This window comes from Nicotiana tomentosiformis, chromosome 2 (genome assembly GCF_000390325.3).
Source record: "Nicotiana tomentosiformis chromosome 2, ASM39032v3, whole genome shotgun sequence".
NCBI lineage: Eukaryota > Viridiplantae > Streptophyta > Magnoliopsida > Solanales > Solanaceae > Nicotiana > Nicotiana tomentosiformis.
Window position 1 is genome coordinate 15,368,618 of NC_090813.1, and position 144,179 is coordinate 15,512,796.

At 38.4% G+C, this 144,179-nt stretch overlaps 5 protein-coding genes and 1 long non-coding RNA gene across 10 annotated transcripts; 2 read left to right on the top strand and 4 right to left on the bottom strand.

Moving 5' to 3' along the window:
- Positions 1–21,718: 21,718 nt before the first annotated feature.
- Positions 21,719–26,576, top strand: LOC104104929 (cytokinin riboside 5'-monophosphate phosphoribohydrolase LOG7). 3 transcript variants are annotated; one of them, XM_009613123.4, is made up of 7 exons: positions 21,719–21,999; positions 23,021–23,118; positions 23,868–23,898; positions 24,008–24,107; positions 24,325–24,395; positions 25,623–25,766; positions 26,113–26,576. In XM_009613123.4, the coding sequence occupies exons 1-7, from the start codon at positions 21,889–21,891 to the stop codon at positions 26,209–26,211; spliced, it is 654 nt and encodes a 217-aa protein (XP_009611418.1). In that variant the 5' UTR covers positions 21,719–21,888; the 3' UTR covers positions 26,212–26,576. The 3 variants fall into 3 exon arrangements, with proteins under 3 accessions (XP_009611418.1, XP_009611420.1, XP_070051113.1); XM_009613125.4 differs by lacking the exon at positions 21,719–21,999 and adding an exon at positions 22,201–22,396; XM_070195012.1 differs by lacking the exon at positions 21,719–21,999 and adding an exon at positions 22,225–22,353.
- Positions 26,577–28,818: 2,242 nt separating this feature from the next.
- Positions 28,819–38,649, bottom strand: LOC104104930 (2-Cys peroxiredoxin BAS1, chloroplastic-like). The gene is made up of 7 exons (XM_033658363.2): positions 38,295–38,649; positions 37,424–37,498; positions 36,528–36,609; positions 36,328–36,407; positions 30,717–30,842; positions 29,200–29,313; positions 28,819–29,099 (listed from the first exon to the last, which is right to left on the bottom strand). The coding sequence occupies exons 1-7, from the start codon at positions 38,514–38,516 to the stop codon at positions 28,983–28,985; spliced, it is 816 nt and encodes a 271-aa protein (XP_033514254.1). The 5' UTR covers positions 38,517–38,649; the 3' UTR covers positions 28,819–28,982.
- A 4,109-nt stretch (positions 38,650–42,758) lies between these two features.
- LOC104104931 (putative HVA22-like protein g) lies at positions 42,759–46,312 on the bottom strand. Its single transcript, XM_009613127.4, has 6 exons — positions 46,036–46,312; positions 45,801–45,850; positions 45,548–45,646; positions 44,370–44,426; positions 44,001–44,277; positions 42,759–43,207 (listed from the first exon to the last, which is right to left on the bottom strand). The coding sequence occupies exons 2-6, from the start codon at positions 45,830–45,832 to the stop codon at positions 42,914–42,916; spliced, it is 759 nt and encodes a 252-aa protein (XP_009611422.1). The 5' UTR covers positions 45,833–45,850; positions 46,036–46,312; the 3' UTR covers positions 42,759–42,913.
- A 1,593-nt stretch (positions 46,313–47,905) lies between these two features.
- Positions 47,906–49,375, bottom strand: LOC138904375 (uncharacterized). The gene has a single exon (XM_070192877.1). The coding sequence runs from the start codon at positions 49,373–49,375 to the stop codon at positions 47,906–47,908; it is 1,470 nt and encodes a 489-aa protein (XP_070048978.1).
- Positions 49,376–52,480: 3,105 nt separating this feature from the next.
- On the bottom strand, positions 52,481–53,167 carry LOC104104934 (uncharacterized). The gene has a single exon (XM_009613129.1). It carries the CDS (start codon positions 53,165–53,167, stop codon positions 52,481–52,483), a length of 687 nt encoding a protein of 228 aa, XP_009611424.1.
- Positions 53,168–63,824: 10,657 nt separating this feature from the next.
- LOC104104932 (uncharacterized) lies at positions 63,825–65,819 on the top strand. Of its 3 annotated transcripts, none has more exons than XR_001970942.3 (3): positions 63,829–64,922; positions 65,016–65,122; positions 65,543–65,819. It is a non-coding gene; the product is annotated as an uncharacterized lncRNA (long non-coding RNA). The 3 variants fall into 3 exon arrangements; XR_011413699.1 differs by having other exon boundaries at positions 63,831–64,018; positions 64,252–65,122; XR_011413698.1 differs by having other exon boundaries at positions 63,825–65,122.
- Positions 65,820–144,179: the final 78,360 nt, after the last annotated feature.

The following is a 144,179-nucleotide window of genomic DNA, read 5'->3' on the forward strand; positions in this document are numbered from 1 at the left end:
ACATGTACTGCATTGCCGAATCACTCATGGCTATTAGTGACATGTTAAAGTAGCAACACTGATTGACACTTCAAGAGACAGTAAAAGGTCAAAGGGTATTTCAATAAAAGTTAATATAACTTCTTTGGGATCTCACATAATGAAGAAGCAGAGATTCATTCTTCCATTATCCCATGGTCGATAGCACGCGTGGTACGAAATACATGTTACGGTGTTCTCACATTATATTAGCGTGTGTGTCTTATTCTTTTACTTATTCAACACCGTACATATCTTGGTCTAGACACCCCTAAATGTCTAACCCGAGTTTCTCACTTTAATAATCCTCAAATCCAACTTTTTGGAGAAACTCATATCTGGCCTACAAAACAAGTCATAATCGAATATTAAAATTCGTAAGCCTAACTAGTTTTCAAGACCGGCCTGAATAAGTAAATATAACCTCGCATTATCCAAGGTTTTATAAGGTCTCATCTCTTCATGATTCTTAACGTAAGAGGCGATTTCTCGTGTGAGAGAGTCAATCTCGTAACTTGTTCGACACACTCTTTATCAACAAAACATCATCACATGCATACGAGATATAAGCATAAATTCAAGAGTCAAATATCGATGAGCATATTATAATAATCAAGTCATTTTACAATACATATATATATATATATATATATATATATATATATATATATATATATATATATATATATATTCATATCCTTCGCAAACCTAGAACCATTACATATTTTTCAAACAGGTCTCTAGATATCGCCTTTGTAAAAGGGTCAGCTATCATGCTTCGCGTAGGAATGTACTGTAAATTTATCTCTCCACTTGCTACCATGTCTCTCACAAAGTTATACTTGATGTCAATTTGTTTGGTCTTGCTGTGATACCTATGATCTTTTGTTTATTCAATAGCCGCTTGACTATCACAATATAGAGTCATGGGACCTTGAGAGTTCTTTGTAATATCCAAATGCTCAAAGAATCTCTTCCATCAAACATCTTCTTGTGCTGCAGACACACAAGCCACGAACTCAGCTTCCATCATTGAAAGGGATGTACATATTTCTTTCTTACTTTTTCATGATATAGCACCACCATATAGTAAGAAGGCATAACCGGATGTTGATTTTCTATCATTCCGATCACCAGCCCAATCAGTATCTGTATATCCTCTCAAGTATAAATCATTTACACTATAACATAGTGAATAATCTGTAGTTCGATTCAGGTATCTGGAATATCTCTTCACATCTCTTTCAGGATTGGATTGATACCTGCTAACAAGAGCTATGGCATAACAAATGTCTGGGCGAGTAAACATCATAGCATACGTCAATCTCCTGACAACACTTGAATACGGAACTCGAGACATATCTTCCTTTTCATTTTCAGTCTTGGGACACATTTCAAGGCTTAAAGTTTCATCTCTCGCTATAGAAGTATCCATGGATTTGCAACTATTCATGTGAAAACTCTCCAAAATTTTCTTTATATAAGTTTCTTGAGATAGACTCAATAACTTTTTGGAACAGTCTCTTTGGATCAACTCCAAGGATATAGTCTGCCTCGCCCATATCTCTCATGTCAAATGACTTTGAAAGCCATGACTTGATAGTTTTCAAATAATCCAAATTATTTTCGCCCAATAAAATATCATCCACGTAAAGAGAAAGAATTATAAACATCCCATTAGACTTCTTCACATAAATCTAATGGTCTCCACTGATCATGGTGAAATCATACGAGATCACCTCCTTGTGAAATCTCAAATACCATTGCCTTGAAGATTGCTTGAGGCCATAAATAGATCTTTTCAATTTACTATCACGACCCCATTTATCCTTCTGTAGGACGTCGTGATGACACCTAGTCTCTAAGACTAGGTAAGCCTACATATTTGCAGAATCAATGAATAATGAACTGAACTCCAATCTCAACTCATGACATATAAATATAAAACTACCATTACAACTCCCAAAACCCGGTGGAAACAAGTCACAAGTTTGTAACAGAAATACGAAGTGTCTTTATACATCAAGTCTAAGGAGAATCAAGCAAATAACATAATAAGAATAGGGAGGGACTCCAAGGTCTGCGGACGCTGGCAGATATACCTTGAAATCTCCATGTGCGGTCCAACTCACTGGTATCTAGTCTGGTGGGAAAAACCTGGATCTACACAAAAAGATGTGCAGAGTGTAGTATGAGTACGCCACAACGGTACCGAGTAAGTGCCAAGCCTAACCTCGGTAGAGTAGTGATGAGTTCAGGTCAGGGCCCTACTAGTTTAAAAGAAAAGTAAGGTAGAAAATTTAATAATATTTTGAAATAACTGAGAATTTAAACAATAAGAAGTTTCAGAAAATATCAGCACAATAAATAGAGGCACACAACAGGGGCACTCCCGAGGTACCGCCTCGTAGTCCCAAATATAAAGATCCAGTACAGGGGGATCTCCCGAGTAACCGCCTCGTAGTCCCAAAGTAAATATCCAGTACAGGGGATCTCCCGAGTAAATGTCTCGTAGTCCCAAAGTAAATATGCAGTACATGGAGATCTCCCGAGTAAACGCCTCGTAGTCCCAAAGTAAATATGCAGTATAAGGGGTCTCCCGAGTAAACCCCTCATAGTCCCAAAGATAATATGCAGTACATGAGGATCTCCCGAGTAAACGCCTCGTAGTCCCAAAGTAAATATGCAGTACAAGGGGATTTCCCGAGGAACCGCCTCGTAGTCCCAAAGTAAATATGCAGCAGGTAATCGAAGAAAAACACAAATTTTCAGCAAGAATCTTACAGTTAGATTTAATTCAAATCAAGGAGAGCAAGTAATTCAACTAAGCATGTTGCACAAATTGCAAGTAAGAGTTAAGGTATATAGACATGCGATGCTAGACTAAACATGATCACTATATATGCTAAGGCAACTCAATTAATGTATTTTAAAAGAATACAACTCAGTTAATATATTTTAAAAGATGACAAATCCGCAAGAACCGAATTTTCCATAATCAGCTCGTGTACGCACTCGTCACCTCACGTACACGGTGCTCACATATCACAAATTGTTATGACAATACCAAATCCTAAGGGGATTTCCCCCCCACAAGCTTAAATAAGTCACTTACCTCAAATGTCGTTCAATCAATCGGTAAGAATGTCTTTCCCTCGATTTTCTGACTTCGAATGGCCCAAATCTAGCCAAAAGCAATTTCACAACATGAATACAATTACAAGAAACTAATTTAAATCATAAATCTACGACTTTAGCAAGGAATCGAAAAATTGCCCCAAAAGTCGACCCGGGCCCACGTCTCAGAATCGGGTAAAAGTCATAAAATACGAATACCTATTCAACCACGAGTTTACCCATACCAAAATTACAAAAATCTGACACCAAATCGTCACTCAAATCCTCAAATTACGCTCTCTAAATCCCTAGCCTCAAACTCCCATATTTCACCTTAAACACACCTAATCTAGGTGGAAAAATCAACGGGGAAACAAGATTATTGATCAAAAATAAGCACAATGGAATTACCTCAATAAATCCCTCGAAAATGCTCTCAAAAGTTGCCAAACCCGAGCTCAAATGTCCAACAAATGATAAAACTCGTGAGCCCTTGAATTTATAGAATTTGCCGAGGCTTTCCGCTTTTGCGGACAAAATTCAGCTTTTGCGGTGAAGTCTCCGCATCTGCGGAGTTCACTTAAATCCCCAGGTTTCGCACCTGCGTGCAAATCTCAGCATCTGCGGATGAGCTTCTGCCGTCCCTCGTCAGCTTCTGCGGAAGCCTCCCCAAGCACTCACCCGCTTCTGCGATTGATCTCCCGCATAAGCGACTCCGCTTCTGCGGCCCACACACCGCACCTGCGACCACTGGCCAACTCTCCTAGCTCCGCACATGCGCCCCATACCTCGCATCTGCGAGATCGCACCTGCGGTCAACCTTGTGCAGGTGTGATTACACCAGAAATATCCCAGCACCAGAAAATCTTCTAAGTCCAAAAATAATTTGTTAACCATCCGAAACTCACCCGAGGCTCCCGAGACCTCAACCAAATATACCAACTAGTTCTAAAATATCATAAGAACTTAGTCAAGCCTTTAAATCACATCAAAAAATGCTAGAAACATGAATTACACATCGATTCATGCCTAATGAACTTTAATGTTTCAAACTTCTACATCCGACGTTGAAACCTATCAAATCCAGTCCGGTTGACTTCAAATTTTGCACACAAGTGATAATTGACATTACGGACCTACTCCAACTCTCGGAATTGGAATCCGGCCTCGATATCAAAAACTTCACTCCCGGTCAAATTTCTCAAAAACCATCATTTTTCCAACTTTTGCCAATTAGCGCTAAAATGACCTACGAACCTCCAATTCAACATCTAAACACGCTCATAAGACCAAAATCACCCTACGGAGCTATAGGAACCATCAAAACTCCATTCCAGATCCATCTTCACACAGTTCAAACTACAGTCAATTCCTATGATTTAAACCTCCATTTTAGGGACTATGTATCCCATTTCGCTCCGAAACCAAAAACAAATCCTTACGGAAAGTCACAAACCCCAAAATAAATTAGAGGGAACAGTAAATAGGGGTTCTGGGCTAATTTTCTCAAAACGACCGGCCGGATCGTTACATCATCCCCCTCTTAAAACATACATTCGTCCTCGAACGAGTATAGAGAAATACCTGAAGTGGTAAAAAGATGAGGATAACTGCTGCGCATAACATGCTCGGTCTCCCAAGTCACCACTTTCACTGAAGCAATGTTCTTTGACCTCAACTTTCGAACCTGCATGTCCAAAATGGCACTGACTCCTCAATATAAGATAGATCCTTATCCAACTGGACTGAGCTGAAGTCTAACACATGAGACGGATCGTCGTGATACTTCTGGAGTATGGAAACATGGAACACTGGATGATCTACAGAGAGACTAGGTGGTGGTGCAAGTCTGTAAGCCACCTCTCCAACCCTATGAAGAATCTAAAAAGGCCTCATATACCTAGGGCTCAACTTGTCCTTCTTTCCGAACCTCATAACACACTTCATGGGCAAAAACCGGAGCAAAACCCGCTCACCCAACCATGAATGCAGCGTCGCAAACCTTTTGATCCGCATAACTCTTCTGCCTGGACTGGCTTATACGAAGTCGATCCTGAATCAATTTAACCTTCTCCAAGGCATCCTAAACCAAGTCTGTACCCAATAACCTGGCCTCGCCCGGCTTGAACCAACCCACTAGAGACTAGCACCGTCTACCATACAAAGCCTCATACGGCGCCATTTGAATGCTCGATTGATAACTGTTGTTGTAGGCAAACTCCGCAAGTGGCAAGAACTGATCCCAAGCACCCCCAAAATCAATCACACACGCACGAAGCATATCCTCTAATATTTGAATAGTGCGTTCGTACTGTCCGTCCGTCTGAGGGTGAAATATTGTACTCAACTCCACACGAGTACCCAACTCATACTATACGGCTCTCCAGATCCGTAATGTAAACTGCGTAGCCCGGTCAGAGATGATAGATACCAGTATGCCATGAAGCCTGACAATCTCGCGGATGTAAACCTGAGCTAGCTGCTTTGAAGAGTAAGTAGTAACCACAGGAAGGAAATGAGCTGACTTGGTCAACCTATCTACAATCACCCAACCGCATCAAACTTTCTCTGAGTCCCTGGGAGCCCAACAACAAAATCCATAGTGATCCACTCCCATTTCCACTCTGGAATCTCCATCTTCTGAAGCAATCCACCCGGTCGTTGATGCTCATACTTCACATGCTGACAATTTAGGCAACAAGCTACATATTCCACTATGTCCTTCTTCATCCGCGTCGACCAATAGTGCTGCCTCAAATTCTGATACATCTTCGCAGCACCTTGATACATCTTCGCGGCACTTGGATGAATGGAGTACCGTGAACTGTGAGCCTCCTGGAGGATCAACTCACGCAAAACATCTACATTAGGCACACATAGCCTGCCCTGCATCCGTAATACATCGTCATATCCAATAGTGACTTACTTGGCATCACCGTATTGAACCGTGTCCTTAAGGACAAGCAGATGGGGGTCATCATACTGACGTTCTCTGATACGATCATAAAGAGAAGACTGAGAAACCACACAAGCAAAAACTCGGCTCGGCTCAGAAGCATCCAATCTAACAAACTGGTTGGTCAAGGCATGGACATCCAAGGCTAAAGGCCTCTGTAGTACCGATAAATATGCTAAGCTGCCCAAACTCTTCGCTTTATGACTTAAGGCATCAGCCACTACATTGGCCTTCCCAGGGTGATAGAGAATGGAAATATCATAATCCTTAAGCAACTCCAACCACCTCTGTTGCCGCAAGTTAAGATCCTTCTATTTAAACAGATGTTGTAGACTCCGGTGATCGGTATAAACCTCACAATAGACACCATACAAATAATGCCGCCAAATCTTCAAGGCATGAACAATAGCTACTAACTCAAGGTCGTAGACAGGATAATTCTTCTCATGTACCTTTAACTGTCTGGACACATAGGCAATCACCCTCCCGTCTTGCATCAACACTGCGTCGAGGCCAATACGTGACGCATCGCAATACACAGTATAAGATCCTGAACCTATAGGCAATACCAATACTGGAGTTGTAGTCAAAGCAGTCTTGATCTTTTGAAATCTCTCCTCACACTCCTCGATCCACGTGAACGGAGCACCCTTCTGGGTCAATCTAGTTATAGGTGAGGCAATAGAAGAGAAATCCTCTACAAATAGGCGATAATACCCCGCCAAGCCAAGAAAACTCCGGATCTCCATAGCTGAGGATGGTCTGGACCAACTCTACACTGCCTCAATCTTCTTCGGATCTACCTTGATCCCCTCGCACGAAACTATATGACCCAAAAATCCCACTGAATCAAGACAGAATTCACACTTTGAAAATTTTGCATATAACTTATTTTCTCTCAAAGTCTGAAGCACAGTCCTCGGGTGTTGTTCATGATCTTCCCGACTCCGTGAATACACCAGAATATTGTCAATAAACACAATGATGAAGGAGTCCAGATAGGGTTTAAATACATTGTTCATCAAGTGCATGAATGTTGTTGGGGTGTTGGTCAGCCCAAAAGACATCACAAGGAACTCGTAATGACCATACCGAGTCCTGGAAGCAGTCTTCGGGATATCTAGCTCCCGAATCTTCAACTGATGATAGCCTGAACGCAAGCCGATCTTAGAGAACACTTTGGCACCCTGAAGTTGATCAAATAGGTCATCAATACATGGCAATACATGTTCTTCACTGTAACCTTGTTTAACTAGCGATAATCAATACACATTCGTATAGAACCATCCTTCTTCTTCACAAACAAGACCATACGATAAGGTGGAATAGAAATGGGCTGAGTGCCCGGTAACAAATCAATGCCAAAGTGAATATTTCTGTCGGGCGGCATGCCCGGAAGATCTGCTGGAAATACGTCTTCAAAATCCCTCGCTATCGAAATTAACTCGACAGTAGGGGTATTAACACTAACATCTCTCACATAGGCCAGATACGCATCACACCCCTTCTCAACCATCCACTGAGATTTAAGAAATGAAACAACCCTTCTAGGAACATGATCCAAGGTACCTCTCCACTCTAGTCATAGTAGACTTGGAATAGCCAACGTCATCGTCTTAAAATGACAATCAAGGATAGTGTGATAGGGCGACAACCAGTCCATGCCCAAAATAACATCGAAATCCACCATACTAAGCAATAATAAATCGGCTCTGGTCTCAAAACCACTAAGAACAATCAAACACAACCGATACACATAGTCAACAATAATGAAATCACCCACAGGTATAGATACATAAAGAGGTGAACTCAAAGAATCACGGGATACACCCAAATACGAAGCAAAATAAGATGACACATAGGAATAAGTGGAGCCTGGATCAAATAAAACTGATGCATCTCTATGACAGACTGGAATAGTACTTGTGATAATAGAATTTGATGCAACTGCCTCTGTCCTAGCAGGAAAGGCGTAATATCTGGCATGGCCTCCCCCTCTAGGGCGACCTCTACCTATCCGACCTCCACCTCTAGCTGACTATGCAGGTGGGGAGGGAGCTGGTGATGTACTCATAGCCTGAGGACCCGGTGGAGCACGCGGTGCCTCAGAAATCTGTGGAGGTGCACCCCTCCTGAATTTGGGGCAATCCCTAACCAAATGACGAGTGTCTCCACACTCAAAACAAGCTCTCGGAGGACGTGGCTACTGCAACTGGCTCGGGCCTGATCGACTGGACACACTAGACACTGGCGGTGCATAATAAGGATCATGTGGCCTAGTAGTGGCAGGAGCACCGCTAGCGGCTGGAAGTGCTGAATGAACAGGGCGACCCATATAACCTCTGCCCTGACGAGATGTAGTTGGGGCACGAGTACCACTGTAAGTGCTAGACTCTTAAGACCTCTTGGCCTCTCTTTCCTCTCTATCCTGAGTCAGTATACCCTCCAACCTCCTAGCATTCCCTACTACCTGCTGGTATGTAATATCCATCTCCAACTCGTGGGCCATGCTCAATTTGATAGTGGGGTTGAGCCCCTCAATGAACCGACGAACCCGCTCTTGAATAGTAGCGACCCGGGTTGGTGCATGCCTGACCAAGTCACTAAATTGGACCGCATATTCTGACACGGTCATAGCTCCCTGGTGCAAATGCTCAAACTCCACGCGCCAAGCATCCCTGAGACTCTAGTAACATACTCCCTCAGGAAGATATTTGAGAACTGAGTCCAGGTAAGTGAAGTTGCCTCAACAAGACTATCCAACTCATATGCGCACCACCACTGATAGGCCACTCCTCTAAGCTGGAATATAGTGAAAGAACCCTCGTAAGTCTCCACAACACCCATAGTATGGAGGATACGATGTTACTCCTCAAGAAAGCCCTGGGCATCCTCTAACGCCAAGCCACTAAAAGTAGGTGGGTGGTACTTCTTGTACCTCTCGAGTCTGAGCTGCTCTGCCTTAGAAGCTCTTGCCCTAACCTCGGGATAAACTGGAGCTACCGGCTATATCGGTATAATCTTTGGATCCTGGTCTACCTGAACCCGTTGCTCTGGGGTACTGGTGATTGGAGTCTGTGCTCCTCCCCCGGTCTGAGATGTGGCAGGAGCAAGAGGTATCAATCCTGCCTGAGCCAAGATACTGAACATGGCTAAGAACTGGGATAGAGTCTCATGGAGGGATGGTGCAGTAACAGGCATCTCAGGTGACTTTCCTCCAACTGGAGCTACTGGTGGCTCCTCTATAGTAGCTCGTGCGGGTGCTCTGGCTACACCACGTAGACGTCCTCGGCCTCTACCCCGACACCGGCCTCTCGCGACTCTAGCAGAGGGCACGCGTGACTGGTTATCCGATCCAGCTGTACGTGTCCTCACCATCTGTGAGAGAATAGAAAGACAAAAGTTTAGAGTCCGAAGTCAAAATCTCTCACCATAAGGAAATCAAGAAAGTGAAACTTTTCCTAACAGTTCCATAGACTCCCGAAGATAAGTACAGATGTCTCCGTACCGATCTACGAGACTCTACTAAACCTGCTTGTGACACATAACACCTATGAACCTAGTGCTCTGATACCAACTTGTCACGATCCTATTTTTCCCTCCGTAGAATGTCGAGATGGCACATAGTCTCTAAGACTAGGTAAGCCTACAAATTTGCGGAATCAATGAATAATGAACTGAACTCTAATCTCAACTCATGATATATAAATATAAAACTGCAATTCAATAATTACAACTCCCAAAACCTTGTGGAAACAAGTCACAAGCTTCTAATAGAAATACTAAGTGTCTCTATACATCAAGTCTAAGGAGAATTAGGGAAATAAGATAATAAGGATAGAGAGGGACTCTGAGGTATGCAGACGTTGGTAGATATACCTTGAAGTCTCCACGTGCAGTCCAACTCACTAGTATCTAGTCTGGTGGGAAGAACCTGGATCTGCACAAAAGGATGTGCAGAGTGTAGTATGAGTACACCACAACGGTACCCAGTAAGTGCCAAGCCTAACCTCGGTAGAGTAGTGACGAGGTCAGGTCAGGGCCCTACTGGTTTAAAAGAAAAGTAAGGCAGAAAATATAATAATATTTTGAAATGACTAAGAATTTAAACAATAAAAAGTTTCAGAAAATATCAGCACAATAAATAGAGGCACACAGTAGGGGCACTCCCGAGGTACTGCCTCGTAGTCCCAAATATAAAGATGCAGTACATGAGGATCTCCCGAGGAACCGCCTCTTAGTCCCAAAGTAAATATGCAGTATAAAGGATATCCCGAGTAAACGCCTCGTAGTCCCAAAATAAATATGCAGTACAGAGGGATCTCTAGAGTAAACGCCTCGTAGTCCCAAAGTAAATATGCAGTACATGGGGTCTCCCGAGTAAACGCCTCGTAGTCCAAAAGTAAATATGCAGTACAATTGGATCTCTTGAGTAAATGCCTCGTATTCCCAAAGTAAATATGCAGTACATGAGAATCTCCCGAGGAACTGCCTCGTAGTCCCAAAGTAAATAAGCAGTAGGTAATCGAAGGAAAACATAAATTTTCAGCAAGAATTTTACAGTTAAAGATTGAATTCAAATCAAGAAAAGCAGGTAATTCAACTAAGCATGTTGCACAAATTGCAAGTAAGGATTAAGGTACGTAGACATGCGATGCTAGACTAAACATGATCACGACATATGTTAAGGCAACTCAGTTAATGTATTTAAAAAGAAGACAACTCAGTTAATATATTTTAAAAGATGACGAATCAGCAAGAACCAAATTTTTCATAATCAGCCCGTGTATGCATTCGTCACCTCGCGTACACGGCGCTCACATATAACAAATTGTTATGACAGTACCAAATCCTAAGGGGATTTTCCCCACACAAATTTAGACAAGTCATTTACCTCAAATGTCGCTCAATCAATCGATAAGAATGCCTTTCCCTTGATTTTTCGACTCTAAATAGACCAAATCTAGCCTAAAGAAATTTCACAACATGAATACAATTACAAGAATCTAATTTAAAACATAAAATCTATGACTTTAGCAAGTAATCAAAAAATCGCCCTAAAAAGTCGACCTGGGCCCACGTCTCGGAATTGGATCAAAGTCGCAAAATACGAACATACATTCAACCACGAGTTTACCCATACCAAAATTATAAAAATACGACACCAAGTCGCCACTCAAATCCCCAAATTACACTCTTCAAATCCCTAGACTCAAACTGCCACATTCCACCTTAAACACACATAATCTAGGTGGAAAAATCAATGGGGAAACAAGATTATTGATCAAAAATAAGCATAAGGGACTTATCTCAATAAATCCCTCGAAAATGCTCTCAAAAATCGCCAAACACGAGCTCAAATATCCAACAAATGATAAAAATCCTGAGCCCTTGAATTTAAAGAATCTGCCCAGGCTTTCCGCTTTTGCGGACCAAATTCCGCTTCTGTGGTGAAGTCTCCGCATCTGCGGAGTTCACTTAAATCCCCAAGTTTCGCACCTGTGCGCAAATCTCCGCATCTGCGGATGCGCTTCTACGATCCCTCGTCCGCTTCTGCGAAAGCCTCCCCAAGCACTCACTAGCTTCTGTGATCGATCCCCCGCAGAAGCAACTCTGCTTCTGCGGCCCACACACCGCACCTGCGACCACTGGCTAACTCCTCTAGCTCCGCACGTGCCCCCCATAGCTTGCACCTCCGGGTTCGCATATGCGGTCAACCTTGCGCATGTGCGATTACACTAGAACCAGCCCAGCACAAGAAAATCTTCTAAGTCCAAAAATGATCCGTTAACCATCCGAAACTCACTCGAGGCCCTCGGGACCTCAACCAAATATACCAACTAGTCCTAAAACATTACACGAACTTAGTCAAGCCTTTAAATCACATCAAACAACGCTAAAAACATGAATTACACATCGGTTCAAGCCTAATGAACTTCAAAGTTTCAAACTTCTACATCCGACGCCAAAACCTATCAAATCAAGTCTGGTTGACTTCAAATTTTGTAAATAGGTCATAATTGACATTACGGACCTATTCCAACTTTTGGAATAGGAATCCAACCTCGATACTAAAAAGTCCACTCCCAGTTAGACTTCTCAAAAATCATCCTTTTTCCAACTTTCGCCAATTAGCACTAAAATGACCTACGGACCTCCAATTCAGCATCCGAACACGCTACTAAGATCAAAATCACTCTACGGAGCTATAGGAACCGTCAAAACTTTATTTCGGAGTTGTCTTTATACAATTCGAATTACGGTCAATTCCTATGACTTAAACCTCTATTTTAGGGACTATGTGTCTCATTTTGCTCCGAAACCAAAAACAAATCCTTCCGGCAAGTCACAAAACCCAAAAATAAATTAGAAGGAACAGTAAATATAGGTTCGGGGCTAATTTTCTCAAAATGACCGGCCGGGTCGTTACATTTACAGACCTTCTTTTCTTGGCCTTTAAACATGAAGCCTACAGTTTGTTCCATGTAGATTTCTTCATTTAGTTCTCCTTTGAGAAAAGCTGTCTTCATATCCATTTGATGTAATTCCAAATCCAAACGTGCAACAATAGCCAAAAGTAAGCGAATTGAGGTAAATTTCATAACTGGTGAAAATGTTTCCTCAAAATCTATTCCATCTTTTTTAGTAAAGCCTTTTGCCACCAATCCTTCCTTGTATCTTTCTATTGACCCATCAGCTTTGCGTTTAACTTTGAGAACCCATTTTATTCCCAATGGCTATACGCCCAGGCGGAAGGTCACTAGATCCCATACTTTGTTGGTTTTCATGGATTCTAATTCTTCTTTCATTGCTTTCATCCACTCATCTTTTCCAGGGTTCGATAATGCCTCAGTCACTTACTTTGGCTCATCCATTTATGTGGGAGATACCAAGAAAACATAATCTTCAATCTCATAAGTATGTTTCAGTATATTTTTCCTGGTGCTCTTTCGTAGTTGAAATTTGGATTTGTCAGAAGGATTTTGGGATTGAGAACTCCCAATCCCACTCGGATAAAGAACAAGATCTTGATCGATTTGATTATCAATTGTGTCGGAAGACATTTGCTAACTATCTGAGTTCAACATTTCATAAAGAGGCTCTCCATTCTTTACCTCGCCCTTCTTTGGAAAATTATTTTCCAGAAATGTGACATCTCGTGATTCAATCTGAGCAACACGTCCATCCTCTAATTTACCAATGAACACATACCCTTTGGAGTAATCTGCATATCTTATAAAGATATATTTCTTACCTTTTGGATCTAATTTACCAAACTTGCTAAAAGAATCTTTTACATATGCAGCACAACCCCAAGGTCGTAAATCTTTTAAGTTTGGTTTAGACCAATCCATAGATCATAAGGAGTGGAAGAAATCGATTTAGAAGGCACTTTGTTCACTATGTAGGCTGCAGTCAATAACGCATCTCCCGAAAAAGAGATAGGTAAATTTGCCTGCACCATCATGGACCTTATCATGTTCAATAGTGTTCTATTCCTCCTTTCTGTTACACCATTTTGTTGAGATATGTAAGGAATAGTTAACTGTCTAGTGATGCCCTTTTCATTACACAATACTTAAATTCTTTTGAAAGATATTCACGCCCTTTATCGGTTCTTAAGGTCTCAATTCTTTTGTCTAATTGATTCTCAACTTCATTCAAATATTTCTTAAAACATTCAAGTGCTTCAGATTTATGAGAAATCAAAAGGACATAACCAAAGCGCGTGAAATCATCAATGAACATAATGAAATATAAAGCACCAGACCTAGCCCTTACATTCATTGGACCACAGATATCTGAATGGATTAATTGCAATTGAAAATCAGCTCTCTTAGCATTTCCAAATGGTTTACGTGTAATCTTTCCGGTAAGACAATTTTCACAAGTTGGCATTTCAATTTTAGAGAAAGAACCCAAATGCCCTTCCTTAGCCAATCTATTCATTCGATCCTGCCCTATGTGACATAATCTTGTATGCCATGTAATACCATCAACATCATTATTACTAGAACAACATGCCACAACAGAACGGTCAACATAATAGTTATACGTAGAAGGATTATAATATAATACAATAAAACCATCATAATAATGTCCAAAACCATAAACAACATTGTACGTAATTCTAAGACCATCGCGACTAAAGTTCAAATTGAAATCCAAATCTAGAAGAACAGACACAGACACTAAGTTTTGTCGAATCTCTGAAACATATAGGACGTCATGCAACATCAAAGATAGGTCAACATGCATGTCCATTCTGCAAGTGCCTATCCCTTTGACTTCAAACTTTGCATTATTTCCCACATATGCATGCCTTGATCCAGGTGGAACTTGACGAAACTCTATAAATGCTTCTCTATCACGGCTCACATAGTCGGTGACCCCTGAGTCTACAATCTACACATGATAAGATTTAGTTAGTAAAATAGTGCTAGAAACATATATAGCACTTAGAGATGTGTTTTGAAATGCTACCTTTTTTGGCTCAGTGCACTCACGAGCAAAATGCATGGAACTTGATAATTGTAGCACTTCATCTTACTCTTGTCTTTCTTCTTATAGAACTGTTATCCTTTGTTGGAATTTGGCTTGTTTATTTTCTTGGAGGATCCTTCTCCGGTCACCTTACCCTTTCTGTCATTTTTCGAATTTCTCTTGCGCTTAAAGCTTGATCTCTTTGTACCACTTGATTCTGCCACAAAGGCATTAGGTACATCTTTAGTAGCACCAAGCCGCTCGTATTCAAGCTCCACATAACGGGCAACATCAGCAAAAGTTTTGATGTTATCATTGTGGGTCAAGTTAACCTTCAGATGTTCCCAAATATTGGGAAGAGACTGAATCACTGCCTAAACCCGCTTCTCATCAGAGAGAACATGGCCAGCACTTTTGAGTTAAGCAATCATATTTGACATCACCCTTAGATGTTGCTTGGCATTGTGATCATGACGCTTTTTGTATGTGTCAAACTTGATTGTCAACTGTCGAAGGCGAGTCATAGTTGTACCCCCATATGCCTCTATAAAATGTGCCCACATGGCTTGAGAAGTAGGATATTGCTCACATTCGTGGATGAGATCATCAGCAACCGAACTTACAATAATTCCACGTGTAGTAGAATCTTTCTTTTTCCAAATATTATAAGTTTCCAGATCCCTCTTGTGTTGGACAGTGTTACCCTCCTCTGGGTATGTCACGACCTCAAATTTCCTCCGTAGGATATCGTGACGGTACCTAGTCTTAACAACATGCGGAATAAGTAAAATAATAATTTAGAGTCTCAAAACTTCAGGAACTACATAAATAAAATCTGTAACTCAATATGTACAACTCCCAAAACCTGGTGAAATATAAGTCACAAACTCTATGTAACAGTACTGAGTAAATCCTATACATCACTATCTATAATAGGGCAATGAAATAAGGAGAACGGGATAGAAAGGGACTCCGAGGCCTGCGGACGCGGGCGGGTATGCCTTGAAGTCTCCAAAGTAAACTCAGCTCACTAGTGTCGGCACTGATAGAAAGTACCTGGATCTGCACAAAAAGATGTATAGAAGCGTAGCATGGGTATACCATAATGGTACCCAGTAAGTACCAAACCTAACCTCAGTAGAGTAGTGGCGAGGTCAGGTCAAGGCCCTACTGGAGATAATAATAAACAAGACGAAAGATATAACGATATAATGATAATGACAATGAAAATGAAACAATAAGGAATTTACCAAAATTTAACAACACAGAATCAAGGCAGTTAATACAACACGGAAGGAAACAAGGATTAACATGTTAAGGAAACAAACAACCAAGACAATTATAGCAAATAGAGAAAGATCAACAAGGGCCACTACTGAGGTACCGCCTCGTAGTCCCAAATCATACAAGTAACTCACAGTCTTTCCTTATATCACCGCAGGAGCCTTTACATTTAGTTTTGAAAATTATTTTTCTCGAAATAGCATCCCGCATTTTAGCTCACCTTATCACACCGCATGGCTTCTAGTAGTTCCCCTACTAGCCACGCGTATCAAGACCATCTTATCTCACCGTATGTGTTTCAACACTCAGATTATACCATCACATGCGTATCAACATCACAACGTATCACAAATCGCACCTCAAGTGCCCAATATCACAATTTGCCAGAGAAACCAAACAATAACAGAATTCCACAATAAAGAGCCCACGGCTCAACCACAATATACATAAAGTCTCAACAATAATAACCGTAAGAATAACTCAATAGAATGATATTTCACAACCTAACACTTTGTCTCAATAGGAATCACGGCATTTATAACTCAATACCAATTTCAACAATAAGATATTCCGAGGAGTAGCAATTTCAAGTAAGAATTCAACAATTAAATAGTGAATACGGGATAAGGAAACAAGAATTTCAACTAAACAAGTAGAGCAATTAGAAAATAAGAGATAGGACAAGTAGACATGTGAAATTAGACTAATTATGATGACTATAACATGTTAAAGTAATTCAATTAATGCATTGAAGGAAACTACATAGCTAAAAATCAAAAATTTCAACATTTAGCCCGTGTACACACTCATCACCTTGCGTACACGGCTTTCACATATCACAATTATCACAACAATACCAAATCCTAAGGGGTAATTCCCCCACACAAGGTTAGACAAGACAGTTACCTCAAACCACGCTAATTCAATCAACTAGAAGGCCTTTCCCTCAATTTTCCAACACCGAACGGCTCGAATCTAGCCGAAAAAATTTCATACTATTATTATAACTATAGGAAACTAATTCAAACAATGAAATTACGATCTTTGCAAAGAATTAAAAAATCGCCCAAAACGTCACACCCCCCCCCCCCGGGCCCACATCTCAGAACCCAACCAAAATTATAAAAACCGAACACCCATTCGATATCGAGTCCAACCATACAAGAATTATTCAAATCCGACCTCATTTCACCTTTCAAAACGTAAAACTTTAGCCTAAGAAGTTCTATCACTTTTCCCCAATTTTTCAACTCCAATCCCTAATTACATGATAAAAACAATGATAGATTCGAGTAATTTAACCAAAATCGAGTTAGGAATCCTTATCCCAATGATCTCTCTGAAAATCCCTCGGAGTTTCGCCTCAAACCGAGCACTCTAATTCCAAAATATGAATTATGAAATAAACCCTCGATTTCAAACTTAAGTTCTGCTGTCCAGCTATTCCTTCTTCACGAACGCGGAAAATGCCTTGCATTCGCGAAGAAAAAAAATATTACTGCCCAGATTTCCTTTTACGTGAATGCGAGGATCCACTTGCAAACACGGTGACAAAAGTTCTAAAGCTTCACGATCGCGAAGCCCTTCTCACGAACGCATAGACCAACGCGAGAGTCCCCACCTCAGACTGCCTTTCCTCTTCGCGAAAGGGGATCCCAGTCCGCGATCGCAGTGCACAAGCTCCTTTCCCTTTGCGAACGCGTGGCCTTCTTCGCGAACGCGAAGGGTAAACTTCCAGCAATCTCATAATACTCTACGCGAACGCGAGAACACCTTCGCGAACGCGAGAACACCTTCGCGAACGCTTGGAAGATAACAAGAACTGAGAAAAACCAGCACTTCAGCTATTCCCCAATGATCCGAAATAAGCTGAACATGGTCCGAATTACACACGAGGACCCCGGGACCTCAACCAAGCATATTAACAATTCCTAAAACATCATACAAATGTGTTTGAGGCGTCAAATCACATCAAACAACAGTAGAATCACGAATCGCGCATTGATTCAAGCCCTAAGAACTTATGAACGTCCGAAATCCAAAACTATTGCCGATTCATACCAAAACAACTCTGCTTGACATCAAATTTTGCACACAAGTCATAAATGATATTATGGACCTATTCCAACTTTTGAAATCAAAATTTGATCTCGATATCAATAAAGTCAACTCCCGGTCAAACCTTCCAAACCTCAATTTTCCTAACTTCGCTGAAACACGCCGAAACGACCTACAGGTGTCCAAATCCACATCCAGTCGCGCTCCTAAGTCTAAAATCACCATTCAGATCTATTAGAACCATCAAAACTCTATTTCAGAGTCTTCTCCACTAAAGTCAAACTACGGTCAACTCTAACAAGTTAAGTCTCCAACTTAGGGACTATGTGTCCCATTTCACTCCGAAACTTTTCTGACCCCGAAACCAAGCATCCCGTCAAATCACGTAACTACAATATAATACAGAGGATGCAATAAATAGGGGATCAGGGCTAATACACTCAAAACGACCGACCGCATCGTTACAAGGTGACTCATAACATGGTTAATACTTTCAAGAGCATCTTGCTATTCGAGTACATACCATATTTTATGACTCCAGATGTCGTAATTTTCACCATTCAATTTGTCACCCTTATTCAAGTCAGCAATGATACTTTTCAATGCCATATTTGTTATTAGAGACAATATTACAAGTTTAACTCATCAATATATATACTGCAGTCAATTTATGCATATGATTACACACTCAAGCAAATTAATTATAGTATTATTTTATATTTAGTATAGAATCGAAAGGTCACTACGTTTTCATTTATCATCTATATCTAAATATTTTAATTAATATTAAAATTACTTTTTAGTGTGTACTTTATTTCAAGTCTCAATCCATTACAAGATAAAATAATAAATAATATATGTAACTAGTGAGACAAACAACATAATTTAAATTTTATTAATATAAAACATATAATAACAATTTACATATTTTCTAGGACATCCATGTACCAATCGAATACTAACTCTTGCCTATATACGCTAAAAGGTGCACTAGGCCAAATATCATGATAAATCTCAGTTAACATTTCATCCCAAGGCTCTCGAAAAGAGTTCGCTAAAATATCTAATACTTCCCAATCATTAATTTCTATGTAATTAGCCAATTCAGGTCTTTTTAATTGAAAAGGATGTACATGTTCAGGAATGGAAGCATTAGGGCCCATTTTAACTTCATTAAACTCCCTAAATTTCGTTTCTCCTTCCCTTCGCTCGCCCTCTGATTCCTTAACTTATTTTGCCTCGCTCTTGGGACATTTCTGATTACTTCAGGCTCCGAGTGTGAATCATTACAGAAATAAGTCCTGCGACGATGTATCCTTCTACGTTATCCCCTTCCTTGATTTCGAGAACTCCTACTTGGAGTAATTTGAACTTGACCATGTTCAGCCATATTTGAAATAGGACCAAGGAAATAATAAGAATGGTTACAACCACTCAATGTGACAACATATGTCACAATAACTAGTAGAAGTATATCAATGTAAGGGATAGGGTTGAACAATTTTACTAAAAAAAAAAATCTGTACTAAGACCAATTCATTAATAATTTAGATTCATAGTCTTAGCACATTGAATCGTCTTTATCTTGTAATGAATACCAAAAAGATATCGGGGAAAAGAAATACATCTATATGTATGAAAATCGATGTGGCATAAATTTCTTATGGAAAACATACATAAAAATACTAGGAACCAAATTTTCCTAATACTTGGACAAAATGTCATTCACATATATATTTCACTGTCCTTGTTAATGATTCAAACATTTATTAGGCAGATCAGTAATTTACTTTGCCTAATGGATATAATTATTACTACATGGTTTCCAACTAACAAAAAGTTATATGAAATATTCACTTTTCAAGTCTGAATATCATGTAAATAATCAAAACATGAAAGATTTCACTGTATTTATTTTTGCAAGTAAAGAAACCAAGATAATCATTCTTCATTGAGATAATAGATAAAGAAAATATTTTAGCAGTGACTTATTCTTATGGGCCAAATTGCATTAACACATAATAGTCTCACTTTTACATACTAGAGGCGCATGGGTCAAGAAAGTTAGGCTTCTATTTCATGATATTGATATTCAATGTTATTTGTTTGTGGGTTTTCTTTCACGCCACAAACTTGTTATTTATATCAAATTCATCTGAAAGATAACAGTGAAAGTATAGCAAACGACACAGAAACTCGAAAAAACAAATACAGTATCAACGTGCATTCATCTTGACAGAACACACGATCACCGCTCTGATACCAATGTTAGATAATAACGAGGGGCGAGAACAATGAGGTTTGTACCTTATTGACGCACCAGAAGCCGTTGAACTCACCACCAAAAGAATTACCCCAAATCAACCTTTGAATCACTAGGAAACAAAGTTAATCTTTCACCAATTAAATGTCCTAACTTGTGTGTATTTTTCGTATAGAAATGATTAGTCAGAGAAAAAAATACAACGCTTCAAAAAGTTCTGAGTTTTAACATAAATAGACAGGGTAATAGCGGTTAAGAAAGATAACCCACCACTCCCTTTTTGCACGTTTACTTTAGTGAAAGTTTGTGATTTAGTGGTAACTTCCCTTAAGCTCTCTCACTTATCTCTCTTAACTGGGTCGGGTCAGCCCACATGGAACGACCCACAACCTATAATCCAACACTAACAACTTTTTTAAGTAAGCTTTCTTCACTTTGGGTTCCTAACTTATGGCTTGTTAATCATTTAAGAAAGGAGATAATGATTGTATATATAATATTCAAGGAATATACATGTTTTAGAATTATACTTCATCCGTCTCATTTTAATTGTCGATTTAGCTCAAAAAATTTATCTCAAAATAGTTGTCACTTTAGATTTTCAGAATTAAATTTATTTATTGTTTCTAACTATACTCTTAATATTAAAGAAGTAATAGTTCTTTTTTATTTTATTAACAATAACAACAACCCAGTATAATCCCACAAATGGGGCTTTTTAATATTACTCAATTCTCAAGAATCATTTAATAAGAGTAATTTAGTAAACTGTATATTGTATTTATTATTTTTATTGATGGACGTGAAAAGAACTAAAACGGCAATTAAAATGGAATGGAGGAAGTACTCATCTGGTTGGTCTCGACGAAAAAAAATAATTTTAATTAAAAGCTTATGAATATTAACTAATAAGTGTAATATTTGATTTATGATATAAAATTTGGATTAATAGTGCAATGTTTCATTTTTATTGTTGAATTACAGCATAATGGTAAGTGGGAGCATCAAATTAAATGAAAATTTATAGTATATTATTTTACGTTAGATAATATATGACGTAACACAGTGAAATAAATACCCTTTTCACATAACGTTGTGTTATAACCTCTTTTGCAAGTACAATCGAAGGTCTGTGTAAGAATTTATGTTTGGAATATCTGGAAGCAACTTAACAATTTTAATTTTTTCAGTTGAAACGATTATGTTTGTTTTTTTCCTGAAAGAGGAAATTACGGACTCAATATTCTAGTGCAGCAATTGCATCTACATTCTACACCAAACTTTTTGTTTATAAAGAACCCAACAAAAAAATAAAATAATAAAAAGTATAAGGAAGCCAACAAGAAATGAAATAGTCCAACAAATAAGGAGAATGTACGATTTGCAAGCAATAAAAAATGGGTAGCAGAATTTGTAAGATATACTCCTATATTACAAAATGTTTAGCCAATAAGACAAAAAGAAAAACTAGTAAATATTTTACTAATATAATGGAGCGCTCAGCTGAACAAGTGCCTATAAGTAGTACTCCTTTTTCCCTACAAAGGCCAAAAAGGAAAATTGCAGCTTCTTCTGCTCTCATTCCCATTTCCCACTATCCTTTCTTCTTCTCTTGTTCACTTTTGGTGTCATTATTATTCACGTAAACATATACATATATATAGAGAGAGAAAGAAAATATATAAAAAGACTGGAAAAAATAATAAGAATGGAGGAAGAGAGAACATCAAAGTTTAAGAGGATTTGTGTATTCTGTGGAAGCAGTTCTGGCAAGAAAAGTAGCTACCAAGAAGCTGCTATTGACTTGGGTAAAGAGCTGGTAAGAATTTAAACCTTTTTCTTCTCCATTGTTTTCCTCTATTTTTGTGCTTTTTATGAAAAGCTATGATTTTTAAGACCTTCCATTTTTTTCGTTTTTCAGAAGCAGAAAGTTTTGTGCTTTTCATGAAAAACTACGATTTTTACGCCCTTCCATTCTCTCTTTTTTTTCTTTCTTAATTTTCTGTTTCTCGTAGCAGAAAGTTTTGTGCTTTTTAAGGAAAAAATATGACTTTTAACCCTTCTTCCTTTCCAACTTTTATATTGTGCTTTTACTTTCTTTGTTGCACCCGATCTTTAACCGGTTTAAAAGATCAAAGAATCCATTTTTATAACTTTGAGTTCCTCTTTTACAGTATGCTTTTCCATTTTTAACAAAACTCAAATAGATGTTTTCCGTGAGTGTTGATTTATGTTAAAAAGTCGTCTTTTGTTTCTATTGTTGTATTCTTTTTGTTTAATTTATTTTCACATTTTTTTTCCCAAACACCTGTCGAACTTTCTAGGTGGGTATGTTGTTGTTGGGAGAATAGGCAGGAAATATTTTGAGGGTTTATTTTCTGTTTGGCATGAGAGAAAGAAAGAATGGAGGGGAAAAATAAATTAAAATAATTGCTAGCTGTAGGCTGTCTGTATGTTAAGCAGTGTTCTTGCATGATCTTATAGTTTTTATGGTTTCAGTCCTTAGAAATTCCACTGTCTTTTTATGGGGGAACAGAACGTGCCATCTTGTTATCATGACCCCTTTCTTCTGTTTTCTTCTTTAATATTTCGATCTAATTAAACCTCTTTAGAGCATTTAAATATGCACATGCATGTGGAATATATGATTAATATACAATTCTTTGGTCTAGAACTGGTTTTCTGGGAAGTTATAGTTTCTGATTTAATATTGAGTACTACAGTATAATGCTAATGTAGTTTCATATGTTGATGTGGCCTGTCATTATATGTTTTTATTTTTTTGCTTTAATATGATGATTGAGAAGTGCTAATAAATGGTTTTTATTACGTTGTGGAAGGTGGAGAGAAGGATAGATTTAGTGTATGGAGGTGGAAGCATTGGTCTCATGGGTCTTGTTTCTCAGGCTGTTCATGATGGTGGCCGCCATGTTCTTGGGTAATTAACCAACCTCTCTTTCTCTTCATTTAATCGTATAATTTTTACACTATTACGTCACTTGTATAATTAGTTGCTAGAAAAAATAAGGCATAAAACATTTTAACATATGTTAAATTAAAATGATAGTGTAAAAAAAAATTGTATTGTGTGCACAAGTGAATGAGTACTCCCCCCTCTCTCGCGCATACGCATTAACACTAGGCAAAAAATGTTTTTATTGGTTCTACTAATGGACCTTGTCTGTATAAGATTGTTTTACATATTTAAGTAATTTTTTAAAGTTAGATCTCAAGACCTTGCAAGTTTCTCAGTTTTCAATGAGATGACTTCTTGAGTACTGCCTAAAGGCAGACATCACGGGATCAAATGCTGAAATATTTTGATAATTGAAGTGTTGTGTCTCTCCTTAGTTGGCCGCACAAATGGGCCATTTTCTGAACAAACAAATTATTTTTTGTTCAGATGATATCGAACAACATCTTACAAACACGTAAATGGTGTTCTTGTAAATCTTTTCCTAAAAGTATCTTGCATGTTCTAGAGCTTTTTGGCAGTTATTGACAAGTAAAATAAAGAACAATACGTGGGAGATTAAACTTTTGGAGACTTTTAGACATTGAGTGAAGCATTTCCAAATCTTCAAAAATAGGGATGGTGTAGAGTTTATTTCTTAGCACAACAAAAAGGCTTAGCAGTTTGTTATATCTTGAATGTTATTAATAATGTAAATGGTTGTACTATTGCAGAGTGATTCCAAAGACTCTTATGCCCAGAGAGGTACTACTCAGATAACTCAGAAGAAACTCTGAAATCATTTTCTATTATGTTTCATTTCATGTTTAATCACTGCTAAAGTGTCTACTTATGGTTCTGAATGTTGTAACAGTTAACCGGTGAAACTATTGGAGAAGTGAGAGCAGTGTCTGGTATGCATCAAAGGAAGGCCGAGATGGCCCGGCAAGCTGATGCCTTCATTGCCCTTCCTGGTAAATCATCAAAAATTGTGTTTTCCCATGTGTAATTGCTACTATTAGCATATTACTTATGTTGCGTAGATTCTCCAAAATATTACCGCAACTTTGTCGTATGCTCCAAAAATAGTGTCGAATCCTAAAAAAATACACTATTTGTAAGATTCGTGTCCTAAACTGTAGTGTCATCTCATTTTTATAAGAAATTGGTGTTCTGCTGTCTCATTTTCAGGTGGTTATGGTACCCTTGAAGAACTTCTTGAAGTCATTACATGGGCTCAGCTTGGTATCCACCAGAAACCAGTGAGTCATCTGCACTTCTATTCGCATTACTTTTTTTAGGTGAAAGAAAATTTTTATTGATCCCGACCAGACAAAAGTTACTTACAAGCGATATTTCCAATCCATAATCCATAATCTATCTTTATTCTCTTCTCCTTGAGCATCCCTACTAGGTAGGTTTGCCCATTTAGAAGCTAATCCTACACTATTGCATAGTCGTTGCTATTTCTCTATCTGTACAATTTATTGATCCACTCTATTTCTTTCATATTCTTTCTGTTGGCTTCTATGAGTTGTAGTCTGTATTTGCTATCCTTTTCGCATTACTTTACATAGAGAAATATGCACCAAAATACATGAAAATGAAATCGATTGAACAATTTAATGTTGAAATTATGGTGGTAGGTCTTGACTGAGGCCTAAATGAAACATTCTCATATATGGAGTCACCTTTAAGCATATACTCAAAGTAATAAGTATGAAAAATTAGTATTTAATGACGCAAAGTTTGACACTAAAATGTGCCTTTGAATTTAAAGGAAATCAAGGACTTGATAAAATCTTTCTTGTGAAGATGGTCATAGCTTGAACTTTTATCTTTTGACTAAAATCATTCCTTAGTGCCATCATACTCCAAAGACTCTAATGGTCTTTTGTTATTCCACAATAAGCGTCTAGTCATTTTCTGTACATTTTTTGGCTACAATCGTTTACCATTTGGACATTTCTAACTTTTATGATTTCAACTCTTATGCTCTTACATTTGAATTAGCAACTTGATAATACTCTGACCAACACAAGAAATTCTACGTCTTGACATTTTGTGTGTTACCTCTTTCACGACATAACCTTATTTTAGAGTTTCTTCGCATACCTAAAGTATTTTTCCTGCTGGGATTCTATATTCCAGTCAACAATTCGTATCAAAATCATAATGAAACTTGAAAAAGAATCGAAGCACGTGGTCCTTAATTTTTGTTCACATGGAAAGATTATACAAGATTTGCACGTTCTAACCATCGTCATGCTTCGTGATCCTCTTTAAATGGCAAGAAAAGAGCTTCTTAAGCATTAGAATATTGAAAATGTTGGTCCAAAGAAACTTTTGTGGTCCGGCGCTTCACCGGATCCCGCGCATAGTGGGAGCTTAATGCGCCGGGCTGTCCTTTTGTGGTCCAAAGAAGGCTGTTTGGTCATTTATATAGTTACTTATTTAACTACTAATCGAATCTAAATCTAATTATGCAGGTGGGGTTGTTAAATGTTGAAGGTTACTACAATTCCTTATTGTCTTTTATTGATAAGGCCGTTGATGAAGGCTTTATATCTCCAACTGCACGTCGCATAATCGTGTCTGCTCCAACAGCTAAAGAGTTGATCAGAGAACTTGAGGTATATATATATATATATATATATATGAATATATTTGCAGTAAAATAAACGTTCTTTGTCAAGTTCAAACATAAAACTCGTTTAGGTTCTTTGTACACACTCCAACTTAAATGGCATGTCCCACTTGAGGCGTTTCAAACTGTTAGAAACTTCTCTTAATATTTATAATATGTCTTTAAATCAGACACCACTTGAATAATGCTAATTCTTTTGTTTATATTTTAAGCTTCATGTCGGTTGACATGGTTCTTCATCATTCTTTTCTTTGTTTTCTTCCTTCAAAAAGGAAAATATGTGCTGTATCATTTGTCTTCTTTTTAATTTTTTTTTCTTCCTCCTGTTACAGGAACATGTACCAGAGAAGGATGAAATTATATCAAAATTGATTTGGGAGGATGAAATTCAGAGATATAATTATACGCCCGAATCCAGTGTACCTACGTAAAAATGTGTTTCTATTCTTTTGCTCCTTCGGGATTTAGAAATTCCAGTATACATAGTAGTTTGTGCATTGCCAAAGGTCTTTGCAGTAAAGAAACTCTGCTCTCTTTTTTATGCCCTTAGAAATGACTTAGTAGTTCTAATATATATACACATATCCGAGAGAAAAAAAGAAGAAAATATCAGTTTTTGTGGATCTATAAATTCCATTTTGTTCAAGCATTATGCTTTTTTAAGTAACAGTTTTTGTGGATCTGTAAAGATCCATTTTGTTCAGGCATTATGCTTTTGTCTGTTTACTTGTATTACCTTTATTATTGTAAAGCCATTGGTGTTCCTACTTAAAAATGTGTGAACATTGACCTTGCACTCTTTCTTCCTTTTTATTTTGCATAATAAATCTTGAATTCGAACATGAAATATTCGACTCAGATATATTGCGAACAAACCTATAACAACCAGTTCTATAATTTAGTAACTGGATTTACTATAAGTAATATCACAACAGTGTATTCATTAATGTAAGCATTTTGTAGAAAAGATTATGGTTCACTCAAACACCCATAGTTTGTGGTTATTTTCTATCCGTTGTTTGACACTATCACTTACGAGAAAAAGTTCTAAAAAAGTGTCAAATACATTACATATATAACACAACAAATTGATAAATTAATCTGGAGAAAAAGCATATTTGTTGTAATATCCACGTCTATAGAATCAAGCTTGAATTGGTTAAACTCTTCTCAACTGGTGCGTAATCTGAATCAGGAAAACTTGACATTGAATGAGATAAAATAAGGAGATGATATTTTTTTTTATCTTTCTATGGTTCTAAAATATGAAGTTGAAAAAATAGACAGAGAGAGCTCTTGATATCTATCCATCCCAAATGCACTTCTCTTACTGTTGGGAAGATTTATTTTTATAATTTATTACAATGTTATTTTAGATTTATACAACAACAACAACAACAACCCATTATAATCCCACTAGTGGGTGTGGGGAGGGTAGTGTGTATGCAGACCTTACTCCCACCCTGTGGATAGAGAGGTTGTTTCCGATAGACCCTCGGCTCCCTCCCTCCAAGAACGACCCACCTTGCTCTTGGGGTGACTCGAACTCACAACCTCTTGATTAGATTTATAACGATAATAATTTATGTGACATAATTTAGATAATAGTCAATGTGTCATTCACATGAATTTAAATTCAGAAACGTCTGAATGTAATATTAGCATAACATGCTCTTTGGTCGCCTCAAAATTACAGAAGTCCTTAGAACCCTTTTTAACTTTGTGTCTACCTAACAGTCTTTGAGAGAAAAAGGAAATCAATATATAAACAGTCCTGTTTTCTTTTGATACTAAGAATTTAATTTAAATCCTTTATACGGTGTATATAAATTAATAATATTTTGCATTTCCCATTTGTGCTCTGCGTAAACTCTGGAATATTTCACGTGATAATACCCTTATAATCTAGGTTCACAAGTCATCAGTATGTAAGGTATTGAAAACAAATCTCAATGCTCCTTTCTTTTAAAACTCTAAATCTAATCGTTCCAATTAGATTAATGGTGTTTGCTCTCCATTTATCGTTCATGAATTTTTGCTTATTTATTTTAAAGCAGATTGAATCATTAATAATTTCGGTTATTAATAAAACCTACCAAGAGCATGTATTAAGTACTGAATGTTCCTTTAGGTCGATATGTTCCTTTGATTACAAAGGACAAATAATACAATCTATTTCAATAATTAAAACAAAACAGGAAAAGCGAGCAACACCAAATTGTATGTTTGATATTAATTTATTATTAAATGTTAATGATACCATCATAATTTGCTACTGATTCATGAAACACTTGGAAAATAATTATATGATTATCTTGATTAGTTATAAGGCAATTTGTTGAAAACCACGTCGATGCAATAATGGCTCCAAATCATGTGGATGGAGGAGTCTATAGCCAAGTGGAATCTTCAAATAGAAATCTGGTTAAACAATAGAAGCATCTTAGTTATCGTTTTTTCTCAAAAAATATTCTTAAACAAGTGGTTTTGTTGACCAGGTCTTCTTAGAATTATGAGGTCATACATAATTGGCTAATATATATGGCGATGTCATGTGTTAGGGATATATTAAAGAATTACATCTAATAAGTAACTAAGATTAGCATAGTCAGTTGTTATGTGCTGGAACGTGTCAACAAACCCACAATGAAAGAGAAAAGTTATATACTACTCCTAGCATATATTCCCTCGTCTCTCCCATTTTTGGATAAGATATATTGGCCCACCAGAAGAGAGGAGCTAGAAACTAGAATAGTGCATATAACTTGTGAAGTGATGCAAAAATTGGTGCATACATATTATGTTTCGATAACCGAGAAATTCATGGCTGAAAACTCGGCAGATAGTGAGCCCATCGCTATATCTTATCCACTTAAATACCAAGTTTTGGTCTATGGCAAGACTGAAAACCGGTTATGTGCGCCTAACACGCAAATCACAAGTTGCACTCTTACCATTAGACCAAATCCTGACCGCTAAAAAGATAGGTATATTTACTTATTGAATTATGATCCAATTGTAGATCAGATGGACTGAGGTTGTTTTAAGTAATGGCTTTCAAAGGCAGAATATAAGAGTGTACAAGTGTATATATTCTCAAAAATGACCAAACTCAGCCGGTACATTAGAAAAATGTAACAGAAAAGTAGGGTCTCCAGCCTTCCTAAACAACAAATTAGATAAAGCAATTGCAGTCATCACCTCATATGGATGCAAAGTATTCTTTGCTACCCTTGGGGTCAGGCTTCATGGATTTCTCCCCAGGCTTCCATCCAGCTGGGCACACTTCATCCGGGTTATCCTGAACGTATTGCAATGCCTGTTTTGGGAAACCAAAGCAATATAAGAACAACCTATAGCTATACGAGCTCGGTTGAACATGTACTGGCAAAACCCTGAATAAAATGGCCGATTTATACCTGAAGAGTTCTCAATGTTTCATCAACACTACGACCAATTCCAAGATTGTTAATGGTTGAATGCTGAATAACTCCTTCCTTGTCAATGATGAAAAGTCCTCTCAATGCAATTCCCTGAAATATCACCAGAGAAATCATGAGCTGAATCCATTAGCACCAAAATGTAAGCCACGAGAGCACAAAATGTCAAATGAGAAGCATTATTTTCACCATTGTTTTTTTTTTTTTTGAGAGAGATGGAACCAATTACCAGAGACATACATGGAGGATCAGAAACAATTCTACTGTAAGATATTACTAGTTTTCATCTCGAAAAATACAACTTTAAACCTATCTTTGATAGAAACAGAAGTAGCCTCTTCAACTGGAGGCAAAACATATATTTGACTTGCTATAATTTCCCTGATTAGTCCACAACTAGGAATGTTCTTCGGTCGGTTTGGCATAGTTTTTAGACATTTCGGTTAGGGATCAGTATTCAGTTTCTCAAAATGCTATACCAATACCATAGCTAATTAAATCCGATATGGTTCGACTTTTCTCCTTTCAGTTTTGGTTTATTCAGTTTGGCAACTTTGGTTTGGTTAAGGAATCATAACTTTCTTTTCAGTCTTTAAGAAGGTAAAAAAAATCTAAACGCTAAATCATAGAAAGTGCCTTTTGGAACTTTCAATTTTCGAGAGACTGAGTTAGAGGAAAGGCTTGTGTGATCATGTATGAACTTTTGAACTGGACTACCATTAGTTCTGAAATAAATATAGGAATCTGGAAAAGAAACCAAACAAAATTACAGTTGAACTGGCAGTAATGATCTGAATTATCGCTCAAGCAATGACATGAGAGTGGCATTACGGATAAGGAAGTAAAATGTTATGCCTTTAGTATTTAAGTTATAATCTAACATATGTGTATTGTGTAAGTTAATATGTATTTCGGTACGATATCAGTATTTTATGTCTAGACACCGAATACCATACCAAATATCAAATTTTTAAAAACTTTAAACCAAATACCAATACCAAATTTGATTTCGGTTCCGCAATTCGGTATATACCAAATTATGCACACCCCTATCCACAACCACAACAAGAGCAAAATTGCAGATTTCTATTGAAACCAAAATTAAGTTATAAGGCTGAGCTGAAGGTGACTAAGGTATAATAGCAGAAGGGGGTGTAGTTAAGAAGTGAGGTCAATAAAAAGGCATATTCTGTGTAAATTGATGCAAACATTTTTATAAGGGATACTATTGATGCAATTTGTTGTCCACATATTAATACCATACACTTGTGCATGAGTACTAGAAGCTAACTTTATTCCAAGGTTGATTGCATTTGTGCATAAATACAGCTCTTCATTCTTGCATCAAGGCACAGCGTATTCTCCAAAAATGAATATTTCATTAGTACCTTACGTATGAGTAGTAGTTTACACTGTAAATGACTCAGGACAGGGATATGCCACCAATATCAACAAATAATGCTCAAAGCTAAAAAGTCGCAAACAGAACGACATACCTGATCGGGGATCAGAACATTGTATGATTTTGAAATTGACTTGGTCACGTCGGAAATTAATGGATAGTTCAGATCACCTAGGCCACCAGACTTTCTATCAGTTTGAACCCAGGCAAGGTGGGAGAACTGCATGAGCAACAACATGAAATCATTAATACAAGATAAAAAGTTACGCTCAAGAGACGGATGACAAATCATTGAGGATTACAATTGAATATTTGCAAACAAGTCAATATTGAGGCACCACAATTAACATTCTAGAAAAGTCTAATATCCAAATGTTTCTTCCTTTTCTGTGAAGTCAAATGCTCGTCAAACAAATATGGGTAAACACTCAATAAATAAGAGAAACATATAATATGTATTCTAAACATAAGCTATAGACTTGCACTTCTACTCATAAATCCATCTATATATAAAAGCGGAGACAAAGCCACCACATTAAGCCAAGTGGCATAACCACAAAATGGCAAGTGTCACTTTTTTAGGACAAAACTTCAAAAGATTTAGAGTTTAATTTATGAAGAATTATTAAAAATTCACATGGTAATTTTTAGACAATAATAATGGGCAATGTAATAACATAAATGTAGTTAATTTTTCAATTGAGTGTGTTTATTTTCTGAATTTCATTTGAAAGATAAACATTTAAATTGAGTGTAGTTAGTTTATTATTTAATTAGAAATATTTATTTAAGTATTTTTTTATATAAAGAATAAATTACGATAAGAGTGATAATTTAGAAAGAGAAAAATATTAATATAGTATTTTCTCAAAGAATATTTATATAGATGAGAATAGATAAATTATTAGAAATAATATTTATGATACAAATTGACTATAAAACGAGAGGCAAAGCCACCATAGTTGCATAACCACAAAAAGGCAAGTGTTACTTTTTTTTAGGACAAAGCTCCAAAAGATTTGGAAAGTCACCACATTAAGCCAAGTGCATAACCACCAAAGGGTAAGTGCCACTCTTTTAGGACAAAACTCCAAAAGATTTAGAGTTTAATTTATGACAAATTATTAAAAATTCACATAGGGTTACACTAAGGATCTGCGCTTAGCACATTATTATTTGCCCTGGCGATGGACACACTAACACACCATATTCAAGGGGAGGTGCCATGGTGTATGTTATTCGCTGATAACATAGTTCTGATTGATTAGACGCGAGACGACGTTAACGAGAGGCTGGAGGTTTGGAGACAGGCCCTAAAGTATAAGGGTTTCAAGTTGAGTAGGACTAAGACACAATACCTGGAGTGCAAGTTCAGCGACGTGTCGGAGGAAGCGGGCATGAACGTGAGGCTTGACTCATAGTTCATCCCCAAAAGAAGAAATTTCAAGTACCTTGGGTCGGTCGGTTATCCAAGAGAATGGGGAGATCGACGGGGATGTCACACACCGTATAGGGGTGGGGTGGATGAAATGGAGGTTAGCATCCGGAGTCCTGTGTGACAAGAAAGTGCTACTGAAACTTAAAGGTAAGTTTTATAGAGCGGTGGTAAGACCGGTCATGTTGTATGGAGCAAAGTGTTCCCCAATCAAGAATTCTCATATCCAAAAGATGAAGGTAGCAAAAATGAGGATGTTGAGGTGGATGTGCGGACACACTAGGATAGATAAGATTAGGAATGAAGATATTCGGGAGAAGGTGGGCGTGACTCCCATGGATGATAAGATGCGGGAAGTGAGGCTTAAATGATTCGGGCACTAACGGAGGAGAAAAGCCTAGATGCTCCGGTAAGGAGGTGTGAGCGGTTGGCTTAGGCGGGAATGGAAAGAGGCATAGGGCGGCCTAAGAAGTATTGGGAGAGGTGATCAGGCAAGACATGAGCGATTTCAGATTTCCGAAGACATGGCCCTTGATAGGAAGGTATGGAGATCGAGGTAGATGAGCATTTTTCTACTTCGTACCGGGTGTGAGGCTAGTCTGATAATATTTTGTCTTGGACTGCTAGTGGTTAATGTTGTGTCCACACTATTCTTCGTTTTACATAGTATCGGGCCATATTTACTGGTGGTTGTTATTGCATTTTATCTATTTTCTGATTCTTAAGATGCTGTCATTATTTTTCTGGTTTCTGTTGCTGGTAATAATTTATTGTCTCTTTTCGCCTTCTTGAGTCGAGGGTCTATCGGAAACAACCTCTCTACTCCCTCGGGATAGGGGTAAGGTCTGCGTACACACTACCTTCCCCAAACCCCAATTGTGGGATTTTACTGGATTGTTGTTGTTGTATTAAAAATTCACAAGGTAATTTTTAGACAATTTTAATGGGTAGTGTAATAACATAAAATGTAGTTAACTTTCAATTGAGTGTGTTTATTTTTTGAATTTCATTAGAAAGATAAATTTTTTAAATTGAGTGTAGTTAGTTTATTATTTATAGAGGGCAGCCTAGTGCACTAAGCTCCCGCTATGCGCGGGTTTTCTGGGGAAGGGCCGGACCACAAGAGTCTATCGTACGCAGTCTTACCCTGCATTTCTGCAAGAGGCTATTTTCACGGCTTGAACCCGTGACTTGCCGGTAACATGGCAGCAACTTTACCAGTTAAACCAACGCTTTCCTTCAGTTAGTTTATATTTAATTATAAATATTTATTTTAATATTTTTGGTACAAAGAGAATATCATAAGAGTGATAATTTTTTAAAGAGAAACATTAATTCAAACAATACTTATGCAGATGAGAACGGATAAATTATTAGAAACAATATTTGTGATACAAATTGACTATAACGGATCGTTTGATATGATGGATAAGCAAAAATAATCCTGGGGTAAAAATTTAGTACCGCCTTATCCCTTGTTTGGATACTAATCTTGGGATAACTTAACCCAGGATTAAAAATAGTACCGAGATAACTTACCTGTCAGAGGGTAAAATAGTAATCCCAGGATAAAGCAGTAAAGTTGACAATCCCAGAATTAATACAATATACCAAACAATCAATTATAAATAATATCTCGGAGCGACATCGGGATTTTGGGAACTGTAGACGCTACGAGTGGGGGAGGTTGAAGGGGCTATGCGCAGGATGAGTAGGGGTAGAGCGACCGGGCCAGACGAGATCTCTATGGAATTTTGGAAGAGCGTGGGTAAGGCGGACTTGGAATGGCTCTCTAGGTTGTTTAACGTCATTTTTAGGACGAACAAGATCCCTGAAGAGTGGAGGCGGGGTATGATGATTTCGTCGTACAAGAACAAGGGGAATATCCAAAACTGCAACAACTATAGGGGTATCAAGTTGTTAAGCCATATGATTGAAAGTGTGGGAGAGGGTGATAGAAGGGAGGATGAGGAGGAGTGTGTCCATCTTCGAGAATCAGTTTGGTTTCATGCCGAGACGGTCGACTACCGAAGCCATTCACATTGTGAGGAGATTGGTGGAGCAGTATAAGGCGATGAAGAAGACTTGGATATGATGTTCATAGACCTAGAGAAAGCCTATGACAAAGTTCCGAGAGAGGTTCTATGGAGATGCTTGGAGGCTAAAGGAGTGCAGGTAGCATATATTAGAGTGATCCAGAACATGTATGATGGAGCTAAGACACGGATTAGGACAGCGGGAGGAGACTCTGAATACTTCCCGATTGAGATGGGTTGCATCAGGGATCAACACTTAGCCCGTTTTTGTTTTCCTTGGCAACGGACGCATTGACGCGACACATTCAAGGGGAGGTGCCTTGGTGCTTGTTATTTGCAGATGACATAGTCCTGATTGATGAGACGCGAGATGATGTTAACGAGAGGCTGGAGGTCTGGAGACATACCCTCGAGTCTAAGGGCTTCAAGTTGAGCAGGACCAAGACAGAATACTTGGAGTGCAAGTTCAGCGGTGTTACCCAGGAAGCGAATGTGGATGTGAGGCTTGATACGCAAGTCATTCCCATGAGAAAGAATTTCAAGTATTTGGGGTCTATAATTCAAAATGATGGGGAGATTGATGAAGATGTCATACATCGTATTGAAGCAGGGCGAATGAAGTGGAGGCTCGCTTCCGGTGTCTTGTGCGATAAGAATGTGCCGTTGAGACTTAAGGGTAAGTTCTACAAGATAGTGGTTAGACCGACTATATTGTATGGGGCAGAGTGCTGGCCAGTCAAGAACTCCCATGTCCAGCAGATGAAAGTAGCTGAAATAATGATGTTGAGATGGATGTGTGGGCATACTAGGTTGGATAGAATTAGGAATGAAGTTATTTGGGACAAGATGAGAGTAGCCCCTGTGAAGGAAAATATGCGAAAGGCGAGGCTGAGATAGTTCGGGCATGTTAAAAGGAGAAGCACAGATGCCCCAGTTAGGTGTGACAGGTTGGACTTGGGGGGTAAGAGGAAGGGTAAAGGTAGGCCAAAAAAGTCTTGGGGAGAGGTGATCAGGCGGGACATGATGCAGCTTGAGCTAATCGAGGACATGACCCTAGATAGAAGGGTGTGGAGGTTGAGGATTAGAGTAGAAGGTTAGTAGGTGGTCGTGCATTTCCCTTTTGTCTTCATTAATTCGATAGTATTAGTGTTACCCTTTTTATCCTTAGTTTGCTATTATTGCATATTTTGTTCTGTTATTACTTGCCATCAGTACTTTCTTAGTTTGCTAGCAGTACTTCTTTCATATTCTCTATTGCTATCTTGGATTTAGTTTTCTAAATATATTGTCTTGCTATTACTTGCTTGGATTTATCTTCGATTTAGTTTTCTAAATATATTGTCTTGCTATTACTTGCTATCAGTGTTTCTTCCATCTTCTCTAGCCGAGGGTCTATCGAAAACAGTCTCTCTGTCATTCTATGGTAGAGGTAAGACTGCGTACATCTTGCCCTTCCTAGACCCCACTTGTGGGATTACACTGGGTTGTTGTTGTTGTTGTAATCAATAAGAAATAATACCAAGATAATGAATTCCAACACAACTAATCCCAATATAACTAATCCCAGCATGACTTATCTTCAAATCAAATGACCCCTAATAAAATAAATGACCTCAACAAAAAATATAATTTATATATTAAAGCATTAATTTTAGTGTGATATTATAAATAGATATGAATGCCAATATACTACAATTAGTTCTTTTTATATTGGTCGTGCATCGCATGGGTACCAAGAATAGTATAATATAATAACCTATGCAAACCAAACCAAACCTAGTTTTCAGTTACTAGCAACAGAATAATAACTACATTAGGTAAAAGGTCTAAATCACTAGTTAATGATTCAAATGTTAAAAAAACTTAAGTTGGGAACTTATATTAACAAATAAAGGAACAAAAAAGAAGAAATAGGATATACACCCCCCTCAAAAAACAAGCTTCACACATGCACTCTATTTTCTCTTAAGTTTAAGTTTATTTGGAACTTCACACATATTTGGAGTCGTACCATCACAAAGATAGTGTGCTGCACGCATACTAGTGCAGCAGCAGAATGCAGCACGGCAAACCATTTAGGTACACATAACCCTTTTAAAGGCATTTTGAAGAAATAGTGACCTCATTATCACATTAACAGAAGCAAGCAAATAAATGCAGAAAATGCTGGGCAGAGAACTACAAGTTATGAATTTATAACTTACAGTAAAAATTTGAAGGAAAGAAACACCTACCACACTGTCTACGGAAACACCCAATATTTCTGTGTTCAACTTTTCAAATTCTCCATAACGGTCACTGAAAGCAGTGATCTCTACAGAAGCAGGAAAAGATATTACATAAAAACAACACAGTCAGCAACCACAATAATCAGTGCAAATTTATTAGAAGAAAGTGAAATTGACAGCAGAGAGATTTCAGGTGCCAAACTGACCTGTTGGGCAAACAAATGTAAAGTCTAGTGGGTAGAAAAAGAGAATGACATACTTCTTCCCAATGTACTCAGATAGTTTAACCTGCAGAAAAAGGATAACTGTAGTTGTAAGCAGCAAATACAATCCATAAATGTGTAAAACCATGTCTTACAGTTCCTAAAGGGGGCAGGTAGTGAAGTGAAATCCTAGGACAATAGCAGATGTTGCATGTTAAGGTAGTACTAAACTCTTTTCTTTCTATGTTCTCATTCTGTCACTAACTGCAATCAAATGGGTTTGCAAAAAATGTAGACTCCTCAAGGTTTCTAATTTATGAATGGTGTTTATTCTTAGCTGACAAGGTACACCATTTGCTACATCAACTAATTTAGAATTGACTGATTGACTAATGTTTATTATTTTGGTCTAATTACAGGAACCTCACCAGATATTTAGGCTTGCAACACTTACCACCTATGTGTTTTTAGATATTACTTTTAAATTCCTTATTTACATTCTTCCAATAAAACTCTATAAAATAGCAAGCAGTAAGCCGCAATAAAATAGTAGGCAAAGAGACAAAACTACTTAATATTTAAACATATTCATATTTCATGGATGACCTTTCACCTTTATACAAAAAATCTAAGGTTCTTCTGACTTTAGTGAAAATTGAAGAAAAGTTTAGAAGAAACAAAACTTTACAAAACAAGTTGTTAATTATTGAAAAATATAGTGATAATATCAAAATCTATGATTTTATTGTATATGGACAAGAGACATACATTAAATCTTTATACAAAAAGTTAAATATACCATTCATGTTTTGAAATCTAAAGTTAAGCACACTTTCCTCAATAAGAATTAAGCATTTTTCTCCAATTATAGGTAAGCAATAAAAACACCAATATAATACCTTGATGAATTCTTGATCAAAAACAGCTTCAGCCTCAAAGTCTGGCGCTTGATTTCCAACAAGTGGAAGTTCACTCTATATATGAAAAACATATATGAAAGGACATTAGATAGATGAATCTTGATCCATACACAAGCACAAACACAGCAGAGAGGTTATATCAACATTCTATGATGGCGCAAGCTCTTATCTACATAGAGTAGAAGTAGCAAGTTTTGGGACGATTGGGAAATCGAGAATCTTGAACAGAAACTTTCTTTTATTTCACTTGGTCATCTAATTTAACTTTTCTAACATCTTCTAGATAGGCATGCCCAATATTAGTTTTCCTTTATATCCGGTTGCAAGAGGTAGCCCTAAGTTTTAATTAAAATCACTGTCATCCAATCCATCAATTTCTTTAGGCAAAGTATGGAGCACACAACATACTGTAATGAGTTAATCCTAAATATGAACTCAAGCTTACCACTCTACCATTACCAAGTTAGGTACAAGTGAACATATAAATTTGAATTCACTTTCCATTAAAACACAGTCCATAAATACAATTTACATTGCCTTATAATTCAAAGGAGAAAATGATAAAAATGATTCCTTATGTTTGGGGATAGGTTCAAAGTGATCCCTTAAATATACCTTGAGCAGTTATGGTAAAAGTGTGCACTATTCGTCTCAGTCAAGTATTTTGCTGGATTTAACTTGAATTTTGAAAAATATAGGATTTAAAGTTGAAACGACAGACATTGAAGTTCCAAATTCTAAGTACACAACACAGATGAAGTGAATAAAGCAAAGCCTTTTCCCCGAAAAAAAAAAATCAAAATTTCAGATTATCGACTCAAGAAAAGAAAGGTGTAAAAGAGAAACTTACAGAGGCACGAACAACGAAACGACGGCGTTGGGATTGAGCAACGCGAGTAGAGAGGGAACGGGCTACACGAGAAACAAAAGGCTTGCAATTACGGAGCCCATTGAAAGAGGAAGGTACAGATAAACATTGAGAAATGGGAGCTTGAAAGGAGGATTTGGGGGAAATGGAAGCTGCTTTTGGGTTGGAAGAAAGAAGTGCTGTAGAAGAAGCAGAGCAAGCCATTGGATAGGAGAAATTGGTAATTGAATGGACAGCAAGAGAAAGAGGGGGGTATTTGTGATAAAGATAGGGGAGCTGCAGAAAGTTCTAGAAGGTTTTGCTCTCCCTATCTATTGAATATGAAAGTTTAGGGTGGAGAATGTAGTTTGGTGTAGGGTTTGGTGGATAAGTAAATTCAGTGTTGTGGAAGAATTTTGGCCTTTGGTGAAGGGGAATCTGTACGTGGAAATAAGGAGCTATTGGCTTACACATACCACTCTAGTTTTTAAATAACATTTTTACTTAGAAAAAAAAAATTCATATTTTTTTTCGAAATTTTACGATTCTTATGTTCAAACGCCCACTTTTAGACTTCACTAATTCCACGAAATAAATTATTCTAATTCCAAATGTTTCTTCTAAAATGTCCTCCAAATGTGTCAATTACTTTTCAATGGATCAAAAAAGGGAGGCACTATATGTAAGACTTTAATTCGGACATCAATTTCATAAAATAATTTTTACATAATTAAAAACTATATAAAAGGTAGTATTATATATTGAATTAAAATATATACATGAAAGATTGTAGGTACAAGAATCGTTCAACTCTCCAAAATATGATAATGTCATATAGAATAGAATTGAGGGAGCATTACTCTTTTGCTATCACTTTTCCCGGACTTCGCAAACCAAAACAGAAAAAGAAACTTCTATATCTCCAATTCAAAGTTTGCTAGGTGCCGGTGCCATTTGACATATATTAATACCATGTGAAAGCTTACATCTGAAATAGATTAGCATATGTGGAAAGGTTCTAGAGAAATATGGAGATTTCTCATGGAAGACCTTAGAACCCTATTGAATTGCTAGGAAAGTCCTTAGAAGATTCTAGCTATGTAAAATATTCTATAGAAGAGACTTAATTGTAAATAATAAGGGCCTTGTGTAATAATTATTATTTATTCACTAGCCCCTATGAAACTAGTATATAAAAGGGGTTATTCATTTGTAACTCATCAAGCAAATAATTCAAGTTTTCTCTAATACAAAGCTTCCTTTAACAATTCTCTTGTGTTCTTTCTACCATTCTCTTAGCGATCTTGAGTGTGGTAAGGCTGACTTGGCATAGCAAGAACGTGAGCAAGTTGTGCAAGATCGTGAGCAAGTTGTCAAGTGTCGCACGTGTACTTAGTTCACAACTAAGGACGTGACAACGTGGTATCAGAGCAAAGGTTGCAACTAAGGGAATGGCGAACGACGGAGAAATTAATGTTGCCAACACCCAAGCCAATGTCATCCAAGATGTTGCTGGCAAGAGTGGTCGTAACAAAAAGAGGAATGTCACTAACAAGAGCGAGGAGGTGCCACCCGAGGTTGTGTCAAACGAAGGGCTTACATCCCAAGAACCATCTATCACTGAGGCGAGCGAGGATGAAGTGGAGGTCCTGCCCGAGGACGTCTCGCTCGGTAAAGAGTGGGTGATGAAGATAAACGCTAGGATGGACGTCATCGAGATCTTTGGCCAACGCTTGGGGAGTGTGAAAGGCACCCTTAGCGTTCTTGAGGGACACACTCTTGAGGAGATTGAGAGTATCTGAAATGACTTGGAGGGGCGCACGCAGGCCGAGATGGAGCTAAGACAAACCATCATTACCTTGGAGTGCAGACTCATGGAGGCGGTGAGCACTATCGATGCCATGAAGGCTAAGATAAAGGCACTCGATGAGCGTGTCGATGTTGGCGTGACCGAGGTAGACAATAATATTGTTGTGACGAGGGAGGCCAAGATCGAGGCTCCCAAATCGTCGGTGTTCAAAGGTGTTCGTGATGCACAAGAAGTGGAGAACTTCCTTTGACACTTGGAGAAATACTTCAGGCACGGTAGAGTGAGGACGATGAAGCTAAGATCAACACCACTATATTATACCTCATAGAGATTGTTGCATTATGGTGGCGTCGAAAGTGTGTTGACATGGAGAAGGGGCTATGCAATATTGAGACGTGAGAGCAGTTTAAGAAGGAGTTGAAGAAGCAACTCTACCAGGTGAATGTGGTGTATGAGGTTAGGCGGAAGCTAACGGAGCTCCGACATACGGCCATAATTTGGGAGTATGTGCGCGAGTTCACTACCTTAATGCTGCAAATCCCATCATTATCCGAGGAAGTTTCACTCTTCTACTTTATAGATGGGTTGCAAAATTGGGTAAAGCATGAGTTAAGAAGACATTAAGTAGTCAACGTGGATGAGGCCATAGCGGTAACCGAGTCGCTCATTGACTTCAAGATGGAGCCTGCCAGGTTCAAAGAAGGTGACACCGAGAGGGGTGGGGGAGATCATGACAAGGACAATGGGAAAGGCATAGCCTAGGCATACAAGGGAAATAGCAAGGGGCCATCCCATAATGGACTGGGGTCCAAGAGAAACGACAATGGGCCAGAAAATGGTAGCGAGTACGTGCCTAACGGAGGGTGCTACTTCTGCAAAGGATCACATCGGGCAAGTGAATGCCCAGATTTGGGGAGGCTTGCAGCAATGATCAGGAACTTTGCTCAAACACACAAGGGTGACATAGGAGGGACCACCTATATTGGGGGGATACGCTTAGAATCTAAGCCGAAAGTAGGGGATTCCAAAGCCTATCTTGGCGCCAAGCAAATGGAGCATGGTGATAGCAAGAAACGTTGGGCGGACATAGTTAAAGAGGATAGCGAGTTACAAAGTGATGGCACGCTATCAGACTTAGACGAAGCACCAAGCAGAGGGGTCAAGTTTGCCATTAAAGTTATAACCACGGAGGGCAGCCAAATAGGGAGTGGAAACATGTACCCGATGCTTGAGAAGCTGCTAGACTTGGTCGAGTCATGTGGAGATTCAGGCCAAGAGCAAGGAGAGACATCCGATGGGCGGAGGATCGAGGCCATCATTGCTAGCCGTCCAAAGTACAAACAGGGCAAGAAGAAAAGTGACCAATACCTTGTGACAGGGAAGGCGAACCACTCCATAGAGCATCATGACTAATGGACAAAGATCTCTAATGACACCAAGGCGAGGTGGGCGCGTAGTGTCGATGCTTTGTGCTGAGGGCGACACAAAATTGGGTGAGGGAGATTATCATGACCCGCCACATCATCATGCCATGTAGGTGCCATTTGGCATATATTAATGCCATGTGGAAGCTTACATATGAAATAGAATGTGGAAAAGTTCTAGAGAAATATGGAGATTTCTCATGGAAAACCTTAGAACCCTATGGAATTGCTAGGAAAGCCCTTAGAAGATTCTAGCTATGTAGAATATTCTACAGAAGGGACTTACTTGTAAATTATAAGGGCCTTGTGTAATAATTATTATTTACTCACTAGCCCCTATGAAACTAGTATATAAAGGGGGTTATTCATTTGTAACTCATCAAGCAAACAATTCAAGTTTTCTCTAATACAAAGCTTCCTTTAACAATTCTCTTGTGTTCTTTCTACCATTCTCTTAGCGATCTTGAGTGTGGTAAGACTGACTTGGCATAGCAGGAACGTGAGCAAGTTGTGCAAGATCGTGAGTGAGTTGTCAAGTGTTGCACGTGTACTTAGTTAACAACTAAGGACGTGACAAGCAGCTATATAAGGGTTAGGAAAAAGTAGTTGTATTTGAAAGTGATGTAAGAGCAAATTAGGCAGAAATTTATTAAGCAAAGTAGTGGTTTCAAGGCGAACCACAATCTCTATTTTTTTTTAAGACTGTAGTCCCCTTTTCCTAGAAACTAATATTCAAGTAGTTTAGTAGGTTAGTATGTAGTCGCGCGTTTCTCCTCTGTATATGTATACATGTTGCATTAGTGTTAGCTTTTTGTTATAATCTGGTAGTTCTTTGCTTCGATTATCTTATTTTTCTTGCTAGTGTTACTACTTCTTAGCTTCTTCACTCCTATCGTTTGTCCTTTTAATGATTGTTGCGATTATGCTTTCCTTGAGTCGGGGGTCTATCGAAAATAACCTCTCCACATTCGAAAAGGTAGAGATAAGGTCTGCAACTATATTACCCTCCCCAGATCACACTTATGGGATTTTGCTGAGTATGTTATTGTTGTTGTTGTTAATGTTCAAGTAAATTTCTTACCAATTGCTTCTATGATACAATGAAAGTCAATGTGTTATGCGTCAACCAAATCAGATTCTATAACATTCAACTTGAAAGACAAAAATATCCAACTTATTCAAGAAATTTTGCGTTATTTTCTGAGTAAGATGAATGATACTTTAAAATAAAAGTTAGAACGGAAAAGAATTTCATTTCTCATGTAATTATGTCAAAACTGAAAAATCAAACAAATGGAGAAGAAGAAAAAAATCATTCAAAAATGTTTTGATCACATTCAAACTTTTTACAATTTCACAAAACTTTACTTTATTTGGTGACAGTTTGACTAACTGATCCCTTTGTTGGAACGTCTTAGTTTTGCCCTGGCAGCATGAAGATTATGGTCTATATCAGGTTCAACACCATCATTGTCTTGAAATGAAGCATTCTCAGGGTGTTCTTGCACTGATTCCGACTTAGAGGAATGCAATGTGGAGCGGTGGATAGAGGAAGAAGGCGGTGGCGGTGACGGTGAAGTGGGCGGGCGCTTCCGGTCAACCGGTTGTTGCTTGTTCCTCTTGAACAATCCGGATGGCGTGTTTGGTGGTGCTTCACCTGAATGGTTTTTCTCATCTTTTTGCTGCAAAAGATTAATGAATAAATTTAAAACTATGCAAGAGAAATCAAAATTAATATCATAATTTGAAAAAAATTAGACATTTTTCACAAAACATAAAAAATAAAAATAAAAATCGATAGTAATTTCATATATTTTTCGAAGACTTGTCCAAACATATACAATCTTTTTCATAATTAATTATTTTTTCTAAAAACACTTACTAGCGCTATTGTTTGTTTAGCATTCTACACATTTTGTGAAATGCACATCGATAATAGAGGGGCCAAGCTATGAACACGATACGTTGTCTCACTATTAGTAACTACTAAAGGTCGGACCTAATTGGTCCAATTATAGCACCAATTGGATCCAAAGTGTTTGTTATTATTCCATTAATAATATTAATCTATGAAATTTACACAAATTTTAATATTCAAGTTAACATGTTAAATCATTTTTGTTTATATATTATAATTGTGGTGTCTGGGTAGCTACTCTCACTTTGACAATTCTCATGTAGCTGCTAACCCTACCAACATAGGTTATCGAAGAACGCCATTCGCTTTAATTTGTGTAAATAGAAAGAAATCACATAGTATTCTATTAAATAAAAAGATACAAAGAGAGTAGAGAATTGGAAGCTCATGATCATATTGCATTGGGATGAGACTATTAAGAAAATTGAGATGCTCTCATACTTTTTAACCATTCCTCCCTTAAGAGGAAGGAAGATTGGTGCTCTTTTATTTTCAGCAAAATGGTCATGATAATACTTTGAGAGACTTTTCTAACTGTATCAAAGGTGGTGCATTACCTCATGACTGGACAGTGTTCCTCTTTTGGACTGAGAAGCTATAAACTCAAGCATCTGTAAGAACTTTGCTTGCCCCAATTCTGTGCAATTTTGCCAGTAATAAATTGCCAAGTCCCATGCCTTGGCTCTCAACTCCAGTAAACTTCTGTCAATATCTTTTTCATACTTTGCTACATATGGCTTCAATAAGGTCTCATAGATGTATGCTGTACCCTTTATTTTTGGATACCATAAGTAGATGAAAAGTGCCAATTTGGCCTCACCATACATAGGTAACCTAAAACAACAATGAAAATAAGTCATTTTCAGTTTGAATACAGATGGAGCTTCATTCAGATATTAGATGAAAGGCCTATATTAAGAGCATACCATGACATGAACACATCTCCAAAGCTCTCAAAGATTCTTAGTGCCGCGACAATAATCCTGTAAAATATCATTAATGTTTGCAACTTATCAAAAATATACAATTTTGGAATGAATAAGATTCTTCCGAGAGAAATGGTAGTTTCTACCTATACTACGATTATGGCCCAGTTAATATGCTTGTCAATTTGGTATATTATCCATCGGTTTAAGTCTTAGTGGACTATTAGTGATAGGTAGCAGATATTTGCTGAAATCCGACTCCGATGTCATAAAAATACTATATGCTTGTCAATCTTTAATTTCTAACTGTCAGAATAAACTATTGGTTACCGTTGGTTGACCTTAAATTCATCAAAATACATGCCCCTTTAAGCATTTGAAAATAATAATTTAACTTCATTCATTCATTTAGAGAGAACACTTGTAAAAAGTAAAATGTGACTACTAAGAGACCAATATTTCTGCGAATTCCTTTTCGTCAAACTTTGCTTCGATATGGTTCAAACTAGGGCCGTTCAAAACCGAATCGAAACCGTTAACCGTTAACCGAATCGAAGGCTTATTGGCTTATTGGTATCGAATTATCAGAGTAATGGATGGTGAACGGATTGAAATTTTATAATTAATGGCTTAACGGTTTGGGAGATGATTACTCAATTTTCTTATCGGGTAAACTGTTAACCCGTTAAGAATTTTTATATTTATACTTTTACTCCTATGTATATAAAGTACCGTTAAAACCTAAATGGATAAATCCCTAATTTCTAATTCTCATTAGAATTGTCGTCTGTCTTTAGCTAATGGCATTGACAGTCGTCTTTGGCTTCTAATCAGGAAAAGCTACTACAACTAACAGAGACAGTTTGAACTATGCATTTGGCCGGTTGGTATTGATTGTTCAAAAATTTTCTATTTGGTTTAGCCGATAAACCGCCCGATAACCGTCCAATAATTGTCAATCCGATACCAATCCGCCCATTGTCTTATTGGATGACTAGCAGATTACTACATTTATAATCCGATAACCAATGAGTCGAACCGTTAAACGTGATTATCCGCCCGATCCACCCGATAAGCACCCCTAGTTCAAACACCATTCCAATCCAGTCCAAAGAGAAATTAAGAAGAATACAAACCAACTGTGATAAAATAAGATGATTAGAAGAAAGTTGTTTTACCAATATTGGCACCAGAATCTAAGTTCTTCAATCTCCACTTTATTCTTCTCAACAGTTTTAAAACATTCAAAAGCAGGGTATGCATATCCGAGAACCAATCTGCCATCCAAAAAGAAAATAGATCATCTAAGAACGTAAACAATACACAAAACCCCCCCCACCAAAAGAAATAAAGTGTAGTAAAAAGCAAATATCAGAACACAAGGAACCAAAGAATACTGCATAAGATTATCTTTTTAAAAAAAGTACATACACTAATCCGCTGGTAATGAAGTTTCCCAACATCTTTATCTCCAAAAATTCCTAAAACAAGATAAATAACCATCAACTACGTATAGACTCAATCCAATAGTTGCAATAATGAACATGCTCAACAAAAAAAAAACCACAATTAAACAATTAAAACACACAAAAAAGGAGAGGAAGAAGAAGTAAAGTACGTAAAATAGAAAAAAGAAAAGGACATAAAGAGAGTATAGAATTGAAACCTTTGTTTAAGCAAAACAGAAGAAACCCAAAAGCGCGCAAAATCATCAAATAACTTCCAATCCCATATAGAAAGGATCAAGTGGTTGAAACCCTTTCAACCATCTGAAAAAACTTACGACGACTTTAGAAGAGAAAGAAAAGAAGTAAGAGGGAAATCTGAATAAGAAAACAGAAGTATTGGGTATTGGTAAATTACTACTATATGGATTCAGTAATTCAATGATGAAACAAATTAAGAAGATAATGTATCCAAATATACTACAGATGATATAACGGAGAAGAAAAAGAGCCGGATATAAGAAAGAGACTATAGAATATATATACGTGAAAGGAGGAGAAGTTCGTTATATAATTATTCGGAAACGTGCGAGGCAGTCTTATCGAATTTTAAGTTGTGGAATTAGATAAGCTATTGGTCTTTTAATGAGTTAACTTAGTTTACACTAAGTATAATGTATATTGTTAAAACTTCATTCAATAACTATAATCATATAAGGGTGGCGACGGTTTGGAATGGGTAAAACTTTAGAAGTTAGATGAGAGAGGCATTTAAAAGAAATTCTTGTTCTTTTTCTTCGGAGTATGTAATGTTATTTTACACGTAATTGGAGGGAAGTTGATTTCTTGGGATTCTACGAACGAGTTCAACGCTAGACAGTTTTATCTTCTGGTAGGGGTGGTTTCGTCATTTTCACGATTTCTCAGTTGACTTTTATTTTTTTTTTTTTTTTTTGTCTTTTTGGAGAAAAAATGAAAATAGCAAAACACAGACGTGGAGAGAAGTTTCAGAGAAAGAATCATTGGGGAATTTTAGGATTGAGTTGAATATTCTTCGTTTTTATTTTAATTTGGACTCAATTTTTGTTTGAATTGGCTACCAAGATGTTTATTTCAGATTGCATTCATGACTTCTTCTTTTTCAAAAACTTTCTACGTTATTTTTGTTAAAATATTTAAACTGGCTGTAGTGAGTATTGCGACACCATACTCAGTTTTTTATTTAATTTGCTTTTTAAGAAATTAGATTTTTTGGTTATTTCATTGACCCAAATATAAGCTAGCCACTTTACCTTTAAAAGAAAACAGATAAAGAAAACAAAAAAAACTAGTGACTTTGGCTGATTGGGAGCCATTGGGAACTTTATGAAAAGCATATTAAACTTTTAAAAATTATTTTACCACTTTGAAGGATTTAATGTTAAGAACTTTTTCATTTAAGAAGAATACATCTAATAAATTGATATGGATTAAAAATATCAGTCAAGTAAATTGTTCATAGGAATGATAGAGACAAACATGACAGTTATTCTTTAATTAGTTGATCTTTAGGACAAGTAGCCAGTATTATTCATCGAATTTAACTTATACACAATCCAATAATATAACTTTTTAATATTATTAGTGTTTTTTTTAATATAAAGCTCCCAGTGTATCTGGGCTTTCATTGCTAATAGTAGATGACACATGAGGAGGATGTGGCCTTGCCTCAGTAACAAAATAAGTTATGTGCAGTATTACATGAAGTTACTGACACAGTTACAAATAAGGAAGTAAAGCACACTTAACTAACATAAAAATTTGCCTTATTATATCTTATTCTCATACTAGGTAGTTGCCATTTATCTAAGTGGTATGCTCCTTTAGCATCTCTCGGAAGATCTTGAAATGCAAAAAGAATCCTTCCCTCCTGTATAGTATTTGCATGTTTTGCTAGGCCATCTGCCATTTGATTGGCTTCTCTCAAGCAGTGTCTAACTTCTACATTTGCTTGACATAACATCTGTTTAGTTTGTTGAATGATAGCTTTAAGTTTGCAGTTCTCCACAATGTCTTTGATAAGCATATTGGCAATTATTAGAGAGTCAATCTCTAAAATGATATCACGAAATCCCTGTTGAATACACCATTCCAAACCATATTTGGCTGCATGAGCTTCAGCCATATTGTACACCATTCCAAACCATATTTGGCTGCATGAGCTTCAGCCATATTGTTATTGCTGCATCTTTTAGGGACTGCAAAGGCCATTATCATATTCCCCCTGCAATCTCTGACAATGCCTCGCATACCTGCTAAACCAGAAGAATGAAGGAAGCTCCCATCAGGGTTAAGTTTATCTTTACCTTCAGGGGGTAACTCCCATAGAACAATCAAGATTTTAGGATTAGGTCTGAGCCTTTTGACTAACTCACAGATTTTATGCCAAGGCTGATCCCAATCACAGGTGGGAAATGCCAATTTTAGAGCTGTTCTAAGGATCCAAAAGGTGTTATGGTATACTCTACTATACACAATCTTCTTTTTGTCTCCATATTTATATGAAGTAATTCCTTTCCATACCTCCCAACATATAGCCAAAGGAGTAATATTTAAGATCATTTTATGTACCATGTTAACTGGTGTAGTACCAAACCATCCTTGCAATACCGCTCTAATAGGTCTTTTACGGTGTAAGATACCTAAAGGGCCACCAAAATAATTCCACAACTTAACAACCAGATTACTATCAATAAAAATATGTTGAGGAGTTTCATATTTTGGAGCATTACAACAATGGCATCTGGAAACAACATAGTTCCCAAACTTGTACATTAATTCATCAATAGACAATTTTCTATGTAATACCCTCCATGCTAGAAAGGAGATCTTAAAAGGGATTTTATTATGCCAAACTTTTTGGAACAAAATATCATGAGAGCTATGGTTAATTTCCTTATGATAAACTGATTTGGTGGAGAATTTTCCATCTTCAGATTTAGCCCAAATATGATAATCCTCATGCTCATGTTTCCCTATCGGAACAGTGAGAATATGATTCACCATGGTTACTGGAAGGACTTCTGAGAGCTTGGTCATATTCCAAGTTCCTTGAGTTATGTAATCTGATACTCTTTTCCTATGGGACCTAGCTGGAGAGGGGTGTATTTTTGCAAGTGCACCCTTACCTGTCCAATTATCCCACCAAAAATTAGTATCACCGTTGTTGATATTCCAAAGAATATTTTCCTCAGCTTGATCTTTAACTTCCAAAAGATGTTTCCAGGCATGAGATTGCCTATTTCTCCATGTTTTAGCCACTGGATGTTTGTAAATGCAGTACTTGCTAATGATGAAAGAGCTCCAGAGGTTGTGATTGGTTCTTAGATTCCACCACCTTTTAATAGCAGAAGTGTTACTCACATCTACTAGTCTTCTCATCCCAGTGCCTCCCTCATATTTACTCTTGCATAAATTGTTCCATGAACTCCAGTGATACTTGCTCTTTTCACTATCCAATCCCCGAAAGAACCTTGCAAAGTGTTTTTCAATGAGATTGAAAGTTCCTTTAGGAGGGCACATGGCTGCAAGGGTATATGTAGGTATAGCCCGGAGAACATGGTTAATTAAGGTCATTCTACCCCATAGGATAATATCTTTCCTTGCCAGCCACTTAATCTTTTAACTATTTTGGATACAAATCCATCAAAATAAGCAATTTTCTTTCTCCCAATGTAGATTGGACACCCTAAGTAGTTGAATGGAAAAGCATGATCCATGAAGCCTGTGACCTCTCTCATCCTGTTAATTCTTGAAGGGGAAGTTTTAGGAGATGCTAGGAAGAAACTTTTATCTCTATTCACATGTTGTCCATAGGACCTCTCATACGACTTAATCTGCTTTAAAACCAACTTCACAGACTTACTCTTGCCTCCTGTAAAAATAACAATGTCATCTGTGTAGGCCAGATGATTTATCTGGGGACCTCTCTTACTCATAAAAAAAAGGAATAAAGTCAGTGGTGCTATATAATTTGTTCAACAACCTCGATAAAACCTCTGCGCCAATTATAAAGAAAGAAGGTGATAGAGGATCATCCTGCTTGAGCCCTTGGGAAGAGGTAAATAAACCTTTTCTGGCTCCATTAATAACAATTGAATACCAAACATTAGAGATAAGCCTTTTGATGATATCAATGTACCCATCAGAAAAACCAAATTTGTTAAGGACAGAAGTTAAGAATTTTCATGACATCCTATCATAGGCCTTAGCCATGTCCAACTTAATAACCATGTTACCACCTCTGTTTTTCTGAGAAATTTCATATACAATTTCTTGAGCCAGAAGAACATTATGAGTGATTGATCTTCCCTTGACAAAGCCAGATTGGTTTTCAGATATTATTCTTGGCAAGATGGGATTACGTCTTCTTGACATAACTTTGAAAATAATTTTGTGGGAGTAGTTACTTAGGCTAATAGGTCTCAAATCAGAGAAGTTGCTAGGTGCCTCCACCTTCGGGATAAGGGCCAAGCAAGTGTGAGAATAATACTTGGTTAAGTTACCTCTATCAAAAAAGGCTTGCACAAAAGCCACAATATCTTCTTGGATAATATGCTAACATTTTTGGTAAAAAGTACCATTATACCCATCAGAACTAGCTGAACTAGAAGCACACATGTCAAAGACTGCCTCTTTAATTTCCTCAACAGAAGGTCTAGACATTAACTCCCTATTATCTTCATCATCAATACATCTAGGGATATAATCCAATATAGTGGTGTCCAGGTTGGGTTCTGGGAGGTTAAAAAGCTTAGTAAAATGCCTACAAGCAGCCTTAGAGATATTTTCTTCCCCCCTGAATCCATTTGCCTCTGTGATTTTTGATTCTTACCAGCTGAAATCTTCTTCTTATTTCCTTAATAACACTATGAAAGTACTTGCTATTACTATCTCCTTCTTCGTACCACTTGACTTGAGCTTTTTGCCTAAGGAGAGAGTCCTGCTTGGCCATCCAATTAACATATTCTGCTTTAGCCTTATAGAGCTCCTCCCTGTTTTGCTCGGTATTAGAGATCAACTCAATTTCCTCCAAGGCCTGAATCTTTTTCTCCTATTTTGTGACATTCTGATATACATTACCAATGACATTCTTGGACCAATGGCTCAACTTGTTACTCAAAAGTTTTAACTTCTGATGAAGCCTCCACATAATGTTCCCTTTAAATTGAGTGTTCCAGGTTTCTTGAACCAAATCAAAGAAATCAGGTTGGTCAACCAAAAAATTTAAGAACTTGAAGTAACTCTGCTTAGCATCTTGATCTGATTGGGATTTCATGAGCAAAACTCTATGGTCTGAACCCGTTCTCCCTAGATGTCTCACAATATTTTTTTGAAATCTCTGATCCCACTGATCATTATACAAAATCCTATCCAATCTTTTCCATATTCTCTTCCTTGGCCTTCTATTATTACACCAAGTTTTGTTAGAACCCACATATCCTGCATCCATAAGACCACAAGCATTCATACAGGAGATGAAGTCAAAACTTTTATAGGCTCTATGAGGTTTTCCCCCATCTTTTCTTCTGATTCCATTATGATATTAAAATCTCCTCCAACGCACCATGTATTATCAATAGTAGTGCTAAGGTTCTCCAGACTCTCCCAAAGGTCATTCCTTTCTGTAGAGTTACACTTGGCATATATAGCAGAGACGAAAACCTTATCTCTACCCATACCATTCTCAAATTTCAGAGTAATTTGTTGATCGTTGTTGATAATAGTAGTTGCCATGAGATTAATAGACCAAAAGCACCAAATCTTTCCAATGTCATTGGAAAGGCTGTGCTGAAGGCCAAGGAATCTACTATACCCTTCTATCTTGTTCTTATTCACAAAAGGTTCAAACACTGCAACAAAGTCAACTTTGTTGATATTAATTAGACTTTTCAACCTATGGATAACTTTTTTTTTGATCTAACACCTCTAATATTCTAAAAAATAGCTTTGATCATGGAAACAGTAAAAGGTGAGTTCATTTAGATCTCCTTCCTTTGGGGGAGGGAGTGATATTTATTCTGACTTTCTTTTCACTTTTTCTATTATGGCTTTACCTCTTTTAACTGGAGACAATCCATCTTTGCCAATCACCTCTTGTAGATGGATTTTTGCTGGATCTATTGGCTCATTCTCCATAGTAACGTCGGGATGGCAAGCCTCTATAAGGTTGTTGGAAATTTCCTCATCATTTTCTTCAGAGTTTTGGATTCCTTGTTTTCTAAGTTGGCCTCCATTTAATTCTACAAAAAGCTGGATTCCTGGTTGTTTCTTGATATCTGAAGCCAAGCTAGAGGATTCCATTATAGATTCTTCCACTCTTTCATTGTTGCTACCTTGAGTTTCCTGAGATCTAGTCACGTCCCTCTTTAGGTATTTTTCAGTGTTTGATTTCTCCTTGCTTCCAGCCTTCTCTTGAGGTACTTTTTTAGATAAAGGAGTGGAAAAGTGACTCTCATCGGTATTCATATCTTCATTCACCTTTTTCTTTTCTTTACTATATTTTTGTATACCCTGAAACTCTTCATATAGTCCCACATGATCCTTCTGGATTATGATGTCGCTTCCCATTTTTGTATTCCCTTTCTGATGCTTTCTAGTGACCTTAAAAGTAATCTTAGCCCTCTTCTATGGAGTCTTTTTGATGTTTTTTATCTTTTTGTTCTTAGAGCTGGTCCTTATTTTTATGTTGGTGTCCCCTTCATTACAGTATTGTGCCTCTTTGCTATGTTTTTCCAATTCTTCATTCTCGGCCTTGTTGCTAATAAGGTCATTTCTAATCTCTACAACATCCATCGTCTCCCCTTCAAAGGTTTCCTTATTTTTATTCTTCTTTTTTCCAGTATTTTTGTGTTGAATTTCAACATTGACTGTGGCAGACTCTTGTCTTATATGTTTCATAGAATTAACCTTCTTGTCTCTCTTGCTAGTTCCTCCTTCTTCCCAAATAGTGTGCATCTCAGATGGCACCTGTGCATTCTTTCCTTGCCTTTCATTTACCCTTGACTTCTCTTTTATTTCATTTTTTTTCTCAACTCTAGGTTTTGCATTGCTATTGTTATCAGTTGTGTGATCAGCCACAAGATTCATATGTTCTGCCCCCTCTTTCACTTCTGCATTATTCTTTTTATGGACATTTCGACATGTTGCTAATGAATGTCCCAGCAATTTATAGTGCCGACAATACTTAGGGACATTTTCATATTCTAATTTTTGAGTGAAACCCTTTAGAGAATTCAATTCCTTTTCTTGTCCCACCCACACTGAATTCAATTTTGGTTTAGAGAGATCAACTTCAACTCTGACCTTAGCCATACTTGGGCGAGTTCTGTAATTAGTAGCTATATCCATAGAGAGAGGGGTTCCAGCCGGAACCAGAATTTGTTTCACATAGTTTCAAGTATGGCAATGAAATGGTAACTCATGGAGTAACACCCATACCGGAACAATAGGGGAGTCTTCCTCCGGTTTGAAATCCGGTGTTCATTTCTGAAGCCACATTTGTTGTCCCTCAATTTCGATGGACCTCTTGCGCCCAACATTTTTACAATCTTCTTCATTGGAGAAATCTATGAATACAGTGCGAAAATCATAGACTCCAATCTTGACATTACCTTTCACTGGAATCTTCTCCGCAAAGGCTGATCTGTTCTTTTCAATTTGTGGTCTGGTTCTTATGAATTTGCCTACGATCGTTAATCGACACTCTTCAGCCATGACTCCATAGTAATCAGAAGCCTTGAAGATGACTGCTGGCATTCCGTTATGAGTAGTATATCGTGCTTTTACATCTGGGTTTCCGTGCCGATTAATGTTAGGGTTCAAAGTTGTCGGAGCATTTAGAGCAGTAGCATAGCTTGATTTGGATGGGTTTTCTTCTTCAGTAGTTATTTTTCCAAACGAAAGATCTATATTCTCATCCAGACGCACCAGTATTGTGTCGGCCGACGTCTCCATTGATAGGCGTATGGCCACCAACTACCCAGAAAGGGCACAATTAGTTACCGTTGCCTGTTTAACATCTTGATTGTACGAAGAACGTTCTAATTATCTCAACCTATTATAGCATATTTTGATTTATATGTTACTAATTGCATTTTTATTGATCGTTACATGTATGTAACTTTTATGTGACGTGATGCGATATCAGTATTTTAAACTTTTGGTCAATCACACATGCTCCAAACAAAACTCAGGAACCGTGGTCAAATTAAAGTTATGTGTCAAGAGTGTTGGGTCTTTAGCTTTAAAAAGGTGTGAAAGGGAAATAGAGAGAATGATTTTTTTTAAAATTTTATTCATTTACAAAGGAATATTGTGAGGAGGAAATATATATATATATATATATATATATATATATATATAAATGCACTTCAAGCTTCGTGTCGTCGTTCGATCAAAAGGATGCTACTTTTGAGTTGCATCTTTATGTTCAACCCAAATGTTTGCCTATAAATATCTGGCCATTTCCTCAGATTTTTCTTAAGAAAATTCTAAAATATCTTCTTCCTTTCTTGTTGGCCTAAGTGAAGGTTAGTTTTGAAGATTGACAAAGGAAGCTCATGCATGAACTAGGTCCATCCGTTGTGTGCATAGACACGGGCAGATTCGAGCATGTGGGTTGCACGTGAAGGAGATAAGCTTAACTTGGTCTAATTAATATCTCATGATCGAAAAGGGTTGTATAATTGATAAGGAGAAGGACTTCTTAATCAAAGAGAATACTATCTAAGATAAGGGAGGAGTTAGAGGTTGAGATCAACTAGAACTCTTCTCCAAGGAAGAGTAACATTAGAACTCTAGTTATTTTCTACTCTACTAACTCTATAAATCGCAGGATGTTCTCATTCTACAGGTAACGCACAAAAGTAGATGTTAAACGTGAATTGAGAGCAAAATAGCAAGGCATTTTGCAAGCAGTTCGTGTGTGATTCAAGTGTGTGAACCTGAAGCTACATGAACCAGATAGAAGAACCAGCTCCAGTTGTCTGTCTTTTATTCTAGTTCGATTGTAGTAGGTGTTTTCATATTGTACCTTTCAGCTTTATCTAGAGGCAATTATAATAGGTACTCAAAGTATTCAAGTTAGAGTTAACTTGAAGTTGTCGCAGCAGTTAGAGGCTGGTTGCCACAACAGGATTAGAGTTAATCCTAGGTTTACAAAAGTATTTTGTAAATGTAGTTTTTGGCTCAGTGATTTAGTGGAGAGTTTGAGAAAATCCTACTAGGAAGTAGGTCATGATTTTTTTACCTTTTGAGCCAGGTGTTTTCCACGTAAAAATTCTTGTGTTCTTTAATTTATGCATTTATTATTCTGCAACAGTAGTATAAGGAACACATAGAAGAACCAGGTCCTTCTATAATCTGTGCACGCGAAAAATTAGACACCACACAAATTACCCCCCCTATTGTGTGGTATTGAAGTTAAAACATCAATTGGTATTAGAGCAGGTTATCCTTGAAGAGGCTAACACCTTAGGAGAAGATCAAGATGAGTGCACCACCTGAAAACTGGGAAGGGCAATCCACTTCTAGGCCACCACTCTTCAACGACCAGTATTACTCTTGGTGGAAAAACAGGATGAGAGATCATATCATAGGAGAAGACTATGAGCTATGGTACATTCTCACAGATGGTCCACTGGCTACCATGAAGATAAATGCCGAATGAGAAGAGGTGCCAAAAATAAGAGCTGACTACACTACTGACGAATTGAGAAAATGGGAGAAGAATGCAAAAGCCAAAAAATGGCTTGTTTGTGGACTCGGTACAGATGAGTATAGTAGAATCCAAAGTTGTACCACTGCTAAGAAAATCTGGGACACTTTGCAAGTGGCCCATGAAGGAACACCTCAAGTGAAGAGGTCCAGAGGAACACTACTATATTCTTAATATGAGAATTTCACCATGAAGGAAGGGGAAACCATCCAAGAGATGTATACAAGGTTTACCATACTGACAAATGAACTTAAGTCTCTTGGAAGGATTATTTCTGAAGAAGACAGAGTTGAGAAGATTTTGACAAGGGTTCTGCTAGTTATTTGGGAGAGCAAAATCACAGCCATTCAAGAATCAAAAAACATTGCCACTTTTAGGTTGGATGAGCTAATTGGAAATCTCACTGCTTATGAACTTAGAAGGCAAACCATGAAGATGGATGCACCCAAGAAGGAAAGGAGCCTGGCACTCAAAATCACTGAAGGTTCTGATCTAGAAGATGATGAAATGGCTATGATCACAAAGGACTTCAAAAAGTATCTAAAGAGAGGAAAGGGTCCTTCAAGAAGTAGAAGCTATAGCAAACCAAAGGTTCCTAAAAGGCAAACCAATGAGGGATGGTACAAGTGTGGTAAGACTGATCACTGCATCAAGAATTGCCCTCAGTCTTACCACACTTGTAGCAAACCAATGGAAGAAGAAAAGAGCTGAACGAAGAAATAGGTTCAACCCAAGAAGAACAAGGGATCAACAAAGGCCATGGTTGCTGCTTGAGTAGAAAGCTCAAATGAAAGTTCAGATGATGAAGATGGAGATGAACAAGCATTTATGGCCATCGGAGAATCTGATGAGGAATCTGTGGTAAGTGTAATTCATCTCAAAGACAAGATTAAATTTTTGTCTAAACAAAGGCTATCTAAATTACTTCTAGATTTCATTGATGAATCTGAGGACGTAAATAATGAAAAGAAACAGCTGTCTAAGGAATGTGTGATTTTAAAAGCAAAGTGTAAGAACCTGGAACTTAGAGTTAGTGAGACTATAAGTGAAAATACTGTACTAAAGAACCAGGTTCACGCATTTGAATCAAATGTCCTAGACCTTAGATCTAAAAACCTAAAACTGAAATTAAGAACAAGTAAGAAGACAACTGATTGCACACAACTCACTCTAGAAGAAAATGTAGGTAAACTAAAAGATGAGTTGTATAAGAAGGATGAGCAGGTAAGAATTTTGACAGAGGATCTAGGCAAGGTCAAGTATGAACTAGACAGAACTTGTAAATGGAACAGGTCCTCCAATGCACTATCATGGCTACAGGAATATCACAGTAGCAATAGAAGAGGAATTGGCTTTGGGAATGTGCCACCTAAATGGGATCTCAAAAGCAAGTATCTCACACTTCTTGAGAACAAAATTTGTACACACTGTAGTAAGACTGGTCACTATAAAAATGAATACACTGCAAAAGAAAAGGCTAGTCAAAAGAATAAAAAGTTTGTTCAAGGGAAAAAATAGGCTGCCATGTTGGACTAAAAAGAATTTGATTCATCCTTTTGCCTATAGAAAGGGACCCAAATTAGTTTGGGTTCCTAAGACTAACTCATGATTTCCTTTTGCAGGTCCAAGTGAAGGGGAGCAGCCAAATATGGTACATGGATAGTGGCTGCTCAAAGCACATGACATGAAGCAAGAACCAGTTTCTTTCACTTGAGGACCTCAAATGAGGTAATGTCTCCTTTGGAAATGGGAAGAAAGGTGAGATCATTGTGGTTGGTAAGGTAGGTCAGACTGAATCTCACTCAATTGAGAATAAAATACAGTCTAATTAGTGTATCACAACTGTGTGATAGAGGTAACTTGGTAGCATTTACCTCTACTAAATGCTTTGTGATTAGTCTTACCACTGACAAGATTGTTTTGTAGGGAAAAAGAGTGAACAATATATATATATTGTAGATCTGTCCACACTGTCAAAAAATAAACTCACTTGCTTAAGTGTGTTGGACAATAATCCTCTCCTTTAGCACAAGAGACTTGGACATGCAAGTCTGAGTCAACTCAACAAATTAGTCTCCAAGGACTTGGTGATAGGACTTCCTAACATCAAGTTCAAGGAAGACAAAGTTTGTGAGGCTTGTGCAAGGGGGAAGCAGGTAAGATCCTCTTTTAAATGCAAGAAAGTGGTAAGTACCACCAGAACGATGGAACTGGTCCATATGGATCTCCATGGTCCAATGAGAACATAAAGCAGAGGTGGTAAAAGATACGTGATGATGTTTGTTGATGATTTCTCTAGGTCTACTTGGACACTATTTTTAACATCTAAAGATGAAGCATTTGACATGTTCACTTCTTTTGTTAGAAAAACTCAGAAATAACTAGGTAATCAACTTGCATCAATTAGGTCTGATCATGGCACTGAATTTGAAAATGCTAAATTTGTTGAATTTTGTGATGAGCATGGCATAGATCATAATTTTTCTGCTCCTAGGACTCCACAACAAAATGGAGTAGTTGATAGAAAGAATAGGACACTTAAAGATATGGCTAGGACTATGCTTCTTTCTAGTAAACTGCCCATAGCTTCTAGGCAAAAGTTGTAAATACTGAATGCTATATTATAAATAGGTGCATCACTAGACCTCTTGTAGAGAAGACTCCCTATGAGTTACTTAAAGGGAGAAAACCAAATATATCCCATCTTAGGTCATTTAGATGCAAGTGCTTTATGCACAATAATGGTAAAGACTCACTAGGTAAGTTTGATCCCAGAAGTGATGAGGGAGTATTCTTGGGATATTCTTCATATAGTAAAGCTTATAAGGTCTATAACAAAAGAACTATGTGTGTTGAAGAAAGTGTTCATGTAGTTTTTGATGAAACTAACATTCTTTCTGAGAGACAGGAACATGATGATGAAGCAGTTGGGCTGGTAAGAAACTTAAAGGAAACCACAGCCCAGACTGAAGCTGTACTGGAAGAAGGAACATGTGATGGAACAGGTGATGGAACCCAGAGCAACATGACAGGGGGAATAGAACTAAGAGGAAATGATCCCCAAACCTCAATGGAACCTATCCATGAACTTGTTCCACAGCAACAAAACACTGAAGGAACATCAAAGGGAAACCAGTTGGTTGTGAAACCTTACAAGTATCAAAGTTCTCATCCCATTGAGAACATAATTACTGATCCAACCTCTGGAATCAAAACCAGGTCTTCATTAAAGAATCTTTATGCTTTTGATGCTTTCGTATCTCTTATTGAACCTAAAAATGTTGTTGAAGCTTTGCAGGATGCAGACTGGGTAAATGCAATGCAGGATGAACTCAACCAATTTGAAAGGAGTCAAGTTTGGCATCTGGTACCAAGACCCTTGGACAGATCAGTAATTGGCACAAAATGGGTCTTCAGAAACAAACTTGATGAAGATAAAACTGTTACAAGGAACAAGGCAAGATTGTTGGTTCAAGGATATAGCAAGGAGGGGGGCATAGACTATGATGAAACCTTTTCTCTAGTTGCAAAGTTGGAAACAATAAGACTCCTTATAACCTTTGCTGCTTATATGGAATTCACCCTCCACCAGATGGATGTCAAGAGTGCCTTCCTCAATGGCTATCTAAAGGAAGAAGTGTTTGTCAAGCAACCTCCGGGGTTTGAAAGCAAGGAGAGTCCTGATCATATGTACAAACTTGACAAAGCACTTTATGGGCTCAAGCATGCGCCAAGAGCATGGTATGAAAGATTATCAAAATTTTTGCTGAGCATGACTACAAGAGAGGTAAAATTGACAATACTTTATTCTTGAAAGAAAAAGGTAAAGATCTCTTGATAGTTCAGATATATGTTGATGATATAATCTTTGGAGAAACTACTGATAAGCTAAGTAAAGAATTTGTTAAACTAATGGGGAGTGAATTTGAAATGAGCATGATGGGTGAGCTTAATTTCTTTTTAGGCTTACAAATTAAACAAAATCCAAATGGAACTATGATCCATCAACGTAAGTATGTAAAAGAGTTGCTTAAAAGGTTTAAAATTGAAGATTCCAAAGAAATTGGCACTCCTATTGCAACATCTACAAAGTTGGATATAGATGAACCTGGTTCATCTGTTGATCAAAAGTTGTATAGCGGAATGATTGGCTCATTGTTGTATCTCACTGCTAGTAGACCTGATATTATTTTCAATGTAGGCCTTTATGCAAGATTTCAGGCAAATCCAAGGGAGTCTCACTTGACTGTTGTCAAGAGAATTTTGAGATATCTAAAAGGCACCACTGATCTTTGTCTTTGGTATCCAAAAGGTAGTAATTTTAATCTTGTGGGATATGATGATGTTGATTATGCAGGCTTTTTTGTGGATAGAAAGAGCACCTCAGGTATGGCACACTTTCTTGGCTGATGTCTTGTGTCTTGGGCCACCAAAAAGCAAAATTCAGTGGCCTTATTTACTGCTGAAGCTGAGTATGTTGTTGTTGCTTCATGTTGTGCTCAATTGTTGTGGATCAAACAATAATTAAAGGACTTTGGAATTGATATTAGTTGTATTCCCATTTTTTGTGATAACACTAGTGCTATTAGTATGACCAAGAACCTAGTTCATCACAAGAGAACTAAGCACATAGATGTTAGGCATCACCTTTTGAGGGATAACTATGAAAAATGGTTGATCATTGTGGAATTTTGTGCTACTGACAAGCAAATAGCTGACATCTTCACAAAAGCCCTAAGTAGAGATCACTTTGAAAGGAAAAAGTTAGAATTAGGGATGATTAAGATCACCTAAAAGGACCAGTTTAGAATTCACAACGAAAAAAATAAAAAAAAATAAAAAAAATTGTTTTTGGTTAGAAAATCTGAAAATGTGTATATAATTAGATTAATTTTTGCTCAGACGCATACTTTCAATAGTATACTCTTGTGCCATGTGTTAAATTGATTCATTAATCTCTAATGATATTTTCTCTATTTTGGAAAATTTAGACTTACACAAGAGAATTATCAGTGAAGAACCTGGTTCATCAAGATAACACGGTATGTTTTCTATACTCTGCATAATTTGAAATAATAATATTTCGATCATGAGTAGAGTCCTACTTAATTCCAAACTCCTTTTGGACTTATCCGTTACAAGTGAACCAGTTCTGTTCAAAAGAGTCCCAACTGAATTGAAGTACCTAGATTATAGGAATACACTCCAAAGTCTTTTCAAAACTGAAATTCAGTTTGATTAGACTTCCACACCCACTATCATCCCTTCCACATCCCAACCTCTAATAAAAGAGTAACGATGATTGCTCGCAAGGTTGTTGCGGGGAGAGAACAAATCAAGAAAATAAATAAAAAATTGAAAGCGAGTAAGGAAGAAGAATCCTAGAAATCTGATGAATCATTCAAATCTGCTACTGAGGGGGAAGAAACTGTTTCTTCTAAAATTGAACAGGTACAAATTTGGAGAATAGTTTTGTACTAGTAGGGTCTAAAGCAGGAGTTGAAACTATAGAGTTTGGAGAAATTGGTGGTAAAAATAAAAAAGAAAAAGAAAAAAAGAGCAAGGGTGTTCGATGTGCTGTGAGGGGAAATGGTAAAAGAGTGGTTGATTCTTCACCCATTCCTGTGAGTTTAACCAAAGACACAGGTGCAATGGTTATTTGGGGAGAAAAATCTGCTGGAGTAGAGGAGAGTTTAAAGAAAACAGGGGGAAGAGGGTCTGGCGAAGCCGCTGAAGGGCTGGTTCATCTTGAAAAAAATATAGATGAACCTGTTTTATCTGAACAGGAAACCCTCGCATACCTACTGAAGAGAGTGACTGGAATTTAAAACATTAATATTTTACAAGCAAGGATCATTTTGGGACAAATACGCTGCTTGCTTGTGACTATGAAGTCCATGCCACTCCTAAAGAACCTGGTTCATCCAAGAAGGTACCAGTGAATAGCAAAGTGCGAGCCTTGGTGTAAGAAAGTTGGGCTAAGGATGCTGAGATTGAGAGGCTGAAGAAGAGGTTGGCAGAGGTGGAGACTGAGAGAGATGCTCTCAGAACTGAGCTGGCAAGAGAAAAGGAGAAGAACGATGGCATTCTTCAGAATATGCTGAAACTCCTCCAAGCCAAAAATCAAGCACCTAGTCCTTCCCAGCCTTAAGCCTCCTAGCCTAGTGTAGATCAACCAGTGACCAAGTTCGGGATTTTTTTTGTTGTGTTTGCTCATGTTTTCAGTATTTTTATTTCTTCTTATACTTTGTGGTAGGATCTTATTAATCATCAATGAAATTCACTGTCTTCTGCTCTAACTGTTTGTTTATATTTCCTTAATGGTTAAAATTCTTAGCTTGATCTATGATGATTAATCTATGAATGCATTTGAAGTAGCTCCAGTGGCCATGAGTAAGTTTAAGAATCTAGAAATCACACATTTTTTATACAACTTTTCGATGATGCCAAAAGGGGGAAAAATATTGTAATTTATACTTTGAACAGTGATGTTTATAATCTAATGAACCTGGTCCTTGATGATAAGTGATAAAAAGAAAAAATATTCTAACGTTGTGTTGATATTGGGTTAAGTTGAAACAGGGCCTAAGCTTATGAAAAGCACAGAGTTTGTCATCATTAAAAAGAGGGAATTTGTTGGCCTAAGTGAATGTTAGTTTTGAAGATTGATAAAGGAAGCTCAGGCATGAACCAGGTCCATCCGTTGTGTGCATAGACACGGGCAGATTCGAGCATGTGGGTTGCACATAAAGGAGATAAGCTTAACTTGGTCTAATTAATATCTCCTGATCGAAAATAGTTTCATAATTGATATGGAGAAGGACTTCTTAATCAAAGAGAACACTATCCAAGATAAGGGAGGAGTTAGAGGTTGAGATCAACTAGAACTCTTCCACCAAGAAATAGTAGCATTAGAACTCTGGTTATTTTCTACTCTACTAACTCTATAAATCGCAGAATGTTCTCATTCTACAGGTAACACACAAAAGTAGAAGTTAAACGTGAATTGAGAGCAAAATAGCAAGGCATTTTGCAAGCAGTTCGTGTGTGATTCAAGTGTGCGAACCTGAAGCTATATGAACCAGATAGAAGAACCAGCTCCAAGTGTCTGTCTTTTATTCTAGTTCAATTGTAGTAGATATTTTCATATTGTATTTTTCAGCGTTATTTAGAGGCAATTGTAATAGGTACTCAAAGTATTCAAGTTAGAGTTAACTTGACGTTGTCGCAGCAGTTAGAGGCTGGTTGCTACAACAGGATTAGAGTTAATCCTAGGTTTACAAAAGTAATTTGTAAATACAGTTTTTGGCTCAGTGATTTAGTGGAGAGTTTGAAAAAATCCTACTGGGAAGTAGGTCGTGATTTTTTTACCTTTTGAGCTAGGTGTTTTCCACGTAAAAATCCTTGTGTTCTTTAATTTATGCATTTATTATTCCGCAACAGTAGTATAAGGAACACATAGAAGAACCAGGTCCTTCTATAATTTGTGCACGCGAAAAATTGGACACCACACAAATCACCCCCCTCTTGTGTGGTATTGAAGTTAAAACATCATTTCTGTATTATTTTCTTAAAAAATAAAGTATGTGTGATTCACTGCCGCCATTTGTTTCGTTGTACACTGGTGTTTAGAATACCGCTATACCAGTATTGTTAATCTGTTCTATCATAGGAGAAAATAATCCTAAACTTCAGGTACTAGGAGGAGATTAAGTTCCTTAAGGATAAATTGTAAATTCAGTGGGCTCGAATTTTTTTTTTGCTTCTTCTACATTTCTATTTCCCGTTGTTTAAGTTTCGAAAATTTGTTTCCTGAATACACATTACTAACAAAGAGTAGGTAGAAACATCGCACTCCCTCCTATTCAAAATATTTATTTTGGTGTTTTCTTCCTAAGATAAAGATTTGTTAGAGACTTCAAAGCTTCTAAACTAGTGTATTCGTGATGTCTTCACGGCATTAATTTGTATTTATGATTTACTGTCATTGTCGCCTCCCTCCATGTTAGAGAAGTTTCATTCTTTTAATTCCCTCTACTTTATAACACGGTAATCTATCTATCTATCTATCTATCTATATATATATATATATATATATATATATATATATATATATATATATATATATATATAAAAGAGAGACTTAAAAGAATGATGTGGCAATTCCTATGAGCAGCATTTCTATTTATCTCTTTTCTCCTTTTTCTTGTATTTCTCCTCTTTTTTACGCCGGTTCGGTATTGTAATAAAGACTCCAAAAGCCGCATGTCAAAGACCCTGTAATTGCCAGAATAAAGTGCCATCACTTCCTTCCAATATTATATATTACTCAAAGCAGACTTTTTCTCCACCCTCTCTCGAAACCGATGATACGATTTTCTTCCCACTGATAGTCAATGACTTTTCTTTCCATTTAAAATCAGAATAAGAGCACAGATTTTCAACCGGTAGTACCTTCCCTCTCTGTTGCTGCATCTTCTTATCCTCCTTTTTCCTTTTCCCTTCTCCCTTTTTCATTTGAGAGTTCCATCTCTGTCTTTTGATGTTCAAATTATTTTTGCAGATTTGATTCATTATCTTTATTGGTCTAATATGCCGTGCTTTGTCAAATTTTTTAACTTTGTTGTTCAAATTTGTCTCACTGATTTGCTCAAACGAATCACTTATTTCCTCTTTTCAGGTTTCAGGAATCGCTCTCTACATCAAATCTCGATTCTTTCGGTCAACATTCTGAGCAAAGCTAATCTACCCATTTAAGCTTTCTGATTTCAAGTGCTTTTTGTATGTGTTTAACTACTTTGGTGAAACACTTAACTTATTCTCTTTTATCATGTTAATTAATTCCTTATTCCCTCTCATATTTTGATTATTTATACCTTTGTGATAGAGATGTGGCCGAGGGCAAAACAAGGGCCTATAACAGACATTCTTGGAACTTCTATTGGTTCATCATTTATACTTAACGTATTATTTTCGTCTGCTTTTTGTGTTAGTTATTTTATGAATCATTTAGGGAAAATGCTTTATTGTTGTTGGTGACGCCTTTCAACTGTTAGAGAGACTTATTTTGCCTATTATGTAATATGGATTCTACATTTTAATTTTGATGTTAGGAGATAAATTTGACGTTATTGGCAGCAAGTGTCGCCCTCTTAGCTACCTGTTTATGTCATACTGGGTTTTTATATATGGCAAGTGTTAGTATAAGAGAATTTATGCATCTTAAAATATATCAGTTTAAGTACTACGTCGAGGAAACAAGACAACTCAAACTAATTCAATGCCATGTCATTGCGCGTGCAGCTCACTGCTGCTGATCACTTGCTAACAACTCAAAATGATATGACAAGGGTTGGATAGCTTGTGACTTTTTATCTGTTACACCTCAGAAGGTTGATAATGTATAGAAATTACTGTTATTTTTCTGAAATTTTTCATGTGGAGAATGTAAACCATAAGAAGAGGGTCAAGGAACTTGGAGCAAATGTAAAGAAGTTGTGTCGTCAGTAGAACCTTCAACACACCACAACCATCATCATGCAAAAATTAAAGTAAGAACCATTTCATCATTCTTGGACTTAAGGATCAACGTCATAAAAATATTAATCGTAATTTTTCCTACAGCGCTCCGTGGCTTTTTTTATCTTTGTCATAGGAATATAACAATTTACTGAATTTTCTGAAAGAGGGCCTTATTATTAAGCAGCAGAAACTAAGCAATTCCTTCAAAGCCAGGGAAGAGCTGGCTTGCTTCCGTCAAACTAATGGAAGAAGCCCCTGCATTAATTAATATTGACAATGAGTAAATACAGGAGAACAAGTTGAAGATTAGTATTTCTATTTAATGTGCTTAGGAGGAATACCAATGTAACTGTGGATAGACCAAATTGTTATTGGCATATTGTTGCTCCAATTCTTTAATTTTTGTCAATTGATATTGGTTTTCTCATCATATGGAATATCTGATGTAGGGTGCTGGAATGACAAGACCAAATCCGATATTGCAGTCTCAGCAGCTGAAAAAAGCACTTGAGCAGCTCAAACACAATGAATTCACTGGAAAGAGAACTGCACGATAATTTCTTAATGTTTCAAATGTATTTAAAGAGGGAAAAAATTAAAAGTTTAATTCAGTCCTTTAAAATTCAAAGCATTCAAATGGCAATAAAGTATGTAGAATGAGGGGAATAATTCTATATAAAGAAGAATATTTCATTAAATTAACATGTGATTTGTTATCCTGTAGAATGATTTTTTTCCCCATCTTTTACTTCTAAAAGCTGTTAGCCACAGAATGTTAGACAATGATAGATAGAATCAAGAAGGCATTAGTCAACTCATGCTCTTTTCTCCTTATTTCTTTTCTGTTCTACGTATGTACTTGATTTGTGTTTCTTTTTTATGAGTAGTTCTAATATATAAATTTAGTTTTGTTGGTATGAGACCTTGGAATTATTGGCCATCAGGACACTTACCAACTTATAATGCCTTTGTATTTCTATATCAGCTTGGACAATGTAACTATGGTACGTATTTAAAAAAATAATCAATGATTTGCTTAACAAAAGGATGTCATACTCTGTTAGTAGCATTTTGGATTGACACCCCTTGGGAAAGTTGAAATGCATACATTATCGTGATAGGCTAACGCAATGTGATGTTGCATTACTCATTCATTGTTCCTAATTACTATTCAAATTTTAAGAATGAGCATGTCTACACGAGTATTTCTATGTTAGAGTACCTAATGGACTTTGTGCCCATCAGACAATCTGCTTCGGCATGTTAACTGTGCAAATAACTTTTCTTTCTTGATAACCACCTTTACTAACCATTATAATCTGACATTTTTGTGGGACTTTTAAGCTATTGAAACTAATTCCTTTGTTATCTGGGATTTTTCTGAAGAGTGGTATGATAGAGGTCATTGACAAAGGAGCATACATGTGTATCATAAAACTGTTAGAACAAATCATAAAGATCTAACTTATCTGATGGACATATCGTTAAACTTCAGTTCTCTGTTTTAGATTTTGGATTGGGTCCGTATTTAGCACTGCTAACCCCCACTAATATTTACAAAATGCATAAAAATAAAATAAATTACATTATTAATAGCTTATAGTACTATTTAAGGAATGGTTCGAAAAATATAGTTCTAAAAGAATCTATCAACTTCTCATTTTATAACTAATCTAAAAAATAATTGTTCTATAAATCTACTAATGTTATTTAACAACCGCGCGAAGCGCGGCAAGTTTACTAGTTGATTTATATAAGGGAGTTCTTACTACTTATTGTACGTTAATTTATTTCTGAACGTTAGATAATGCAAATCCTGTTTGTTGTGGACTTCATTTCAAGCTAAAGGAAGACGTTTAGACATTCACCCTAGATAGGAAAGGACCGTCCTAACACCAAACTTTAGAGCCAATTACAACTCAACCTGCAAAAGTAAAGACAAAAATAAAAAGAAACCAAGGTAGTAAACTTGATGTGGTTCACTAAAAGCTCAAAATAATACGTACCAAGAATCTAACTTATATATACTAATTGTGTAAGAAATAGGATTTATAATCTTAAGAATAAAAGATAAATTATCTACTATCACAAGCTACAACATACCTAATGTGATTTCACAAGTGAAATTGGGGAAGGTAAAGTATACGCAAAACTTACTCTTAATTTATGTGAACTTGAGAGAGAGTTTTCGGTAGACTCCGGCTAAAGAAAATTATCAATCACCAATAATATAAAAAAACTTTTTTGCACTATCCAATATGTTTATAACATTGATCCAATAATAAATACTACTCGGCCATAGGTGTCATCAATTAATTATCTCAACTGGCTGTTAGAATAACAAGAAGATACCTATATTAACTAATAAAGAACTTTCTATTCTTTCTAGCTCTAGCACCCATAGAATTCATAAGTTCCCTCACTTCCCTGATCAGTCCAATGCAGCTCCTTAGTCACACTGACTTTCGTTAAACAAACTCAGATAAAACTTCACCCCTCTGCAAAATCCTCACTCTGAGTAAGGCAATATCTCCAAAACATTTTGCAATATGTCAACCCACAAGAGGAAGATTATTTTGAGCAACGTGACAGTGAAATTAGGCTGCAGCAGCAGTTGCAGGTGCCCTAAACTTTCCAGCATTTTCCACCCTAAGCCCCGCCGCCACAACTCCGCCGCCTTCCACCACCATAAAACGACCAAGCACCACCACAACCCCGCCTACAATTACTCCTCCTCTAGTTCTTCTAACGCTACTACTACCACCACTTTCTCTCCGGCCTACTACTCCTCCGACACCGAGAGGGCCGTTCAAGGCTTCGGCAGGATAGGCGGCAAGAGTGTCGCCGTCGAGAAAGATTCCGACGACCCTTACGTTGACTTTCGGCAGTCAATGCTTCAAATGATTCTTGAAAAGGAGATATACTCTAAAGACGAACAAAGGGAGCTTCTTAACTGTTTTTTAGAGCTTAATTCTCCTTACTACCATGGCGTCATTGTTAGAGCTTTTACTGAGATCTGGCATTGTGTTTTCTCCTTAAAGCCTGGAGTCGTCGGAGCTGAGTCGCCGTTCTTGCATGGCAGCGGTGGAGGAGGGTGGTGCTCACGTGATTTTTAGGTGGTGATCACGTGCGTAACACCTTTTCTATAAAGATTGCTTTTAAGTCTTTCACGTTAGCATGAAGATGTGGGACCCATAAGTATTTCTTGGGTTCCAGCAGTATTTTCTTGTAATGTGTTTAGCTTTTAAGGGTTAGGCAAAAAGGAAAACCAAAAAACAAAAAAAAAAGAAAAGCAAAGGTGCTGTTTTCAGTCATTTTTATTTACATTACAGTACATCTCAAAATTGACGAAGAGAAAAACTGTCGAAAAGGTATTAAAATATGCTGTGGAAATTGTAATCTTTTAATTTACTGTTATTATAATGTAAGGTTTTTATTTTTGTCTTTATATTACCTCTCATTTTTGTTCGACCACGTACATATGTATATTAGTACCTCTTTTTTAAGGAAAGGCGCTTTATCACCTTATCTGCACGGAGGAGAATATTTGTTAGGGCTATCTGTTTTCTGACAAACGAAGCATGTAGCAAGCACATGCGGGCTCAAGATTTGAGCTCACAAGGGGCATCGCTATCTGTGACAAAGATATGTAAGCTAATAACTATGAACACGTAATTTTTGCACGAATAAAATTAATCCTACAAAGTTCAAAAATAGATTTTTCTAAATTATTTTTATTTTTTAGAATTTTAGAATTTTTAGTTAATTTTGTTTGCATTTAGTTGCATATTTAATATTTAAAATTATGAAAAATATCAAAATATATAAAATATTCATTGCATAGCATCTTAGATTTAATTGCATATTAGGATATAATTACATGAGTTAATTGTATTATTAAACAAAAATCACAAAAATGATCATTTTTACATATTTAGCTTTTAGTTTTAAAATTAGTATTTTTCTTTCATTAGTTTTAGGTTAATTAATTATTTTAATGTTAGAAATAGATAATTAATTCAATTCTACAAATTAGATGATTTTAGAACTTAATATAGGTTTTTGATTAATGTGAGTATGGTATTTAAAACAAGGAAAAAGAAATAAAAAGAGAAAAAAAGGAATTAAGTTTATTTTTAGGGTCTAGGCCAAAACACAATTTCAATGGCCCAAAAACATTACCCCAAATCGGACCGACCCGCCCCTATCTCCCCATTCAATCTCAACCCTTCACCCTCATCTCATCCAATGGTTATTATTCACCCCCACCTAAATATATAAACCTAATATTAGAAAACTCTAACCCTATCTCTATGCTAACCAAACGGCGCCCCCTCCCCTCCTCCACCTTCTGCCAAACGACCCCCAAACCCATCGGAAAAATCAACCCACCCGCCTCACGTGCTCCCCCCTCTCTCCTCTTGCCACGTAGTGTAACTAACTCTGACAACGGAATTATTCCTTCCGAATTTTGCGCGTCTAGATTCTCTATGATGCGATTTTTAGATTAATGGGAGCTATAGATTGATTGACAATCAATTCATGCCCTCCATTTGTCCCAAAAATTATCCACACAAAGAGTTGAGAAATTTCATGACTTGGGGAGGAAGTATAGAAGCTTCTAGAGCTTCTATATATTAGAGGTCATTTTTTTTCCCAGAGGGGGATATTTTTTGGCTGGAGAATTTCGGATAGAAAGTTTTTTTTTAGAAAAAAAAGAGAGAAGTAAGAGATAGGGTTTACAAAAGGAAGGGCTCTGCTTTTGTTTCCATTTTTTTTCAGCTTGTAATTTAATTTGAATCTTAGAAAAATAAAACAAATATATGTTTCTTCTTTACATTTCCAGTTTTCGTTTTCGAAGATAGAGTTTGATTGAAATTTGAGTTTGAGTTCGTGTTTGGATTCAAAATTCCGGTGTCGATCCGAGTTTTCGTCCGAGGTTCGTGGTTTCGATTTGGCTCGCGACTTCTGCTCGATAACTTTGCTGTTTTCAGTTGAAATTTTGGAGTAAAATATTGTATCTGTTGATTCCTTTACTGTTATTAAAAAGAATTTCGACTAAACGGGTTCATCTCTTTCTCTTCTATAATTTGCTTTCGGTGATCCGAATATATATATGGGATGACATGGCCCAATTCACTTTGAAATATTTATGAGACTGGATTGTTTGACGAATGCTAAGTGAGCAATGATTCGTTTTCTGTGCTTTGCTTAATTATTTGGGATTACTACTTTGGTTTATATTTGCTTTGAAGCACCACACATGAACATTGAGTCTATTTGCTTTCCTCAGGTCGTTTTGATTTCTGCTTGAAGCTGTCCTTTGTTCATTTTGCCATAAATGATTTGTTCGTACTTATTGTTAAATTTTGGAATCTGTTAAGACTTCTACCTTCAAGGTTGTTGAGGGGTTAGTTGAATTGATATTTATTTGAGCATGGATATTGAATTCGTGTTAAGTATTTTGTTTTTAGGTGAAAATTCGTGATTGCATTAGCTACTGTTCCTCAGCTAGTTGGTCAGTTGATTCCATGTATTGGAAACAATAGAGTTGTTATCATCATTCGCACCTTCGCAAGTTTTTCTTGTTTATCTTCCTTTCTTTGGACCGAGCTTACGATAGATGGCTTGATATCTTTTCTGCTATTGGTTTGGTTAGCGTCATTTGAATTTGATGAATCAGTGTCCTTAAGTATGTCGACATCCTAGCAGACTCCTTCCCCATTAATATACATATTAACTTGTATTTATCTTTGCTCTTTGCTTAACAAGGAAGTTCCAGTTCGTGGCACCCCTTATGAGTCTGTTGAAGTTTCATTAATTTCAAATAGCATTTGTTTCGATTTTAGTCACTTAGCAAGTTTACTGTTGTCTTGGATTGATTCATTAGTTCTTAGAGTTTAAAATATTTTCCGTGTCTCATCCTCTTACTAGTCGCATTAGTAAAAGATATAGGCGTAAGTTGTTGGGTTGTAACATTGATTTTTTAGTATCTTTTTGAATAGATTCATAATAGCTAAAATCATACATTTTTCCACAATAATTCTATTCCATAAGTCATGACCTCACAACAAATCTCAAATCTTAGGAAATAAATAGTTCATGAACATCGTAGCTTGCTTTAGGCGCGATTAATAATAAATCATCGTAACTATGGGTACGGTTCTCGTGGCATAGTCATGATACGTAATCCCCAATTCGAGTGTGCGTTTCACGTGACTCGACCATAACTTTGAATAATAATAAAAATAAATATGTCGTAAATCGCGGGTGCATTTCATGCGGCGCGGTTTGCAATGTGTATCAAAACGACAAGTGTACGACATCGTAACTTATTTCAGAAATAATTTCATAAATAATTAAAAGCGGTTAAAACGTGAAAATGCACAATAGGTTTCAAACATGTAATAAATCATATAATTAGGCCAAGTATTAATTGTTAAGTGACCGTGCTAAAACTACAGAACTCGGGAGTGCCTCACACCTTCTCCCGGGTTAACAGAACTCCTTACCCGGTCTTCTGTGTTCGCGGACCATAAAATAGAGTCAATTTTCTTGATTTGGGATTTAAAATAAACCGGTAACTTGGGACACCATAACAATTATTCCAAGTGGCGAATCTGAATTAAATAAATAATTCCATTTCGATTAATGTCACTTTAATTGGAAAAACTTCCCTATCCCCTGCGGAAAAAAGGAGGTGTGACAATAACGGCAAAAGTTCAACGCGCAAACTCTTTGAAAACATAATGAATATTAGTCGGTGACCGAAAGGATGTTCAAAAATATAAAAGACATAGTCAAATAAGATCAAAATTAAAGGTCTCGTAAGCAATCCAAGCAGAGTTTCAGTCACTGTCGTTGAATCGATGGATGTTTGCTACTTTGTCGAAGTGATCCTTGAAGGCAGAAGGGGTTTTTGAAGTTTTTAATTACTGTCTTTGGGGAAAAGTTTGGTGAATTACTTATTTTTATACATGTCAAGAAAATAATAATGCTTATAAACTTAGATATAATTAAGGATAAAGAAGGTGATTGCCTTCTTGCTAATGGAATATCTGATCCCCTTCTATATACTAGTACTAAATTAATATTAACTCGGTGAGTTCATAGAAGAAACAAACAAATTGAAAAAGAGAACTGGTGTTGGGTTTCGAACACAGGTCGTCAACGAGGGAGGACATAAATGCAAATGTTAAACCAACAGAGCAGTTCAGCTTTTCTGCCTGAGGGGGCACATCAAAATTATTGGAGGGGTCCTTAATGTATATACAAATATATATACACAATTTTTACCGAGGCTAGCAGATTCTGGTGACCCTTTTCATCTCCATGTAGGTCTGTCTCTGGTAGCAAGTCTAACCTATTACTATATCTACTTTTTAGAAGCGGCAATTTAGGTGTACCAACACTGCATTCTTGAGCAATACAAAATGCATTGTGGATTGTATTATATATTTGGGCTTATCTTCAGGGGCGAATTCGCTATGTAAAATATGGTTCACGTGAACCCGTGGTCCTCGGGTTAAAGTATATATATGATGTACATAATTTGACAAAAATACATATATATATATATATATATATATATATATATATATATATATATATATATATATATATATATATTTGATGGAACCCATGGTAAAAAGAGGTGAAGTGGTGCATTGGTTTTGGCCCCTTAGTTTGACTAGCCTAAGGTCACGGGATTAAATCCCCTACCAAATCTTTTGTTTAATTTTTTTCTTAAATATTTATTTACTTTCTATTTTTACTAGCGTAACTTTTCTTTTAACTCTTTAAATCATTAAAGCAATATCGATTCCCAACTTCCCCATTCCCACACACTTGGAGATTTCTTGATTTTCCCATCCCCAGATATAATATTATTCACTAAATTAATCCCAATTCATCCCAAAAGTCAAAATGTAATGACCTGACCTGTCGTTTTGAGCTCTAACGCGTCTTTCGACGGTTTAAGGCTATGAACAGCTTCACTTCATGTATTATGACTTGTACGCGTGGTCGGAATTTGATTTCGGGAAGTTCGAAGTTAATTTGGAAAGAAAATTCTAATTTCGGAAGTTTTAAGTTGAAGGAATTGACTAAGGTATAATTTTTGAGTAAACGACCTCAGAATCGGGATTTGATGGTTCTGACAGGTTCGTATGATGATTTTGGACTTGGGCGTATGTCCGGATCAGGTTTTGGATGACCCAGCAGCGTTTCAGCGCCTATTGTGGAAGGTTAGAGTTTAGGAAGAATTTCATAAATTTGGGTTGAAGTGTATTTCAATATTATCAATGTCCGTTTGGGATTCCGAGTCTGAGAATAGCTCCGTATCGTGATTCTGGTATTGGGAGCACGCCCGAAAGTGGATTCGGAGGGTCGTAGGTCATTTTGGGGTCATTTGGCGAAAGTTAGAATTTGAAGGTTTTTGAGAAGTTTGGCCGGGAGTGGACTTTTTAATATCTGGGTCGGATTCCAATTTTGAAAGTCGGAGTAGGTCCATAATATCGAATGTGACTTGTGTGCAAAATTTGAAGTCATTCAGACGTGATTTGATAGGTTCTGGCATCGAATGTAGAAGTTTGACGTTCTAAAGTTCATTAAGCTCGAATTGGGGTGCGATTCATGATTTCGATGTTGTTTGATGTGATTTGAGTCCTCGAGCAAGTTTGTGCTATGTTATGGGATAGGTTGGTATGATTGGACGGGGTCTCGGGGGCCTCGGGTGTGTTTCGGGGTGGTTTCAGATCGAATTTGGATGAAAAGCTATTGCTGGTTTGCTGGTGCTGGTGTTGTCTTTCGCGAACGCGGGTGAAGGGGCGCGATCGTGAAGAAGGATTCCTGGGCTGGTGAGTGTTTCCCTATGCGAACGCGGTGAGGGGCCTGTGAACGTGTAGGTGGGCCTGAAAGTGCTTCGCGAATGCGGAGGCCCAACTGCTTACGTGAAGAGGAGATGAGAGAGCGGGGCCTGAAGCAGTTGGCCTTCGCGAACGCGGCTGGTGGAACGTGAATGCGAAGGGTGGTGGTCTTAAATATTCGCGAACGCGACCAAGATGATGCGAACACGAAGAGGAAATTGGAGGCAGTATTTCTTTGGCCTTCGCGATCGCGATGGTCTTTCCGCGATCGCGAAGGAGGTCCCCTGGGCAGTGAGGTTTTACAAACGGGAGTTTGGCCATTTTCATTTCATTTTCCTCCATGGGAGCCGACCTAGGAGCGATTTTGAAGCACCACTTTCATGACCAAGCATGAGGTAAGTGATTTCTACCACTTGTGAGTTAAATATACGAATTTAGGCTTGAAAATATATGGAAATTTGTAGAAATTTGGGATTTAGAAAAAAAAAACCTAGAAATTGGTATTTCTGGATTTTGATCACGAATTTGGGCATGAAATTGAGAATAAATTATATATTTGAGTTCGTAGTGCTATGGGTAGTGCTTGTCTTCGAAAATTCCGGGCACGTGGGCCCGAGGGTTGCTTTATCAATTTTTTGAGCGGAGTTGGAAATTGTTATAAATTGATTAATTATGAGTATTGGAGTATATTGTGATTGGGTTGCATCTTATTTGACTAGTTTTGGATCAACGGTCACCGGTTTGAGGTGTTAGGGCGGTGTTGGAGCCGGTTTTGGAACGTCGGAGTGAGGTAAGTCTCCTGTCTAATTCTGTGAGGGGGAAACAACCCCTAGGTGGTATATTTGATCTGTACAACTTGTTGCGGGGACTACGTACACACGAGGTGACGAGAGTCCGTACGTAGTTAGATTCATATTATTGTCCGGGTAGACTTAGATTCACACCATATTGTACTTGTACTATAGGGATTATCCTTGCTTGTTTAATTCCTTATTTTATATTTCTACTTGAGACTAGACTTGCTATTGTAGAGACTTCACGATTAGTCACCGAATAACTTTACTCCTCCTACGACATGTTTTTGTGATATATATATACTTCATTGAAAGGTTTTTGTTAAAGAAATTACAACTCACACGTTTATATGTGAGTGGGGTCAAGGACCCATCAAAGCTTCTTATTCTAATGGGATCGGACCATTCGCCTCGACAGGATTATGTATTTCACTCTTATGGGATCGGGCCGATCGCCTAGGCAGGATTTATGTACCACACTCTCATGGGAGCGGGCCGTTCGCCTCGGCAGTTTTAATAGATGCATCTATGGTTCGTGCCGTTCGACCCTCGGCAGTTCACAATTTAAATATTTATGTTGGATCGGGCCGTACGCCTCGGAATTTCCTATATCATATCCTCATGGAATCGTGCGTAATCTTTGGTAAGAAGCCAGTGATTCTGCGAGTTTTTCCGATTTGAGTTATGACAATCCATATGATAAGATCCACTATATATATATATATATATATATATATATATATATATATGCTCCGGTTAAGGAGGAAATTTCTAATGGAGAGCTTGAGTTCCTCATAAAGAGGGAAATCTGTACCACGTGATTTATACTTGTTTATCTCATTTATTTACCCTGCCTCATATTTACTTACCTCTTTACTGTCCCTGATGTTATTGGACCACTAGTGAGTGTTGATGTCGACCCCTCGTCACTACTCCTCCGGGGTTGGGCTAGATACTTACTCAGTACACGTTGATTACGTACTCATACTACACTTGCTGTACATTTTTGTGCAGTGTAACGACCCGACTTGTCGTTTTAAGAATTTACGCTCCGTACAGTGACTTAAGGTCTCGAGCAGCTTCGCAATATGTATTATGACCCGCGGATGTGGTCGAGTTTGATTTACTGAAGATTCAGAATTAAATTCAAGAAGGAGCCACCAACTGTGGTACGTTTTAGGGGAGGGTCTCATGTTTGGAGACAAATGCTAAATGTTAGGGAAGAAGTAGAACATGAGATCGTATGGGAATTGAAGAGTGGAACAACTAATATTTGGCATGAAAATTAGACTGGATTAGGTGCACTTTATCATGTATTGCCTGAAGACTTTCCAATCAATGAAGGTCTTCAAGAGGTGGCAGAACTGTGGCAAGGGGAAATATGGGATGATCAGCTGCTAGATCAAACTTTCAATGAGGAAATTACAGAACATATAAGGCTAAATGTGCACTATGAAGGCAGTGAGAGATATTGGGATAAGCCATACTGGATGCCAACTCCTTCAGGCAAGTTCAGTGTTAGCAGTGCTTGGCAAATACTAAGGCATAGGGCAGATCCTAATCAGGAATTCAAGTTAATGTGGATTAAAGGTTTGCCATTCAAGATATCCTTCTTCTTTTGGAGATTATGGAGGCAGAAAATAGCCACCGATGACATGTGGAGGAGGCAAGGGAAAATAGTGATGTCTAGGTGTTGGTGTTGTCAGCAGCCCCAATAGGAATCCATTGAGCATATATTTGTCACAAGTCCTACTGCCTCTAAGATATGGAACTTGTTCATGGGGGCTGCTGGAATTTCTGTGCAGTTGATTCAATTGAAGCAGATTATCAGGCATTGGTGGTATGCTCAGTGTTGTCCGAAATTAAAGCCACTATTTCAAGCAGTACCAGCTATCATCACTTGGGAGCTGCGGAAGAGAAGAAATGCAGGTAAACATGGTGGTTCAATGTCCACAAATAGGGAAATTCATGAGATAAATAGGACATTGCATCAACTGGGAAGGGTGAGGTATGCTTGGATCCCTAATATTCCATTGTTATGGCCAGACATGATTCAATACTTTGAAGGATATAAACCTATATTGATCACTGCAAGAGTAACATGGCAGCTTCCTTGTCATGGTTGGTACAAATGTAATACTGATTGAGCTTCAAAGGGCAATCCTGGACCTAACTCCTTAGGCTTTTATGTGAGGGATGATGAAGGTGATGTGGTGTATGCTAGGGCAATAGACCTGGGAGTTACAACTAATGTGGTGGCGGAAGCTAAGGCTATTCTTCAAGGGTTGGAATATTGTGTAGAGCATGATTTTCACCCTATCATACTGGAGACTGATTCATTGGTGATGAAGAAGGCGATATAAGGGGAATGGGATCCTCCTTGGGTAATTGCACAGGATGTGAAGAAAATTATAGAGATGAAGGACAACTTCAATGTGATCTTTCAACATGTGTTCAGAGAAGGCAACTCAGTGGCGGATTTTATAGCTAACATTGTGTTCTCTTTTGCAGGTACATCTGAGTTTCATTCATTCTCTGAACTGCCTAGTGCAGGGAGGAGGTTGATCAATCTAGACAAATCTCAATCACCTAACCTTAGGATTAGGATAGCAAAGAGAAGAACCCCAGACTGATGGCTTCACAAGATTGGACTCTGAACAAACTGATATGTCCAAATACTAAGGAAGATGCTGAACCCATCATATGGTATTTTTGGAGATTGTTGAATCATTTCTCAGTGGTATTAGCATGCTTTCAAGCTCAATCTGAGGATGGTTTAGCAATGTTTTGAATGATGTCTACATTAAAGGTTCTAGTAGGGAAGGATCTGTGCTTACAAGATCACAAAAAGGCACAGGCTGGCCTTTGCCTTGCAAAGTCTTCTTAAGCCAGATCATTCCTGGATTTTGCCTTGTAAAGCCAGCCTAAAGCCAGCTCATGCCTGGCTTTTGCCTTGTAAAGCCTGGCTAAAGCCAACTCATGCCTGGCTTTTGCCTTGTAAAGCCTGGCTAAACCCAACTCACGCCTAGCCTTTGCCTTGTAAAGCCTGCCTAAAGCCAGCTCATGCCTGACCTTTGGCCTGCAAAGCCTGCCTAAAGCCAGCTCATGCCTGGCTTTTGCCTTGCAAAGCCTGCTTAAAGCCAGCGCATGCCTGGCCTTTGCTTTGTAAAGCCTGCCTAAAGCCAGCTCAAGCCTGGCTTTTGCCTTGCAAAGCCTGCCTAAAGCCAGGCTCCTCTTCTACACATTAATCTTGATGAGTGAGCACATGATTAATACTTGAACAAAATCAATACACTGCATATGGAGATCATATAGTAGCGACACTTGGAGGACGATGCGGACTTCAACTCTGCGGTGGAGATGTTTGAAATTCATTTTAGACTATGGACAATATACCCTAGCGCCTGGTGAGATCTTGATAGGTGCTGCTTGGTATTTGCCAATGACAATTGGATTCACATACACTAATAGGAGAAGGAAGCATTCAACTTATCATGTTGTAATAGTTAGTTCATTAGATTTTAGCTTTTCTATCTTTTTTAATAGCTAGTAGCTTCATGCAACTTCTATTTTGGTTTTTGGTTTGGACAACTTGTAAGCATTGGATCCATTTTTGGGATTTTATTTATATATTAGCCCTTAGGCAAAAAAAAAAAAAAATTGGAAATAGTTGACCGGAGAGTTGACTTTTGAGCAAACGACTCCGAAATGGAATTTTGATGATGTCAATAACTCCGTATGGTGATTTTGGACTTAGGAGCGTGTCCGAAAAATTATTTGGAGGTCCGTAGTAGAATTAAGCTTGAAATGCCGAAAGTTAAATTTTTGGGAAGTTTGACCGGAGAGTTGACTTTTGAGCAAACAACCCCGAAATAGAATCGAGGATGGTAATAGCTTCGTATGATAATTTCGGACTTAGGCGTATGTTCGGATTTGGATTTGGAAGTCCGTAGGACAATTCGACATATTTTGGCGAAAGTTGGAAAATATAAGATTTTGGAAAAGTCCGACCGAAGGGTGAATTTTTGATAACGAGGTCGGATTTTAATTCCAGAAATGGGAATAGCTCCATTAAGTCAATTATGACTTGTGTGCAAAATTTGAAGTCATTCCGGATTGATTTGATACGTTTCGGCGCAAAATATAGAAGTTGGAAGATTTGAAAACTTATAATTCGATTCGATGTGCGATTCGTAATTTCGGCGTTGTTTGACATGGTTTGAAGCCTCGACTAAGTTCGTATTGTATTTTGGGATATGTTGGAATATTTGGTTGAGGTTACGAGGGCCTCGGGTTGATTTCGGAAGGTTAACAAATCAATTCGGACATGCAGATAATATGCTGGAATTTTCTGGGCAGCAACATGAACAGTGATTCGCAGAAGCATGAACATTGATTCGCAGATGCGTGAACAGTACCGCGGGTGCGTGAACAGTACCGCGGGTGCGTGAACAGTAACCGCAGGTGCGAATCTGGGTAGAATGTTAAGGACCAAAAATTGGTCATTTTGCCATTTTCATTTTTGGATTTTTGGAGCTCGGATTTGGGCGATTAAGGAAGGATTTTTCACAAGCTTGGTTGGGATAAGTATTCTATATCCTAAAGTGAAATATTTCATGAATCCATGATTATATTCATCATTTAATTCAGACTTAAATGGAAGAAATCAAGATTTTTATAAAAGCTTCCAAAAACAAAAATTTAAGATTTGGAGGTCGAGTTGTTATCGAAATTTAATAAAATTAGTATGATTGAACTCGTATCGGAATGGGTGTTTGGATTTCATGAAAATTATGTCGGGTTCCGAGGGGCGGGCCTCGCGTTGACTTTTGTTGACTTTTTGGAATAAATGTTTAAGTCGACCCATTATTATCCGGAATTGTTTGATGAATTTTAATGAAGTTATACAATTAATTTGGTTAGATTTGAGCGGTCCGGAGGTCAATTCAAAGAAGACGATTTTAGAATATCGGCATAACTTCAAAAAGGTAAGTGTCTTGCTTAACCTCGAGTGGGGGAATTTCCCCTTAGGAATTGAGTCTTATGTGTAATTGAAAACCATGTACGCGAGGTGACGAGTACATACTTGGTTTCTATGTGCAAATTTTATTGAGTTAAAGTCTTGAACATATTATGTAGTAAATTGGATAATTGTTGGCATATATTTAATCATCTATTTGTCGTACCTAAATCCTTGTTGTTGAATCTGTCGTTATATGACAATTTGATGTGATTGTTATTTGATTATTTATGAAATTCTGTGAATTTGCTGGTTTGATAATTGTTGGAATTTAATTTTATTCTGGATTCTTCCCTCTGTAATTAATTAATTAAATAAGCTTAAGAAGAGGTGATTATATAATTATTGAAAAATTTGGAGTTAATGAAGGCTTTGCTTTATGTTGAATAATTTATATCTCTATTAATTATTTTTGGGTGTTATAAATATTGTGTGGAGCCTTGGGCTATTTGTTGTGAAATTAATTAATTTTGTTATATCTTTGGAATTTGGTTGTGGCCATTAGGCAAATTGTGATATGAATTGATTTTTTTCATGTTGCCGTGATCATTTCCCATGTAAATTGTTATATTGTGTGAGTTATTATTTTGAGAAATTGTTGTGTTGTCTGAGTTATTATTTTGGAGAGATAAGGGTGGCATTTCACCATTGATATTATGTGGGTATAAGGATGGCATTTCACTGTTATTATGTTAATTGGAATATTGTCTGGGTGGAGCGATAAGGGTGGCTATAGGAGTGATAAGGGTGGCAATATGAGCGATAAGGGTGGCTATTGATATTGTCTGGGCGGAGTGATAAGGGTGGCTATAGGAGCGATAAGGGCGGCAATAAGAGTGATAAGGGTGGCTATTGTCAGGGACGATATGTGATAATGTGGGGTTGTGGTGTTGATAATTTTTATGTGATGTTGTAATTTTTTTGTGTTTATTTTTATACCTTGTGCAATTTATCTTGTTATTGGTAAATTGATAACAATCTGATTTATGTTGAAATTGAGAGCATGTGGCCATTGCCAGACGGATTATAAAATGAAATGTGGGCACGAGGTGTTGTGAGTAAATAATGAGGATATTTGACAGGTAAATTGTCCGTGCAGTTGTGATACGAAACGTGGGCACGAGGTGCTATGATGACATGATAATGATAATTGGCACGTGAATTGTCCGTGTAGTTATGATATGAAATAAGGGCACGAGGTGCCGAAAAATATGATAATTTAATTATGGGCGCGAGGTGCCATGAAAATATGAAAATGGGTTGAGACCCGTGTTTATGAAAAATATGAAAATGGGCTGCGACCCGTATTTTTTTTATGATTGTGAAATGAGGTGTCACATGGTGACTTTTTAATTAAAATAATTATATTCAAAATATTTATTTGGAAGGATTTTTATTCAAAAAGAATTATATGAAAGAATTGTATTTGAAACATATTTATTTGAGAAAATTATATTTGAAAAGTAATTATTTGTGAAAATTATATCTGAAGGAGAGTTATCTGGAGGAATTATATGTGAAAGACATTTATTTGAAGAGCTTGATTTAATTGGGTGTAATTGTATTTATTAATTGTTGAGTGATATTAATGACATTCTTGTTGTCTGTTGTGCATATCACTGGTTGTTTTATCCAGCCTTTACTGTTATTGTTTCCTATTATTCTGTATATTATATTGCACAGGTTATTAGACTAGTGAGTGTCTTGACTGTACCTCGTCTCTACTCCACTGAGGTTAGCCTTGATACTTACTGGGTACCGACCGTGGTGTACTCATACTACACTTCTGCACATTTTTGTGCAGAGTCAAGTATTGGAGATATCGGACTTGAGCAGAGTTAAAGCGGGATCATAAGGATTCAAGGTAGAGCTTGCTTGGTCGTCGTAGTCCCTTGGAGTCTTTTCACTTTATTGTACTGTTAATTTGTAATCAAACAGTATTGTATATTCGGTCCTCGTGATCATTCCATGTATTCAGTTAGAGTTCGTGACTCAGTACCACCAGTCTTGGGAGGTTGTATATTCATATTTATTCCGCTGTTAGTTTTAGTTAGTTATTCAATTAAAAAAATAATGGCTTCAAAATATAATTTAAATCGGCTTACCTAGTCTTAGAGATTAGGTGCCATCACGACGCCTGAGGTGGGATTTTGGGTCGTGACAAGTTGGTATCAGAGCTCTAGGTTCATAGGTTCTACGAGTCATGAATGAGTCTAGTAGAGTCTTGCGGATCGGTACGGAGACGTCTGTACTTATCTTCGAGAGGCTACAAAACTGTTAGGAAATTTCCATTTCTTTCATTCTTGTCGTGCGAAATTTGTTGAATTTGGAATTTGAGCATTTATATCTCTATTCTCTCACAGATGGTGAGGAAACGTGCTACCGGGTCAGCTGAACAGGCATCCGCACATACTGCTAGGGCTGCAAGAGGCCGGGGTCGAGGTAGAGGCCGAGGTAGAGGTCGAGGAAGGGCACGTGCTGCGACTAGAGAACCTGTCAGAACAACAGTTGAGGAGCCACTAGTAGCTCCAGTTGGGGGACAGGTACCAGAAGCACATGTTGTTACCCTCGGACTTCAGGAGACTTTAGCACAGTTCCTGAGTATGTTTGGTATATTAACTCAGGAGGGATTGCTTTCTGTAGCACCAAATATTCCACAGATTGGGGGAGTAGCTCCGACTCCTACCACAACTCCAGAGCAGCAGGTTCACGTTGGTCAGGTTCCGGGTGTAGCACCGGTACAACCTGTTATTCCGGTTCGGCCTGAGGTCAGGCCCGAGGCATCAGAAGAAGAACAAAAGAGACTTGAAAGGTTTAATAGGTATAGTCCACCTACTTTCAGTGGCACAACTACAGAGGATGCCCAAGAATTTCTAGAAAATTGTCACCTTATTCTCCGCACCATGGGTATTGTGGAGGTGAGCAGAGTTGCCTTTACTACATTTCAACTATCAGGCACAATGTATCGGTGGTGGCAAATCTATGAAGAAGGTAGACCATCCGATGCAACACCACCAACTTGGGCTCAATTTTTGGAAATGTTCTTGAAAGTGTTTGTTCCCCAGACTCTCAGAGATGCGTGGAGCACAGAGTTTGAACGGTTGCTTCAGGGCACTATGACAGTATCAGAATATGCCATCAGGTTCAGTGAGTTAGCCCGTCATGCACCTATCTTAGTTCATACAATCAGAGAACGGGTCCACAAATTCATTGAGGGGCTCGATTATGATATTCAAATATGCATGGCTAGAGAGTTGCAAACTGATGCTCCATTTCAACAAGTAGTGGAGATTGCAAGGAAGATTGAGGGTGTTTTAGGCGAGGAAAGGGAGTCTAAGGAGGCCAAAAGGTCTTGAAGATTTGGAGGGTTTAGTGGGTTTTGCTCTTCAGCTAGAACCCATTATAGCGGAGGCTCGAGCAGTTGGTCAGCTCAGTTCCCACATCAGATTACTCGGAGTGCTCCAGTTTACAGTGCACCACCGACACGAGATTCTTACAGTGGTTATTTCAGTTATCCGGCACAGACTCAGTACGAGCAGTCGCGACCTCAGAGGGGTTGTTATGAGTATGGTGATACTAGGTATATCATGAGAGATTGTCCCAAACTTGGGAGGGGTGGATTTCATCTGAACACTCCAGTCACAAGCTTTATTCTAGTTGATACTCCACGTGCACAGTCAGCTAGAGGTGGAGGACAGGCGGGTAGCGGGCACCTAAGAGGTGGAGGCCTGACCCGTTGATATAATCACTATGATTTGGCTGGGGCCAATACACCAGATGGTATCGTTACAGGTACGATCCCGATTTTATTATAAAAGGATATTTTCCTTAAGTTGATTCAGTTCTGAATATTAAGGTGAGCCCTCCTATTATGCTCCACTTATGGTGAGCTTCGTAAATTTGTGACCCACTTATATGTTTATCCCTGTTGGGAGATTTAAAGATGTGAGCCCGTGTCTGTTATTTTATTTCTACACACCATTGAGGGCTACAAGTCCAAAAGTAATTTTTTTTATTCATTACTGTGGGTTTAATGTGTGTCGAAATAATTGATTCCAATTTTTGTGAATTATATTCCCTACCGGTATGAGGGTTCGTTATGTGTTATGAAAAATATTTACGAAATTTATTGAAAAGAAGAAAGAAAGGAAATTGAAAATTTTAGTTGGCACAATGTGCAAAATACTTATGATTCGGAGTTGAGGACGAGATCCTCGCATTTTATACATGATGTGAAATATTTAAACCGGGTTGCAAGCCGCAATGGAAGTTATGTAAGGACAAGGTCCTTGTGGTGATATATTTATAAGTTTAAAAAATATTTTCCCTTTGTGAAATTTAATTGTACAATAGTATTAATAGGGAGTTATGCCTGTTAGGCTTATTTTATAATTCTTGTATATTTTTCTGTGCATATTCAGCCATTTTGGTGTTATAAATATTGAGTTTTAACCTATGAGATGAGTGCTCAAGTGGCGTTAAATATGACTCATTAATCCAAGTAAGCAATCATGAGGTCTTCATGCCTCATATTCTGTTGTAAGTGTTGTGAAAATTTGGAATCAGGTAGTGGTTAATATGAGATTAATTGATGATGCTGGAATAAATTATGAACGGCTTTTAGGACCAGAGATGTGGTGATGAGCATACATATGACGTACTTCATGTCTTGATATCATTACGATAATGCAGTGCTTGTAATGCTGAGATTAGTATTATTGTTATATATATTGTGGCATTTTATTGGGTTGTGGATGTGTTGTTAGGAGTTGTTTTGGTGTTACTCTGGCAGGTGGATAGGACCATTTACAGGGGAGACTATGCCAAAATTCCTGAAAAAAGCGGGGAAGAATGTAGCACCCCAGAGAAAGTTTTGAAGTACTTTAACACTATCAAGAAAATTTATGTGTGGGTAGGATCGAGTTTCTATAGCCATCTGAGACTAATATTGTGTGTTGTTGTGAAAAAAAATCAGACATTTTGAAATGTTTGGAGTGTAAGGAATTGATCTTAAAGTTTACAAATATGGATAAAAGAAATAAACTCAAAAGAGATGATGTTGTCAGGCTTATCTCAAATGCGGTAGCGTGGAATCAACCGTGAGTAAATGTGTAAAAGTAAAATCATCCATTTGATAACCTCAGAATAGTTCTTAGAATGTTCGAGGACGAACGTTTGTTTAAGAGGTGGAGAATGTAACGACCCGACTTGTCGTTTTAAAAATTTACGCTCCATTCAGTGACTTAAGGTCTCGAGCAGCTTCGCAATATGTATTATGACCCGCGGGTGTGGTCGAGTTTGATTTACTGAAGATTCAGAATTAAATTAAAAGAATAATCCTTAATTTGAAGCTTAAATGGAAAGAGTTGACCGGAGAGTTGACTTTTGAGCAAACGACTCCGGAATGGAATTTTGATGATGTCAATAGCTCCGTATGGTGATTTTGGACTTAGGAGAGTGTCCGGAAAATTATTTGTAGGTCCGTAGTAGAATTAAGCTTGAAATGCCGAAAGTTGAATTTTTGGAAAGTTTGACCGGAGAGTTGACTTTTGAACAAACGACCCCGAAATAGAATTTCGAGGATGGTAATAGCTTCGTATGATGATTTCGGACTTAGGCGGATTTTCGGATTTAGATTTGGAAGTCCGTAGGACAATTCGACACATTTTGGCGAAAATAGAAAAATATAAGATTTTGGAAAAGTCCGACCAAAGGGTGAATTTTTGATAACGAGGTCGGATTTCGATTCCGGAAATGGGAATAGCTCCATTAAGTCAAATATGACTTGTGTGCAAAATTTGAAGTCATTCCGGATTGATTTGATACGTTTCGGCGCAAAATATAGAAGGTGGAAGATTTGAAAACTTATAATTCGATTCGATGCGCGATTCATAATTTCGGCGTTGTTTGACATGGTTTGAAGCCTCGACTAAGTTTGTATTGTATTTTGGGACGTGTTGGTATATTTGGTTGAGGTTTCGAGGGCCTCGGATTGATTTCGGAAGGTTAACGGATCAATTCGGACATGAATATAAGCTGCTGGAATTTTTTGGGCAGCAACATGAATAGTGATTCGCAGATGCGTGAACAGTAACCGCAGGTGCGTGAACAGTACCCGGAGGTGCGAATCTAGACAGAATGTTAAGGACCAAAAATTGGTCATTTTTCCATTTTCGTTTTTAGATTTTTGGAGCTCGGATTTGGGCGATTCAAGAGAGATTTTTCACAAGCTTGGTTGGGGTAAGTATTTTGTATCCTAAAGTGTTTATATTTCATAAATCTATGATTATATTCATCATTTAATTCGGATTTAAATGGAAGAAATCAAGATTTTTGTAAAAATCTTCCAAAAACGAAAATTTAAGATTTGGAGGTCGAGTTGTTATCGGAATTTGATAAAATTGGTATGGTTGAACTCGTATCGGAATGGGTGTTTGGAGGGCGGGCCTTGCGTTGACTTTTGTTGACTTTTTGAAAGAAATTTTTAAGTCGACGCATTATTATCCGGAATTGTTTGATGAATTTTAATGAAATTATACAATTAATTTGGTTAGATTTGAGCGGTCCGGAGGTCAATTCAAGCAAGAAGATGATTTTGGAATACCGACATAACTTCAAAAAGGTAAGTGTCTTGCTTAACCTTGAGTGGAGAAATTTCTTCTTAGGAATTGAGTCTTATGTGTAATTGAAAACCATGTACGCGAGGTGACGAGTACATACTTGGTTTCTATGTGCAAATTTTATTGAGTTAAAGTTTTGAACATATTGTGTAGTAAATTGGATAATTGTTGGCATATATTTAATCATCTATTTGTCGTACCTAAATCCTTGTTGTTGAATCTATTGTTATATGACAATTTGATGTGATTGTTATTTGATTATTTATGAAATTCTGTGAATTTGCTGGTTTGATAATTATTGGGATTTAATTTCATTCTGGATTTTTCTCTCTGCAATTAATTAATTAAATAAGCTTAAGAAGAAGTGATTATATAATTATTAAAAAATTTGGAGTTAATGAAGGCTTTGCTTTATGTTGAGTAATTTATATCTCTATTAATTATTTTTGGGTGTTATAAACATTGTGTGGAGCCTTGGGCTATTTGTTGTGAAATTAATTGATTTTGTTATATCTTTGGAATTTGGTTGTGGCCACTGGGCAAGTTGTGATATGAATTGATTTTTGTCATGTTGCCACGATCATTTCCCATGTAAATTGTTATATTGTGTGAGTTATTATTTTGAGAAATTGTTGTGTTGTCTGAGTTATTATTTTGGGGAGATAAGGGTGATATTTCACCGTTGATATTATGTGGGTATAAGGGTGACATTTCACCGTTGTTGTGTTTGTTGGAATATTATCTGGGCGGAGCGATAAGGGTGGTTATAGGAGTGATAAGGGTGGCTATTGATATTGTCTGGACGGACCGATAAGGGTGGCTATAGGAGCGATAAGGGCGGCAATAGGAGTGATAAGGGTGGCTATTGTCAGGGACGATATGTGATGATGTGGGATTGTGGTGTTGATAATTTTCATGTGATGTTGTGATTTTCTTGTATTTATTTTTATACCTTGTGCAATTTATCTTGTTGTTGGTAAATTGATAATAATCTGATTTATGTTGAAATTGAGAGCATGTGGCCATTGTCAGGCGGATTATAAAATGAAATGTGGGCACGAGGCGCCGTGAGTAAATAATGAGGATATTTGACACGTGAATTGTCCGTGAAGTTGTGATATGAAATGTGGGCACGAGGTGCTATGATGAAATGATAATGATAATTGGCACGTGAATTGTCCGTGCAGTTATGATATGAAATGAGAGCACGAGATACCGGAAAATATGATGATTTAATTATGGGCACGAGGTGTCGTGGAAATATAAAAATGGGTTGAGACCTGTGTTTATGAAAAATATGAAAATAGGCTGCGACCCGTATTTTTTTTATGATTGTGAAATGAGGTATCACATGGTGACTTTTTAATTGAAATAATTATATTCAAAATATTTATTTAGAAGGATTTTTATTCAAAAAGAATTATATGAAAGAATTGTATTTGAAACATATTTATTTGAGAAAATTATATTTGAAAAGATTTATTGAAAGAATTATATTTGAAAAGTAATTATTTGAGAAAATTATATCTGAAGGAGAGTTATCTGGAGGAATTATATGTGAAAGATATTTATTTCAAGAGCTTGATTTAATTGGGTGTAATTGTATTTATTAATTGTTGAGTGATATTAATGATATTCTTGTTATCTGTTGTGCATATTACTGGTTGTTTTATCCAGCCCTTACTGTTATTGTTTTCTATTATTCTGTATATTATATTGCACAGGTTATTAGACTAGTGAGTGTCTTGACTGTACCTCATCTCTACTCCACTGAGGTTAGCCTTGATACTTACTGGGTACCGATCGTGGTGTACTTATACTACACTTCTGCACATTTTTGTACAGAGTCAGGTATTGGAGATATCGGACTTGAGCAGAGTTAAAGCGGGATCGTAAGGATTCAAGGTAGAGCTACTTGGTTGTCGTAGTCCCTTGGTGCCTTTTCACTTCATTGTGCTGTTAATTTATAATCAAATAGTATTGTATATTCGGTCCTCGTGATCATTTCATGTATTCAGTTAGAGTTCGTGACTCAGTACCACCCGTCTTGGGAGGTTGTATATTCATATTTATTCCGCTGTTAGTTTTAGTTAGTTATCCAATTCAAAAAAAAAAAATAGTTTCAAAATATAATTTAAATCGGCTTACCTAGTCTTAGAGTTTAGGTGCCATCACGACGCCTGTGGTGGGATTTTGGGTCGTGACAGGTACATATGCGACTAGTGGCCTTGTGAGAGCAGAGGCATGTATGCATGCAAGGACTTACGTGAGCTGCATTCTATATTACGACCCACAGCCGGTAGAATCTCCTTCAGAGTATTTATATTTCTCCTGTCTAAATTTGTATTCCGGACAAATGCTGTATTTTATTTTACATTCCTAGTTGATGCTCATGCACTTGTGACACCGGGTTTTGGGGTGATTATGGGTTGTTCTGTATTAAAATTGTTAAAAATATTATTATTTATACTGTGAATTCCATCTTTTACTATTTAATTGAAGGAAAATATCACTTCAAAAATATTAAAATGAGAACCAAATTAAGTATTTATTTTTGGCTTGCCTGACAACGGTGTCCGGCTGTCACAACCCAAAATCCTGCCACAGGCGTCGTGATGGCACTTAGTCTCTAAGGCTAAGTAAGCCGATTTTAATTACAATTCAAGCCAATTTTTTTAATAAATGAAACCAACAACGAAAATAATTATAACACCTTCCCAATACTGGTAATACTGAGTCACAAACTCTACTGAATACATGAAATGATCTAAAGGAACGAATATACAATACTGTTTGAATAAGAGTTGACAGTATAATAAAATTGAAAGACTCCAATGGACTGCGACGACCGAGCAGCTCTACCTGGAATCCTTGCGATCTCACTTTAACTCTGTCTGAGTCCGATAGCTCCAATACCTGACTCTGCACAAAAATGTACAGAAGTGTAGTATGAGTATACCACGGTCGGTACCCAGTAAGGACTTTGTCCTTATATAACTTCCACCACTGCTCGTAGCCCAGTTTAAATATTTCACATCATAAAAGAAATGCGAGGATCTTGTCCTCTATTCCGAATCACAAGTATTTTACACACTGCGTCAATTGAAATTTTCAATTTCCTTTCTTTCTTCTTTTCAATATATTTCGTAAACAATTTTCATAACATATAATGAACCCCTCATTCCAATAGGGCAAAAATATCATAAAATTGAAATTAATTATTCCGAAATCACATTAAAACCCATTGTAGTGAGTAATAAAAAGTCACGTTTGGACTCATAGCCCACAATAATATGCAAAACAAAAATGATACATGCGGGCTAACACCATAAAATCTCCCAATAGGGATAAACACATAAGTGGTTCACAAAATTACGAAGCTCACCCATAAGTGGAGCATAATAGGAGGATTTGCCTCGATATCCAGAATCAAATCGAATTAAGGAGAATTATCCTTTTTTGACAAATCGGGATCGTATCTGTAACGACACCATCTGGTGTATCGTCCTCAGCCAAATCATAGCAATTATATCAACGGGTCGGGCCTCCACCTCTTAGGCGCCCTATACCTGCCTGTCCTCCACCTCTAACTGGCTGTGTACGTGGGGTAGTAACTGCATTGGGGCCCATAGCCTGAGTGTTCTGATAAAATCCACCCCTCCCAAGTCTGGGACAATCTCTCATAATGTGCCTAGTATCACCACACTCATAACAACCCCTCTGAGGTCGCGGTTGCTCGTACTGAGTCTGTGCCGGATAACCAGAATAACCACTGTAATAATTTTGTGTCGGTGGTGCACTATAAGAACTTAGTGGAGCACCCCGAGTAATCTGATATGCCGACTGAGCTGGCCGACTGCTCGAGGCTCCACCATAATAGGTCATAGCTGAAGAGTAAAATCCACTGAACCCTCCAAAGTTCCGAGACCCTTTGGCCTCTTTAGACTCTTTCTCCTCACTTTGAACACGCTCTAACATCTTGGCAATCTCTACTACTTGCTAAAATGGAATGTCAATCTATAACTCTCGAGCCTTACATATTTTAAAATCATAATCGAACCCTTCAATGAATATACAAACTCGCTCTCCAACTGTAGAAACCATGATAGGTGCATGACGGCTAATTCACTGAACTTGATAGCATATTCTGACATCGTCATGGTGCTCTAACGCAACCATTCAAACTCTGTGTGCCACGCATCCCGGATAGTTTGGGGAACAAACTCTTTCAAAAGCATAGCCGAAAATTAAGCCCAAGTTGGTGGTATTGCATCAGCTGGTCTACTTTCTTTATAAACTTGCCACTACTGATACGCTGCTCCTGACAACTGAAATATAGTAAAGGCAACTCCGCTCACTTTCACAATGCCCACGGTGCGGAGAATACGGTGACATTTTTCTAGAAATCACCCGGGCATTATCGGTAGTTGTGCCACCAAAAGTGGGTGGACTATACCTCTTTAATCTCTCAAGTCTCTTTTGTTCTTCTTTTGATGCCTATGGCCTGATCTCAGGCTGAACCGGAATAACAGGTTGTACCGGTACTACACTCGGAACCTGATCAACGTGAACTTGCTGCTCTGAACTCCTCCCCCAATCTGTAAAATATTTGGTGAAACGGAGATCAGTCCCGCCTGAGTCAATGTACCAAACATGTTTAGGAACTATGCTAAAGTCTACTGAAGTCTGGGGGTAACAACAAGTACTTCCGGTACCTGTCCCCCAACTGGAGCTACTGGCGGCTCATGAACTGCTGCCCTGACATGTGCTCTAGCTGCGGCATGTGCCCTTCCTCAGTCTCTACCTCGGCCCCGGCCTCTTGCGGCCCTAGCAGAATGCGCGGATGTCTGCTCAGCTGACCCGGTAGCACGTATCCTCACCATTTGTGAGAGAATAGAGATACAAAGGCTCAAATTCCAAAATCAACAAATTTCGCACGACAGAAATGAAAGAAGAGGAAATTTCGTAACAGTTCTGTAGCCTCTCGAAGATAAGTACAAACGTCTCCATACCGATCCGCAAGACTCTACTAGAATCGTTCGTGACTCGTAGAACCTATGAACCTAGAGCTATGATACCAACTTGTCACGACCCAAAATCCCACCACAGGCGTCGTGATGGCACTTAGTCTCTAAGACTAAGTAAACCGATTTTAATTACAATTCAAGCCATTTGTTTTAAAAAATAAACGAAACCAACAACGAAAATAATTATTACACCTTTCTAAGACTGGTAATACTGAGTCACGAACTCTACTGAATACATGAAATGATCTCAAGGATCGAATATACAATACTGTTCGAATAAGAGTTGGTAGTATAATAAAATGAAAAGACTCCAAGGGACTGCAACGACCGAGCATCTCTACCTGGAATCCTTGCGATCTCATTTTAACTCTGTCTGAGTCCGATAGCTCCAATACCCGACTCTGCACAAAAATATGCATAGGTGTAGTATGAGTACACCACGGTCGGTACCCAGTAAGTATCAAGACTAACCTCAGTGGAGTAGAGACGAGGTACAGTCAAGACACTCACTAGTCAAATAATCGATGCAATATAGCAGTATACAATAGTACTAGAAAACAACTAGCAATGATAACAACAAACTCAACCAGTGATATAACAACAAGGCAACAAGAACATCATAATTATTACTCATGCGAATAAGGAACACAAGTACAATCAATAAGTCAAGTCCTTCAAATATAAATCCTTCACATATTATTCTTTAAGTTAAATATCTTTCAAATATACTTCCTTTGAATAATTATCTTTCGAATATACTTCTTTCTAATAAATATATTTTCAAGTAAAAGTCACCATGTGACACCTCATTTCACAATCATAAAAATTACGGGTCTCAGCCCACTTTCATATTTTTTACGGCACCTCGTGCCCATATTTCTATCACCATCACACCGACAACTCACGTGTCAGTAATAAAATTATCATATTTTTCCCGGCACCTCGTGCCCATATTAGTTTCATAACTGCACGGACAACTCACGTACCAAAATATCAATGTATATAAGATCTGCATGATCAATTTATTTTCAATAAATTAAGGTTAAAAATTTTTAAATCAAGTAAGAAATCTACAAAAAGATAAGTTTATTTTAGAAATCGTTTGAGTGACACACAACCAAATAAATTCAGCTAATTTCATTAATCTTCTCCAAAACCATTTGCATTTTGCAATAAGGAAAAAAAATGATATTTCCATTAAAATAAAGCCTCAGATAAACTACTGATTTGGATATAGAATTTATTAAATTAAACGTACTAGAAACTTTTCTTTTATTTAAAACAACTCAATCATCAAAAATAAGTACAACCCAAAAATACAAATCCTTAAAGTCTCGTACAAAAAAGTCAAGGTCAACACAATACATCAAGAAATATAAAATACTTAATATTAAGTCAAATAATACATCACGGAAAACAAAAAAATTTACGAATTACGAAAAAATAAAATAACCAAAGGCAAGTGCAGCCATAGAGAAATATCAACAAAAGGGCACTCCCGAGGTACCGCCTTCTAGTCCCAAATCATAAATAAATTCACAATCTTTCATTTTCTTATATCACCGCGGGAGCCTTCACATTAAAATTTTAAAGAAATAAGTTTTTTCTCGAAATAACATCCCGCGTTTTAGCCATCCTTATCACACCGCATGACTTCTAGTAGTTTTCCTACTAGCCACGCGTTTCAAGCCACCCTTATCTCACCGCATGACTTCTAGTAGTTCCCTTACTAGCCACGCATTTCAAGCCACCTTTATCTTACCGCATGCGTTTCAACACCCTGACCTTATATCACCGCATGAATTCTAGTAGTTCCCTTACTAGCCAAGCATTTCAAGCCACCCTTATCTCACCGCATGCGTATCAGTATCACAATATTTCACAAATCACACCTCAAATGCCCAAATATCACAACATAATACAACTTGCACCTCAGGTTCTCACATATCACAACATATCACAAATTGCACATCAAGTGCTCAAATCTTACAACATATCACAAATTGCACATCAAGTGCTTAAATCTTACAACATATCACAAATTGCATATCAAGTGCTCAAATCTTACAACATATCACAAATTTCACATCAAGTGCTCAAATATTACAATATATCACAAATTACACATTAAGTGCTCAATTCTTACAACATATTATTTTTCTACAATAAGGAGCCACAACTCGATCATAATGTGCACAACATCTTAACAAAATGTTTGGGAGTGAACAACTCAACCGAATAATATTTCACAATTTGGCACTTTGCCTCAATATGATTCACGGTCTTTATAATTCAATACCAAATTTTCAACAACGTGAACTGACAAGTAATTCATCCAGGAACAACACCTCTTTTAAATCACAACTTCAGGAAATAAATAGATTTATTCATCTTATTAACTAAATTTTCCATTTAAATTATCTGTAAGTAAAATCAATAATAAAAGTATTTTCCATAAAAATGGCAACTCAAACAAACACAGAGTTCACATAAAAGTCAAGTGGCAATCACACCAAATTATCATATAAAAACAACCTCGGCAAACAAGGAATGGGGCATGACAAATAAGGGATTTAATAAGTTACAACAATTTTTCCAACTTAATACTTAAGGGCGTCTACGAATTTCAACCGATATAATTTGCACATATAAACCAAGTACGTACTCGTCACCTCGCGTACATGGTTTTCAATTACATAATTTCCACATAAGACTCAATGCCTAAGGGGTAATTACCCACTCGAGGTTAGGCAAGATACTTACCTCGTTTCACAACCAATTTCAAGATTCCGATAAACCTTTGCCTCGTGAATTCGTGTCCAAAAGCTTCAAATCTAGTTAGAAATAATTCAATATACTCAACACGAATCGTAGGAATTAATTCCATATGAAAATATAAATTTTCCAACAAAATTCGAAATTTAACTCAAAAATTGCCCGTGGGACTCACGTCTCGGAATCCAACGAAACTTATAAAATCCGATAAGTCATTCAATTACGAGTTCACCCATACTAATTTTATCAAATTCCGATATCGGATAGACCTTCAAATCTTCATTTTACATTTTGGAAGATTTTACAAAAATCTGATTTTTCTTCCACAAATTCACGGATTCATGATTTAAATGAGTATGGAATCATAAAATATAATCAAAATAGAATAAGGAACACTTACCCCAATGTTTACCCATGAAAATCTCCCAAAAATCGCCAAAACCGAGCTCCCCAACTCTATTTTTGTCAAAAATGGTAGAAAACCCCCGTTTATAGGGTCTCAACTATTTCGGGCGTCACAGGTAGCATGGGGCGCTGCCTGTCGCGCTATTTCCAGTACCCTTAAACATCCCAGCGCTAGGGCTAGCGCCCCACACTACCTTGGGCACTCGCGGTGACGGGAAATCGTTCCTGACACGGAAATGGGCATAACTTTCTCATACGATATCTGAATTCGACGATTCTTTTTGCTATGACTCAAAAATTTCAATACAGATCTAATGCTTCAATAAAAACTCAATTTGGAGCTCATTTGCTTAATGTGATACCACATATTCTTGAAGAATCGATGTCGAAATATAGCAAATCAAGTCCGATTGATCTCAAATTTTGTACACAAGTCATAATACATCATATGAAGCTATTCAAGACTTCAAATAGTAGAAAGGAGAGTAATAACTCAAATCGACAAGTCGGGTCATTACACTGGCACCATCACGACCTTTAATAGATTTTGGGTTGTGACACAAAAAACATAAAACCTTAGTGAGTTAATTCCTATATACTATTGTTCTTGTCTCATGCGTTGATGAAAGTAAACAAAATTGTTAGATTTAAAGCATTTAGAAGATTTTCTTGGTAAGTGGTAAAGCTTTATTTCAGTTTATTTACAAGTTTTGAAAAGAATTCTCTGGTTCTTCTTTTATTTCAATCTGTTGCATGATTTTCCTGTTTACTTGAATTTTCCAGTAGTTTTTGAAATTTCAATTAAAGATTCTTTTCAAAAGACAAGTGGAAGATGAGACTTGAGAGTCTTGGCCGTCAAAATCCAAAGGCTAATCTTATCTCGTCTTCATTGATTACTCGTGCAATGTTATTCCCCTCCAAGGTAAGGTCCAATCTTTTTCTAAACTATTCAATACGTTTTTTTTAGGTTTATTCCGATTTTGAGATTTTTTTCCTGTAAATATTGAATAAAGGGGATTAACAGTTATCTACTTATTAAATTCTCTCAATTTGTTTTATTTTTGTATTCAGTTTTGCTCAATTTAATAGATTTCAGTTCTTAACAACACACAAAATATTGTCAATTGAAACATGATATTGCAATGGCTTTAATTCCTTCTTTGATTCTTTAGTTTTCTTTAGAATTTTGGTTTTTTTTTTCATTGCTTAGATTTAAGAAGAAACGTTTTAAAGTTTGAACTAGAGATGAAATCTGAATTTTAATATGTATCACCATGTAAAGGGACAAGAAAATGGAGGTCCAATTTAAGTGTATCTTGTTGATATGTTGTTATATCATGTTTGCAGACCCTTTGATGTATGCAACATTTTTCATTTTTTAGTACTAGTATATATATCTTAAGTATAGGGAAATCATTTATCTAGCTAGTTTGAAATTGGAGTGGTGTTGTTTATTGATATTGATTTATTAAGTACTTTCTTTTATTTAAGTTTCTCTGGTCTTTGTGGGAGGATTTCAGCTGTTTTTATTTTATTTTATAAAGAAGCATCTTTTTGTGTTTTGTTTTAACAAAGGTCCTTTAATATGAAAATTTCAGGATTATATTTTGATATAGTTACACTATAAAAATCAAGTTAGGAGCTTGATAAGTAGGGATTTTAGCCTATTATTTGCTCTCTTTTACTTAGGTTTTGGGCCAAAAATAATTGAAGGTATTCCCGGAAACTAACTTAATGTGCTTGCTTGCAGAGTTTTATTCGAAATGAGCTAAAGAAGCCATGACCAACTCATAAAGGAGTCAAACTTGAACATAAACCAAGTCTGGACCAATACTGTGGAACGCGGACCGCGATAGAAAAGGGAGGCCGCAAAATTATCATCGCTGAGTCGGCCATTATTCCGCGGACCGCGAAATAGAGATTCAGAGAGGCTATTTTGAGCATTAAATTGAGCGCTGAGAGCGACAGAAAGACGCGATCGCGAAGTGACTGGCGCAGCCGCGGTTGGAATTTAGCGGACAACGTTTGTCGAGGTTCAGAGACTTTGCAAGATGGGCATAAATGAAGAAGGCGGTCTGCGTCCAAATTACATGGCCACGAAGGAATCTCACGCGGACGTGGTGAACATTACGCGGTCTGCAAAACGAAGATCTACCCAGGCCCAAATATAAAGAAACACGGACCGCACTCACTATTACGCGGCCGCGAAAGCCCAAGCGTGGACGCGGTCAGAATTACGCGTCCGCAAAACCTCCGCAGGGGCATTTTTTACTGGAATTTTTAGCCTAGTATAAATAGATCCTTTTAACAATTTTAGGTTAAGTTTTTTTTAGCAGAGCACGTGAATGGATAGTTTTTCACTTTTTGGGCAATTTTAGAGTAGATTTACCTTCAAACTTTAGATTTTCATCTTGTACTTTAATATTATGGCTTATATTTCATCTTTATCTTTGATTTCTTCTGTTATTATGAGTAGCTAGACCCCATAGCTAGGGTTGTGACCCAACCCTAGTGTGGGTATTTAATGGGTCTTAAATTTTAGGGCTTAATTATTTATGAGTTAGTGATATTTAGCCTAATTCGTGCTAAAATTATAGAATTAGTGGTTGCAAACACTGACTCATGCCTTTATGACTTAGGCTCTTCTTGATAAAGAGGGATTAAGTCTAGGAAAATTAGGCTAACAAGGAATTGGGGTGAACTCAAGAGATTGATAGCCCCAATTAAAGGGTTAAACCTAGAGATAGTAATACCCGACTTGAGCCAATTTTACTTGTATTGTATGAACACCCATCTGGGCTTGAGAAAGCCAAATCGGGCAAAGTCACTCAACTACCAAGAGGTATAGAGTGAGCACTTACGTGCGATGGTTATATCACGACCCCAATCCTAACAAGCTTGTCCTAGATTCTTGATACCCATTAGATGCTCACCTAGGCGGAAGTCACTTCCCTAGTGCCTTTTAACACTTGAAAACTTTCACAAAAAATATTGTACTTAGCTTACACTCAACATACAATAGTATAAAATTAGAATAGAATCAATTGCAACAATGTTTGAAAGTGCAATTAGGAACAACACGCACATCTAGATTAGTTAGATACCCAACTCCAAGTCAAATTAACTCCCTGTGGAGATCGATCCCGACCTCATTGGGTAAAACTGCATCGACCATCCTCGCTACTCTATAGTGGTGTAGGTTTGGCCTCGATTACTTTTTTGCACCGTTGCCGGGGAGTTAGACAGTGTTGGCTATCTATCTAACTATTTATGTGTCTTGTTTTTCTTTCCTTCTATTTTTCTAACTTTTGTGTATCAATCGCTTTAGGTACTAAATGGCTCATAATAATGCTCTCGTACATGTTCTTCCAGGGGAGGAGGTAGATGACAATGGTGAGGATGAGGTTAATCTAGAACCTCAAGTCCAAATAAGAGGCCGCCAGGCTAATGACCACATTCCAAACCCTCCCCCACCTCTTCCACGGGCAACACACCGGGTGCTACCCAATGAAGGTTACGCAAGTGCAATTGTCCCGCCCCGGATTTGGGCGGGCAATTTTCAAATTACAAATGTCATACTGACCCTATTGGAGCGAAGGGGCTTTTTCACTGGAGCTCCTCATCAAAACACACACAAGCATCTAAAGGGTTTTGTAGACACATGCTGGGGGAGCAAGCAGACGAACGTGTCAGAGGACGCTCTGAGATTGAGACTTTTCCCATTTTCTCTTAGAGGGAAAGCTTTGGACTGGCTCGAGAGGCTACCCAACCACTCCATACACACGTGGGATGAGTTGGCAGAAAAGTTTATAGCCAAGTTTTTCTCGTCGAGTCATATGGCAGCATTGAGGGATGAGATCTTAGCCTTTAAACAAGAACCTAATGAACCCCTACATGAAATCTGGGAGCGATACCGGACAATGGTCAAGGAATGCTCAAACAATGATATGACTGAAGCAATGATTCAGCAGACATTCTATAGGGGCATAAACACGACCAACCAATATGTGGTGAATCAGCTAGCTGGGGGAAACTTTATGAAAATGCCTTATGCCGATACTTGTGACATACTTGATGAGATGGCTGACACATCCTCAGGTTGGTAGAGTCGGGCAAATGTTCCTCAGGGTGACCTTAATGTCATCCATCTTCACAAGGAACTTCATGATCACGGACAAGCCATAGACGAGTTGACAACTACTATGAATCAGTTAGCAAAGGCCCAGCTTCAGCAAGTTCAAGGGACAAAGAAAGTAAATTCCATGAAAGGGGTAAATGTCATGGTCAACAAGAGGAGACAGCATGGTCAACAAGTGCAAAACAATCAAGATCAATATGAGCAAAGTGGTAGTGGTTACAATCAAGATGATTCTTATGATGATCAAAGTGAGGAAGTGTTATATGCCAATAACTACCAAGGTCAACAGAGCAATGCTCTAAATCAACAATGGAGATCGTAAGGGAACAATCAAAATTGGGGCAACCAAGGCCAAGGGAATTGGAATAATGGCAACAACAACAACTAGAACAATTGGGGGAACAACAATAACAATTGGGGCTGCAATGGAAACCAAGGGGGTTGGAATAATAATAATCAAGACAACCGGGGGTCATGCTTTCAAAGGCCCCCGATGTATCAACAACCCAACAATCCGCCTCCATATTCGTCTCAAGGGCAAAGTTCTTCAAACAATGAGATGGGGTGGATAGAGAGTATGTTCAAACAAAGGATGGAAAGGAATGCTGACTCCGATGCCCAAATAGCCTCCCATACTACTTCTATTCGCAACTTGGAAGTACAAATGGGTCAAATTTCTCAAGCATTGAATACTCGCCCTAAGGGGGCACTACCAAGTGATACAATAGTAAACCCGAAGGGTGGGAACAATACAGACCATGCTATGGCGGTGACCACAAGAAGCGATAGAGGTGGAGATGCAAGTACCTCTAATCCAAAGAAGATTGTGATTGATGATGTTGTGTTACAAGAAGATAATGAGATTCAAGCCAATGATGAGAATGTGAATGATGAAGTGAGGATCGATATTGATGACAACATGGAGGAGACTCAAAATGATGTGAACCCATCTAGGGAACACATGATAGAAATACCGAAAATGGTAGTGCCTAAAGCCAAGGCCCCTTTGCCAAGGCCTCCTCCACCGTATCCTCAAAGGCTTGTAAAGAAAAATAATGAAAACAAACTCAAGAAGTTTATTGAGATGATGAAAAGTTTGTCAATCAATGTGCCCTTGGTGGAAGCTCTCGAACAAATGTCGGGATTTGCCAAGTTCATGAAGGACTTGGTAACTAAGAAGAGATCTATGAATTGTGAGACCATCAAAATGACTCATCAAGTGAGTGCCATTGTGCACTCGATGGCTCCAAAGCTTGAAGATCCCGATGCCTTTACAATTCCATGCACCATTGGTAGCGCCGATTTTGCAAAAGCCATGTGTGATTTGGGAGCAAGTATTAATTTGATGCCATATTCCGTGTTCAAGACACTAGGTATTGGGAAACCAAGAGCTACTTACATGAGATTACAAATGGCAAATAAATAAAACAAACAAAACTATAATATTAAAACTTAAGAGTTGGAACGAATTTACCGAATAACTTGTTGAAAATTGATTATTGTTGAAGACTTCAATTCACCAACTTCATAATTTTTTCACAAATTATAATAATAAATTAAGCAATAGTAGCAAGTATAGAAAATAATTGGAGAAAGATTGTGATAGATTGATATTGATTTTGTTAGAAAAATGAAAGAATGCCAAATTGGGAAAAATCACTTAAACTATCGAGAGGTATAGAATGAGTACCCGGATGTGATTGCTACATCACGACCCCAACTAATCAAATTTTTCCTGGACTTTACAACCCATTAGATAACCACCTAGGTAAAAGTCAAGACCCTAGTCCCTTTTAATCATTTGAAAAACTCAAAACCAAAAATATTGTCCTTAGTTTTATACTTGCAAATAATAAAGTAAAGTAGAAGTAGAACACCAATCAAGTTTGTGGAAGTGTAATTGGAGCCAAAACATACAATTAACTTAGATATACACCTAATCCTATATTCTAACTCCCTGTGGATTCGATCCTGACCTTCGTTGGGTTTATTATTGCATCGACCGCCTCACTACTTAATTGTGGTGTGGGTTTGGCCGAGATCAATTTTTGGTGCCGTTGTCGGGGAGTTAAAGGAATTTAGATATATATATCTAGGTATTTGTGTGTTTTGTCTTTCTTTCCTTCCGAGTCGCTAATTTTGTTTGTGAATTGCTTTTAGGTACAAAATGGCCCTTAACAACGAGCCCCTCAGAAATTTACCATTGGGGGAGGAGGTAGATGATGATCAAGTGGATGAGGTTCAACCCGAGCTTCAAGTAAACAGGCGAGGCCGACCGCCTCATGATAATGTCCCAAACCCTCCCCCACATCTACCAAGAGCAGCGCACCGGGTGTTGCCGAATGAGGGCTATGCAAGTACAATAGTTCCGCCCCGGATTAGGGCGAGCAACTTCCAAATAATCAATATGATGCTTACACTGCGTGAGAAGTGGGGTTTCTTAACCGGAGCTCCACACCAAAATTCCTACAAGCATCTCAAGGGTTTCGTCGATATTTGTTGGGGGAGAAAGCAAACAAATGTCTCTGAGGATGCACTGCGGTTAAGGTTGTTTCTCTTTTCTCTACAGGGAAAGGCTTTGGACTGGTTAGAGAGATTGCCCAATCATTCCATCCACACTTGGGATGAGTTGGCTGAGAATTTCATTGCCAAATTCTTCTCTCCGGGGCACATGGCTACACTAAGGGATGAAATTCTAGCTTACAAACAAGAGCCCAATTAGCCATTGCACAATATTTGGGAAAGATATCCTACCATGGTCAAAGAATGCCGAACAATGATATGACCGAGGCCATGATCCAATAGACCTTCTATAGGGGGATCAATACAACGAATCAGTGTGTAATAAATCAACTCGCTGGGGGTAACTTTATGAACACGCCTTATTCTGAAGCTTGTGAAATCTTGGATGAGATGGCGGACACCTCTTCGGCATGGCAAAGTAGAGCCAATGTTCCTCAGGGTGACCCAAATGTTATTCACCTACACAAGGAGCTACATGATCATGGGCAAGCTATTGCGGAGTTGACAACCACCATGAACCAATTGGCCAAGGCTCAGCTTCAACAGGTTCAAGGGTCGAAACAGGTGAATGCTATGGAAGGGGTGAACATGATGGTAAACAAGAGACGGCAATGAGGTCAACAAGTACAAAACCATCCGGAACAATTTGAGCAAAGTAATAATGGATATAATCAAGATGATTCATATGATGAGCAAGATGAAGAGGTTCAATATGTCAACAATTATCAAGGTCAAAGAAGCAATACTCCAAATCAACAACAATGGAGATCACAAGGAAACCAAGGAAATTGTAACAACCAAGGCCACCAAGGAAATTGGAGTGGTGGCAACAACAGTAATCAAAGCAATTGGGGTAATCAAGGTAATTGGGGTGGCAACAATAAAAGCAATTGGGGAGGCAACAATAATCAAGGGGGTTGGAACAATAACAATCAAGGAAATCGGGGGTCGGGCTTTCAGAGGCACCCGATGTATCAACAACCAAACAACTCGCCTTCATATCCGTTGCAAGGTCCTAGTTCTTCCAATAGTGAAATGGGACGGATTGAAAATATGTTTAAGAAAATGATGGAAAAAAACGCCGACTTCGATACATAATTAGCCTACCACAACACTTCTATCCGCAACTTGGAGGTTCAACTTGGCCAAATGTTTCAAGCTTTAAATACTCTCCCAAAGGGGGCACTACCTAGTGATATGGTGGTGAACCCAAAAGGTAGGAATACGGGGCATACAATGAACGTGACAACAAGAAGTGGGAGAGGTGAAGTTGCTAGTACCTCAAACCAAAGAAGACATGTGGGTGATGATGTGTTGGTTCAGGATGATTATGAGCCAATCAATGATGTTAAAGCTAATAAAGAAGCGAGGATTGATATTGATAAAAATGTGGAGGAGACACAAGAAGAAGTGAACCCGTCTAGGGAGCACGCGATTGACATGCCGGAGCCGGCAATGCCAAAGGCTAAAGCACCAATGCTAAGGCCTCCTCCCCCATACCCTCAAAGACTTGCAAAGCAACACAATGAGAATCAATTCAAAAAATTCATTGATATGATGAAAAGTTTGTCCATAAATGTGCCGTTGGTTGAAGCCTTAGAACAAATGTCGGGATATGCCAAGTTCATGAAGGATTTGGTAACAAAGAAGAGATCAATGAACTGTGAAATGATTAAAATGACACATCAAGTGAGTGCTATTGTGCACTCCATGGCTCCCGGTGCGTTCACAATCCCGTGCACTATTAGGAGTGCCGATTTCGCCAAAGCTTTATGTGACTTGGGGGCAAAAATTAACTTGATGCCCTATTCTATGTTCAAAACGTTAGGGATTGGACAACCAAGACCCACAACCATGAGGTTATAAATGGCGGATCGGATACGGAAAAGTCCATTGGGGATAATTGATGATGTGTTAGTTCGGGTTGACAAGTTCATCCTTCCCGCAGATTTTGTGATACTTAACTGTGAGGTTGACTACGAGGTGCCAATCATTTTGGGGAGACCTTTCCTTGCTACAGGTAAGGCCTTAGTTGATGTGGAAGCTAGCGAACTCACCTTCCAGGTGGGCGATAAAAAAGTGGTATTCCATGTTTGTAAATCAATGAGGCAGCCAAATAGCAACGAAGTGTGTTTCTAGGCCCTTGTTCCACTTTACCTGTTATTCTTTCCTCGTGCTTAACAACCGTGCATGTAGATTCCACCCTTGCGGTGCTCCAAAGGAGGAAGAAACAATAGGTTGGACATTGGCAGATATTCGGGGTATAATCCCCGCCTTTTGCATGCACAAAATAATTTTGGAGGAGGATTCCAAACCCTTCGTGGAATATCAAAGACGATTGAATGAGGCCATGCAAGAGGCAGTAAAAAAAGAGATCATCAAGTGGTTGGATGCCGGGGTTATTTATCCCATTTCCGATAGTTCGTGGACCTCACCGGTGCAATGTGTCCCAAAGAAAGGGGGCATGAATGTGATAACAAATGACAAAAATGAATTGATCCCTACAAGAACTGTCACTGGGTGGAGAGTGTGCATGGATTATAGGAAGCTCAACAAAGTTACTTGGAAAGACCATTTTTCGCTTCCATTTCTTGATCAAATGTTGGATAGGTTAGCCGGACGTGCTTATTATTGCTTCCTTGATGGATATTTTGGGTATAACCAGATTCTTATTGCTCCTGAAGACCAAGAGAAGACCACTTTTACTTGTCCCTATGGCACTTTCGCATTCTCGCGGATGTCATTCGGGTTATGCAATGCACCGACAACTTTTCAACTGTGGATGATGGCCATCTTCACCGATATGGTGGAGGACTTTCTCGAGGTTTTAATGGATGATTTTTCTGTCATGGGGAATTATTTTCAAGAGTGCTTGGATAACTTCGATAAGGTATTGGCACGTTGTGAGGAAACTAACTTGGTGTTAAATTGGGAGAAGTGCCACTTTATGGTCAAGGAGGGCATTGTCCTCGGTCACAAGATTTCCAAGAATGGTATTGAGGTTGATAAAGCAAAAATTGAAGTGATATCCAAACTCCCCTCCTTCCGTAAAGGGAGTGAGGAGATTTCTAGGTCATGTGGGGTTTTACCGCCGATTCATCAAGGACTTTTCTAAGGTGGTAAACCCCTTGTGCAAACTCTTGGAGAAAGATGCCAAGTTCCTTTTCAATGATGATTGTATGAAGGCATTTGAACTACTCAAGTATAAGTTGACTACCACTCCTATTATCACCGCGCCAAATTGGAGCTTACCATTTGAGCTCATGTGTGATGCAAGCGATGTGGCAGTTGGAGCGGTATTGGGGCACCGAATTAACAAGATCTTTCATCCGGTATACTATGCTAGCAAGACCATGAACGAGGCCCAAGTCAACTATACGGTGACCGAGAAAGAACTCCTAGCCATTGTCTTTGCTATGGAGAAGTTTTGCCCGTACCTAATGGGTATAAAGGTGATTGTTCACACTGACCATGCGGCACTTCGTTATTTGATGAGCAAGAAAGACTCTAAGGCAAGGTTGATGTGGTGGGTAATTCTATTGCAAGAGTTTGATTTAGAGATTCAAGACCGTAAGGGTAGTGAGAATCAAGTGGCGGACCACTTGTACCGATTAGAGGAGGAGGGGAGGCCACATGATGGCCTTGAGATCAATGCTTCATTTCCTGATGAACAACTCCTTTCCATTTCTAAGACTGGAATGCCATGGTTTGCCGATGTGGCCAACTATCTTGTGAGTGGCACTGTTTCGAATGAGTTCTCTTCAAAACAAAGGAAGAAACTCAAACGGGACTGCCTGGACTACTATTGGGATGAGCCACATCTCTTCAAAATTTGTACTGACGGTGTTATCCGAAGATGTGTACCAGAAGAAGAACAATTGAGCATTCTTGAAGCTTGCCACTCTTCGCCTTATGGTGGTCACCATGGTGGAGCGAGAACTGCTACAAAGGTGCTAAGCTATAGATTCTATTGGCCTACCCTTTACAAGGACGCTAGTGATCTCGTTAAGTATTATGATGAATGCCAAAGGGCTAGTGGGATCTCCAAGAAAAATGAGATGCCTCTCACCACCATCCTAGAGATTGATATTTTTGGTGTTTGGGGCATTGATTTTATGGTCGTTTGTGAGCTCATGTGGGAACACCTATATATTGGTAGCTATGGATTACCTGTCCAAATGGGTTGAAGCTGTGGCTTTTCCCAACAATGAAGCTTAGAGTGTGGTAGCTTTTTTGAAGAAGAACATATTCACAAGGTTTGGTACTCCAAGGGCCATCATTAGTGATGGGGGATCACACTTTTGCAATAAAGCTTTTGATACATTACTCTCCAAGTATGGTGTCACTCACAAAGTGTCGACGCCCTATCATCCTCAAGCAAGTGGACAGGTTGAAGTCTCTAACCAGGAGATCAAGAGTATTCTGTCAAAGACTGTGAATGCCAACCAGACAGATTGGTCGAAGAAACTTGACGATGCTCTTTGGGCTTATAGAATAGCCTACAAAACATCAATTGGTATGTCTCCGTATCGATTAGTGTTCGGGAAAGCTTGTCACCTTCCAGTGGAACTTGAGCATAAGTCTATGTGGGCATTGAAGAAGCTTAACCTTGAGTGGGATGTAGCTGCAAATCTTAGGGTGGAGTAATTGAATGAACTTGATGAGTTTCTTTTCCATGCATACTCCAGTTCGTCCTTGTATAAGGACAAGATGAAGTACCTCCATGACAAGTATATCCGGAACAAAGAATTCAAAGAAGGTGATCTTGTGCTTTTGTTCAAGTCTCGGTTGCGGATGTTTCCGGGAAAGCTAAAATCAAAGTAGAGCGGCCCATTTGAAGTTGTACATGTGACACCCTTTGGTGCTCTAGATTTGAAAAATAAGGATGATGAGGTATTTAGAGTCAACGGAAATCGGGTTAAACATTATCTAGGCAAGGTTGATGATGGCCACGTTGTGGCGTTACTCCATTTCAAGTGATTGATGGTAACATGCGTCGTGCCGCGACGTTAAATCAGGCGCTTCTTGGGAGGCAATCCATGTGTCTTTTTCTTTTTCATGTTTTTCTCCTTTAGATTAGATAGGCTTTGTTTTGTACTAACTAGTTTTGAAGTATATGCAGGAATAGTGTGCATTGCAGGAACTGAGCATGAAAAATTTGGCTAAGTGTCACAAAGGCGCAGACCGCACTAGAATTATGTGGACCGCACTTCCACTTTGCGGCCGCACAATTTTGTGTGCGGTCGCACAACTGGGAGATGAAAAATACATGGTCTCTGAAGTTTGGCCTGACAAAAATCCTTTACAAATTGTGCCCGCACCCATTTTTGTGCGGTCCACACTAATTCTGCGGTCGCACTCAATGTTGTGCGGTCTGCAACAATTCTTCACAAGGGCAGGTAATGAGTGCGGACCGTACTCAAAATTGTGCGGCCGCACTCCAGGTAAAATTGTGGGCCCAACGGGTAAAAGTATAAATAGAGCTTCCCTCAGCTTTTTACACTTTACGCTCTTTTGAAACCTGAAGCTAAGCTAGCACAGTGCATACCCTCATTGTTTTCAATCTCTCCTCATTTCATCAGTGTTGAATCCCACCTGCATCTTCATTACTGGTATGCTAATTTAATCTTTATATTTTTCCATAATTTTATTCTTTTGACTAGGGTTATTTCTATGCCTAAATATGTCAATGGTTAGTTGTTTGTGCTTAGAATAATGTGGGTAGCCTTTTTAAACATTAATTGGGGTATGGTTAAGTGACTAATGATGTTTAATTGCTAAAAACTTGAGTAATTTGTGAATAAAATTCCATGAACCCTAAGTCAGTACCGCCTGAATTCAAATTGTGCGACTGCATACATTTTTGTGCGGTCCGTACCATGAGCTTCTGTGGCCGCACACATTTTTGTGCAGTCTGCAGTTCTCTGAACTAGGGTATCAGTGTGCATGATTTGTGCGGCCACACTCAAAATTGTGCGGTCCACAGTGGACTTGTGCGGCCGCACTCATTTTTGTGAACGATCAACACTGATGAAACATCAAAGACCTTGGTAGTCTGAAACTGGGGCTATGTGGCCGCCCTCAAAAGTTTTGCGGTCCCCACTTTTGGTTATGTTGCCTCACTCACTTATGTGCGGTACGTACTAGGCAGTTTGCGGCCGCACTCACTTTTGTGCGGTCCGCACTGCCCCTTCTGAGACTGCTTTACTGCAATTGTTATGCATGCACCTGTGGTTTACAAATCTAACTGACTCTTATCCTTATGCATTGCAGACAATGGTTTGCTCACGTGGTAGAGGAGATGCATCGCAAGGGAGGGAAAAACCCTCCCCAGGCTGAAGCCGAGGTAAAAGCAACCTACCTCTAGCACTTCAACGGATTATAAGTAAGAAAGCTACAGTAAACAGACCTCCCGAACCCTCGAAAACCAGTGAGTATGTCCCATCTGGGGAAGCTTATGAGGGTAACTCCGTGCAATCACAGCCGGAATCCCAATCACAATAATTTCCTGGTAGATTCCACCTAGTAGATGAGTCGTCTTCCTCTGCCAGTTCCTCTGATGGTTTGGAAGAGGGTAGTCAAGCCTCTAAGCCTTCTTCCTCACATGATCCAGCTGATCCAATTAATGTGGACGATGATGATGATGTCCAAGACGATGGGAGAATAGGGGGATACTACAGTAGGAGGTTTGGAAAGATCAAAGAGACCAGAGCTATGGGAGGATAGATTTGTCATTGCTGCTGCCTTTGCTAAATGTAGGAATGGTGGCCGCAGTGGTAACTCACTCTTGAGTGGCAGTTCTTGATGAATGATCTAGACAAGCACAACCCCAATGTCCTCCGACAATTCCAGGAGCGAAAAGGTTAGAGATGGTTCACCCACAACGTTACGGATGCCAATGAGTATTTGGTCAAGGAATTCTATACCAATGTCGCTCATATAAAAAAGGGTACCAAGGTGACAAAAGTTCAAAATTTGAAAATCAAGTTTGATGCTTGCACCTTGAACAAGTATGTGGGGTTTGAGGAAGTGGAGGCAGTCCAATACTTGGAGAAGCTGGCTATGGGTGACACAGATCGCCCATGGCTAGCTGAGATTCTGGCTATTCGAGGGTCAGCACCTCTGTGGCTCACAACAGGAGTTTCAATAGTCCGAGCCACCCTAAACTTTGAAGCAAAAGGGTGGCAAACATTTATATTTAGCCGCATTGATCCATGCCTCAACTAGAACAATCTTCCACTTCCCCGCGCAGTCTTGGTAGCCTCAATTATGGTTGGGTACCCAATTAATGTGGGTGCTATCATATCCACAAACATCACTCTGACTGTCCAAAAAGATGAAAGGTCCTACCCGTACCCGAACTTCCTCACAATGTACTTCAAGGACCAAGGGGTGGAGCTAAGGCATTATGACACCGAGGTGAAGGCCTAGAAGCCTTTCTCTTGGTACCAACTTCAGGGAGCTGACAACCCAAAATTCAAGGGTAAAGCTACTACATCCACTGGCCAGTCTGAGGAGCCAGAGGTAGTGGTTACTGATTCAGCTGCTGAGCCATTTACCGCAGCCGGTACTTCTGCCGGGACAACAGTCATGCCACCTTCATCTTCCGGACCACCTGCTTCTGCTAGACTATCAGTGCCAGTATCAGTGCCGGCTTCATCTACATATCCTCAGACTACGTTGCGAGTCTCCCAGACATTGGCGAGTCTCAACAACTGGATGCAGGCATCTACTACAAAGCTGACTGATGTATCCAGTGCTGTTGTAGCGCAGTCCTCAGCCCCAGCAGCCCCAGCAGAGCCACAGGTACCTCCGTCAGTGGAGGAAATATTGATGAAGATTCTGGAGAACCAGAAGACCATTTTTGATACTCTGGCGACGCATGGGAAGGTCATTAAAGATTTGGGCAAACAGCTTAAGAAGATGCGTAGATCCCAGGTATCAAAGAAGTCGGTAGAGAAGCTGAGCAAATAGGTTGAAAAGATTGCATCTGCCGGAGATCTTCCATTGGACTTGCTTATGGAGCAGCAGCACAGGCAACATCCGGCCAGTCTGAGAAGCCGGTTGCGACTGCACACACTACTGAGAAGATGATACAAATGCTCAGCAACACAGTTGTCCCTCAGCCAAGAGATGATGACATACAGTTAGAGGAGACAGAGGGTGCTGATGATCCCATGCAGACTGAGACCACAAAGGGAGTTCTCTTTACTCTCTACCCCTTCCCTGCTCTTATTTTTGTTAAGCATTGGGGACAATGCTTATTTTTCATTTGGGGGGTGGTGTATTTTGATTAATTAACATTTGACACATGTAATACCTCTGATACTATTTTTCTTTTATTCTTAATTTCCCTTTGGTATGTATATATTCTCCCCATTTGATGTAAATATTCATTTCCCTTATGTAAATATTCATTTCCCATATTTGACTAGTTTGCTTTTCCTTAGTAGTATAACTTCTTATTTACTTTAGTGCCTTCTTTTTAATTTGTTAGCTTCTTTTTACGTTTTGAGTGAATAATAAGCCTTTGATTTTCTTAATGCCACGGTTCTTTTCAAAGGTGGATTTTGTGTGAACCGGGTGGCTCTTCCCAACGATGGATGGCGTGACAACCTTCTTAAGTGATTGAGTCCGTTTTCTTTTATGTTTCGACAAAATATAGTATTAATAAATAAAAGTGTCTCGAGCATGCTTCACTTGGTACCAACACATTTACCTCTGACCTTATGGTTAAAAACAAAGTTATTGGCATAAAATAGCTCTAGTTGTGACCTTTAGACTCTTGTGTTGACTCAAACAATCATCGAGTGGTTCAATCGAGCCATTTTTGATTCTCAATCTTAGCTAGGGTTGTTATGGGCCCTCGACTCCATTCTCTTTAGCAATCCAGCAGTGTGAGAGGTGAGGTATTGAATTGCAAGTCAAAGTTCCCGTGCCAATAGTCTAGAACTTGCCCCGAGTATTTGTCTAGGAGAAATTCTAAGGGTAGCTTGGCTTGAGAAATGATTGTAGGATCTCCTTGATCCATAGCCTACCAATGTGATAACCCTAGTCAACCCCTTTGAGCCGAAGCCTTTTCCTTTCAATAACCACGTTACAAGCCTTTATCCGTTTTGTAGTGACCCTCTCTTGGTACCCGATCTTTCCTTAGAATTCTTAAGAAACAATGGGCAAAAACATAAGTTTGGGGGAGAGACGAGGACTTTTAAGTGATAAAAGGTACAAAGAAGAGAAAGCAATGAAGAAAAGGGAAGGCAAAGAACAAAAAGAAAAATGCCAAAAAGAAAATGAATAAAATGAAGAGTTGAAGGGAATTCAAAGGAAAGTAGGGATAAAAGGCTGAAGTAAATAGAAAAGGAGAAAATGAATGTCATAATCAAGAAAGAGTGACGTTACGTCTCTCTAGTTCCCCCGAGGAAGAAGAAAATGACTCAAAGAGTCGAGAAAGTATGAGCCAAAAAGAGAAAATGGACTGCTTAAGGAAAGATGAAACCATTCTATTCCAACAAGTCCTATCTTGGTCCAAAAGCCTTCATTACATCCCGCAAAAGCCCTACATGATTTCAAGTTGAGTGAGCTTACATTAGTGGTGATTTACATGAGGGGCAAGCTTATGGTACTTAGAGCCGGACTTGTGGCATTCTTTTGAGAGAGATGAGCGAACTTTTCACAATTCTTGTATCGAATGTTACATTCTAAAGTGAGATATGCTAATAGAGAGTAGAAGAGGAGGAGTTTGGGATCCACAATGACCTACGTGAAATAGAGAGCTTCCTTGATGAATAGAGTCAACTCTTGATGCTCTAGTGTCACATTAGAACTATTGTACTCAAAAAGTCAAACCATTGCATTGTTGATAATTCATATGTGTTGTGGGTAATTGTTGGTCCCAATTGATATATGATTGATTCACCTTAAGCCAGCTGAAATATCTCATTTTCTAGTGGAGGTGGGAATTGCCTTATTTGCTTGAGGACAAGCAAAAGCTTAAGTTTGGGGGAGTTGATGAGTAGGGATTTTGACTGATTATTTGCTCTCTTTTAACTGCGATTTTGCTCAAAAATACTTAAAGGCATTCCTGGAAACTAACAAAACGTGCTTACTTGCAGGAATATTGGGATATGAGCCAAATAAGTCAAAATCAACTCATAAAAGAGTCAAAACTGAACAAGAACCAAAACAGGGCAAAAAGGCCAGCAGTGCGGACCGCACAATTCTAGTGCGGCCGCAGAGAGGAGATTCAGAGAATAGTATTTGGGCAAGCTGAAGGAGTGCTGACCACACCAAAATTGTGCGGCCGCAGAATATCAAGTGCGGCCGCACTCACTATTATGCGGTCCGTAGGAGTGAAGAATCAGAGAGTTGGATTCAAGTTCAAAATCAAGGAGTGCAGACCGCATCTGTCACGACCCAAAACTAACCCCATGTCGTGATGGCGCCTATCGTGGAACTAGGCAAGCCGACTCATTTCCAAAACAAAATGATATTTTCATTTCAAAGATAATTTCAAGGTTATCTAACATAAAAACCTCCATTTAAAGTGTTCAAATCAAAGAAAAACAGAAGTGCGAAAAAGAAAAGCCCGACATCGGGGTGTCACTAGTCATGAGCATCTACTATAATCTGTCTAACAATATCAAGGCTAACTCAGTCTGGAAGAATAGCTAAATACTACTAGAGGAAGATAAGAGGGAGAAGAGCAGGGGCTGCGATCGCCAAACAGCTACCTTTCTATCTCCAAGAAAATCTGCAACCAGAACACTCAATAACCGCTACCGTGTCCAGCCACACCTGGATCTGCACACAAGGTGCAGGGAGTAACGTGAGTACGCCAACTCAGTAAGTAACAATAATAAATAAAGACTGAGCAGTAGTGACGAGCAATAAAGCACATAACGTTCATATCAGGAATCTCAGTAAAATACCACATGCCCTTAAAAATCAGGATTTGAATAAAACATCTCGTTTAAACCCAGTTCCAATAAAAATCATTTTTATTTTCCAATAGTTTTTCAAACAAAAGATCAATGCAAAGGTGAGCAAAAATGATGAAATCATAAACAGCCACTCGGGCAGACCTCACAGTCACTCGTGCCACTCGGACATACCTCATAATCACTCTTGCCACTTGGGCATACCTCACAATCACTCTTGCCTCCCAGTCACTCAGCACTCGGCACTCGGCACTCGCACTCAGTAGGTACCTGTGCTCACTGGGGGTGTGTACAGACTCCGGAGGGGCTCCTTCAGCCCAAGCGCTATAATCTGCACGGACAACTCACGTGCGATAATAATAAAGTATGCTGCAGGCGGGCAACCCCGATCCACACTCATCCTCACCAATTAGGCTCTCGGCCTCACTCAGTCTTAAGTATGCTGCAAGCGGGCAGCCCTGATCCACACTCATCCTCACAAATCAGGCCCTCGGCCTCACTCAGTCATAAGTAACTCAAGCCTCTCGGGCATTTCAGTAAAATATGGCATTCGGCCCAAAACATTTATATACATCAAAATAGAGTCATAAAACTGAGTTATGCGGTAAACAAGTATAAACATGACTAAGTATAGATTTTCAATCAAAAACAATGAGAGGATGGTAAGAAACAGCCCCTAAGGGTCCAAATAGCATTGGCGCAAGGCCCAAACATGGCATTCAGCCCAATTTACATAAAATCTTTCTAAATCATATAAGTATCAATGGTTTCAACAAAGTATGCAACTTTATAGTTGCTACGGGGCGGACTAAGTCACAAATCCCCAACAGTGCATGCCCACACGCACGTCACCTAGCATGTGCGTCACTAAAAATAGTAGAATGATACAAAATCCGGGGTTTCATACCCTCAGGACTAGATTTATAATTGTTACTTACCTCAAACCAGTCAAATCTCTACCCCGCAATGCTCTTGCCTCTGGACTTGGCCTCCAAATTCTCCAAATCTATTCACAATCAATATAATACCATCAATATACGCTAATGGAATGAATTCCATAAGAAAAGCTTCAAAATTAGACCAAAACCCGAAATTGGCTCAAAATTTGCCTGTGGGGCTCACGTCTCGGAACCCGACAAAAGTTACAAAATCCGAAAGCCCATCCAACCACGAGTCTACCCATACTAATTTTACCAAAATCCGAACTCAACTCGACCCTCAAATCTACAAATCTTATTTCCAAATTTCTAAGTTTCAATCTCTGATTTACACCTCAAAATCATGTAATCTAGTCGGATTACTCGATGATAATTCACTATTATGGAGTAGAAATGATCACAAGGGACTTACCTCAAGTTTTTCTTGAAAATATAACAAAAATCGCCTCTCCCCAAGCTCCAATTTGTCAAAAATGGCAAATGGGACGAAGTCCATGTTTTATAATTCTGCCCAGACATCCTCGGTTCTGCCTCGATCTTGGCCTTCGATCGAGGTCCTCGATCCTAGTTCTCGGTCCTGGCCCTCGATTATGTCTTCTTCCCAGCCTTCGACCATGACCCTCGACCCTGGGCTCGATCATGCCTACGATCGTGACCCTCGACCCTAGGCTCGATCATGCCTTCGACCGTGACCCTCGACCCTGGGCTCGATCATGCCTTCGATCGTGACCCTCGACCCTGGGCTCGATCTTGCCTTCGATCGTGACCCTCGACCTTGGGTTCGATCATGCCTTCGACCGTGACCCTCGACCCTGAGCTCGATCGTGGCCCTCGACCTTGAGCTTGATCTGGGCTTCGATCGTGGCCATCGACCATGAGCTCGATCTGGGTTCGATTCTGGGCAGAAGCAATTTCCAACAGAAGGAAATTGCAGCAGCTATTCTAGTTTAATTTTTGATCTGTTAACCATCCGAAACTCATCCGAGGCCCTCGGGACCTAAACCAAATAAACCAACAAGTCCTAAAACATCATACGAACTTAGTCGAATCCTCAAATCACCTCAAACAACGCTAAAACCATGAATTACAACCCAATTCAAGCCTAATGAACTTTGAAATTTCTAATTTCTACAAACAACTCCGGAACCTATCAAATCACGTCCGATTGACCTCAAATTTTGCACACAAGTCCTAAATGACATAACAAGGGTATTCCAATTTTTTGAATCAGATTTCGACCTCGATATCAAAAAGTCAACCCCCCGGTCAAACTTCTCAAAAATAAAACTTTCGGCATTTCAAGCCTAATTCCTCTACGGACTTCCAAATAATATTCCGGACATGCTCCTAAGCCCAAAATCACCATACAGAGCTATTGAAATCATCAAAATTCAAATCCGAGGTCGTTTACATATAGGTCCATATCCGGTCCACTTTTCTAACTTAAAACTTTTTCAATTATGAGACTAAGTGTCTCATTTCATCCCGAGTTTTTTTATGTGGATCACAGTAGCCCCGAAGTTCCAAGAATGCGGATCGCACAATAATTGTGCGGCTACGGAAGCTCAATGTGCGGACCGCACCAGAATTATGCGGCCGCACAACCTCCGCAGGGGAAATTTTATCAGATATTTTCAACTTAGTATAAATAGAATTTTTTGTCATTTTTAGTTTAAGTGACGTTAGAGAAGAGCACCTGAGCCATTTTCTTTGCTATTTTGAGGAGTTTTATACTAGATTAGCATCTATACATTAGAATTTCTTTCCTTAATCAATTAATATGCATTCTATCTTAATTTCTTCTTTGATTTTTGTACTTTTCATGAGTAGATAAATCTTTTGCTAGGGTTATGACCCAACCTTAGTGTGGGTATTTAATGGGTGTTTAATTTAGGGCTTATTTTCGATTGGGTTAGTGATATTTAGCCTTGTTCATGATTGAACCCTAGAATCAATGGTTGCAAACATTGATTCATGCCTATTTGACTTAGCCTCTACTTGAGAAAGAGAGACTAAGTCTAGGAAAACTTAGCTAACAAGAAATTGGGGTGAACTCAAGAAATTAATAGCCCCAATTAAAAGGTTAAACCTAGAGATAGTAATACCCGACTTGAGCTAATATCACTTGTATTGTGCAAATACCCAATTGGACTTGAGAAAGCCAAATTGGGCAAAATCACTCAAACTATCGAGAGGTATAGAGTGAGTACCCGGATGTGATTGCTACATCACGACCCCAACTAATCAAATTTTTCCTGGACTTTACAACCCATTAGATAACACCTAGGTAAAAGTCAAGACCCTAGTCCCTTTTAATCATTTGAAAAACTCAAAACCAAAAATATTGTCCTTAGTTTTATACTTGCAAACAATAGAGTAAAGTAGAAGTAGAACACCAATCAAGTTTGTGGAAGTGTAATTGGAGCCAAAACTTACAATTAACTTAGATATACACCTAATCCCATATTCAAACTCCCTGTGGATTCGATCCCGACCTTCGTTGGGTTTATTATTGCATCGACCGCCTCACTACTTAATTGTGGTGTGGGTTTGGCCGAGATCAGGCCGCACCAGGAAATCTGCGGCCGAAAAAATAATTCTACGGACCGCAGATGGAGACCACAATTGAAGCCTCAGGTAACAAAGTGCAGACCGCACATGAAATTGTGCGGCCGCACTCGCCCCTCTTTCCCTTAAGAACATCAAGAGTATAAATAGAGTGCTAGGGATACTGTTACTCTTTTTCCTCTATGAGCAAAATCACATTAATCTTTTGAAGTTTCTTACTAAGTCTACCTTTGCATTCATACAACATCTTTGATCAATCAGTCATCACACTCATTCATTTAGTATGCTTCACAATCTTGTTAATCGTTTTCTTTTAATTTGTAGATTTTTAGTCAATTTTAGGCCATTTGTCAGTAGAATTCAATATTACATACTTGTGGGGGTAAATCTGTAGTGGATTAACTAGTACATTTTCTAGGAGGACTGGGTAAATGTATTCTCATGCTTTTATGATGTTACCATGTCAAAATTTGCACAAAAATATTAAACCCTAGATTGAAATAACTGATTGTTCATAAATTTTGAATTATGCGGCCGCACCTGAAATTGTACGGTCCGCAGAAGTTGACTATAGTTCAGTTTAGTTAAGAATAAGTCTGCAGCCGCAACAAAATTGTGCGGACCACAGAATTTCCATTGCGGCCGCAGGACAACTCTTTCACTGTCTTCATAGAGTCTACATTTTTTGACTCAGATATGCGACTGCAGTTCAAATTGTGTGGACCGCAAAAATTAAGTTGTGTCCGCACATCAGCCAATTCTCTGTCACCAGAGAGTTGGCATAATTCTGGGTTTGATTTGCGGACGTAAGGAAAAATATGCGGACCATACTTCACATCTGCAGCCACAAGAGTGAATTGTGCGGTCCGTAAGGCCTCATCTGCGGCCGCAAAGAAAAATGTGCAGACAGCAGATCCTCATTCTGCAAGCATGATTTAACTGTGACCTTCACTGTGTTTTCTGGTGTTTTCTTGTATATTTCCTGTGTCTGATTGAACATTGTATTGCCGCTAACAACTACTTCTATTTGATACAGATAATGGTTCGATCGAGAGGCAGAGGTGATACTGCTAAAGCGAGGGGTGAACCTTCTAGGGGTCGAGTCAAGAGTGCCTTACCCTTTGGCCAACAAAGAACAATCACAAAGAAACCTACAACCAGCAGAGGGAGAGGTGCAGATCTTTCCGAGACCAGCTCTTATGTCCCATCTAGGGAAGTATCATGGTGCAACTCAGCCTCTGTATAAGAGCAGCCGGCTGTCCAGTCAAGGTCGCCAGGGAGGTATCAACTCAGGGACGAGTCGTCCTAATCTCACAGCACTTACGAGGGCTCGCAAAGTGCTAGTCAGGCTTCTGAGCCATCTACTACAACTGTCCTTGAGGCACCAGATACATCAGTTCAGGACATCCCCGATGATGGAAGAGGGGGAGATTCAATAGTTGCCAACCTTGAAAGAACGAAGAAGAAGAAGGAGGTTTGGGAGGACCGATTTATCAGCTTGGCCGCCTTCACCAGCTTCTGTCAATGGTGGCCAGTGAGGTCGCTTACTCTTGAGCGGCAGTTTCAGTTGAAGGATCTGGAGAAATATAACCCGGCAGTGCTAAGATAGTTCAAGGAACGCAATGGATGGATATGGTTCACCCAGAGTGTGGTGAATGCCAAAGAATATCTTGTCCGGGAATTTTACGCCAATGTGGCGCATATCAAGAAGGGGATAAATATAACCAAAGCGCGTAACCTTAAAGTGAGATTTAATCAAACTACTCTCAACATGTACCCGGGTTTCGAAGATGTCGAGCCGGCGGAATACTTAGAGAAGTATGCAATGGGAGATGCAACCCGGCCTTGGTTAGAAAATATTCTAGTAGCTCCTGAGCCACCGCCACCATAGATCACAACATGGGTTACTATTCACAGTAGCACTCTGAGCTTTGAGGCGAAGGGGTGTCAAACCTTTGTCTGCAGTAGACTGGACCCGAGCCAGAATGAGACCTATCTCCCGATTCCTCGGGCAGTTCTAGTTTCTTCTATCATGGACGGGTACCCTATCAATGTGGGTGTCATGATGTTAGGTAAAATCTCAGTGATTACTCAGCAAGATGACTCGTCCTACTCGTATCCCAACACTATTATAGAGTATCTCATGGATGTGAGGGTAGAGCCGAGGGATTATGATACAAAGGTGTGGCCGAAGAAGCCTTTCTTATGGTACTCACTGATGGATGTGAACAACCCTAAGATAAAGGTCAGTCATCTACCACCACAGGCCATTCTGACGAGCCAACGGCTGTAGTTGCGGAGGTAGTTGATGTTCCATCCACTTCGGCCGAGCCTTCCTCTAGTGCCACAGCTATTCCACCATCAGTTCCTGTCACAAGTTCCACCTCGGGAGATGGCCAAGGAGCCATAGGGAGTTTTCCTCATTTTCCCCACTTTTACTCTTATTTTGTTAAGCATTGGGGACAATGCTTATCTTTATTCAGGGGGGTGGAGTTTATTTGATATTACTCGGTACATTCTGGGACAATTGGCGTGTAATAACTTGATATTATTTTCTTTCTCTTTCTTATTCTGTTTATATTCTCTCTTTTTCTCTCATTATGTATATTCAGTAGTTCTTATTTATTAGCTTCTTTATTTTTCTTCCTTTGTGAGTTTTTTGTTTGAATTAGCAGCTTCTTTGTTTGTTTTAGTAGCTTCTTTTTATGTTTTAGTAGATAATAAGCCTTTGGTTTTCTTACTGCCACGGTTCTTTCCAAAGGTAGTTGTTGTCTGAACCGGGTGACTCGTCCCAACAATAGATAGCGTGACAACCTTCTTAAGGAAATGAGTCCGTTTTTGGTGTTTAGATAATAATAGTAGTAGTAATGAATAAAAGGACCTAATTAAGTAATGCTCGAAGAGTCAAACGTGCTTCAATTGGTACCAATACACTTAACTATGTGTTTATGGTTAAAAACAAGGTTTAAAAGAAATAGCTCTAGTTAGTGACTTTATGACTCTTGAGTTGACTTGGCAACCATCGAGTTGCCCCCTCCTCTATCCTCGTTAACAATCCGGTTACGTGAGAGGTGAGATGCTTTGTTGCTAGTCCAAGTACCTATGCGAAAGGTCTAGAACTTACCCCGAATGTGTTTCAAGGAGAAATCCAAAGTTTTAATTGGCTTGAGAAGTGACTGTAGGCTTTCTTTGGCCCGTTTGAGATTTTTATTGCCTACCAATGTTTTGATACTTAGTCAACCCTTTTGAGCCTCGAGCCTTTATAATTTGACAACCATGTTACAAGCCTTTGCCCATTTGATTGTGACCCTCTCTTGGCACCCGAGCTTTCCTTAATACTCTTGTGAAACAATTGGCTAAGAATATATGTTTGGGGAGAGACGAGGATCTTGTAAAAGGCATCAAGGCATAAAAAGAGAAAAGAAATGATGAGAATAAAAGGCAAGAAAAGAAAAGAGCAAAAAGAAAAATACAAAATAGTGAATAAGTAGAAGAGTTGAAGGGATTCAAAGAGAGGTAATGATCCTAAACATGAAGAAATCAAAGAGGAAAAAAATGAATGTAATGATCAAGAAAGAGTGATGTTAATTCTCTTTAGTTCCTAAAGGAAAAGAAAGTGCCTCAAAGAATTGGAAACGTGTGAGCCGAGAAATGAAAAATGGAGTGCTTAAGTAAAGGTGTAACCACTCACCCATATTGCATCCTACCCTACTCCAAACACCTTCATTACATCCCGAAATAAGTCCTATTTGATTTCAAGCCGAGTGAGCTTACATTAGTGGTGATCTACATAAGGGGCAAGCCTATGGTACTCGAAGTCGTACTTTCGACATTCTCTTGAGAGAGGTGAGTGAACCTTTCATAAATTTTTGGATTGAGTGCTAAAATTCTTAAGTGAGCCAGGGAACCGGAAAGTAGAGAAGGAAGAGTTTGGATTCCACAATGACCTACATGATAGAGCAAGAGTCCTTGTGAGTAAAGTCAACTTTTAATGCTCAAATGTCAATTTAGAACTATATGTGCATAAATGTTTAACTTGTCGCCTTGTTGATAATACATGGGTAGTGTAGGTAATTGTTGGTCCCAACATATGTTTGGATAGATCACCTTCAGCTCGCTAAAATGACCCTTAACCTTTGGAGGTGGGAACTAATTTATTTGCTTAAGGACATGCAAAGACATAAGTTTGGGGGAGTTGATAAATGGAGATTTTGACTATTTATTAGCGCCTTTTAGATTTTGTTTTAGTCTAAAAGCATTAAATTGTGTTCCCGAAACTAATGAAATTGTGCAAAATTACAGGAATGCTAGAAGTTGGGCTCCCGAGATGAAATTCGGCTAAAAAGGAGCAGTCTAAGCACAAGGCAATAAAAAGGCTTAGAAGCACACAATGTGCAGTCCACAGAAGGAATTCTGTGGCCGCAGAAGCAATTGCGGACCACAATATTCCATTTGCGGCCACCAACAAAGAAGGAAAAATCTGCAGGCATTTGTGCAAATTGCAGACTGCACATGAATTGTGCGGCTGCAAAAGATGGGCTAAGGGTCAAGATCAAAGAGAATGCAAAAAGACCAAGTCCAGATCCTTAGTGAACTGTGGACCGCACATGATTTGTGCGGCAGCAGAAGATTGCCTTGCGGTCACAATCCTAATATTGCGGACCGCAGAAGAGTGCCTTACGACCGCAATTCTAAATCTACGGACCACAGAGAAGTTGCCTCGCGGCTGCAGAACTCCAGCTCCTTCCAAATGAAGAAATCTGCGGACCGCACATGAATTGTGCGGCCGCAGAACCTCCCGAGGGACATTTTTGTCCGAAATTTTTGGCCTTGTATAAATAGATGAGTTTCACAAAATTAGGTTAAGTTTGAACCTCTGCAATTACTGTAACCATTTTTCTTTGCCACTTTTGGAATTTTTACTTTGTCTTGGTGTATTTATAATAGATTTAATCATTTTAAACTTTTATTATTAGTTTAATTAGTCTTTCTTCTCTATTTTTTTCAAATCTAAGTATGAGTAGCTAGATCTTTACTAGGGTTGTGACCCAACCCTAGTGTGTAAACTTTATGGGTATCTAATTTAATATTTGTTTATGATTTAGTATTTATTATTTAGCTTAGTTCATGCTTTAATTGGAGAATTAATAGTTGCCAACATTAGTTCATGCCTATTTGACTTAGTCTTTTCTTGAGAAAGAGAGGCCTAATCTAGGATAACTTAGCTAATTAGGAATTGGGTCAATCGAGAGATTGATTAATCTAATTAAAGGATTCAACCTAGATGTAGTAATAACCTGACTTGAGCTTTTATCAACTATTTTGTATGATACCCATTTGGTCTTGAGAAAGCCAAATTATGAAAAATCACTCTCTGACCAAGAGGTATTGAGTGGATAATTTAGAGTTGATAGCTATAATACACCCCAATCAAGAAAATAAGCATTAAAGTCTTTATCCCATTAAGCAAACACCTAGGTAATGGACACAGCCCTAGGCTTTTTTTCAATATGAAAAAAAACCTCAAAAATAATTATCTCTAGTCTTCTTTCTTTATTTTACAATTTTTAGAGTAAAATTAGAAATAGAAAACAAACCTTTGTGTGGAAGTGCAATCTAGATAATTCAATCACTCATATTGAAATATATACCCCTAATTCCCATCTTAGCTCCCTATGGATTCGACCCCGACTCTTAGTTGGATTTCTATTATTGCAAACGACCGTTTCATACCTTTTTTGAGGTGTGTATTTGGACGTGATCACCGTGTATTGTTATTGTGTTTGCATAAGATTTCTGTTGTGCAGTTGTTATTGTGTTGCACGAGGTTTCTGTCGTGCTGTTGTTATTATTGATACACATGCGGTGGTATAAGGTCTGGGTGTTAAAACGCATACGGTGAGATAAGGTGGGCTTGAAACGTGTGGCTAGTAGGGGAACTACTAGAAGCCATGCGGTGAGATAAGGTTTTCTAAAACGCGGGATGCTACTTCGGAAAAAATAACTTTCAAAATAAATATAAGGCTCCCGCGGTGATATAAGAAAAGTTGTCCATGCGATTATGAGTTGTAATGCGGGCACTAGATGCCAAGTGATTAGGGTTCATGAATTGGAACCCGCGAGCTGTGATTATGAGGCTTTGTACTTCATGGAAATGCTTGACAGATCTGGTGTGAAAGCGATTGTTCTTATTGAGGTTTTGCTGGTTTTCCTTTATTTGGTATCACCAGACTTAGACTATGTCCGGCTTAATTTACAGCACTATTACTTGACTGCTTCCTGTTAAGTATTGTTGTTACTAGTGTATCATTACAAGCATTATTTTGTATTCCTTATCCTGCTTAGCTTTATATTAATATTGTTTCTCTGTTAGTTCATTTTCATGCTTGTTCAGGTTATTTAGTCTGGTAGGTGTCTTGATTGTCCCTCGTCACTACTCCACCGAGGTTAGTCTTGATATTTACTGGGTACCATTGTGGTGCACTCATACTACGCTTCTGCACATTTTTGTGCAGATCCAGGTGCCACGGTTATTGTTGATTATTAGCTAACTGGTCGAGCATTGCTGTGCAGACTCAAGGTAAACCTGCCGTCGCGTTCGCAGGCCTCAGAGTCACCTTCTGATATTGTAATTGTACTGTTTAATTCTATTCCGAACAGTTGTATTTAGGGATTTTTTTTCTAGCAAATTCAATAGAGCTTATGACTTGTACTACCGGTTTTGAAAATTGTAAGTTCTGTATAAAGATTTCTATTTTATATTTATATGTCGATGGTTGAATTCTTCTATTAATTCAGTAGGTGTTAGACTTACCTAATCTTAGGGACTAGGTGTCGTCACGACATCCTACGGAGGAAAATTGAGGTCGTGACACAATGAAAGTGTACACACTCATATATCTACACATAAATTCAACGGCAGAACTACGTTTTTGAAGGGCAGTCAGTTGAATAATTTTTGTCGAAAAATTATAATTAAATTAATATGTATATACAACTCAACTTTGTATGTACAAAGCCATGTGTATTTAACATTGATTAAATTATGCAATTCGTTTCTGGCAGTATTTCAGAAAAGGTTCTCTTTTCATTAAAAGTGACGTTCTTTGTTTAAATATTGACAGCTTGATAGCAAATAAAATGCCAGGACACAAATTGAAGTGTCGGTTACCAGCAGTTGACATGTATTGTATCTAAGCGAACAAATTATGCAACATATATCACCAAAGTTGTTTATAATCTTAAGATCGTTATTTTTTATCGAAATACTATTTACTTAAAATTTCAAATATGAACCAATCTTAGTTACCAAACAATCGGGGAGATCGGTTTGATGGTTCGCTAAAAATGTTCTTTTCATTATAAGGCCCTTTTCACATTGTTAGAAAAATAGGAAATCAGAAATGAAGAAGAATCAAGAAAAGCTTTGAGGCATGAAATCGACTTTTCTTAAAAAAATATTTTCCAAACAATATACGGAAAGCCTTACTCTATTTCTTTTTCTATTCCGCTTTCCTTTTTTTTTTTTTAACACACAAGATATTGGTGATTAAAATGTAACACATGTGTCACGACCCGTAATTCCAACATTGGGGCCGTGATGGCGCCTAACATCTATTTACTAGGCAAGCCAATGTTAGATAACTACTTAACCAATTTTAATAATTTAAAACGGAATATTAATAATAAGAAACTGTAATGAAATAGACATGATAAATACGACGTAGTATTGTAACGACCCGGCCGGTCGTTTTGAGTATTATAACCCCATTTTTCCATTTACTGCTCAATTTATGCTTTACAGTTATTTTGTGACTTACCGGGTTAGTTGGTTCGGGTCCGAAAGAATTTCGGAGTGAAATGAGACACTTAGTCTCATAATTGAAAATTTAAGTTAGAAAAGTTGACCGGATGTGGAATTATGTATAAACGACTTCGCATTTGAATTTTGATGATTCCAATAGCTCGGTATGGTGAATTTGGACTTAGGAGCGTGTCCGGAATTTTTTTTGAGGTTCATAGTGGAATTAGGCTTGAAATGGCAAAAGTTGAATTTTTGGGAATATTTGACCGGGGGTTGACTTTTTGATATCGAGGTCAAAAATCCGATTCTGGAAATTTGAATAAGTACGTTATGTCATTTTTGACTTATATGCAAAATTTGAGGTCAATCAGACGTGATTTGATAGGTTTCGACGTAGTTTGTAGGATTTGAAAATTTCAAAGTTCATTAGGCTTGTATCCGGGTGCAATTTGTGTTTTTGATGTTATTTGATGTGATTTGAGGTTTCGAATAAGTTCGTATGATGTTTTAGGACTTGTTAGTGTATTTGATTGAGGTCCCAGGGCCTCGGGTGAGTTTCGGACGGCTAACAGATCAATTTTGGACTTGGCATTTCAGCTGAAGAATGCTGGTTTTCTATCACTGGTTTCCTTCTATACAATCGCGTGAGAAGGTCCGCGATCGCATAGGCTTGTTTGGGCAGAGGTGAGATTGTTCTATTCGATCGCGTAGGTTTGGCCAGGTTGTGCTACGCGAACGCGTGGGAAATGCCGCGTTCGCATAGGGGAATTGGAGAGGAAGCTAGGCCACACGTTTGCTCTATGCGATCGTGTGAAGAGGGCCGCGATCGCGTAGAGCTGGGGACTCTGTGTTTCGTGATCGCGTGAAGGGATCCGCTATCGCGTAGGGTTAAAATTAGGAAGTGAAAAAATTGTGCTTCGCGATCGCATGTGGTTGTCCGCGATAGCGTAGAGCAAATGACTGGGCAACGAGTTTAAGTTTTGAAAATGGGACTTTGTCCCAATTTCTATTTTTACCGATTTGGAGCCCGGATAGAGGCGATGTTTGGGAGATTTTCAGAGAAAATAATGGGATAAGTGTTCTTAACTCAATATTGATTAAATTACCCGAATCCATGGTTCTTTTTAATATTTAATGGGCGAATTTAGTTGGAAAATTTAGAAAACCCTCTTGGTTTAATTTAAAAATTTGAGAGTCGAGTTGATGTCGGATTTTGGTAAAATTTATATAGGTAGACTCGTGGTTGAATGGGCTTTCGAATTTTATAACTTTTGTCGGGTTCCGAGACGTGGGTCCCATAGACGACTTTTGAGTTAAATTTCGGATTTTATTGGAAAATTATTATTTTCTTATGAAAGTAATTCCAATAATTTGTATTGACTGAAATGAATTAATTGTGGCTAGATACGAGACTTTCGGAGACTAATTCTCGAGACAAGGGCATAGCGGAGTGAGAAATTATATAGTTTGAGATAAGTAACACTTCTAAACTTGGTTCTGAGGGTATAAATCTCCGAATTGGTGTTATATAAAATGTTTGTAGGTGACGCACACAATAGTTGACAAGCGCGTGGACGTGCACCATTGAAATTGTGACTTGAATAAATTCTATGAAGTTGTAAAAATTAAAGAATCATGTTATTATCTGAACATTTCTCCCGTGTTAGAGAAATTGCGTTGAGGCTCTTATTAAAGATCATGTTTAGGCTACGTGCCGATATTTTGGGACCCATGGGGTCGTGTTGCTGTTGAATTAATCGTTTTAAAAATGTACATTTCACACTCAGTCATATTCGTCCATTGAGAGGATATTTATGGGATTGAGCTGCGCGCCGCAGCAGGCCATATTAGCTATATATATTATTATTATTATATGAATCGGGGCTGCCCGCCTGCAGCAGGCCTTATAGGCTTTATTATTATATGGATCGGGGATGCCCGCCTGTAGGAGGGCTTATAGGCTTTATTATTATACGAATCAGGACTGCCCGCCTGCAGTAGGCCATATCGGCTTTATATCATGCTTGGGCTGAAGGAGCCCCTCCAGAGTCTGTACACACCCCAGTGAGAGTAGATGATTATATATTCGGGATGGACTTCCCAGGGCATGGACTTGCCTTACTTATTTATATTGTGATGAATTTCCCTGGACATGGATCTTGTTTGTATCATTTACATTTGGGGATAAATTACCCCAGGGCTGGATTGGCCTTATATGGTACTGAGTGACTGACTGTCAGTCGATCTGTACATATATACGGGATGGAATATCCTTGGGCCGGATTGGCCATAAACAATACCGAATGACCGAATAATTTGTGACCAGTATTTACATGAGGTATTTCCACTGAGATGTCATATTCCTCATATCTTGCAGTATTGATCTATTTCACTTGTACTGAGTTTAACTATTGAACTTGAAAGCATGCCTACATTTATGTACCATTATTTATACTGGACTGTACCTGCAAGGCTCGTCACTACTTTCAGTCCAGAGGTTAGTCTTGTTACTTATTGAGTTGGTTGTACTCATACTATACTCTGCACCTCGTGTGCAGATCCAGGTACTTTCGGACACGGTGACCGTTAGATCTTAGAGTGCTATCAGTTGGAGACAATCGAGGTAGCTGCCTGGAATCCGCTGACCTTGACTCTCTTTCTTTCAGTTATTGTACTGTTCTATACTTTCAGACAGTGTTTTATCAGTTAGACTTTGTATTCATATTAGATGCTCATGTACTCAGTGACACTGGGTTTTGGGAGTGTTTATATATGTATTTGTGAGATTTCTTCCGCTGAATTTAAATATTATATTTTCAAACTTAAAAGATATGGTGGTTTATTGAGATTGTTGGCTTTCCTAGTAATGAGATAGGCGCCATCACGACAGGTGAGATTTTGGGTCGTGACAAGTGTAGTCTAAACATATCCCACAAATCTGGAGTCACGAATACATGAGCATACTAGAATTCTACAGATAAAGTCGGAACAAAATACAACTGTTTGAAATAAGGAAAACAATAAGATAGGATAGAAGGGGACTTCAGGGATTGCGAACGCCAGCAACTCTACCTCAAGTCTCCGAAAGCAATTGAATCCGAGCAGTCTCCGCTATGCGTCACTGGGACCAACACTGGGATCTTCACAAGAAGTGTAGAAGTATAGCTTGAGTACAACCGACTCCATGTACTCTGTAAGTGCCGAGCCTAATCTCGACGAAGTAGTGACGAGGCTATGGCAAGTCACTCACAAATAAACTGTACGAAACAATAATAACAAAAAAATAGAAATAGTAATAAAGAAATAAACTTATATACACGGACCTGAAGATCAACTACCGGAGTCCCCCAGAAAAATATAATCTCAAATCTCATGTCACAATATCGAGAATAATTCTACAGCCACAAGCAACTACAACACATTAAATCCGTTGCGCCGTGCAACCCGATCCCAATTTTTAACACAATATCTTTTACAACATACTACTCATTTTCAATTTCATATCATATCATTTCATGTTCTGTTGCAGCGTGCAGCTCGATCCACCAATATCAATTCATTTCAGTATCGTTCGTGCAACCCGATCCCCCAATATCAATTTATTAATATAAATAACTCAACACCACTGTTTACACGATATCAACACAAAAAGAGAATGAATCGTGCAAAACATTAAAGAACTGTCAATATAAATGTAGAATATCCAACACCTCAAAATCCCAAACCTTGACGTTTCATCAACACAAGAATAGCTATATGGCTCACTGTCACGACCCAAAATCTATTAAAGGTCGTGATGGCACCGGACATCGCGGTCAGGCAAGCCAAAAATAAATACTTAATTTGGTTCTCATTTTTAATATTTCTGAAATTAAATTTCCTTTAATTAAATAGTAAAAGATGAAATTTACAAAATAAATAGTAATATCTTTAAAAATTCCAATACAGTGCAACCCATAATCGCCCAAAACCCGGTGTCACAAGTGCATGAGCATCAACTAGGATTATAAAATAAAATACAACATATGTCCGGAATACAAATTGGACAGGAAAATATAAATACTCTGAAGGAGACTCTACTGGCTGCGAACTCGTAACGTGGAATGCAGCTAACCTAAGTCCCTGCAATAACCGCGCCTCTGCGCCCACAAGGCCACTAGACATATATGCACCTGCACAAGACGTGCAGCAAGTGTAGCATGAGTACGTAAATCAATGCGTACCCAGTAAGTATCCTGCCTAACCTCGAAGAAGTAGTGACGAGGGGTCGGCTCCGACATTTACTAAGGGCCAACAATATGATAATATGAAATTCTAATTAAGCAAGATATATATAACAATAAAACTCAGAACAAGAAATAACTGAACAATTCATCACCATATTTAAGAACCCAAATCACTTCCTTCATTTAAAACAAATGATATTTTAAATAAAGAATTTATACCAATTAAAAAAAAGGATTTCCAGTTCTATTATCTCGCACAAAATTCCACCGAGGACATTCGGCCCGATCCAACATAAATGTAAACTGTGCACTGCCGAGGGTCGAATGACACGAACCGTAGATGTATCTATTAACCTGTCGAGGCAAAGAGCCCGCTCCCATGAGAGTAGTAGAAAGAAATACCCCGCTCGCGGATCACACTTGCGACGCGGTCAAATATAAATTATCAATAAATCATAACTCTTTCTTGATTCTTTTCAAAACAAAGACAATTCAACTTGAAGCTTTTAAATCCTTAAAATCCTTGAGTTAGTTCCATTTGATACTATTAACAAATATAATCAAATAACGTTGTCCACAAAGCATGGGTAAACCTAAAACTACCCGGACATAAAGAGGTATAGTAGCTACGTACGGACTCTCGTCACTTCGTGCGTACGTAGCCCCCACAAATAACAACACATATTAATTAAGTTCACCTATGGGGTAAATTCCCTCTTACAAGGTTAGAAAAGAGACTTACCTCGCTCCGAAGTTCCATCATCGGCTCCCAAGCCCTTCCAATAACTCAAACCAATGCCAACGCTCCAAAACTAGTCAATAAATGTGCAAATCCATAAATACACACTCTAATACTTATTATAATCCAATTTATAACAATTCTTAACTCCGTTTGAAAAGTCGATAAAATCACCCTCGGGGCCCACGTGCTCGAATTCCGAATATTTTCGAAGATAAACCTTACCCATATCACCACAAACTCAAATATACAATTTATTCCAAGTTCCACTTCCAATTTCGTGGTCAAAATCCAAAAAATAAAATTTCTAGGTTTTCTACCAAAAACTCCACAATTTCTACTAATCTTCATGCTTAAATCCTCATAGAATCTATATATTTAACTTATAATAAGTGGGAATCACTTACCTTGCGATGCTTGATGAAAATCTTCCCTTGAAGCTCTCCAAAATCGCCCCAACCAGTTGAAAAATGAGAGAAAATGAGTCAAATCCCGATTTTTAAAAGAATCCTTTTGCCTAGACGACTTTCGCATCTGCGGTCCACTAGCCGCTTCTGTGGCTCCGCACTTGCGAACATTTCCCATCGCAGGTGCTGCTTTCCATCAAACCCAGCCAAGTCTGCTTCTGCGGACAAAACCTGCTCCTGCGGTCACGCTTCTGCGGAGCCTTGACCGTTCCTGCGGATGCGCATCAGCGCCCCCAACTCCGCATATGCGGCCCTTTTGCCCAGGTGGTCTAGGACCGCTTCTGCGACCATAACGTTGTATCTGCGGGCTCGCACCTGCGGCCCTTTCTCGCAGGTACGGTTGTACCACACACTAGCTGCTTTAGCTCTTTCTTCAACTCCAAATTCGATCCGTTAACCACTCAGAATCCATCCGAGGCCCCCGGAACCTTAACCAAATATACCAACATGTCCCAAAACATATTACCAACTTATTCGAGCCTTCAAATCACATCAAACAACGCTAAAATCATGAATAGCACCTCAATTCAAGATTAATAATCTTTTGAGCTTCCAACTACTACATTCGATGCCGAGACCTATCAAATCATGTCCGATTGACCTCGAATTTTGCATACAAGTCACATTCGACATTACAGACCTACTCCAACTTCCGGCATCAGAATTCGATCTCGATACCAAAAAGTCCACTTCTGGTCAAACTTCTCAAAACCTTCAAATTTCTAACTTTTGCCAAATGACCCCAAAATGACCTACGGACCTCCAAATCCACTTCAGGACGTACTCCCAATACCTGAATTTCTATACAGAGCTATTCCCAGTCTCAGAATCCCAAATGTATATCGATAACATTGAAATGCACTTCAACCCAATTTTTTGAAATTCTTTCAAACTGCCAACTTCCACAATAGGCACTGAAACGCACCCGAGTCATCCAAAACATGATCCGGACATACGCCCAAGTCCAAAATCATCATACGAACCTGTTGGAACCTTCAAATCCTGATTTCGAGATCGCTTCGAAATCCAACTTTGATAAATTCTTCCAACTTAAAGCTCCCGAAATGAGAATTTTCTTTCCAAATCGTCTCTGAACTTCCGAAATTCAATTCCGATCACGCGTACAAGTCATAATACCTGAAGTGAAGCTGCTCATGGCCTCAAACTGCCGAACGATGCAATAGAGCTTAAAACAACCGATTGAGTCGTTACATTCTCTCCCACTTAAACATACGTTCGTCCTCGAACGTGCTAAGGACTACGATGGAGTTGTATCAAACCACTGTTTAACACCTTGTGCACCTACCCGTGCTACCACAACCCAGCTGAGCACATTAGCTCGAGCCAATCTTCAAATCTTTCTCTTTATTTAGTCAAGTCGTAGAGTCAAATTCCAACATCCGGAATTCTCCACCAGGCATGTTTCCAACATACGAACACTGTATCAATCACTACACGATGTACCAATACGTGATTGTATACTCTCACTGAATTCACACCATGCACCGTATCATTCACATGACCATAATAACATCCTCTGACAACAATAGCCGAAATCCCATGAATCTGATGCTTACAACACACCTCACGACACATATAAGTCTTGTTCCAATTCTTGAAATGCTACGACAGAGAAGATGTGTAGAACTCATAGCCACCTGCCGAATTACAATTTATGGAGTCTCTCCTCCCGGCAAGAACCATCACCTCATTCTGGACTGAATAAAAATATTTACTCTTTAATATGCTTTATATAAATCTGATCGCACTAATCCCAGGTCTAAAAATCTCGTCCCACCCAGTACAAGTTGTTCCGGCAATAAGCCACCACAAACGCTACCAAAGGTCTCATATGATTCCACCATCTGCCAACAATCCATAAACTCAAATGTCGTATATAAGGAAACGAACTCTGGAAAGAACTACTCAACCCACGTAACTAATTAAACAACCAAAAAGGTGTTATGAACCTTCCCCAAGAACTGAGAAGCAAAATACACAAGAATAGGTATAGGGAACTGTACTCAACATCACACTGTTGCGGCGTGCAACCCGATCCACACATGATACCCGTGGCGATGTGCCACCCGATCCAAACAACGTACCCGTGGAAGCGTGCCACTCGGTCCACACATAATAATATAAGGAAAACATACTTCGAGCCGTAACGCTCATACTCACGAAATGCCCGAATATCAACCACAAGCACGCTAAGTGCATAATACAAATCCTGAGGAGATGGGTAGTGTCATAAGCTACTTAACTCAAGCACGACTATGGTACGATAAATGACCTGCATCTCGAGAGCCATCCTGCTCATATAACACCACAATCTATACGGGATCTCAATACGAGTGTGAATAATCAAACTGCCTCACGACCCACATGGCATAATAGAGACTACACGGAAGGGCCGACAACAGAAATAACATCCAAGGTCCGAAGAACCCTCCGAAAACAACGCTCTGCTGAAATGAACACATCTGGCTTGATATAGAGACCACATTCACATTTAGATCCATCCATGGACCTCAAGCCAATTCTGATGGTACAGCACTGGTCTAATAACCTTTCAAGGATCCACAATAGCCCTTTCTCCCATGGCACACAAGAATAACCGTCGGATCTAGAACAAACTTCCACAACTCACAATCAAATGAACCAAGCGCCCTTCAGGCATAAATTCTCACATTAGCGATAGTACCACAATCTTCAAACTTGTTTTTAAATCTTTAATCAATCAGGTGACTACATGTCACACTTACACAATCTTCCCGTGGGACGTACTCCCACGACCTTTTGCACCAGGTAACCAGTCTGAACCTCCATATAGCCGGCCACTTTAATGCTGTAAAGCAAATCAAGAATATGCAATCAGTATGCAAAGCCTCCTACACAGGACACCGATCTTAGGTGACGCTAAAAACAATACCAGCTTACTCTAAACATCTGAATCCTTTCTCGCTCATCCGAGCTCGTGACGTTCTTGTCGACATCAATTGCAACCTTGATCCTCAACTTCCAATTCCCATGCCGCTCACTGCATTTAACATACCAATACGTAAGAGTACCAGAACTTCATCATAACTCCCGAACCACCAATAGAGTACACACTTCATCATATAGAAACTTCTCACTTAACTCATTTCAGGAGAACCATTGCCCCACGTGACTGGATTCCCATAACCGCAAAAAATACAAACCTCGAGTGGTAGTTTAAACTACCATAATTCCTCCGGGCTCCATCTACACATAACAGGCCATAATACTCGCATGCCTCCAAATAATATCAATTACGGCGACCGTCAAACCTCGCACGTACCGCCATAAATCACAGTTATACTTAACACGCTGAAGGAACTGATCATTGCCACCATCATGTCAATTCGACCATTGCTAACCGAATCTGACTTCTTCTAATTTACTCTGGATCTTCCTTAGAAATAACAATAGCTCCTTTATCAATATAACGAACTCAATCTGCACTCATCCCGAGTGACCCTATTTCACGAGACCACATTGCCTCCTTGTGCGCATATTCACATCTTCAACTAGTACACCCATTCTAAAAATCCAAAGTTATTATCTCCCATTCCTCAAATGCCACACCGCAGACCGAAGATAACGTAGAACACTCCAAGTCACTTTTCATAATCTGATGTAAAAGCTCAATACTTAACCATACTATTTGCTCGAAATCCTTAGGCATCACACTTGAACCCACTAGAACCATTATTGACAGTCATCCAATCTGACTTGTTCCAAATTATGATCAAACTCCAAGGCCCTGCTGGCACATGAACACCCTCTCAAAGAAGCACCCGGCTGAATCACGTTCCTTGTAACTCACCTCTACACGAATCATAAACTCTGAATCTTCCCAAAGCCTGAACATGAATCGATAAGACCAATTTTAGCACGCATTCCTAAAATCCTTGGCTCAAATCACCGCTAATGTTCTCTTCCTTTAGTCGTAATAACACACCAACATGCCGATAACCAGAAACCTCACAAGTAGATAACCATGCAATCCAATTATAGACGGTGTGGCTCTCCCACTTATCTTGAAGCTACCATTGCATAACTCTGGAACCTACCAAGATTCCTTCTTCCTTACTGACATGACTTTGTGCAATCGACCCGCCAAATTCCTCGAAATCTTCCTGTTAACCATTTCATGAATTCCTTGAATCACTAGCCACGTTTATATATTCGACCTCTTACTGGATAGCCAGTAAAATTTTTCGTAGAAGTTTCATCAACACCACGCAACATTTAACCTGCTCACCAGAAATAACCCACATGTGGAAATTCCACGCCGACATCTTCCAACATCGCTGCACCGAGTACAATTACTATGAAATCTTTAAACCATCCTGAGCTTGTGCTCATTCACCATCTGTACAAGCCCGTTCACTCCCCATTGACATCAACTAAACGTGCGACGATACATTCCAATCCAAAGTCATGTTGTATCCTTCTTCATATCATGCAACTGTTTTTCGTCGTATCCAACCCTTCTCCGTATAGCAGCCAATATTCCAAATTAAGTTCGTAGACTTAGTCACTGTCCACCATGAGTTCCAAATCACTCTAAACTTTTCCCAAGGTGTATAGTCATCCTACCACAGAACCCATATGCTACTCTGCCACTCTCCCACTTTGGTCAAACCCTCTCCTTTAAGCAAATACCCGACTTATGTTTCTCACACTTGGCCTTCTAGAAAGTTAACCACCGCAAGACACCCCCCACATGTCCTTCCTCATCCTTCGCTGCCCAGTTGTTGCCTTAACTCAATATCTATTTCTATAGCACTTGAACCAATAGATCGCTACCAACTTTAAACCTTTCCGAAGATCATCTTTCTTGAGCCCTCAACACTCGGACCACCTATTAAGTCCTGAACCACCGCACACTATGATCTCTGACAGCCGCTTCCCCGATACTATTTCACACCACCCTGCCCGAAGGAAAATTGATGAAGACCATAACACCGGCGAACTTAACACATTCAATCTAGGGCAACGACACCACATCACATATGACAATTCTACCATACTCGAAATACTAAGTCTCGTTACTCCGTCAATCTAAACCTGAACATTCATAGTCTGATTGCCTTTTCTTCACCGGAAATAAAATACTGGATCTCTGAATCATGCACTGAGTAAACCGCCTTTCCAAGTCATTCACTACTTCGACGCATAGACAAGCATCCTACCATTACACAAACATGGTGCGATAGCAACACACGAATTGTCATAACAATCAATGCCAAATCTCAAAACCTTAGGTAATGCTGACATTGAGTTACAACGGCAGAACGGCCTTCAGCGAGGTGACGACAACAGCCCAATCAAATACGCAGGGAGAAACATCCTCCACCACATCTGTAGTACCATTAAAATTCCTCGATTCCCAATTTATAACAAGCGCTTCACATCGCATAAGACTGAATAGGAGGGGAATGAAGGCATAAGCCTCAAAGGAATTGAATCGCACGATGAGGAATCAAGAAGGGAAGTTCTCCTAACAATCTTGTAGCCGCTCGAAGATAAGTGCATACGTCTCCGTACCGATCCGCAAGACTCTACTAGACTCGCTCATGACTCGTGAGACCTAAGTGAACCTAGTGCTCTGATACCATGTTGTCACGACCCAAAATCCATTAAAGGTCGTGATGGCGCCGGACACCGCGGTCAGGCAAGCCAAAAATAAATACTTAATTTGGTTCTCATTTTTAATATTTCTGAAATCATATTTCCTTCAATTAAATAGTAAAAGATGAAATTTACAAAATAAATAATAATATCTTTAAAAATTTCAATACAGTGCAACCCATAATCGCCCAAAATCCGGTGTCACAAGTGCATGATCATCAATTAGGAATATAAAATAAAATACAACCTTTGTCCGGAATACATATTGGACAGGAAAATATAAATACTCTGAAGGAGACTCTAGCGGCTGCGGACTCGTAACGTGGAATGCAGCTCAACTAAGTCTCCGCAATAACCGCGCCTATGAGCCCACAAGGCCACTAGACATATATGCATCTGTACAAGACATGCAGCAAGTGTAGCATGAGTACGTAAATCAACGCGTACCCAGTAAGTATCCCGCCTAACCTCGAAGAAGTAGTGACGAGGGGTCGGCTCCGACACTTACTAAGGGCAAACAATATGATAATATGAAATTCTAATTAAGAAAGATATATATAACAATAAAACTTAGAACAAGAAATAACTGAACAATTAATCACCATATTTAAGAACCCAAATCACTTCCTTCATTTAAAACAAATGATCTTTCAAATAAAGAATTTATACTAATTAAAAAAAAAAAGGGACTTCCAGTTCTATTATCACACACAAAATTCCACCGAGGACGTTCAGCCCGATCCAACATAAATGTAAACTAAGCACTGCCGAGGGTCGAACGGCACGAACCATAGATGCATCTATTAACCTACCGAGGCGAACGGCCTGCTCCTATGAGAGTAGTAGAAAGAAATACCCCGCTTGCGGATCACACTTGCAACGCGGTCAAATATAAATTATCAATAAATCATAACTCTTTCTTGATTATTTTCAAAATAAAGATAATTCAACTTGAAGCTTTTAAATCCTTAAAATCCTTGACTTAGTTCCATTTGATACAATTAAAAACAATAATCAAATAACGGTATCCACAAAGCATGGTGTAAACCTAAAACTACCCGGACATAAACGGGAATAGTAGCTACGTATGGACTCTCGTCACTTCGTGCGTAGGTTGGACCCACAAATAATAACACATATTAATTAAGTTCATCTATGGGGTAATTACCTCTTACAAGGTTAGAAAAGAGACTTACCTCGCTCCGAAGTTCCATCACCGGCTCCCAAGTCCTTCCAATAACTCAAACCGATGCCCAACACTCCAAAACTAGTCAATAAACGTGAAAATTCATAAATACACACTCTAATACTTATTATAATCCAATTTATAATGATTTTTAACTCTGCTTGAAAAGTCGATATAATCACCCTCGGGCCCACGTGTCCGGATTCCAAAAATATTCGAAGATAAACCTTACCCATATCACCACAAACTCAAATATATAATTTATTCCAAGTTCCACGTCCAATTTCATGGTCAAAATCCAAAAAATAAAATTTCTAGGTTTTCTACCAAAAACTCCATAATTTATACTAATTTTCATGCTTAAATCCTCATAGAATCCATGTATTTAACTTATAATAAGTGAGAATCACTTACCTTGCGATGCTTGATGAAAAGCTCTCCAAAATCGCCCCAACTAGATGAAAAAAGAGAGAAAATGAGCCAAATCCCGATTTTTAAAAGAACCCTTCTGCCGAGACGACTTTCGCATCTGCGGTCCACTAGCCGCTTCTGCGGCTCCGCACTTGCGGACATTTCCCATCGCAGGTGCTGCTTTCCATCAAGCCCAGCCAAGTTCGCTTCTGCGGACAAAAACCCGCTCATGCGGTCACGCTTCTGCGGAGCCTTGACCGTTCCTGCGGATGCGCATCAGCGCCCCCAACTCCGCATTTGCCGCCCTTTTGCCCAGGTGGTCCAGGACCGCTTCTGCGACCATAACACTGTACCTGTGGGCTCGCACCTACGGCCCTTTCTCGCAGGTGCGATTGTACCAGACACCAGTTGCTTTAGCTCTTTCTTCAACTCCAAATTCGATCCATTAACCACTCAGAATCCACCCGAGGCCCCCGGAAGCTTAACCAAATATACCAACATATCCCAAAACACATTACGAGCTTATTTGAGCCTTCAAATTACATCAAACAATGCTAAAATCATGAATAGCACCCAAATTCAAGATTAATGATCTTTTGAACTTCCAACTTCTACATTCGATGCCGAGACCTATCAAATCACGTCCGATTGACCTCAAATTTTGCACACAAGTCACATTTGACATTACATACCTACTCCAACTTTCGGAATTGGAATCCGACCCCGATACTAAAAAGTTCACTTCCCGTCAAACTTGTCAAAACCTTCCAATTTTTAACTTTCGCCAAATGACCTACGGACCTCCGAATCCACTTCCGGACACGCTCCCAATACCGGAATTGCCATACGGAGCTATTCCCAATCTCGGAATCCAAAACGAATATTGATAACATTGAAATGCACTTCAACTCAAATTTATGAAATTCTTTCAAAATGTCAACTTCCACAATTGGCGCTGAAACGCACCCGGGTCATCCAAAACCCGATCCGGACATACGCCCAAGTCCAAAATCATCATACAAACCTATTGGAACCTTCAAATCCCGATTCCGAGGTTGTTTACTCGAAATCCAACCTTGGTCAATTCTTCCAACTTAAAGCTTCCGAAATGAGAATTTTCTTTCGAAATCGTCTTTGAACTTCCAAAATTCAATTCCGACCACACGTACAAGTCATAATACCTAAAGTGAAGATGCTCATGGCCCCAAACCACCGAACGATGCGCTAGAGATCAAAACAACTGGTCGGGTCATTGCATTCACGTAATTGAAATAACATAATAGAGTGCATCAAGTAATATAAGGACAATAAAAGCAAGTAAAAACATGTGACAATGAGAATATACAATTAAGGCAATTAGGAACATGCGGCAGGTAAGCAGATATTGAGTGAGAATGAGGAAATCAAGACAGGTAACAATTAAATAACAATTAACAAGTAAAGCATAGATATCAAGTAAGAATATGTAGAAATTAAAGCATATAACAAGAGATAACATGGAATAAATGAAGGCATGAAATAAATAGCCCAATTCCGCATGTACACTTGTCACCTCACATATACGTCGTTTCCCCACATAATTTACATAACAAATAGTCCAACAAGTTCTAATTCCCTCAAGTCAAGGTTAGACCCAATACTTACCTCTTTACACCACCAAATTATCAATCAACCACGGCTTTTCCTTTCGAACAAGCCTCCAAACCAACCAAAGCTAGCCAAATACCGTTCCAACAATTCAAAATAAACTTTAGAAACTACCCACGAATGAAAAACGGTTTAATCATTGATGAATTGAAAAAGTCAACTCCGAACTCGCTTGGTCAAAATCCGAGATCCGGACTAAAACTCGATTACACATTCACCCCCGAGCCCGATTATGTGATTTGTTTCGAAATCCGACCTCAATTTGAGGTCTAAATCTCAGTTTTATAAAATTTCCAAATTCTACCCAAATTTCTAATTTCTACCATGGAAATCCTAGATCTGATGTTAAAGAATACTTGAAAGGTAATGGGGAATTGAAAGAAAGTGGATTAGAGTTGCTTACCAATGATTTTGGAAAGAAGACCACAATTGCGAACACCACAAATGTGAAGCACGGATCGCTAAAGCGACAAGTGAGTCAGAAGCTCAGAAGTCGCAAATGCGACAAATTTCTCACAAATGCGAAGGTACTCCAATCGCAAATATAAATCTAACCCATATTGTCAGTGGTCGCAAATGCAACCAGTATGTTCGTAAAAGCAGCCCTAGACAATTTGCAAATGCAAACCATTTCCTCGCAAATGCGAGGTCACCCAGCCCAAGCCCATGGTCGCAAATGTAATGTCTGGATCGCAAAATCAAGGCACGCATTTGCAAGCCAGACCTCACAAATGCAAGATCTGCAGATCTACACCAGAACTGAAAGCACGTCAGCTAACTCAAATTATCCAAAACTCATCCGATACACAAACAAAACTCACACGAGCCTCTCGAGCTTCAAATCAAACATGCACACAAGTATAATAACAACACATGAACTCGCTCGCGCGATCAAAATACCATAATAACATTCGGAACCATGAATTAGACATCAAAACACATGAAATTCAAAAGGAAACTGAAGAGTAGGTAGAAACACAACCTAACGTATGATTCCTATCAAACCAACTCAGAATTGTACCAAATTTTATAGACAAGTTTCAAATAGAAAAACGGGCCTATTCCAAGTCCCAAAACTAAAATTCAAACCCGATAACCATAAGGTCATCCTACGGTCGAACCTAGGGAATTTCCTAACATTCAAATTGCTAACTTTCGGCAAAACAAGTCAAATCAACCTAGGAACCTCCGAATTCAATTTCGGGCATACGCCCAAGTCTAAAATATTGACCTTACCGGGATCATCAGAATACCGATCAGGGATCATTTACCAAAATATTGACCTTAGTCAACTCAAGTTATTTTTAAAGCCAAAATTCATATTTTTTTAACTTTTACGTAAAAACTTTCAGAATAATAATACGGACTACACACGTAAATCAAGAAACATCAAGTAAAGCTAATAGTGATCTCATAATAAAATGACCTATCGGATCGTCACAACATGAATCTTAAAGTTATAGCTGGTCATAAAAGATCATTTTCTCAAAAAATAAATATAGCCCATAGACGCCTTCTGTTCATGTTGGCCGACTAGGCTCACTATTGTTAATTCAAAGGGGTGTGAAATTACATATCAAAATGAACTACTTTAAATTTATTTGACAAATACAAAAACTAAGATTACATGTAATGACTGTCTTTCAACAATCATAAGTAAGAATGCTAAAGTTCTCTAAATATTGGCTATCTTAACAATCATGAATAAAAACCTCTCTACCTGGAATTCTATAAGGCAAAGGAACGACTACAACCCTTTCTATAACAACTTATGGACAAATGAGGTACCATTCAAGATGTCTTTTCTCTTATTGAGAGCAGTTGGTAACAAGCTCTGCACTGACAAGAGAGTGGCTAGGCTTGGAATCATTCTAAACCCTCAATGGTATTGTTGTAACCCTGCTAGTAGCCGAACCGATTTTGAGGATATTAATGACATATTTTGTCAAGGTGACCTTGCTAGGAATATACGGAGGAAATTTACTGGCCCATTGGGTATTGGTTGGAATATCAACAGTCTAAACATGAATTGTTTGAGTTGGTGGAACCACAAATCGTCCAATCCAATTGAGAAATTCATTACCAAGAATCTTCCTCCTATCATTTGCTAGGAGCTCTGGAAATCAAGATGTTGCAACAAATTTGAAGGGACTATACCCTCAATATATAGAACCAGTTCTAATATCACTAATTTTTTTTTTGCAGATAATCAAGAAACATTTTAGCAGAGTTCGTATTGGAGATAGCTGGAGTAGCATATACATAGCCTGTGAAGCACACATTCAATAGACTAGCAGCTTCCTAGTGAAATGGATCAGACCACCTACTTAATTGGTCAAGTTGAACATTGATGGAAGTTGTGCTAATGGAAAATTCTCACGATCTAAAATCCCACCACAGGCGTCATGATGGAACTTAATCTCTAAGACTAGGTAAGCCGATTACAATTTCATTAATTTCTATTTTTTAAAAAATATATAATTAAAGACTAGTGTCAAAACCAATAGCGAAAATATTCAACAACCTCTCAAGACTGGTAGTACGGAGTCACGAACTCTAACTGAATACATACAATGATCTCAATGATCGAATATACAATAATATTTGAATAAGTGTTGATAGTACAATATAATGGAAAGACTCCAAGGGACTACGATGACTAAGTAGTCCTACCTTGAATCCTTGCGATCACACTCTAATCTCTGCCCGAATCCGATATCTCCAATACCTGGCTCTGTACAAAAATGTAGTGTAGTATAAGTATACCACATTCAGTACCCAGTAAGTATTAAGACTAACCTCGGTGGAGTAGTGACGAGGTACAATCAAGACACTCACTAGTCAAATAACCTGTGCAATATAGCATACAAAAAAATAATAGAAAACAAATAGCAGTGATGGCAACAATAATCAAGTTGTGACATAAACAACAAGGCAACAAGAACACCATAAATATTGCTCAAACGAACAATAAACATAAGTACAACCAATAATCAAGTCCTTCAAAATATACATCTTTTATCTATAAGTTTTTCAATAAAAGTCTCTAGAATATAATCCTTTCCAATAAATATATTTCGAATATACTTCCTTCAAATATATATCTTTCAATTATAATCCTTTTAAATAAATGTCTTTCAACTATAATTCTTTCAAATATAATTATTCCAAATAAATATCTTTCAACTGTACTTCTTTGCATTAAATAGTCATTGTGTAACATCTCAGTTAACTTTCCTGGTGTGAGAAATATATTCAAATTATCACATCAAATGGCACGGCAATACCTTCGTGCACTTGTCTTATTCTCACCCATATATATATATATATATATATATATATATATATATATATATATATATATATATATATGTATGTATGTGTGTGTGTGTGTGTGTGTGTGTGTGTGTGTGTGTATATGTAAATCAAATCAATTGGCACGGCAACACCATTTGTGCATTTATCTCTTTCTCACAGAGCATGCATATAACAGTACCAACTAGGTGGGAAAATGCCAATAACAATAAAAGAAATTGTAAGGCCCCGTAAAATTTTGCAAAGGAAAATAAAAATAATGTTTCATGGTGACGGACTAGGCTTACGTATTTGTGGCAATCTTAAGGAAGTCTATTGGTGGAATGATATGAAGAGAAATGTAGCAGAATTTGTGGCGAAGTGTACAAATTGTCAGTAAGTAAAGGCCGAACACCAAAGACCCGGTGGGTTGGCACAGAACATAGAAATTCCATTGTGAAAGTGGGAAATGATTAATATGGACTTGGTGGTAGGATTATCACGCACTCCGCGCAAGTTTGATTCAATTTGGATGATTGTGAATCGACTCACGAAATCAGCACACTTCCTGCCGGTTAAGGCTACCGATACAGCGGAGCAGTATTCTCAGTTGTATATCAAAGAAATAGTCAGGTTGCATGGCACCCCAGTTTTCATTATTTCTGATCGGGGAGCACAATTCACTGCTAATTTTTGGAAGAAATTTCAGCAAGGTTTAGGTACTCAGGTGAATCTTAGTACAACCTTTCACCCACAAACTGATGGGCAGGCAGAGCGGACTATTCAGACACTTGAGGATATGTTGTGTGCTTGTGTTCTAGACTTCAAAGGTGGATGGGATGATCATTTACCACTCATAGAATTTGCATACAACAGTAACTAGCATGCTAGCATTCAGATGGCACCGTTCGAGTATTTATATGGTAGGAGATGTAGATCTCCCATTAGGTGGTTCGAAATTGGGGAAGCAGAGGTAATAGGGCCAGACCTCGTGCATCAGGCTATGGAAAAATTTAAAATCATTAAGGAGCGGTTGAAGACTGCTCAGAGTCGTCAGAAATCCAATTCAGATGTTCGTCGTAGGGATTTGGAGTTCAAAGAAGATGATTGGGTATTCTTAAAAGTTTTTCCCATGAAGGGTGTAATGCGATTTGATAAGAAAGGGAAATTGAGTCCGAGGTATGTCGGACCGTACAAAATCATTCAATGGATCAGTGAGGTGGCGTACAATCTTGAGCTACCACCTCAGATGTCATTAGTACACCCGGTGTTTCATGTGTCTATGCTGAATAAAGTAGTTGGAGATTCGACACTCATTGTTCCGGTTGAAACTATTGAGGTAAATGAGAAATTGACTTACGAAGAGACTCCGATTTCTATTATTGATCGACAAGTTCGAAAATTGAGAAACAAAAAAATTGCCTCCGTGAAAGTGTTATGGCGAAACCAACAGGTTGAAGAGGCTATGTGGGAGGCTGAGGAAGAAATAAAGAAAAAATATCCTTATTTGTTTGAATAACTATGTATTTATAAAGTTGTGATCTAGGAAAATTATAAGACTTACTTTCTATGAATTTTGTATCAATTGTACAATTGGCATTAAGGATGTTCCTTTCTGGTAATACATTGCTTGTGAGGCTACAATTGGTGTTGTTTTGTATTATGTTACGTCGTTAGATTATGTATATGTTGTTAGGATGTGTTTCTGGGGCTCTCTGACAGGTGGATAGGCCTAGTTACAAGGGAAACTCTAGCGAAATATTTGGAAATTTAGGGAGTTAGTCAAATTTGGGACTGCTGGTATGTGATATGAAAAACTGAGTTGCATGAGATGCTAATAAGAGATTTTTACCCTCATTCGAGGATGAATGATACTAAGTGGGGGAGAATGTAAGGCCCAGTAAATATTTTCAAAGGAAAATAAAAATAATGTTTCATGGTGCCGGACTAGGCTTACATGCCGGACTCGCCGCGACTCGGACCTTTTGGGTTGAACAATGTACCGAAAAGTAAAGAAAAATTTTTGGCAGAAAAATGCATTTCTGCGGTCCATAATGCGATCGCAGAATTACTCTGCGGCCGCATAATGGCCGCAGAAGTGAGGCAGAAGAGGGCAAGTTTGGATGAAGTTTGCGGTCGACTATGCGACCGTATAACTGTTCTGCGGTCACTATGCGAACGCAGAACAGGTATGCAGGCTGCATAGTGACCGCATACACAGACAGATGTTTGTCAGTATTGGACACCGATTATGCGACCGATATGCGGTCCGCATAACCATTATGCGGTCGCATATGCGACCGCATAACCTATTTCGGAGCTTCATTTTTGGGTTTTTAAAACCCGACCCTACTTCATTAAATATACACTTTGGGCCATTTTTGAGCTATAATCTGATATTTTAGAGTAAGAGAGAGTGTCCTAGAGTAAGAAGGTGTTCTTCAATAATTGTTCTTCAATTCTTGCTCAAGTTTTGGAAGATTAAGAAGGGAAACTCACTAGGTCTTCATCCTAGAGATTGAAGTTGCTAAGAATTCCGGAATATTTTAGAGTTTAAGGAAGCTCAATTGAGGTATGTTGGCTAAACTCTTCTCTTAGAATTGGATCCCATGATATTCATGTAAATTGTGTAAATCCCGAGTGGTTCATTAAAAAATTGGCTTTTTCGAATAAGATTGGGTTGAAAGACATATGTTCACAAGTAACCTAAATGCTTTATCTATGTTATGTTATCAATTGAGGATGTGTTAAAATATGGGTTGTGCATTAATAATGTTTCGACTTCAAGTCAAGTTCAAAGGAAAGCTATTATGCCAAATTTTATGAAATATCTCTATGTGCCTTAGACTCTTAATTGCTCACATGTGTACTACACACCTTGAATTGAATTGTTGTTGGAAATGATGACGCTGGTGTTTGAAAGTGAAAAGGTGAGCATGAAATACTAAATATGGCTAAAGTGCCAAGAATGATCTTATAAATTATGGCCATTAGTGCCAATGAAATGAACAGAGCTGAAAATAATATAAAATGCGATGA

Coding starts and splice junctions, on each gene's coding strand:
- LOC104104929 (XM_009613123.4), top strand. CDS start 21,889: ATGGAGGAAGAGAGAACATCAAAGTTTAAGAGGATTTGTGTATTCTGT. Junction 22,000..23,020: donor TTGACTTGGGTAAAGAGCTG/GTAAGAATTTAA, acceptor ACGTTGTGGAAG/GTGGAGAGAAGGATAGATTT. Junction 24,108..24,324: donor TGCCTTCATTGCCCTTCCTG/GTAAATCATCAA, acceptor TCTCATTTTCAG/GTGGTTATGGTACCCTTGAA.
- LOC104104931 (XM_009613127.4), bottom strand. CDS start 45,832: ATGTTGGGAAACTTCATTACCAGCGGATTAGT. Junction 45,647..45,800: donor TTCATTACCAGCGGATTAGT/GTATGTACTTTT, acceptor TTTGGATGGCAG/ATTGGTTCTCGGATATGCAT. Junction 44,427..45,547: donor AGATTCTGGTGCCAATATTG/GTAAAACAACTT, acceptor GATATTTTACAG/GATTATTGTCGCGGCACTAA.
- LOC104104930 (XM_033658363.2), bottom strand. CDS start 38,516: ATGGCTTGCTCTGCTTCTTCTACAGCACTTCTTTCTTCCAACCCAAAA. Junction 36,408..36,527: donor TACATTTGTTTGCCCAACAG/GTCAGTTTGGCA, acceptor CTGCTTCTGTAG/AGATCACTGCTTTCAGTGAC. Junction 29,314..30,716: donor ATGTTCTGATCCCCGATCAG/GTATGTCGTTCT, acceptor GTGATATTTCAG/GGAATTGCATTGAGAGGACT.
- LOC104104934 (XM_009613129.1), bottom strand. CDS start 53,167: ATGGCTAAGGTCAGAGTTGAAGTTGATCTCTCTAAACCAAAATTGAAT.
- LOC138904375 (XM_070192877.1), bottom strand. CDS start 49,375: ATGTGCCCTCCTAAAGGAACTTTCAATCTCATTGAAAAACACTTTGCA.